Source organism: Heterodontus francisci, chromosome 5 (assembly GCF_036365525.1).
Source record: "Heterodontus francisci isolate sHetFra1 chromosome 5, sHetFra1.hap1, whole genome shotgun sequence".
Taxonomy (NCBI): domain Eukaryota; kingdom Metazoa; phylum Chordata; class Chondrichthyes; order Heterodontiformes; family Heterodontidae; genus Heterodontus; species Heterodontus francisci.
The window spans coordinates 184,721,843-184,866,021 of record NC_090375.1 but is presented as its reverse complement, the minus strand read 5'-3'; the positions used below and the strand labels follow the sequence as shown (position 1 = coordinate 184,866,021).

At 42.8% G+C, this 144,179-nt stretch overlaps 1 protein-coding gene across 3 annotated transcripts; it reads left to right on the top strand.

The window, feature by feature from the left end:
• The first annotated feature begins 44,665 nt into the window (after positions 1-44,665).
• slc35b3 (solute carrier family 35 member B3) lies at positions 44,666-126,079 on the top strand. Of its 3 annotated transcripts, XR_010975099.1 has the most exons (11): positions 44,668-44,822; positions 44,941-45,187; positions 45,808-45,929; positions 67,115-67,269; positions 69,134-69,241; positions 72,577-72,674; positions 98,448-98,540; positions 106,271-106,382; positions 112,637-112,706; positions 116,086-116,434; positions 122,810-126,079. XR_010975099.1 is itself a non-coding variant. In XM_068032456.1 (10 exons), the coding sequence occupies exons 2-10, from the start codon at positions 44,993-44,995 to the stop codon at positions 116,231-116,233; spliced, it is 1,101 nt and encodes a 366-aa protein (XP_067888557.1). In that variant the 5' UTR covers positions 44,668-44,822; positions 44,941-44,992; the 3' UTR covers positions 116,234-117,669. The 3 variants fall into 3 exon arrangements, 2 of the variants coding, with proteins under 2 accessions (XP_067888558.1, XP_067888557.1); XM_068032456.1 differs by lacking the exon at positions 122,810-126,079 and having other exon boundaries at positions 116,086-117,669; XM_068032457.1 differs by lacking the exons at positions 98,448-98,540; positions 122,810-126,079 and having other exon boundaries at positions 44,666-44,822; positions 116,086-117,669.
• The last annotated feature ends 18,100 nt before the right edge of the window (positions 126,080-144,179 follow it).

Here is a 144,179-nt window from a genome sequence, read left to right as displayed (position 1 = left end):
ATAGCACATAAATCTAGACATTTAGAGATACTCAGTAAATGAATTGGGCATAGAATAAAATTGTGCTTTTAATGGTTACGCAACCCATTGAGTCACAACACAATATAAAAGCACTAGCTGAGAACCAATATTGCCTGAAGGATGCCAATGAAAAATGTAAGATATAGAGGGCAAATTAAACAGACACTCCATTAAAATGTGCAACGATCTCCTTAGTCACTTAACATAATAAATTATAACGTTGACTTCAGTAATTACTTTTTAAATTTTTTATCTCTGCTCAGTGGCTGTAAAAGCGATGCTAAAATTTGTTTGCAGCACAGTCAGCTCAGAAATTGCTTAGAACCTAGTCTTGCCCCTCAGAACACTTTCTGAAGAAAACATGCATAGTTAATGGCTCCCTTGCTAATTGTGAAATCGTATAAGGCTACATCTTTACAATACAGTCCTGATTATACATATTCCTTCCCATAGCTTTCATAGACAACATAATAGTGGGGCCTGCAATTCCAACATTTATATGGGGTTTTCAGCAGAAAACAAAACTGAAAGGCAACTGTGATGTGATTGATGTTATTCTGATCTTTCCAATGTTGAACATAAACATTGTGTCACTTTAAGTGGAAGCTTGCAAATCCAAAATAAAAAGACTTGCATTTATATAGAAACTTTCATGTCCTCAGGACATCCAAAGTGCTTTTTGGTTATTCATTCATGGGATGTGGGCATCGCTGGCTAAGCCAGCATTTATTGTCCATCCATAATTGCCTTTCAGAAGATGGTCGTGAGCTGCCTTCTTAATCCACTGCCGTCCTTGGGGTGTAGGTACACCCACAGTGCTGTTAGGAAGGGAGTTCCATGATTTTAACCCATTGACAATGAAGGAACAGCAATGTAGTTCCAAGTCAGGATGGTGATGACACAGCCAATGAAGTATGTTTGAAATGTAGTTACTGTTGTAATAAAGGAAATGCAACAGCCAATTTACACACAGCAAGCTCCCACAACATCCAGTGTGATAGTGACCAGATAATTTGTTTAGTGATGTTGATTGCAGGATAAATATTGATCAAGGCACCAGAGATAACTCCCTATTGTTGTTCAAAATAATGCCACAGGATCTTTTCCATCTACCTGATAGAGCAGACAAGACCTTGGTGTTTAATGTCTCATCTGAAAGACAACAGCGCCAACAACTCCCTCTGTACTGCACAGTCAACTTAGAATTTTGTACTCAAGTCCCTGGAGTGGGACTTGAGCCCACAACGTTTTGAATGCAAAGGTGAGAGCACTACCAACTGGGCCATTGCTGACACTGGTGACAGTGGCTGGTGACCTTGATACTTCTGTTAAAAACGCTATTTATCATAGGACCAAAAATAATTATGTCAGTATTAACAACACATAAGACAGACTGTGTATGGGCCATAGGTGGTCATTTGGCTCACAGCCAAACCAAGCCTGGCTAAGCAGAGTCACCATGGAGTCAAAATTCTTTCAGAAATTTGGGTCTCCAATGGCCTTAATTGTCACCAATTACAAGGAATTTATAAATACGTAGCTATGGCATTATTTCCAATGTACAATATTAAAAAACAAAGATTACAGTGCAAAGGAGGCCATTCAGCCTATCAAGCCTATGCCAGTAGTAGCTCTCAATTGCACCCAGATGAGGCATCAAAGTGCTGCCTGTGCCTATTCCCCAGCAACAGTCTGAACCTTGAGGAGTGGGGAGGCACAGAGACTAAAAAAGTAACATAAGCATCTTGCTTTAGAAGTTGAGTTCCCATTATTCATCTCAGGAATATCCATCTCAGATGACTTTATATCTGAATATTCACATCCTCAGTACTCACATCCACATACATTAGGCAATAAAGGTAGGGTTAAATAGCCTGGGAGAAAAAATATCATTGCTCATAAGATGAACATTTTCTTATCTTCACATCACAGCAAGCATAAGCAAATAAATGCCCAACCCTAAAGTGGGGCATTACAGAATGCAGAATTGCAGCTCATGCCAATAAATGTTCCTGATGTCATGGAGATCTGGCAAAATTTCTTTTGGTGTTCCACTAGAAGGCAGGAAGCCTTCCAGAGTAACTATTCAAGGCACTCCTTGCTCTACTACCATTGCCTACGTGCCATCTGCCACAAGAAGGGAAGTAAAGAGGCCAGCACCGCAACACATATTCACAGGCGAGAAGAATTAGATGTTTGCATGGGAGTAGACCATGACACAGAGCACATATTTCACAATGTCACAATAGAACACAATACTTGGTTCTCCTCTGTTATGCATAATAAAACAATAGCGAGCTTACATTAAGAGTGCAGCTAGTGCAGCCAAAATAAGAAAGATTGACTTACCATGGCTATTGCATCCTGTAAGTATAATGCACAGACCTATAATGCACAATGTTCCATATAGGTGCTGGTCTGTTTTTACACGGGACTTAGCATTAAACAGCATTAAGCACAGTGGCGCAGTGGTTAGCACTGCAGCCTCACAGCTCCTGCGACCTGGGTTCAGTTCTGGGTACTGCCTGTGCGAAATTTGCAAGTTCTCCCTGTGACCGCGTGGGTTTCTGCCAAGTGCTCCGGTTTCCTCCCACAGCCAAAGACTTGCAGGTTGATAGGTAAATTGGCCATTGTAAATTGCCCCTAGTATAGGTAGGTGGTAGGAGAATGGTGGGGATGTGGTAGGGAATATGAGGTTAATGTAGGATTAGTATAAATGGGTGGCTGTTGGTCGGCACAGACCCGGTGGACCGAAGGGCCTGTTTCAGTGCTGTATCTCTAAATAAAATAAACAGAGAGTCCCTTAAATGAAATGAGGTCGAGATAGATAATCCCAAAACTGTTGGTCACCCAGTCCTTCATTTGAAAGTAATATTTAAACCCCATATGACAAACTTCAGTGTTTGGATTTGTATAGATGTTACCCCTTTAGTGCTAGCTGTGAACTGAACTTAGCAGTAACAGATCCATAGATCGCTGCAGAATGTTGAAACTGCAACATAGCCAACATAATTAGATCAGTTTTCTTGGTTGCCGAATGCAGCAGCTGTTTTTTCTGACAACTGAAGCAATCTGGCTCAATACTGGAAACAGGCATTGGAATCTTATGACTTCTGTCCCCAGTGAATGAACATATTCAAAAACATAGAACAGAAATTTTTGGATGTTGCTTTGCAACTGGGCGAATTTTCAACACGTGGAGATTGCCGCTATATTAGTTATTTTATATTTATTCTGACTGGTTAACTCGCCACACTGAAAATTTTCCCCATCCATTACTTTCCAAAAGTTAGCAATGGCTAGATTTTTGCCCATTTACGATGAATGGATGAACAATTTAGTCGCAAGTTACTTACCATACAATGGTTGGCCAAATAGCAACATTACTTATGGCATGGCCTGCTTGCAAACAGAATTAATAGCTGGACTAAGTATACAAAGAAAAAACTGGGGAGGAGTTTTTCAAAACAAAGACCATATATAGGAAATGCAAACTCAAATCATTTTTGCATTACAAACTCATGGAGGGGAAACTGAGTGATTTTCAAGACATCAAGGCCTAGGGTAATAATCCACCGATATAGATGCAATTCTGCTTGTTTTAAGTATCCAACATACAATGAATTGAGATTGTCTCATTCAGTTACTAGTAAACATGGGCCCACAGCACAAAACTGCTTCTATTTCGGTGCAAATTGGCACTAAATTTCAATCTCACTGAGAGATTTCTGACGACAGCTTGTCCAACTATATCCTTATATTGCACTTTTAATTCCTTTGTAATGGGCATCGAACATTTAGATGGCATAGAAGTTTTGGGGGATGGTGAGGAATAGAACTGGCGTGAGTCACAATTTGCCCGTCTGAGAATGGAAGTATTTTATTTTGAATCATCCAGGCTACTGGTCCAGCGAAAAGTTTTAAGGAAAAGATTGCAACATAACAGTAAAGTATCAGAAATGAACATGGACCCCCACCCCCCTCACAAGGACATCAAATGATCCGAAGAGAATTGTCACAGAACAGAGAGTCTTGGAGCAACAAAGTAATTGATAACAATAAGTCTGATTTCAGTTTTCCCTCAATTACAGAGAAGTCTCAGGCTCTTTTACAGCCCTACAACTTTGATTGATTAAAAATAGATATGAAACATAAATTTTGGGGCTAACTTGTGGAACTGTCACAGAAATTCAAGGAATGGTCTTTCATAATGGCAAGTATTTTGAGAATTAGCTCCTTTATCAATTTGCTTATGTCTGAACTTTACCACAAATCTTTTTGACATTTTTAATGACTGTTTCTTCAGAATTCAAAGTATTTTCTTCACCCTTAAAATATTGCATACTAGCTTTGTTTAAAAATCATCCATAAATAAAGTTACAATTTCAACGCAGAATAACAAAAGTATAAAATGACTTAATACAACATTATTACTTAATGAATATGATTTTCACTTTTATTTGACCAACTGTCAAACTCACGAAAGGGACAGTTATGAAGTAAAGTGAAATGGAGCAATTATGGACTGTAAAAATGAACTGATAAGCTAAACTCCAAACAATGGACACACTTTTGCTGCAGACAAGATGGAGTAAAAAGTCAGGTGACCTCTACTGTACTGCAAATATACATAGGGACTGTTGGAGACTAATCCCATCAATGTGTCTGGACTAGTCCTGGGGAAGGCACATTACAATGCTGAACAGCCCAATCAATGCTAACTGGCTCCTATCTCCAAGAATTGGGTAGACAAAGGCCTTCACAGACAGGGAGACTCTGTATTCAAAGCCAAGATAATAGATGGCGCATAACACCACTCAAGTCCGGCCACATTCAAATCCCGTTGGGCAACAATGGCCCCATGTTCAAAGACATATGATGAACACACCAGGGGAGAGTGTCTATTGTCACCTGATGAAACCAAACCTGATAAGGTTTTATCTTAATGAAGAGACTTCTCTGAAAGACAGAACAGAAAGCCAACCAGCCAGGAAGCAGATGATCCATTCCAGCCAAGAAGAAGACCCTACCTGAACATCTTTAAAACACAGAAGCAGAGGCATCGCAAGGTGATCTTGAAAACTCCAAACCTGAGAAATTGTAACAGGCTTCTCACCACTGACTTCGACTGAATCTGAACCAGAGGAGTCTGCAATACTTCAGTGAACCAAGAAAAGGAACACCAGGCCTGCCCCATTGTTAAAAAAATTCCTTCTGGAAAACCGAGGTTCCAAAGTGAACTCTTTTCACAATAATCGGACTTAAATGCATACTATCCTCTTATCTCTATCTCTTCTCGTTTGTGTGCATGTGTGAGTGTATGAGGTTGCAATATTTTTCGGGCATTGTTTAATCAATGATTTATCTTCCTTTTAATCCTACGAGAAAACCACTGAAATACTCAGGGACGAAAACGATATTTTTTAAGAACACTACGTTCAGTTGAGAGGTGTAAAGTGGAAGTCATCATCACACCACACCATCTCCCCCCGGTCCGTAACACAACATAAACAGCTTTAACTACAATCTCATAGTAGCATCATACAGAATTTGAATAGCATAGCAGACAACAGAGTCAATCTTTTATAAAAAGAAAAATAAGGTATGATAATGAGCTTCAAGTTTTAGACTTAGTGGTCTAAGTCCCACTGATGTCAAACCAATTCTACTAATTCAGAATTAAAGAATATAAGACACATGTTTATGCTCTTCATGAAGCTAGTCATGCACAAAATTAATTTCTTCTGGATAGTAGGGGGAAAAGTTTCCTTTGAGGAAAGGTTGTGCATATATAGCTTAATACTGCATATTTTATTTCCCAGCATTCTTACAGAAAGGGCATGAGGAAACAGATGGAGGGGATGGCATGATAATACACCCATAGATCCTTCTCCTTCCTTTGAGTGAAAGCAAAGTTGCAATTTCATATTAAAATGGCATTCTCAAACACCAATTTAAAGGGTTAAGTCATGGCAGGAGAGCTCAATGCCATGGTGTGTTCCTCGTGCTCCATGTCGGAAGCCGGGAACATTTCCAGTGCCCGGGACAAGCATGTGTGCAGCGAGTGTCACCAGCTGCAGCTCCTGGAAGCCCGGGTTTCGGAGCTGGAGTGGCAGCTGGGGACACTGTGCCGCATCCATGGGGTGGAGAGTACCGTGGACAGCAAGTATAGAGAGGTGGTCACACTGCAGGCTCAGATTCCACAGGCAGGAAGGGAATGGGTCACCAGCAGGCAGAGCAAGAGGACGTGGCAAGCAGTTCAGGAATCTCCTGTGGCTATTCCCCTGCAAAACAGATATACTACTTTGGATAATGTTGGGAGAATGGCCTCTCAGGGGAAAGCAGCAACAGCCCAATTCGTTGCACCACGGTTTGCTCCGCTGCACAGGGGAGGAGTAAAAAGTGTTGGAATGCGATAGTTATAGGGGATTCAATTGTAAGGGGAATAGACAGTCATTTCTGTGGCAGCAAAAGAGACTCCAGGATGGTATGTTGCCTCCCTGGTGCTAGGGTCAAGGATGTCTCAGAGCGGTTACAGGACATTCTGAAGGGGGAGGGTGAACAGTCAGTGGTCGTGGGACACTTTGGTACAAACGACATAGGAAAAAAGGATGAGGTCCGAAAAGCAGAATATAGGGAGCTAGGAAGTAAGTTCAAAAGTAGGACCTCAAAGGTAGTGATCTCAGAATTACTACAAGTGCCACGTGCTAGTCAGAGTAGAAATAGCAGGATAAATCGGATGAATATGTGGCTGAAGAGATGGTGTGAGGGGGAGGGTTTAATTTCCTGGGACATTGGGACCGGTTCTGGGGGAGGTGTGACCAGTACAAACTGGGCGGGTTACACCTGGGCAGGACCGGGACTGATGTCCTAGGCGGAGTATTTGCTAGATTGGTTGGGGAGGGTTTAAACTAAAATGGCAGGGGGATGGGAACCTCTGCAAGGAGTCAGAGGAGGAGGGATCAAAGACAAGAACAAAAGACAGTAAGGGTAATAAGAAAAGTGATAGGCAGAGAAATCAAGGGCCAGAATCAAACAGGGCCACAGTGAAAAGTAGTGGGAAGGTGACAAGTAATGTTAAAAAGACAAGCCTTAAGGCTCTGTGCCTTAACGACCAGAGCATTCGCAATAAAGTGGTTGAATTAATTGTACGAATAGATGTAAACGGGTATGATATAGTCGGGATTACGGAGACATGGCTGCAAGGTGACCAGGGAGGGGAAATGAACATCCAGGGATATTCAGTATTTAGGAAGGAAAGACAAAAAGGAAAAGGCGGTGGAGTTGCGTTGCTGGTTAAAGAGGGAATTAACACAAAAGTGAGGAACGATATTAGCTCTGACAATGTGGAATCTGTATGGGCAGAGCTGAGAAACACTAAATGGCAAACAACGTTAGTGGGGGTTGTTTATAAACCCCCAAACTGTAGTGGTGATGTTGGGACTGGCATTAAAAAGGAAATTAGAGACGCATGCGATAAGGGAACATTTGTAATTATGGGTGACTTTAATCTGCATATAGATTGGGTAAATCAAATTAGTCACAATACCGTAGAGGAGGAATTCTTGGAGTGTATACAGGATGGTTTTCTGGACCAATACGTTGAGCAACCAACTAGAGAACAGGCCATCCTAGACTGGGTATTGTGCAATGAGAGAGGAATATTTGACAATCTAGTGGTGCGAGACCCCTTGGGGATGAGCGACCATAATATGGTAGAATTCTTCATCAAGATGGAGAGTGACATAGTTGATTCTGAGACTAGGGTCCTGAATCTTAGGAAAGGAAACTACGAAGGTATGAGGTGCGAGTTGGCTATGACGGATTGGGAAACATTACTTAAAGGGATGATGGTGGATAGGCAATGGCAAACATTTAAAGAGCGCATGGATGAACTGCAACAATTGATTAACCCTGTCTGGCGCAAAAGTAAAACGGGAAAGGTAGCCAAACCATGGCTTACAAGGGAAATTAGACATAGCATTAGATCCAAGGAAGAGGCATATAAATTTCCCCAAAAAAACAACAGACCTGAGGATTGGGAGCAGTTAGAATTCAGCAAAGGAGGACCAAAGGATTGATTAAGAAGGGGAAAATAGAGTACGAGAGTAAGCTTGCGGGGAACATAAAAACTGACTGTAAAAGTTTCTATAGGTATGTGAAGAGAAAAAGATTGGTGAATACAAATAAAAACAGGGGAATTTATTATGGGGAACAAAGAAATGGCTGACCAACTAAATGCATACTTTGGTTCTGTCTTCACAAAGGAGGACACAAATATCATACCAGAAATGTTGGGGAACACAGCGCTTAGTGAGAGAGAGGAACTGAAGAAAATCAGTATTAGTAGAGAAATGGTGTTGGGGAAATTGATAGGATTGAAGGCCGATAAATCCCCAGGGCCTGATGGTCTGCATCCCAGGGTACTTAAGGAAGTGGCCCTAGAAATAGTGGTGCATTGATGGTCATCTTCCAAGATTCTATAGACTCTGGAACAGTTCCTACAGATTGGAGGGTAGCTAATGTAACCCCACTATTTAAAAAGGGAGTTAGAGAGAAAGCAGGGAATTATAGACCAGTCAGCCTGACATCGGTAGTAGGGAAAATTCTAGAGTCCATTATCAAAGATTTTATAGCAGAGCACTTAGAGAACAGTAGTAGAATTGGGCAGAGTCAGCATAGATTTATGAAAGGGAAATCATGCTTGACAAATGTACTCGAATTCTTCGAGGATGTAACTAGTAGAGTTGATGAGGGGGAGCCAGTGGATGTGGTTTATTTGGACTTTCAGAAGGCTTTTGACGAAGTCCCACATATGAGATTAGTGTGTAAAATTAAAGCGCATGGGATTGGGGGCAGTGTATTGCGAGGGATAGAAAATTGGTTGGCAGACAGGAAAAAAAGAGTAGGGATAAATGGGTCTTTTTCCGAATGGCAGGCAGTGTCTAGTGGGTACTGCAGAGATCGGTGCTAGGACCCCAGCTATTCACAATATATATTAATGATTTAAATGAGGGAACTAAATGTAATATCTCCAAATTTGCAGATGACACAAAATTGGGTGGGAGGGTGGTTTGTGAGGAGGATGCAGAGAGGCTTCAGGGTGATTTGGACAAATTGAGTGAGTGGGCAAATGCATGGCAGATGCAGTATAATGCGGATAAATGTGAGGTTATCCACTTTGGTAGTAAAAACAGGAAGGCAGATTGTTATCTGAATGGCTATAAACTGAGAGAGGGGAATATGCAGTGAGACCTGGGTGTTCACGTACACTAGTCGCTGAAGGTAAGCATGCAGGTCAAACAGGCAGTTAAAAAGGCAAATAGTATGTTGGCCTTCATAGTGAGAGGATTAGAGCACAGACTCAGGGATGTCTTGCTGCAATTATACAGGGCCTTGGTGAGGCCATACCTGGAATATTGTGTGCAGTTTTGATCTTATCTGAGGAAGGATGTTCTTGCGATAGAGGGAGTGCAGCGAAGGTTTACCAGACTGATTCCTGGGATGGCGGGACTGACATATGAGGAGAGATTGCGTTAGTTAGGATTACATTCACTGGAGTTCAGAAGAATGACGGGGGATCTCATAGGAACCTACAAATTTCTAACAGTACTTTACAGGGTAGATGCAGGAAGGATGTTCCCGATGGTGGGGGAGTCCAGAACCAGGGGTCATAGTCTAAGGATACGGGGTAAACCTTTCAGGACTGAGATGAGGAGAAATTTCTTCACCCAGAGAGTGGCGAGCCTGTGGAATTCGCGACCACAGAAAGCAGTTGAGGCCAAAATATTGTATGTTTTCAAAAAGGAGTTAGATATAGCTCTTGGGTCTAAAGGGATCAAAGGGTATGGGGCGAAAGCAGGAACAGGTTACTGAATTAGATGATCAGCCATGATCATAATGAATGGCAGAGCAGGTTCAAAGGGCCGAATGGCCTGCTCCTGCTTCTATTTTCTATGTTTCAGGACTTCAGTCTCTTCCACATTTTCTCCACCTAAGCTCCATCATACATTTCCTTGTTTCTGTCTAATTAATCTTTTCACTGACAAAATAGAAAATCACCATTCCCACTATAATGTAGGGATGTTTGGTGTGGGATTCACAAAGTTAGCAGTGAGTAACTCCAGTTGCTGCAAGGTTTGTGCTGAGGAGATCAGTGCATTGTTCTTGCTAGTGATAATGCCAATATAGGACATGAAACAGCCACGTTATCCAATTAGATCAGTCCAAGGGACCTCAATAAAGGGACTGTCTTTTTAGAATTAGAATTAGAATTAGAACATTACAGCGCAGTACAGGCCCTTCGGCCCTCGATGTTGCGCCGACCTGTGAAACCATCTGACCTACACTATTCCATTTTCATCCATATGTCCATCCAATGACCACTTAAATGCCCTTCAAGTCGGCGAGTCTACTACTGTTGCAGGCAGGGCGTTCCACGCCCCTACTACTCTCTGAGTAAAGAAACTACCTCTGACATCTGTCCTATATCTATCACCCCTCAACTTAAAGCTATGTCCCCTCGTGTTTGCCATCACCATCCGAGGAAAAAGACTCTCACTATCCACCCCATCTAACCCTCTGATTATCTTATATGTCTCTATTAAGTCACCTCTCCTCCTCCTTCTCTCCAACGAAAACAACCTCAAGTCCCTCAGCCTTTCCTCATAAGACCTTCCCTCCATACCAGGCAACATCCTAGTAAATCTCCTCTGCACCCTTTCCATAGCTTCCACATCCTTCCTATAATGCGGTGACCAGAACTGCACGCAATACTCCAGGTGCAGTCTCACCAGAGTTTTGTACAGCTGCAGCATGACCTCGTGGCTCCGAAACTCGATCCCCCTACTAATAAAAGCTAACACACCATATGCCTTCTTAACAGCCCTATTAACCTGGGTAGCAACCTTCAGGGATTTATGCACCTGGACACCAAGATCTCTCTGTTCATCTACACTACCAAGAATCTTCCCATTAGCCCAGTACTCTGCATTCCTGTTACTCCTTCCAAAGTGAATCACCTCGCACTTTTCCGCATTAAACTCCATTTGCCATCTCTCAGCCCAGCTCTGCAGCCTATCTATGTCCCTCTGTAACCTACAACATCCTTCGGCACTATCCACAACTCCACCGACCTTAGTGTCATCCGCAAATTTACTAACCCACCCTTCTACACCCTCTTCCAGGTCATTTATAAAAATGACAAACAGCAGTGGCCCCAAAACAGATCCTTGCGGTACACCAGTAGTAACTAAACTCCAGGATGAACATTTGCCATCAACTACCACCCTCTGTCTTCTTTCAGTTAGCCAATTTCTGATCCAAAGCTCTAAATCACCTTCAACCCCATACTTCCGTATTTTCTGCAACAGCCTACCATGGGGAACCTTATCAAACGCCTTACTGAAATCCATATACACCACATCCACTGCTTTACCCTCATCCACCTGTTTGGTCACCTTCTCGAAAAACTCAATAAGGTTTGTGAGGCACGACCTACCCATCACAAAACCGTGCTGACTATCGCTAATGAACTTATTCTTTTCAAGATGATTATAAATCCTGTCTCTTATAACCTTTTCCAACATTTTACCCACAACCGAAGTAAGGTCTATAATTACCAGGGCTGTCTCTGCTCCCCTTCTTGAACAAGGGGACAACATTTGCTATCCTCCAGTCTTCCGGCACTATTCCTGTCGACAATGACGACATAAAGATCAAGGACAAAGGCTCTGCAATCTCCTCCCTAGCTTCCCAGAGAATCCTAGGATAAATCCCATCTGGCCCAGGGGACTTATCTATTTTCACACTTTCCAAAATTGATAACACCTCCTCCTTGTGAACCTCAATCCCATCTAGCCTAGTAGCCTGAATCTCAGTATTCTCCTCGCAACATTTTCTTTCTCTACTGTAAATACTGACGCAAAATATTCATTTAACACTTCCACACACAACTTCCCACTACTATCCTTGATTGGCCCTAATCTAACTCTCGTCATTCTTTTATTCCTGATATACCTATAGAAAGCCTTAGGGTTTTCCCTGATCCTATCCGCCAATGACTTCTCGTGTCCTCTCCTTGCTCTTCTTAGCTCTCCCTTTAGATCCTTCCTGGCTAGCTTGTAACTCTCAAGCGCCCTAACTGAGCCTTCACGTCTCATCCTAACATAAGCCTTCTTCTTCCTCTTGACAAGCGCTTCAACTTCTTTAGTAAACCATGGCTCCCTCGCTCGACAACTTCCTCCCTGCCTCACAGGTACATACTTATCAAGGACACGCAGTAGCTGCTCCTTGAATAAGCTCCACATTTCGATTGTTCCCATCCCCTGCAGTTTCCTTCCCCATCCTACGCATCCTCAATCTTGCCTAATCGCATCATAATTTCCTTTCCCCCAGCTATAATTTTTGCCCTGCGGTATATACCTGTCCCTGCCCATCGCTAAGGTAAACCTAACCGAATTGTGATCACTATCACCAAAGTGCTCACCTACATCTAAATCTAACACCTGGCCGGGTTCATTACCCAGTACCAAATCCAATGTGGCATCGCCCCTGGTTGGCCTGTCTACATACTGTGTCAGAAAACCCTCCTGCACACACTGGACAAAAACTGACCCATCTAAAGTACTCGAACTATAGTATTTCCAGTCGATATTTGGAAAGTTAAAGTCCCCCATAACAACTACCCTGTTACTCTCGCCCCTGTCGAGAATCATCTTTGCTATCCTTTCCTCTACATCTCTGGAACTATTTGGAGGTCTATAAAAGACTCCCAACAGGGTGACCTCACCTCTCCTGTTTCTAACCTCGGCCCATACTACCTCAGTAGACGAGTCCTCAAACGTCCTTTCTGTCGCTGTAATACTCTCCTTGATTAACAATGCCACACCCCCCCCCTCTTTTACCATCTTCTCTGTTCTTACTGAAACATCTAAATCCCGGAATCTGCAACATCCATTCCTGCCCCTGCTCTACCCATGTCTCCGAAATGGCCACTACCTCGAGATCCCCGGTACCAACCCATGCTGCAAGCTCACCCACCTTATTCCGGATGCTCCTGGCGTTGAAGTAGGCACACTTTAAACCAGGTTCTTGCTTGCCAATGCCCTCTTGCGTCCTTGTAACCTTATCCTTGACCTCACTACTCTCAACATCCTGTACACTGGCACTACATTTTAGGTTCCCATTCCCCTGCTGAATTAGTTTAAACCCCCCCGAAGAGCACTAGCAAATCTCCCCCCCAGGATATTGGTACCCCTCTGGTTCAGGTGAAGACCATCCTGTTTGTAGAGGTCCCACCTACCCCAGAGAGAGCCCCAATTATCCAGGAAACCAAAACCCTCCCTCCTGCACCATCCCTGCAGCCACGTGTTCAACTCCTCTCTCTCCCTATTCCTCGCTTCGCTATCACGTGGCACGGGCAACAACCCAGAGATAACAACTCTGTTTGTTCTCGCTCTAAGCTTCCACCCTAGCTCCCTGAATTTCTGTCTTAAATCCCCATCTCGCTTCCTACCTATGTTGTTGGTGCCTATGTGGACCACAACTTGGGGCTGCTCCCCCTCCCCCCTAAGGATCCCAAAAACACGATCTGAGACATCACGAACCCTGGCACCTGGGAGGCAACATACCAACCGTGAGTCTCTCTCGTTCCCACAGAACCTCCTATCTGTTCCCCTAACTATTTATTTGAAACAATCAGATGCAATTTTTTTTTCAAACAGTTCCCTGAGGTAACCTGTGGATATTAACTTAAAATGGCTTTCCTCCCCTTTTAACACTGCCAATCCTTGGATGCCCCTGTATGCCTGACATCTTTTTTTTCATTCGTTCATGGAATGTGAGTGCCGCTGGCTCGGCCAGCATTTATTGCTCATCCCTAATTGCTCTTGAACCACTGCAGCCCTTGGGGTGTAGGTACACCAACAGTGCTGTTATGAAGGGAGTTCCAGGATTTTGACCCAGTGACATTGAAGGAATGGCGATATAGTTCCAAGTCAGAATGGTGTGTGGCTTGGAGGGGGCTTTCAGGTGGTGGTGTTGACAGGCGCTCAAGTTTTATTCTCACAAATTCTCATGGGATCTCTTCAATTTTCACAAATTGTAAAATCCTTCATGTCAGATACACTGGCCCTGCAGTCCTCTGTGCATTAGAAGAATCATGATTTACTTTACTCCCAACGTTTTCAGAATTTCACTTTTTCCCCTGTTTTACTAACTAGGTATAAACGGCTGCATTTTAAGAGTCCGTTGCTGAAGTAGGCGGTGGATGTAAAAGAATGAGGCCCGCCCGCACGGGCACTGTATCATGGAGCGGCTGTGACTTCAAACGCGGCGGCTCATATGCATGGCCGCGGCGCCCACCCCCCCGCGATCGCGTGGAGGAGGCGGGCAAGTCATCACCGGCAATGGCATCTGGCGCCAATGAGCAGGTGCCGGTACCATTTTAAAGGGCTTACAGCTCTTAATAGACATTTAAAAATTAATGGGCCAGGTAAGTTACATTGTAACAAAACAGAATTAAATGATCTTTAAATGCATTCCCCACCCCCCCCCCAGTCCCCCCACCACTGCCCCCCACCCCCACAATGGCATTTCAAAACATTCCTACCCTTTGCCCCCCCCCCCCCCCCCGGAATTCAAATTTTTTTTTTATTTCCAAAATATACTTTATTCATAAAAATCTGTAAAAATTACATTCCCAAACAGTTTAAAACAGCATCAAGTCAAAAAATACAAACAGTGCAAAGGATTTCAGTTTCCTTCTATACAATCATGAGTTGCCTCACAACCCTTCCATTTCATTGTCATGCCAATTACATTTTTACATTTACAGCACACAAAATTTTCCCGATACAGTTCGAGGGGTTTCCCATGGATCCAGCCCCTCAGTTCAGCTTGGTGGGGGGACCTTACACTGTGGTCTTTCCCCATTGAGCCTTTGCTGCGGCTGCCCCAAGCTTAAGTGCGTCCCTCAGCACGTAGTCCTGGACCTTGGAATGTGCCAGTCTGCAACATTCGGTGGTGGACAACTCTTTGCGCTGGAAAACCGGCAGGTTTCGGGCAGACCAAAGGGCATCTTTCACCGAATTGATAGTCCTCCAGCAGCAGTTGATGTTTGTCTCGGTGTGCGTCCCTGGGAACAGCCCGGAGAGCACAAACTCCTGTGTTACAGAGCTGCTTGGGATGAACCTCGACAAAAACCACTGCATCTCTTTCCACACCTGCTTTGCAAAGACACATTCCAGGAGTAGGTGGGCAACCGTCTCTTCCCCACCACAGCCACCGGGGGGGCATTGTGCGGAGGGGGCGAGACTTCGGGCGTGCAGGAAGGATCTGACGGGGAGGGCCCTTCTCACCACCAGCCAAGCTACATCTTGGTGCTTGTTTGAAAGTTCTGGTGATGAGGCATTCCGCCAAATGACTTTGACGGTCTGCTCGGGGAACTATCCAACAGGATCCACCGTCTCCTTTTCCCGTAGGGCCTTGAGGACATTCCGTGCAGACCACTGCCTGATGGAGCGGTGGTCAAAGGTGTTTTCCCACAGAAACTGCTCCACGAAGGATAGGTGGTACGGCATGGTCCAACTGCATGGAGCGTTCTGCGGCAATGTGACCAGGCCCATCCTTCGCAACACCGGGGACAGATAGAACCTCAGGACGCACTGACACTTGGAGTTTGCGTACTGGAGGTCTACACACAGCTTGATGCAGCCGCACACGAAGGTGCTCATCAGGATGAGGGCCACGTTGGGTACATTTTTCCCGCCCTTGTCCAGAGATTTGAACATCGTGTCCCTCCGGACCCGGTCCATTTTAGATCCCCAGATGAAGCGGAAAATGGCTCGGGTGACTGCCACAGCGCAGGAGTGGGTATTGGCCAGACCTGCGCCACGTACAGCAACAACGTGAGCGCCTCGCCCCTGATGACCAGGTTCTTACCCACCATGGAGAGAGATCGCTGCCCCCACATGCTCAACTTTTCAAATATTAAGGATTCGATCTCCTCCGCAAAGTTCAGTAACTTTGCCCTTTATCCCTTCCCATCACCACCCTCGACCAATCCACATCATTGTTACTCCACTCCCCCCGTCTCACACAGTGAAAAAATCCTCCTCCCCCCTCCCCACAGGTTTCGCGCCACGTTTCGGCCACCTGAATGAAGATTGGTACGGCGATTAAGGAGGTGACGGAACCCTCATTAAATCAGGTATGCAAATTAGTTTTTCATATTCAAATGGGGGTCCCAGCACCAAGCGGTGGGGTGGCCGCCATGAGGCCTCGCCGCCGCCACCACCTCCGAGATCAGCACGGGGCCTGCTGCCTTCTGGGTCGGCGGCGGGTCTCCACTGCAACGATCTTCATTGACCCCCACCGCCACCGTTCCCGACGACAGAGGGACCTTAAAATCCAGTCCACTGTTCCAACCACAATCAGAATGATCCCTCCCTCTGTGTTTAAAGAAACACAACCACGAGTAAACATTTAAACTTAGTTGTATGCTAACTGCAGCTGAAAATCAGGCATAACTTATTAACCGAGGAAATTCTGATAGATGCAAAATTCAGATAAAACAGTTTAAGAAAGGAAGAAGCAAAAGACTTCAGGGCTTTATCAGTTTAATTTCAATAAAATTTGACTTTTCTGAAGGTTGGATGTTAAATTATGACATTTCAGTAACTGGTTTGTCAGTAATCATTTGCTGTCTCTCACACGAGCTTGCAACTTGAAGTTATTATAAAATTACATATAGTTTAATAATATCCTTACAATACTTTTAAACAAGCTTCTCAAGTCAAAGGGGTTATCCATCTTGTAAATCCATTATTCCATTGTACATCTTGATAGCATAGGATTGCTCCTAGCCATGTTTAACCATTAAATAGTGTATTATTATTTCACATAAATCAAATTGAGATGTGTGAATTCATAAATTTTGCATTTGCACAGCCTGTATTTTTAACTTCTAGTCACTAAATGTTCACTGCTTAGGAAATACTAGATATACAATTCAAGATGAAGCGACCATTTGTAAATTGTAATTTACAAAAAACTTCTAACTCAACTGGCCAGAATTATACGTCGCAGCGGAGGCCACGCCCAATTGGCTTAAAAGTCGGGGGAGAGCTGGCCTCTGCCAGGCCTGGAAGCCACACAACGATTTTGCCTGGCTCAGGCCCTTAATTGGCCTTGGTTGGGACTTCTGCCCCACTGAGGCAGGAAGTACTGCCTCCAAGTGCTGCCAGCCAGAGAGCCGACAGCCCCTCAGTCCCAGAATACGCCACTGGAAGCAGTGGCCAATACTGGGACTGCACCCAGGCAGGAGAGTGAGACAGACACCGGCCCCAAAAGAGTTGAGTGTGATTTGGGTCCTCGCCGGGAACAATCAGATGGGCCCCGGCAATGGGGGTTAGTGTCCATCAAGAGGGCAGGGGCAGGTGCTCTAGCGGGGCAGCTTTGCTGCTGTGGGGCCCTTCGTGGGGACAGGGTGCCCGATCAGGAGGCCCCCCACATCCAGCCCCCAAGGAGCCGGCCAGGTATTACCGGGTGGCCTGCTCAGCTGGCGAAGTGCCCGGCCACTGCTGGTAATATGCCAGTAGTGTCAATTAATTGACCACTTAAGGGCCTCAATTGGCCTGGGGTGGACGGACCATCTACCACCTATCCTGCTGCTGGTAAAACGGCAGTGGGGGCAGGTAGGCAACGGGAATGGCAGCCACAGCCTCCCAGTCAATTTTACCACATCCCCCTCCCCCCACCCTGCCCCCCGCCTCCAGCCCACTCCGAGGGGGTGTGAGGGAAGGGGGTGGTGTAAAATTCCAGCCAGTATTGTAGTATCCAGCAGCACATTACAAACTGTTCGACCAGTAAATGAATTTTTCATCCAACAGATAAAGAAAATAACCAGTCAAAGGTCACCTGCAATAAATGGAAATAATCACCTTAAGCACCAGAAATGAATCATTTTCCTTTTGCAAATTACTTTTTAAAACATGCTATACTTTATCAATGACAAACATAATGGGCTGAATTTTACTAGCGGCCGTTAAATCAGCATGGGGCAGCCACTGGGACCAGGTAAGTTATTTGCATTTCATTTTAATTAATTTAAATATGTAAATGAAGGACCTGCCGCCAAGCAGTGGGGGGCAGCCGCTGGCGGTAAAATGTGACAAGGCCTTCTCAGCGTCGGGGGTTGTGGCAGGCTGCTCCCGCAAGTATTTTACGGGCTCCCTGCCACAACCCCTGACGTCGAGGGGCTGGTAAAAAATTCAGCCCAACATGTTTGTGCAAAATTCCCATTCAGACGAATTTCATACTAACGTGACCATCCAGTGCAATACTAGGATAGAGCTGTTATCAATGTAATTATGTATTCCCATTGCAGTGGCAGCACGACATCTGAGCAACGTGTGCACAGTGCACAAGTAGTGGCAAGAGCCCCTGCACAGATTGGTCGATGTACAAGCAATATGCTGGGGTCTAGGTGTGGAATATCCCGTGTGTCAGCAGCTCTTTAAAGGCAGCTGCGCACAATAAAAGTTGAGCTGCGCATTTTCCAATGTCGAGTTTCCTGATAGCACTTCAGTACAGCAGCGAAAGGAGCAGGACTGCTCAGAGGCACCACAAAGGAAATTGCCCTCGTTGGAATTGACAGGCACTTGATGATTAAGAATCTAATTCAAAATGACTGGATGGAGGCAGCAGACCAGGTCAATGCATAAATCATCCATAAGTCAGAAAAACAGATGCACGAGGAATGTACTCATGAAGACTAGCAAAATAAGAGCACCCACACTTCAAAAACTTTTAATAGACAGCCTTATGATGAATGCCAACTAGAGTTCACTCTTACTTTGGTGTTTCCCTCCATTGCTCCCAAGTCACAATACACATCTCCTCAATCCCCTCACTCCCAGACTCTTCAACCTACTTCACCAGTACTTCTGCACCCTGCGACCCCTGTCACACACTTCCTGAGATACACTTACTGTAAAGTTTTTCTGTAATGCTTAATGTAACAAACTTCCTATGGGTGTTATGACTTGTAACACGCAGTGTATTCTTTGCAGTTATGACAGAGATTGACTACGTGAAATTGCATTTTTGTAACATGGAATTCTCAAATTTTTAACCAATGTTTTGGGGATTATATTCCCTGATTCTGTCCATTTCTCCTTCAAAATTTTAAATCATTGGCCCTGATTATTTTACATGTTTCTAACCAATGTGCTCAATTTTTTTTTTGTCTCTTTGTTTTAAAGCCAATGATACACAGAAAAATGTTAGAAAAGATGTATCAGGATGCAATTAGGTATTGGAATGTAGGAGCATTGGGAGGATGTTCCTGATTTTGATGGAACTGAGGGTGCAGGATCAGGGGGAGCGACATTTTGTGTACTGTGGTAGGAAGATAAGATGTTGCAACACAGAATGGGCTCCGGAGGTTTAACAGCACAAGAGGAAGAGCCTTGAGATTTGAAAACACTGAGGAGTGATCCTGAACTATGTGGGAAGGTTAGTGAAAGGTTTTCTCACCTAGGACTCCCTGCTAATTCTTTCATATCCCAACATCCTTTCCCACCGACCAAACATTGTGCTGCACTATTTGGGCCAGCAGAGACTTGCTGTTGAAGAAAAAAATTTAGATTTGAAATCATATTCAGGATTGTTGATTTATATTTATAAACTGTTTATCAGTTCATTCTTCAGAAGGCAGGAGAAGCACACAAGGGGCATAACAAGATTACAATATTGAGTAAACATAACATATTTTATTGTTACAACCCCGGGTCATGCTATTGTATAACTAGATATTGGATAGCAAAAGTAAACTCCTGATTGTGAGATATGTGGGATCTGCTTAGGGGAAGAGACCATTGATGTTGATTTCAGGAGAATAATGCAGACCAGAAATTTGTAACACATCAGTATTCCCTTCACAATGCTCCCAAGCAATACAATCACTTCTCATATTCCTCCTATATCCTGTCTCTTGGTTCTCATACAACTCAATATTCACACACCCCATGAATCCCTTTTCCAAATCACAGGACTTCACTCCCAATACTACCAACTCACACATCTCGCAAATGCCCAAATCTTACTTCGTCTTGACCAATATTTATCCCTCAACTAACATCAGTAAAACAGATTACCTGGTCATTATCTCATTACTGTTTGTGGGACCTTGCTATGTGCAAATTGGCTGTCACATTTCCAACATTACAACAATGACTACATGTTAAAAGTAATTAATTGGCTGAAAAGCATTTTGGGACATCCTGAGGTCATCAAAGGTGCTACAGAAATGCAAATTCTTTCTTCTTTCTTACCTCATCAGAAATGATTTCTTGCTGTATTATGAAATTTCAACAAATTCGGTGTAATGGAATATTTAGCTGGACAACATTCAGGCTTATACTGATAAGTGACAAGTAACATTCATGCCACACAAGTGCCAGGCAATGACCATCCCAAAAAAGAGAGAATCTAACCAACTCCCCTTGGTGTTCAATGACATTACCATCACTGAATCTCCCACTATCAACATCCTGGGAGTTACCATTGACCAGAAACTGAACTGGATCAGCCATATAAATGCTGTGGCTACAAGAGCAGGTCAGAGACTAGGAATTCTGTGGCAGGTAATGCACTTCCTGTTTCCCCAATGCCTGTCCACAAGGCACAAGTCAGGAGTGTGATGGGTGCCTGGATGGGTGCAGCTCCAACAACACTCAAGAAGCTCAACACCACCTAGGACAAAGTAGCCCGCCTGATTGGCACCCCACCCATCACCTTCAACATTCACTCCCTTCATCACTGACGCACAGTGGCAGCAGTGTGTACCATCTACAAGATGCACAGCAGAAACTCACCAAGGCTCCTTCAACAACCTTCCAAACCCGCGATCTCTACCACCTAGGACAAGGGAAGCAGACACAAGGGAACACCACAACCTGCAAGTTCCCCTCCAAGCCACGCACCATAGTGACCTGGAACTATATCGCCATTCCTTCACTGTCACTGGGTCAAAATCCTGGAACTGCCTTCCTAACAGAACTGTGGGTGTACCTACATCCCAAGGACTGCAGCAGTTCAAGAAGGCAGCTCACCTTCGCCTTCTCAAGGGCAATTAGTGATGGGCAATAAATGCTGGCCTAGCCAGCGATACCCACATCCCAGAAACGAATAAAAAAAATTAGATGTACAGAACTGTGACAGCCACAGTGGAACTAACAAAACATGTGTTGGATGCAAAGATTTTATGCTTATTGCTATCAAATGGGCAAGAAAAGAAATTGATTTCAATAAGAGTCACTAGTCAAACCCTGACACAGTTAGTGAGAACCAAATGCACAGAAATAAAGGTGCCCTGACTATTCCATATGTCTCATTATCTAACTTTTAGTGCGTATTATATTTGTTTTTGACTCTACCTCTTAGAGTTCACACATAACACTTATCAGTCATTATAATTTATTGACCGGTTATTCCAACAGCATATACTTTACATGCAAATGTTATTGTTCTGATGAGATTTTTTGTCATTCATCCAATTGAGTTTTCTTTGGTATTCAAAATGCGACAAGGTTTTATTTTCAACTAGGGATATATTTTACTATCTATGTAAAGTTACTGAAAAACTAATTTACTAAAATGTAAATATCCCTGATGAGGAAATATTTCTTCGACTATACACAGAGCAAAATATACTTCATCCTTCGCTAGTTTATGTATAGTTGAATATTTAATCATAATGTTTTCCAGAAGTCTTCAGCCTTGGTGTATTAATGCAAAGTATTGCTTGCATTGTATCATTTTGCAAATAATGTGCCTAAATGCTATTTGTCATAATTACAAATGTTAGCAAGCACATGGAACAAAGATGGTCTGCTCTACAGCGAAGGTTATGAGGAGATTTGAAGAGATTTTTTAAATTATCAAAGGTTTGATTGGATTGAATATTGGAATACCATTTTCTGAGGTTAGGGAGTCACGGACAAGGGGCCAACAATTTAAAATTGTCACTAAGAGTGAGGAGAAATTTCTTTACGCAGAGAGTTGTGAGAGGTTGGATTGCTTTGCCACAGAGAGCATTTGAGACAGAGACTATTGCATCTTATAAGAGGAAACAACAAGACTATAGGGAGGCAGCTGGGCAGTGGGTTTAGATTTGGATTGCTCTGTCAAAGGGCAGCATAGTCATGATGGGCAGAATGGCCTCCATCTGTGCTATCAACTTCTGTAGTTCTACAGGACTGAAGCAGTTTTAGTCTTAACATTTTAGCACTCAGCAATATGTACAGTCATTGGTTTACTGCACATATCATTTGTAACAGAAAAAAGTTATACAATGTTTTATCTTACAAAGGTAATAAGTTTCTGAGAACAAATATATTCCTGTTCTGCCAGGTGGACACTGTAGTTGTTCCAATTCACATAAATGCCACACGTGCAGAAATGCTGCAGGTCTAGTGGATAATAAGTTTGAATATAAAATAACAAGGATCAGCCCCCAACCAACTGACTTAATTGTCACATTTCTTGACTGAGTGGAAAGTTTTCCACAAGGTTGAAGTGGACAACTCAGATTGGGAGAAATACAGTTGATATTCAAACACAATTTTCTTAACACTAAAACAAAAAAAACTGACACCTTGACATTTCCACAGAGTACTTCAGAAATTAGATATGAAATATTTAAGTGAAATCTCTATATTCCTTGGTTGTTACTCTAAGTGGCTGTCCTCCTTTTCCTCTGCCCTAGTGGGTGGTATTTCTGAAAAGGTTTTCAATGAGTATTTGAATCAATCTGTATCAGTTTTATTTCTTTTTAACCTCGGGGGTTGAAAAATCACAGGACTGCCATTAAGGCACAAGTGCCAGAATATGCCCCATAAGAACATTCACAGCTGCCATGCTGGTCTTCCTTTATTGTGGGGGTTTCTTTATTTAAATATGACTGACTGGCACCTATGCCACGAGAGACACATCTTGGGTGTTAATCTGTTAATTGTATCTGTTAATTGACTATATGCAGGTGATGGGTGTTAATTGTGGTCTTAGTTGAGTACTTATAAGCAGACACTCACTGTGACTGGCGGAGGGTTTTGTGTGAGGAGCTACATGCTTGTAATCCTTTTACTCTGCACAATAAATGAAAAACTAAGTAAATATAGGCTCCAGCATTATCCTTCCTTACCAGCTTTCTGAAGTTTATCATTGGGCACCCACCAGAACAGAAGAAAAGGAGGACAGCCACTCAGAGTAACAACCAAGGAATATGGAGATTCCAATGGGCTTATTGTGAAGGGGACAAATCTAGCCTGAAGCTGGGGTAAAGTCTTTGAGGGTTACAGGCCAAGACCACACATGGATCCGCAGATGGGCCTCACCTGCACTGTCTGGGAGCCTGGTACACCTCCTCTCATTGACATACCAGCCACCTGGCAGATCCAAGGCCAGGAATTAAGGAATTTTCAGCCTGGGAGTCTCCGCCTCTGACTTTGTTATGGGCAGACTGAGGTTCCACTCCAAACAAGGTTCCGCAGAAAGCGGTAGTGAAGGTCAGGACCTGGTGAATTTGTGACCCACCCTATTTCGTGGTTCTGCCACTGCACTTTCACCTACTTTACAGCTGGAATGGTCCAGAAGGTCCCAAAACATTTTGGCCATTTAATTCCCCTGTTATACGAGGCTACTTTTCTAACTGATCCAAGGGTGCCCATGTCAACAGTTGACATAAACTTTTTTTTAAAAAGGACACATAAAGTCTCGGATCGTGTTTTTGGGATCCTTAAGGGGGAGGGGGAGCAGCCCCAAGTCGTGGTCCACATAGGCACCAATGACATAGGTAGGAAGAGAGATGGGGATTTAAGGCAGAAATTCAGGGAGCTAGGGTGGAAGCTTAGAGCAAGAACAAACAGAGTTGTTATCTCTGGGTTGTTGCCCGTGCCACGTGCTAGCGAAGCGAGGAATTGAACACATGGCTGCAGGGATGGTGTAGGAGGGAGGGTTTTGGTTTCCTGGATAATTGGGGCTCTTTCTGGGGTAGGTGGGACCTCTACAAACAGGATGGTCTTCACCTGAACCAGAGGGGTACCAATATCCTGGGGGGGAGATTTGCTAGTGCTCTTCGGAGGGGTTTAAACTAATTCAGCAGGAGGATGGGAACCTAAATTGTAGTTCCAGTGTACAGGATGTTGAGAGTAGTGAGGTCAGGGATAAGGTTACAAGGACGCAAGAGGGCACTGGCAAGCAAGAACTTGGTTTAAAGTGTGTCTACTTCAACGCCAGGAGCATCCGGAATAAGGTGGGTGAGCTTGCAGCATGGGTTGGTACCTGGCATCTCGATGTTGTGGCCATTTCGGAGACATGGGTAGAGCAGGGGCAGGAATGGATGTTGCAGGTTCCGGGATTTAGATGTTTCAGTAAGAACAGAGAAGATGGTAAAAGAGGAGGGGGATGTGGCATTGTTAATCAAGGAGAGTATTACAGCGGCAGAAAGGACGTTTGAGGACTCGTCTACTGAGGTAGTATGGGCCGAGGTTAGAAACAGGAGAGGAGAGGTCACCCTGTTGGGAGTTTTCTATAGACCTCCGAATAGTTCCAGAGATGTAGAGGAAAGGATAGCTAAGATGATTGTCGACAGGAGCGAGAGTAACAGGGTAGTTGTTATGGGGGACTTTAACTTTCCAAATATTGACTGGAAATACTATAGTTCGAGTACTTTAGATGGGTCAGTTTTTGTCCAGTGTGTGCAGGAGGGTTTTCTGACACAGTATGTAGACAGGCGAACCAGGGGCGATGCCACATTGGATTTGGTACTGGGTAATGAACCCGGCCAGGTGTTAGATTTAGATGTAGGTGAGCACTTTGGTGATAGTGATCACAATTCGGTTAGGTTTACCTTAGCGATGGGCAGGGACAGGTATATACTGCAGGGCAAGAATTATAGCTGGGGGAAAGGAAATTATGATGCGATTAGGCAAGATTTAGGATGCGTAGGATGGGGAAGGAAACTGCAGGGGATGGGCACAATCGAAATGTGGAGCTTATTCAGGGAGCAGCTACTGCGTGTCCTTGATAAGTATGTACCTGTCAGGCAGGGAGGAAGTTGTCGAGTGAGGGAGCCATGGTTTACTAAAGAAGTTGAAGCGCTTGTCAAGAGGAAGAAGAAGGCTTATGTTAGGATGAGACGTGAAGGCTCAGTTAGGGCACTTGAGAGTTACAAGCTAGCCAGGAAGGATCTAAAGGGAGAGCTAAGAAGAGCGAGGAGAGGACACGAGAAGTCATTGGCGGATAGGATCAAGGAAAACCCTAAGCCTTTCTATAGGTATATCAGGAATAAAAGAATGACTAGAGTTAGATTAGGGCCAATCAAGGATAGTAGTGGGAAGTTATGTGTGGAATCAGAGGAGATAGGGGAAGCGTTAAATGAATATTTTGCGTCAGTATTTACAGTAGAGAAAGAAAATGTTGTCGAGGGGAATACTGAGATACAGACTACTAGGCTAGATGGGATTGAGGTTCACAAGGAGGAGATGTTATCAATTTTGGAAAGTGTGAAAATAGATAAGTCCCCTGGGCCAGATGGGATTTATCCTAGGATTCTCTGGGAAGCCAGGGAGGAGATTGCAGAGCCTTTGACCTTGATCTTTATGTCGTCATTGTCGACAGGAATAGTGCCGGAAGACTGGAGGATAGCAAATGTTGTCCCCTTGTTCAAGAAGGGAAGTGGAGACAGCCCTGGTAATTATAGACCTGTGAGCCTTACTTCGGTTGTGGGTAAAATGTTGGAAAAGGTTACAAGAGATAGGATTTATAATCATCTTGAAAAGAATAAGTTCATTAGCGATAGTCAGCACGGTTTTGTGAAGGGGAGGTCGTGCCTCACAAACCTTATTGAGTTTTTTGAGAAGGTGACCAAACAGTTGGATGAGGGTAAAGCCGTGGATGTGGTGTATATGGATTTCAGTAAGGCGTTTGATAAGGTTCCCCATGGTAGGCTATTGCAGAAAATATGGAAGTATGGGATTGAAGGTGATTTAGAGCTTTGGATCAGAAATTGGCTAGCTGAAAGAAGACAGAGGGTGGTGGTTGATGGCAAATGTTCATCCTGGAGTTTAGTTACTAGTGGTGTACCGCAAGGATCTGTTTTGGGGCCACTGCTGTTTGTCATTTTTATAAATGACCTGGATGAGGGTGTGGAAGGGTGGGTTAGTAAATTTGCGGATGACACGAAGGTCGGTGGAGTTGTGGATAGTGCCGAAGGATGTTGTAGGTTACAGAGGGACATAGATAGGCTGCAGAGCTGGGCTGAGAGATGGCAAATGGAGTTTAATGCGGAAAAGTGTGAGGTGATTCACTTTGGAAAGAGTAACAGGAATGCAGAGTACTGGGCTAATGGGAAGATTCTTGGCAGTGTCGAGCAGAGAGATCTTGGTGTCCAGGTACATAAATCCCTGAAAGTTGCCACCCAGGTTAATAGGGCTGTTAAGAAGGCATATGGTGTGTTAGCTTTTATTAGTAGTGGAATCGAGTTTCGGAGCCACGAGGTCATGCTGCAGCTGTACAAAACTCTGGTGCGGCCGCACCTGGAGTATTGCGTGCAGTTCTGGTCACCGCATTATAGGAAGGATGTGGAAGCTTTGGAAAGGGTGCTGAGGAGATTTACTAGGATGTTGCCTGGTATGGAGGGAAGGTCTTACGAGGAAAGGCTGAGGGACTTGAGGTTGTTTTTGTTGGAGAGAAGGAGGAGGAGAGGTGACTTAATAGAGACATATAAGATAATCAGAGGGTTAGATAGGGTGGATAGTGAGTCTTTTTCCTCGGATGGTGATGGCAAACACGAGGGGACATAGCTTTAAGTTGAGGGGTGATAGATATAGGACAGATGTCAGAGGTAGTTTCTTTACTCAGAGAGTAGTAGGGGCGTGGAACGCCCTGCCTGCAACAGTAGTAGACTCGCCAACTTTAAGGGCATTTAAGTGGTCATTGGATAGACATATGGATGAAAATGGAATAGTGTCGGTCAGATGGTTTCATAGGTCGGCGCAACATCGAGGGCCGAAGGGCCTGTACTGCGCTGTAATGTTCTATGTCTATGTTAAAGTTGACTTAAAAATATCAAACAAAGGGCGTGGCAGGAATGTAATGTATCTAGTGTCTTGCGCATGAGAAGAAAGGGCCCAATTATCATTACTCTGTTTCCCATGGAGCCATGCCAATAAAATACATTCATGGCAACTATGTAGTCCAGCAGCTGCAAACCGGTCCCCACTAATCCACACAACGCAGTATATACCCAGCCCTTGGAAATTCTGCAAAGAAAAGCATGGAAACAAATCTAAATGAACATGGAAACACCCTCTTCTTGAGCGTATGACATATATATCTGCAAAAATGTCCATCGATGTGCTGCAGTTGCTATGGGATTATTTTTACTTGCTGAGTACCTAAGCTGCACAGACCAATAAAGTATCAGGTTCAATCTTTGTTTTGTGCTGAGTTAGTTCATTTCAAGCCAGGCATTTTTGAGGTGAAACAATTAGTCTCAATGCTCCTGGGTTAGAGAGGACCAAGATTAAACATGGTTCCTGCACTATCCAGTAACCTTACTTGAAGTGGACTTTGAGTCAGGCTCAGGCGTGCTGCTCCGCCGTTACAGTATCTGCTGATGCCCATTGTCAAAGCACACACAAAAAATGGGTGAGATACAGGAGAGCAACCCACGCCAGTAGAACTGACTGCAGAGCACTATGAAATCAAATATGCGACAGATGCTCTCCCAGGTTCACTAGCATTAGTCATGCTCATAAACCTCTGAGCGTCTTACCTGTATTGAAGTGAACTCACATTGTCTTATATTTATTTGCATAATAGTGTAGGCTGAGCGTGACCTGGACTGTTTATTCCTTGAGTCATTCCAAAAGTGAGCCAGCACACTGTTACAGACATCCTGTATGAATCAAAATCTATAATTCCCAGAAGGAAGGAAAGACTTCCATTTACATAGCACCTTTCACAACCTCAGGACTTTCAATTTTTTTACCATTTATATCAATGACTTAGACTTTTTACAATTTCTATCAATGACTTAAATGGCATGGTAGCTAAATTTGCAGATGACACAAAGATAGGTAGGAAAGCATGTTGTGAAGAGGATATAAGGAGCTTGCAGACCAATATAGACCAGTTAAGTGAGTGGGCAAAAATCTGACAGATGGAGTATAATGTGGGAAAATGTGAAGTTGTTCACTTTGGCAGGATGAATAAAAGAAGCACAGTATTACTTAAATGGAGAACGACTGCAGAACTCCGAGGTGCAGAGAGATCTAGGTGTTCTGGTGCATGAGTCACAAAAAGTTAGTATATGGGTTATATTGCTATGTGAAAATTGACCTCAGTGTTTACCACATTAAAACAGTGATTATACGTCAAATGTACTTCGTCGGTTGTAAAGTGTTTTGAGCTGGCCTGAGGTTGTAAACAAACTATATAAATGGAAGATCTTTCTTTTCTTTCTTTGCTTTGACAGTGAACTCAATATTGCACTGGAATGTCAGTCTAAATTATGTGTTCAGGTTCTGAATGAAAAAAACTTTCAATTCTTTGTATTTTTTTTGCTTCAAAAATGTCATACAGTAAATTGCTCAGAATCAGGCATTATGATTTATTTGCAAAAATAAGGAAGCAATAACTTCTTAGACAGTGAAACTCTGTGAATTTGGTCCAGATTTAAAGGTTGAATCTGCAATCAAGCACAGAGAGCACGAATCAGGAAATCATGGGCCCACAGCCTCAGACTTTCTATCCATTAAATTTAAACGGAGGAACATTCAAGATCTGCAAGCTCCACTGTGTGACAGGAGCATCTAATCAGAAAATCAGTCCTTTAATGCTAAATTTGTTTGAATTTTAAAAAAATAGGTTTAGTATACATTGGAAAAGATAACACATGATTGTGAGAAAGCCATAAAAGGTCTAATGAAATCTTGGGGTTCAGATGGCATCCATAAACAACTCAGATTGGTCTCTCTCGCTTTATAATGTTATCTAAAATTCTCACTTAAATGACAGCCTTGTTAGTTACTTCCAATGATCCATCATTCGCCTTCAGGAAGACAGTGCAGAATGGTGTCAAAATGTAAGCATAGAAATAGATTGAGTCCTCCTTTCTTCTAATCAGTGTTAAACTAACACTAATTCTTTGAAAACTAGGCTCATGCAAATGTTCTTCGGGATCTGTAAAACTAGTTTTCAGAAAAGGTTTAATACAGAGCCGTCATGAATGGGCCTTTCCAGGGGTAAGGTTTTATATGAACACAAAGATTGAGACAGATTGAAAACTCACTTAGGTTAGCTGTGTTTATTTTCAAAGAGTGCGACACATAAACAGGTTACATTTCTTTAACCAAAATGAATGAGTCTCTCACTTGAAATGGGCAAGACTAGACAGCGCCTGCAGAAATGACAAACAAGTTTACATCAACTATTTCTGTTCAACATTAAGAACAAAAATACTAGCAGAGATGGCAAATGAAGTATGTACCACAGAGCATCCCAAAATCTCCATGGGAAAGTAAGTCGCACTCCCTAGAGAGGAACCTGGGAATGTGCCTCCCTGGGAGTATTATTTTAAGATAAACAATAACAAGGTACTTCATTTTGAATTGCTATTTTCTGAAGGGCAAACTTTTGAAGGACAAGGATACTGACTGCAGTGTTTATGTTAGGGACAGAATTAAAAATTGTCAATAAGAGTGGGTAAGTATAAAACAGAATGAGAGGGTAAGTATAAAACAGAAAGCGTTGACAGGATCTGTTACCTGAAAAATAACCTGACATTACTATGCAACTATAATTCAAAAATGATTCATAAATGATTGTTTTGATTTTCCCTGGGATTCCAAAACCCAATAGAGTTGGATAAATTACAGGAATCCATCATAACTGAAAGATGAATATTCTGTTAAAGAATCATACACAGAGCTTCAGTATGCAGACAATATTACAAAATGAATATGAATACAACATCTCTTTCTCTTAGGGACTTTCATCCAGAGAGCGAAGAGAAAAAAATAATAAATTAATTCTTTGTTTGCTGAAGCACTCTCACCTTATCTATCACATAATCAATCTAAAGTGTGACATGAATGTGTAAAGGACTGAGGATACCAAAGATTTCATATAAAATGAGTTATTAACAATATTGTCTAAAAAATTGGAAAGCTCTAGCCAAACTATTAAAGTGTCATAAAGTGTAGAAATGGTGCTGCAGGCACTGTGAGAAATGCAAGGCCATAGTCCAACAGTCACATATCAGACAAAAGAAGGATGGAGCTAGCTGTTGTATTGTCAAAGCTACTTCAAGATGCAATCATGAGAGTGAATTCACCTGATATTAAGGCAGATAAATTTGAATAGCCTCTGTAGCATGTTTAGCAAGGAAGTAATCACACCTAGGCCAGAGAAAATGCCACAAGGTATTCCCTGCATAACATAACAGGATGGCTGGCAGAATGATTTATATTACATGTCAGAATTGTATCTTTAAGATTACAATAGACTCATTTCTGTTCCTTGTTCTGAAATCAAATAAATAACTAAAATTGCATTGCCCTTATCTGAATTACTGCAATTATTTCAATCTGATCATTTTGGTTTTAAAAGATACTTACATTTTATTGCAGCTATATGTTTACTGACAGCCACACTTCTGTATCAGTCTGAAGTCACAAGCACTACAAGTTGGTTTATTTTTACCAGGCAATCCCTAAAGAGATGTACTAATAATTTATGCATCTATATGCCTCCTCTAAACACTAATATTGGTGTGTGTCACAAAGACTTCTTAAGTTTACCACTTGGAAAGACCGCAAGGGAATGATGATCATGACAGGTATTAAGATCACAAAAAAACCACTTTGGAATCATGGTGATGTGTAAAATTTAAATTACATATATATTTTACATTAGTAAGGTTCTGTTTGCTGACACCCTGCCATGGCAGGCTGTTGCCATGGAATTAGGAAGTTGTTCAAAAGACTAACCCCTCTTCGTTTGTTAAAGGCAGTTAGTTCTTTGTTTGCTGAGAGCTATCATGTAATCAAAGGCCACTACCATTAGGCATTCCTCAGACAAGGGGGAGGATTTTTAGCCCCCGAAAGGGGCAGGGACAGATGTGTTGGCACGGCATTTTGCACCATCGGCCAGCATGCCAGTTCCCCGGCTCCATCTCGCACACCCCCTCCCTCCCCCCACCCCCAGGCCATTTTCCTGGAGGTGGGATTGGGGGGGGTTGATGGGCCATTGGTGGTGGCAATCGGTGGCTAGCCAATTCAACTAGTTAATGGCCTATTAAAGCCTACTGTTGGAGGCCGACTGGAATTTTCCAGTCAGCCTTGAGGTCCCCCAGAGGCGACGGGGAACAGTATAGCTGCCTGGAAGCGGCCTCTCGGCGGCAGACCTGAGGGGGGGGGGCGGTTAGTGCTCCAATGGGCTGAGAGGCCCTCCCTCATGCCTGGCTTCAGCTACAACCGCGCTGTGTAGTGGCTCCTCTACCCACTCCCCCCAAACCCATTCCCCATCCTCCCCCCACACCACCCACTTACAATGGTGGCCCGGATGTTGAGGCCATTTTTTATCTTGCATTTTAAAAAATTGGAGAAAAGGGTGGCCTCTCCCTCACTTACCTGCAAAGGCAGCCTGCTGCTGCTTCTGAGCTGGAGAGCCTCCTATTGGCCCACCTGCTTTGTGAGCCTGCATGCCATCTTTATTTGGGTGGCAAGCCCACTCTCTGGCCACTAATTAACCAATTATCAGGGAAAATCACAGATGTGTGACTGTTCCCCACACAGCGCAGCTCCTGACCCCTGTTTGAGTCTGATGGTGGGATCTTGAAGTAAAGCCTGGCTACCTGACTCGAACCCAACTACATGTGTCAGATTCGGGTGGGGCTGGATCTATACTCTGTGTCCAGCATTCGGGCTCGGGTCGGGTCAGGCTGGACTATACTGGCTCCATGTTTTATAAAGAAATGCATTATTACATTTTAGCAATACTCGAGTCAGGTTGGGCATAAAAAAGAATTAAAGGACTCGGGCTCTAGTCGGGTTCGATTTGGCTGTGGTCGGGTTGGGTTTTAGTTTGTACCCAAGCAGGCCTTTATCCTGAAGCCTACGGGGAAAAATCTGCCCAACATGCCTGTGTTGCTTTCATTATAATGTAACAACACCACAAACCTGGTTGCATGGACAATCTAAGCTCCGTTATTTTGGAAAGGAAAAGGATAGAGGACGCACAATGCTTAAAATGAATTCAGGAAACCTTTATTTGCCAGTACATGGTGTCACGGAACTATTTATTTTCTCCTCTGATTAAAACAGTGTGCCTTTAAAAACTAAGGGGCACAGTGTACCAGCTACACCTGTTACCTAGGCAACAGCAGGAGAGAGAGGTCACGTGGTGTAATGTTTCAATTTAACTGTGTGTAAAAACCAGCTAAAACCAGTTTTGAGAGATGCCAGCAAAGCATGTTTGCCTTGAAAGAAGAGAATTTTCTCAGCAGAAATTCTACAATGAGCCACAGGCTGTGTTAATTGCCTATGGAGAAAAAAATCCCTTCTGAAGAGAACGTTCATATTGCTGGAGGTAGCAAAATTCCTTTTTCTTTATTTCCAATCTAAGGAGTCTTTGCTTCAAGATTGAATCTCTCTTGACTGATTGTGTTTGCTGGAATTTGCAGTAAAGCTTTGACTGAAATCAACCAATTTTAAAATCCAAACATAGACCTGTCGTTATATCCCGTGTTGAAAGAACTGTTTAACGCCTACTGCAGCCGAAGTGCTTTGAATGCCTATCAAGAAAAGACTGTTTCATCAAATCCGCATGGAGACTTCGAGTGGCATCTGATTATATTTACACTCGGATACCTCACCCATCAGGAACGTAACCCACAAAGACCTATAACCCAGTTATTTATTTATTCTTAAGAAACAGCAAATTTTTTTGAAAACATCATTAAAAAAAGGTTAACTGTTGATTTTTGAGTGTATGTGCGTGAATGGGGGAGTTAGGTTAAAATAAGAAGTTATAAAGTCTTTAGACATAGGGTTATCTTCATAGTGTTTATGATTTAGTTTTAATAAATAGTTAATTTGTTGTTACCTAAAGATACCTGGTTTGCTCTGTTTTATTCTGGGAGTTACTAGAGTGTTTAATTTGGCTGTTTTCCAGTTGGGTGGGAAAACCTTAATAACATGCTGCGACCTGTGGAGTGATGGGACTGAATTGACAGTTCATTGCTCCTACCTCGGTCATAACATATTAATTGGGCGTCCGTCCGGGATCAGATTAATTGGAGGCTCGTGTTTGGAATCATATTAATTGGTATGCTTGATTGTTGGGATCCAAATCTGACGTCAATTACAAAAAAAAAATAAAAGGAAGCAGGTTTCTTGTGTAATAAGGTACAATCTATAACATTGGAATGGCATTAGCAGTTGCAGCAGAGTTTCTGGGAAAGGAGAATGTGTCCCTCAGTGACTTGACAACATGAACTAAGAATAAAGTGAAAAAATTGGTGGCAAAATTGGGGTTAGAATTGAAATCAGGTGTCAAAAAAGCAGTGATAATTGACATAATAGCCCAACATCTAAAATTAGAAGAAGATAGTAAGTCAGAGAGTAATGCAGTGGAGTTGGCTAAGATTCAGTTAGAAATGAAAAAAACTGGAACTTGAACAAGAAAAAGAAAAGCAATGGCAATAAGAAAACTTGAGGCTGAAAAAATTCAGAAAACTTGAACTTGAAAAAGAGGAAAGGAAGAAAGAGGGGGAATTTAGGTTAAGAGAGATGGAACTAAGACAAAGGGGTAGTCTTGACTCCAGGGAAAATTCGGGTCAGGAAGAATCTGAATTCAGCCCAGCACGAGAGAAAAGCTGTTTAAATTTATACAAGCTCTTCCTAAGTTTGAGGAAAGGGACGTAGAGGCATTTTTCATATCTTTTGAAAAAATAGTCAAACGAAATGGCCGAAGGAAAGCTGGACACTGCTTATGCAAAGCAGGTTGATAGGTAGAGCTCATGAAGTTTATGCTATGCTTCCTGAAGAGGCTTCTGCAGATTATGAGATGGCATAAAAGGCTATTCTCGCTGCGTATGAGTTAGTCCCTGAAGCTTACCGTCAGAGGTTTCGGAACTTGTGGAGATTGGCTGGGCAGACCTATGTAGAATTTGAGAGGATGAAGCAAATTAATTCCACATATGAGAACCTTCAAGAATTGATTCTCTTGGAAGAGTTTAAAAATTCAGTTCCTTAAGTTGTGAGAACTCATGTAGATAACCTGAAAGTTTATCAGCTTGACCCACAGCGAGCCACTCCTGGTGATGGACATTGAAGTCCCCCACCCAGAGTACATTCTGTGCCCTTGCCACCCTCAGTGCTTCCTCCAATTGCTGTTCAACATGCAGGAGTACTGATTCATCAGCTGAGGGAGGGCGGTAGGTGGTAATCAGCATGAGGTTTCCTTGCCCATATTTGGCCTGATGCCATGAGACATCATGGGGTCCAGAGTCGATGTTGAGGACTCCCAGGGCAACTCCTTCCAGACTGTATACCACTGTGCCACCACCTCTGGTGGGATAGAACATACCCAGGGATGGTGATGGTGGTGTCAGGGACATTTTCGGTAAGGTGTGATTCCATGAGTATGACTATGTAAGGCTGTTGCTTTACTGGTCTGCAGGACAGCTCTCCCAATTTCGGCAGTCTTCCTTAGTAAGGAAGACTTTGCAGGGTCGACAAAGCTGTGTTTGCCGTTGTCGAATCCAATGCCTAGGTCAATGCCGGGTGATCCATTCAGTTTCCTTCCTTTTCTTACACTTTGTAGCAGTCTTAATACAACTGAGGGACTTGCGAGGCTATTTCAGCAGGCATTTAAGAGTCAACCACATTGCTGTGGGTCTGGAGTCACATGTTATCCAGACCAGGTAACGACAGCAGATTCTCTTCCGTAAAGGACATTAGTGAACCAGATGGGTTTTTACAACAATTGACAGTGATTTGATGGTCACCATTAGACTAGCTTTTAATTCCAGATTTACTAATTGCATTCAAATTTCTCCATCTGCCGTAGTGGGATTTGAACCCATGTCCCCATGATGATTGTAATACCAATGATGCTTCATTAAAACAAATGGGTTACTATTGCCAAAGAAGTCAGAAAATCTGGGCCACTGCCTTGGCATGATGTTACCTGATGACTCAGCACCCTCTTCATATAACTAATAAAATACCGCCTTCAAAACAGATGCATCAAATGGACAGCTATTCATCTTACAAGTTACTGTAACATTCCTGTTTGCACAGTTAGGGGTCTGAAATTCCTGGGCTGGGGAGAACAGAAATCGGAGGTTTCACTTCGGTCTCTGGAATTTGGGGTGGAATTTGAATCTGCCAAGTTTCAGCCACATTTGCCATCCAGCGGAAATCCCAATCTGATACATCATCCTCCTGCACGCCTGTTTCCCACATGTCAAGAGAAACTTGGAGGTGTGTCTGGGCAAATTCCCAGGTGACCCCAAGAATTCCTTCCAACTTGCCCCTTTTGGGCCCAGCAGATTCCACTTCTACTTGGAGCAAGCATGTTGTCCTCATAAAAGCTCCAAAGATATAGAGGAGCAAAAATAATTGATCTCAGAGAGATTGATTAACTTCTCAATTCTGCCCCTCCGATTCTCTACTGGAAAATATTTTTTTCTTGTGTCTTTGATTCATTAAGGGTCTTGGGCTCCGTCCCACAAGTCATCACAGCATCCTCCCCTGCCAAATCAGGATGGACACCTCTGTTGTGCTTCAATCAACATGGGCCATCAACCCCAAATAATAAAATGACCCCACCCCCATGTTTGGGGATTGTGTCATGGCCTGGATAGTCAGCAGGCAAAAGTCCTGCCACACCGCGTATCCAGAAGCAAAACTGTAACTAATCAACTCCTATGTTCAAGAACTGAGTTGATCATTTTTCTAGGGCTGGGGGGGGAACTACATGAATGCAGCCTCAACACTCCAAGAACTGAAACAAAGTACTCCCTTTGTAACACAATCATTTTTGTATCCCTGCTACCTTGTTTCCTGGAAAACTGTACCAGCAAAGGATATCAACCATCAGTCCACACCATCAATCAGACTTTTCCATTCAAATGTTTTTATTCCACCCATCATCATTCTCCCATAACAATGGCAACAGAATGAGTAATTTCTTAACAACATTAAACAACTTGGCTGGAGTCAACTTAGAGCCAATTTAAGTATAACTTCACTCTTCATCAATACAGCAAAGGGAGGCATGTGTCTGCCCACTTCATCAGTCTTCCTATGTCCTCTTGAAGTCTGTTCATCTGCTCCTTATTGTTTACTACATTTCTGAGTTTCATGTCATCTGCAAAATTTGGAATTATGCCCTGTATATCCAAATCCAGGTCATCAATATATATCAAAAAGAGCAGTGGTCCAAATACTGATCCCTGGGCAACACCACTGTATACCTCCCTCCAGTCTGAAAAACAACCACTCACCAATACTTTCTGTCTCTTGGCCAATTTTGTATCTTTGCTGCGGCTGTCTCTTTGATCCCATGGGCTTTAATTTTACAAACAAGTATATCACATAGTAATAAAAACAGCCAATGCTGGAAATATTCGGAGCCAAAAAGATTTAAAGAAGCGACAATAAAAGCCGAAAAAACTGAAAGAAAAGCAACTGAGATATGGTTAGCTGAAATAAAAGCAAAATACTGCGGATGCTGGGAATCTGAAATAAAAACAAGAAATGCTGGAAATACTCAGCAGGTCCGGCAATATCTGTGGAGAGAGCAGCAGAGTTAACGTTTCAGGTCAGTGAGCCTTCTTCTGATGAAGGGTCACTGACCTGAAACGTTAACTCTGCTTCTCTCTCCACAGATGTTGCCGGACCTGTTGAGTATTTCCAGCATTTCTTGTTTTTATTTATGGTTAGTTGAAACCTTTTTTAGAGATTGAAATAGGGATAAGGAAAGTTCCCAAACAGGAAAGCCAATAGTGAGGGCGATGCCTCGCCTAATTGAAGTGCCACAGGGGAGTTCAGTGGAAACTGGACAAACACCTGTGAGCAGTAGTGTCCCAGAGGACATGGGGAAGATTAAGGAAACACCTCTCTCTGAAGTAAAAGGAAAAGGGAAGGTAACATACCCTAAAGTGAACAACATTTGTGAAAATCACAAGAGAACTAAAAGTGAGGTCAGCATGGATTTACTCACTGAAGAATCACACAATCAAGTTCCAAATCCAAAACTAATCAAACCCAACAGTCAGAACACAGCAAGAACAAGGGGCAGGAAAAAATCCCAGACACCCCATAGGGGCTAAAAAACACCCACTATCACCCTAGAAATAAGAACTATCAATGTGCCAGAACCTGAATGGTTAATGCCATCTATTGTGGAAACAGTAGTCAAGGGGATAAAGCTTGTACAAACAGACAAACTTGCCACAAGCAGAACATAAAGTTGCATATGACAAGTTTCACCAAGAATCATATGGTTTTACGACTGGGGCAAGAGGAGTGCACTGTCTTTTCTAGTTCCAACCCTCCACAGGTCACAACATATATTTAAATGTTTACTCGGTTACCGATATAGCCAACCATATATCCCAGAATAAAATACACCAAACAGGTTTCTTTAATAAACAACAAAATTATAAGTTTATTATAAAACAAGACTTAACCAGTAACAAAGCAAAGCATTAACATACAGATTGAAATAAGAAAGTTCCCTTTTTAAAATACTCCAATTATACTCACATACACCGGAAAAGAATACAGAAATTCTCTCTGCAGAGGTCTGTTACAAAAAAAAGACAAAAAAAGACTACTTTGGTCAAATACTTGCTAATTCTTGATGAAAAAAAGAGAAAATATGGAAGTAAGTCAGTTGTCCCTTTTTTTGGTCTGGCGCCGGGTATATGGAGTCAGGTCACTGGGATTGTTTCAGAAGCAGTCCATTCTGGAGATGTTGAGTATTATTATAGTAGACTTTCTAGGAAAAATGTGGCATTAGGTTTTTCCCCCAGCACACATTTGAATCGCAGGATTTTTTCCAGTTTCTCAGGAGCTATGCAGCACCTTAGCTCTTCCACGCTGGATCTTTGCAGGATTTCTTCAAAGAGGTAGAAGAGGAGGAGGTGAACTGTGTGTTTTTTTTTTCCACTGGCAGGAAAACACCTACTGTCTGCAAGCAGTTCACATCTCAACTGCACTGAAAACAATATCCAAACTCCAAACAGAGAGTTGACTTCCTGACCTCTATAAACCTTGACATGTGGTTTCTCTTTCACCATTTTTCCCCAGGTCACCACGGGTTCTGCTGTTTACTGAGCCCAAAGCACATGACTTCCAGCACAGGTGGCTTTCAAACAACATTTCAAGTGTCCTTTCAGTGAACTTAGTAAAAAAAAAACACATCCATGGAATCTTTTCAGTTTTAACACAAGTCATCATAAAATGATTTTTAAAAAAGGAAGCACTTTCATAACAATGGTCCTAGAGATTAACATTCCTAAAGTGGTACAAACAGGTGTGAGAGAAACTGCAATCCCATTTGACAATGTTTTTTTTTTATTCATTCATGGGATGTGGGCATCGCTGGCCAGGCCAGCATTTTATTGCCCATCCCTAATTACCCTTGAGTTGGTGGTGGTGAGCTGCCTTCTTGAACCACTGCAGTCCATGTAGGGTAGGTACACCCACAGTGCTGTTAGGAAGAGAGTTCCAGGATTTTGGCCCAGCGACAGTGAAGGAACGGCGATATAGTTCCAAGTCAGGATGGTGTGTGACTTGGAGGGGAACTTGCAGGTGGTGGTGTTCCCATGCATTTGCAGCCCTTGTCCTTCTAGTTGGTAGAGGTCACGGATTTGGAAGGTGCTGTCAAAGGAGCCTTGGTGCGTTACTGCAATGCATCTTGTCGATGGTACACACTGCTGCCACTTTGCGTCGGTGGTGGAGGGAGTGAATGTTTGTAGATGGTAACCAAAAGAATGCATTTTTCCTGATGGTACCTCATCCAAAGGATGATGAAAAATGCAGGCTGGAAGCCTGAGAAGCGAATGAAATTAATGCGTGAAGTGGTGTGATCCTAAACTCACAGTGGCGGAGTGGTTAGCACCGCAGCCTCACAGCTCCAGGGACCAGGGTTCGATTCTGGGTGCTGCCTGTGTGGAGTTTGCAAGTTCTCCCTGTGTCTGTGTGGGTTTCCTCCGGGTGCTCCGGTTTCCTCCCACAAGCCAAAGACTTGCAGGTTGATAGGTTAATTGGCCATTATAAATTGCCCCTGGTATAGGTAGGTGGTAGGGAAATATATAGGGACAGGTGGGGATGTGGTAGGAATCTGGGATTAGTGTAGGATTAGTATAAATGGGTGGTTGATGGTCGGCACAGACTCCATGGGCCGAAGGGCCTGTTTCAGTGCTGTATCTCTAAAAAATAACATATGTTACTTTTTCCTCTTTCTAAACCCAAAAAACAACATAAAAATGAAATCCAAGGAATTTTATATTTTCCCTTTTGGGGGAGGTTTCACGCATATTGGAGGTGCGATGATACAAAATTCATGGACTCCCCTGAAGAGTTATGAGAAAACAAACTTTGTCTTTAAAAAAATGAACCTTTATTTTAAAAAGTGAACAAGGGTCCAAAATGGCCACCGAAGTAAAAGGGGATTGACCTTCTGTGTATCCAAACATTCTGACGAAGACAAATGACAAATCCTCAAAGCCAAAAAGTGTTAATGAAACCCATCTCAAGCCTATCCTAAAAACATTCCAGAATTTAATGTTGTCTTCTAAAATAGACTTGTCCAACTTTTATGAGCGGAGGGCCGCATTACGATTTTTGCTCAGTCCAGGGAGACAGTGAGCAAATTTTGAAAGATAAAGGCATTAAAATTTTATCTTAGTAGTAAAAAGTCATTGGTCCAAGAGTGTTTGAATGCTCAAAATTCAGCATCAATCTTCCTTTTCTTGCTGTATCCATGGGCCACCATCTATGAGAGGGAAGTGACTATTAACGTTGAAATGGTTACAAAACTACCAACAAGTCTCATACCCGCTGGTTGACACTTCCCAGCAAACAATTAAAACCTTGGCCAATCTCTATGACTGTAATCTGGGTACAAGAAATAGGACACACTGGGTTTTTAAAAATTACTAGATTTTCTTCAATAGTTCCTCCCTTCATCCACCATGCACCAGGAGCAGAAACTTACATCCCCCACACAGTTCCTGCGAGCTCCCCTCCATCCACACCCCAACACTCAAGCTCCTCTCCCCCACACCCCAGACTCCCCGAGCTCCCAACCCCCACAACCCCGACTCCTTGAGCGCCCCTCCCCCCACACCCACGACTCCTTGAGCTCCTCTCCCCCGACATCCCAGACTCCTTGAGCTCCCCTCCCCCCACTCCAGACTCCTCGAGCTCCCCTCCCCCCACACCCCCAACTCCTAAAGCTCCCCTCCTCCACACCCTAACTCCTTGAGCTCCCCTCCACCCGACTTTCAAGCTCCTCTCCCCCTCACACCTCCGACTCCTTGAGCTCTCCTCCCCCCACACCCCCGACTCCTCGAGCTGACCTCCCCCGACACCTTGAGCTCCCCTCCCCCCACACCCCGACTCCTCGAGCTCCCCTCCGACACCCCCGACTCCTTGAGCCCCCCTCCCACCCGACTCCTCAAGCTCACCTCCCCCTACAACCGACTCCTCAGTCTTCCCTCCCCAGACACCCCCGACCTCTCCAGCTCTCCTCCCCCAACACCCCTGACTTCTCGAGCTCCCCTTCCCCCACACCCGACTCCTCGATCTCGCCGCCCCCAACTGACTCCTCAAGCTCACCTCTCCACCGCCGCCGGCTTCCCTTCTCCACCACTAATTCTCCTTCTTAACCACTGCCGACTTCCCTTCTCCACTGCCAACTCTGACTCCCCTTCTCCGCTGACTCCAACTTCCCTTTTCCACCACAGACTCCTCGGGCTCACCTCTTCATTGCCGCCTCAATAAGTTCAACTAACTTCCACAATGCTTTTCATTAGCCAGCACCCATGATTGACAGTACCAGGATTGACAGGCCTGAACGAAGCGCATGCCTTGATTGGTTGACCGGATTGAAATCTTTGGCGGGCAGGAGCGTGGCCCGTGGACTGTATGTTGGACAACTTTGTTCTAAAACAAAGGAGGTGTGAAGTAGCCACGTCCTGGGCCATTGTGTGATCACCATGGGAAAAAATGATGTTTCCTAACAGGAAGTGAGAGGTGACATAGTTTTACCTTCATACAAAGACAGTCAGAGAGAGAGAGACTGACCAGAAGGTGAAGTTAATTGTACCAGCTGGCATTCAAGCAAGCCAGAAAGCACATGCCCTACTGAAAAAAATCCAACATATACATTATACAGCAGAACCTTCAATCAAGAGAGAAATCTACAATCATCTTAGGCCTGCAAATATCTAGAACTTGAGTCCCAAGAGAATTCAACAGGTTTATTGTAATTCCTTCTCCCCCATTAAAACCCACCTGCCTCTTTCCTTTTGCTATCTCTTTCTTATTGGGTGTGTATAATTGAGAGCGAATGCATGACTGAATGAGGTTGCAACAATTTCCGGATAAGGCGTATTGATCAATAAACAATTGACTTTCTGTTTTAAGACCTACAAGAAAGCCTGTCACTGTCTGTTTATTTGAAAAATGAAACCCCAGGGGCTAAACTCTTAATACAAATACAATTGCTGCAGTCAGGTGGGGAGTTGAACAGTAGGGAACCCCCATGTCACACCACGTGGCATTAATACGAGTCTTTCATGCACCAACTAAGCCTTCCTAATCTCCCCCGGCTTCCCTTTCATACTTTTTATATAATCTTGTCCTGCATTATACTCCCTATATTTCCCAGTTGCTTCTTTTTTGAAACTCATTTTTGCTCTAACTCCTTTATTTATTCATGGACCCGAACACATTGGCCCAAGATTTCTACGGGCCCAAGAGCACACTAACTATAATTCGGCCAGGGGTGCAGCAAAGGTGACGGGAAATTGGCCCGCATCCAAACATCCAGTACTGCTTTTCCCAAAGCTTCCTCCTCTGGCAGGTTTTCAAGATGCATTCAGGGATACCCAGTACTACTGTTTAAATAAGGTAAACTCCCCAGACCCCAGATATTCCAGAGCAGTCAGGAACAAAGGTCACACGCACTGAGGCCCACATATATTCAGGGCCACCCCTCTACTTTTTGGACAAATGTTTTTAACCTATACTTTACCCATCTCTCGTTACTTAAACAGTAGTGTGAATGCAGAATTCGTTACCACAAGCTGTGGTTGAGACGAATAGCATAGATGCATCTAATAAGAAGCTAGGTAAATACAAGAAAGAAAAAGGATTAGAAGGATATGTTTATGGAATGCGAGTAGGGTGGGAGGAGGTTTGTACTGAGTTTTAACAATGGTATAGACCAGTTAAGCCTATTTATGTGCTCTAACATTCTATGAAGTTTCAGTATCTCCCAATGGTCCATTGTTTTGAACTGCAACCACAGTCCTAATTTTAACAAGGAGTGGGATTGTAATTTTCAGGAGGCAGAGGGAGCAGGACCTGCCCAAAATAGTATTAGTATAACTCACAAGTCAGTTTACATTCCTGGGTCTCATTAAAATGACCAACATCTCACTTCCTTCCTCTGTAAGAGTAATATACCAGGTTTATTATATAGTTTCTCAATAAATTAATTTGGCCTTAATTGTAATACCTTTCAGACTCCATGCAGCAAAGATGCAGAGTATTCAGGAAATATTATATGATAGTAAATGGACATTGAACCTCAATTATTGGATTCTCACTCTGATGAACAGTAATTTGACTCCACTGAGTAAAATTAACAGCCCAGACTCACCGACCAGGAAGTTGACGATTTGGGAAGTTGGCAAAACTACTTAATCTAGAAGGCAGCAGAAGTTCAGAAAGTACTCAGAACTACAGAGAAGTGATGACTAACACTCCCAGGTAAGATGAAGTTTATGCAATAATCAATAATTTTGATAAGTGGTTTATAGTAAGATTTGTACAAAATTCATGTGTGTTTAGATTGCAGTAGTAGTGGATCTCCTGTGCATGGTTTGTGACAAGTTTAGAGACTGCTGCTATGACAACAGGGGAATTATGCCACGTAACATGCAGTGTATTATCAAGGCGAGTAATTTACAGTAAATATGTCAAGTTGTAGGATATTGTAGGAATGCTACAATTATTTTGGTAATTGAATTCAGTGATTCTGTCCTTGAAAATGCTTCCTCGGGGTCTTACCAACTATTTATTGGTTCCTTTACCAATGCATTCATAAGAACATAACAACATAAGAAATAGGAGCAGGAGTAGGCCATTCGGCCCCTCAAGCCTGCCCCGCCATTCAATATCATGTTTAATCTGCCCCAGACCTCAATTCCTCTTTCGTGCCAGCTCCTCATAGCCCTCAACTCCTCGATATTTCAAAAATCTATCTACCTCCTTTTGAAATACTTTCCATAATCTAGCCTCCACAACTCTCTGGGGTAGAGAATTCCAGACATTCACTAGCCTCAGAGAAGAAATTCCTTGGCATCTCAGTTTTATTCTGTAACTACATCCCCTAGTTCAAAATTCCCACACTAGTGGAAACATCTTCTCAACATCTACCCTGTCAAGACCCCTCAGTATCTTGTATATTTCAATAAGATCACCCATCATTCTTCTAAACTCTAATATCATAAATCTAATAAATAAGGCCTAGCCATTCTTGATAAGTCAACCCCTTCATCCCAGGAATCAGCCGAGTGAATCTCTTTTGAACTGCCTTCAATGCCAGTATATCCTTTCTTAAATATGGGGGCCAAAACGGTACACAGTACTCCAGGTGCGCCCTTACCTACACCCTGTACATTTGTAACAAGACTTCTCTATTTTTAAACTCCAACCCCCTAGCAATAAAGGCCAGAATTCCATTTGCCTTCTTAATTACTTGCGGCACCTGCATGCTAACTTTTTGTGTTTCCTGCAAAAGAACACCCAGATCCCTCTGTGCTGCACTTTCTTTGAAGTCTAGTCTGCCTTTAGATTCTTCCTGCCAAAGTTTTTTTACTTCAGCATTTTTCTTTACCTCCTCGGGCTTGGGGATCTGACAGCACTTGGGGAAGTGCTCCCTGTGTCTCAGAACACTGGAGAGCTGAGGGAAACACTGGATCCACGGCGGCCAGGCCAAGGTTGCACACGACCGACTGAAGGGTGCCTCAAACATCATGACAGCACTGGACAGAGAGAAAGAGACGGAGCATTCTGATCATAAACCTAATTGTCGGCATACAATACAGTACAAAGCGCCTTTAAGAGCTCAAACCGAGGAAATGGAGATATATTGATGACACAAGCTCCAGCGTCCAGCGCCGATGTTTCAGTGCGCTTGCACCGACGGGTCACGTGGGGCAGGGGGCGGGGCTGAAAGAGCTCCGGGCAGCTGAAGCTACTGCGCACGTGCAGTGGCTCAGTTCGGACCAGCCTTTCCCCACCCCCCCCCCCACTTCCCGGTTGGCAGGGGCAACCCGCGCGCCTGCGCACGAGCGGCGTCGTCTCGGTGGCGATGATAGTTGGCGGGTGGAGGAGGGGAATCGGGGCCTACCGTGTGGGCCGAGGCCATCCACGGTACCGGATGCACACGCACCACCATAATAATCATAATTAATAACGGTAAATGACATTAAAGTGGAGGCCGATGATAATGATTAAGCGCTGAGGCTCTGCTGGGAACGTTCACGGCTCTATCCCGGTTTGTGTCTTTCATTTATTAATTTTTTTTTTGCTGCAGCGCGGAGCTTGCGGGCCGCTGGTGGCCCCGGCTGCTCGACTCGGTGAGGGCAATGAGCGGCTCCAGCTCCAGGAAGTACATCTCCATTAGCGTGCCCGACAAGCCCGACTCCATGTCCCCGCACATCAAGTCGGCGGAGGAGCTGCGGGTGATCGGCTTCAACCTGAGCGACTTCTCCAGGACCGTGCAGTTCCTCATATGCGTGGCTGGGGTCTTCACCTTCTATCTCATCTATGGCTACCTGCAGGTCATTAATAAGTTCTTATAATACAGATGCAATTTTTATTTTATTTGTTTATAATCCCACTGCGGATTTTGGCTATAATAAACACAGAAATGCTGGAAATACTCAGATCTGGCAGTATCTGTGGAGGAGAAACAGGGTTAACGTTTCAACTCTTAACTCTGTACCTCTCCCCGCAGATGCTGCCAGACCTGCTGAGTATTTCTTGTTATTTCACATTTTTTTTTATTTTGGAGATACAGCACTGAAAACAGGCCCTTCGGCCCACCGAGTCTGTGCCGACCAACAACCACCCATTTATACTAACCCTACAGTAATCCCATATTCCCTACCACCTACCTACACTAGGGGCAATTTACAACAGCCAATTTACCCATCACCTGCAAGTCTTTGGCTGTGGGAGGAAACCGGAGCACTTGGCGAAAACCCACGTGGTCACAGGGAGAACTTGCAAACTCCGCACAGGCAGTAACCAGAATCGAACCCGGGTCCCTGGAGCTGTGAGGCTGCGGTGCTAACCACTGCGCCGCCCTCATTATGTTGCTATTGTATTAACGGATTTTGTTTACTGCATTTGCAGAATTGTTGCATTTTAAGTTAACATTTTCGCTGTGGTTTTGCAGGAGCTTATTTTCTCTGTGGAAGGTTTTAAACCGTTCGGCTGGTACCTCACTCTGGTGCAGTTTGCTTTCTATTCCACTTTCGGGCTGATCGAGTTGCAGCTCACACAGGACAAGAGGAGGAGGTAATTCATGGTCGTTGATTATGTATAGATGATGATAATCCCTGTTGGAATTTTAGCCAACCGCCGTTAAGCAAAAACAAAACAAGGTGTGCACCAAAGTTAGCTGAGATCACAGAATAGAAGTAGGATAGTGTAGATGAATGCGTGGCTAAAAAGATGGCGTAGGAGGGAGGGCTTTAGATTCCTGGGACACTGGGACGGGTTCTGGGGAAGTTGGGACCTATACAGGCTGGACGGGTTGCACCTAACAGAACTGGGTTAAACTTCCTTGCAGGGCGATTTGCGAGTGTTATTGAGGAGGGTTTATGCTAACTTGACGGGTATGGGAACCAGGAGGAAATATCAGAGAGGAACACCAAGGTGCACAGAATGCTGGGAGAGATAGATAGTATAGAGTAGGGAATAGTAAACTATTAGGTTGGGGTCAGAGTAATGGAGAAAGTTTTAAAATCTAAATCAGGGTTAATGTACATGTATGTGAATGCACAGAGTGTGGCTAATAAGAGTGGTAAGTTACAGGCGCAGATTGCCAGGTGGAAATATGATGTTATGGTTGTAACAGAGACCTGGCTCGAAGAACAGCAGGACTAGGTGTTAAATAGTCCTGGATACAAGGTGTCCAGGAAAGATAGAAAAGGGGGAGGAATGGTGCTATTGATTAAGGAGAGCATTGCAGTGCTGGAGAGAGAGGATATCCCAGAGGGATCAAGGACAGAATCTATTTGGCTAGAGGTAAGGAACAAAAAAGGTGCAGAGACATTGCTCAGTGTAGTTTATAGGCCACCAACAAGTGGAAAGGGTGAAGAGAAACACATTTTCAAGAAAATTACAGGTGCAATAATTATACAGTTTTAGTGGGGGATTTTAATTATCCAAATATAGACTGGGATAGTCATCGCATAAAGGGCAAAGAGGGACAAGAGAGTGTTCAGGAAAATTTTCTACAGCAGTATGTTTCCAGTTCAACGAGAGGGGAGGCACTGCTGGACCTCATTCTTGGGAATGAGCTCAGCCATATGGGTCAAATATCAGTATGAGAACATTTAGGGGACACTGATCAATGTATAATAAGGTTTAGGGTGGTTATGGAAAAGAACAAAGAACAATCGAGAGTAAGAATAATTAACTGCGGGAATGCCAACTTCAATGGGGTAAGAATGGATCTGGACTGAATAAATTGGAATCAAAGGTTGGCAGGAGAAACAGTAGCTGAACAACCTTCAAAGAAGAGATCGTTCGGGCACAGGCAAGGTATATTCCCTTGAAGGGGAAATAAATCCAGAGCTCCCTGGATGACAAAAGAGATACAGATGTTCAATGAAGAGTGCAGGAGGGCTTGCCAGGAGCAGCACCGGGCATGCCTAAAAATGAGGTGTCAGCCTGGTGAAGCTTCAACCCAGGACAACTTGCATACCAAATAGCGGAAGCAGCAGTCAGGGCTAAACGATCCCACAACCAATGGATCAGTCTAAGCTCTGCAGTCCTGCCACATCCAGTCATGAATGGTGGTGGACAATTAAACAACTGACAGGAGGAGGAGGCTCTACAAACATCCCCATCCTTAATGATGGGGGAGCCCAGCACATCAGTGAAAAAGACCAGGCTGAAGCATTTGCATCCATCTCCAGACAGAAGTGCTGAGTGGATGATCCATCTCGGCCTTGTCCTGAAGTCCCCAGCATCACAGATGTCAGTCTTCAGACAATCTGATTTACTGCACTTGATATCAAGAAACGGCTGAAGGCACTGGATACTGCAAAGGCTATGGGCCCTGACACATTCCGGCAATAGTACTGAAGACTTGTGCTCCAGAGCTAGCTGCGCCCCTAGCCAAGCTGTTCCAGTACAGCTACAACACTGGTATCTGCCCGGTAATGTGGAAAATTGCCCAGGTATGTCCTGTGCACAAAAAGCAGGACAAATCCAACCTAGCCAATTACCACCCTATCAGTCCACTCCCGATCATCAGCAAAGTGATGGAAGGGGTTGTCAACAGTGCTATCAAGCGACACTTGCTCAGCAATAACCTGCTCAGTGACGCTCAGTTTGCGTTCTGCCAGGGCAACTCAGTTCCTGACCTCATTACAGCCTTGGTCCAAACATGGACAAAAGAGCTGAACTCCAGAGGTGAGGTGAGAATGACTGCCCTTGACATCAAGACAGCATTTGACCGAGTATGGCATCAAGGAGACCTAGCAATATTGGAGCCATTGGGAATTAGGGGGAAAAAACCCAGCTGATTGGAGTCATACCTAGCACAAAGGAAGATGGTTGTGGTTGTTGGAGGTCAATCATCTCAGTCCCAGGAAATTACTGCTGGAATTCCTCAGGGTAGTCTCCTAGGCCCAATCATCTTCAGTTGCTTCATCAATGACCTTCCCTCCATCATAAGGTCAGAAGTGGGAATGTTCGCTGATGATTGCACAATGTTCAGCACCATTTGCGACGACTCAGATACTAAAGCAGCCTATGTCCATATGCTGCAAGACCTGGACAACACTCAGGCTTGGTCTATAAGTGGCAAGTCACACCACACAAGTGCCAGGTAATAACCATCTCAAAAAAGAGAGAATCTAACCATCTCCCCTTGAAGTTCAATGGCATTACCATCGCTGAATCCCCCACTATCAACATCCTGGGGGACACCATTGACCAGAAACTGAACTGGACCAGCCACATAAATGCTATGGCCAGAAGAGCAGGTCAGAGGCTAGAAATTCTGCGGTGAGTAACTCGCCTCCTGACTCCCCAATGCCTGTCCACCATTTACAAGGTATAAGGAGTGTGATGGAATACTCTCCTCTTGCCTGGATGGGTGCAGCTCTAACAACATTCAAGAAGCTCAACACCATCCAGGACGAAGCAGCCCACTGATTGGCACCCCATCCACCACCTTCAACATTCACTCTCTCCACCACCGACGCACAGTGGCAGCAATGTGTACCATCTACAAGATGCACTGCATCAACTCACCAAGTCTCCTAAGACAGCACCTACTAAATCCGCGACCTCTATCACTTAGGACGAGGGCAGCAGATGCATCGGAACACCACCACCTACAAGTTCCCCTCCAAGCCACGCACCATCCTGACTTGGAACTGTATCGCAGTTCCTTCACTGTCGCTGGGTCAGAATCCTGGAACTCCCATCCGAACAGCACTGTTGGTATACCAACACCCAACATGGACTGCAGCCGTTCAAGAAGGCAGCTCACCACCACCTTCTCTAGGGCAATTAGGGATGGGTAATAAATGCTGGGATAGCCAGCGACACTCGCATCCCCCGAATGAAAAAAATTGAAGAAGCAAACATGTGCTTATGACGGATATCAGGTAGATAATACATTGGAGAACGAGGCTGAATGTGGATGGTTCATAGGCGAAGTGAAAAGGCAAATAAGAGAAGGAAAAAAAAGGATGAAAGAGATTGGCAGCTAACATAAAAGGGATTCCCAGAGTCTTCTATAAGCATATAAGTAGCAAAAGGAGGAATAGGGCCGAATTGGGATCAAAAGGGGGATTTACGCATGGAAGTTGGGGGAGTAGCTGAGGCATTAAATGAATACTTTGTATCTGTCTTTACCAAGAAAGAATATGCTACTCAGGCTACAGTGAATGTGGAGGTAATTAATACACTAGAAGGATTTAAAAGTGGTAAGGCGGAGGTATTAGATTGGCTGTCTATACCTAACGTTGATAAAACACCAGCGTCGGATGAGATGCATCCAAGAATACTGAGGGAAGTGGGAGTGGAAATTGCAGAGGCACTGGCTATAATTTTCCAGTCTTCCTTAGACTCCGGGGTGGTGCCAAAGGACTAGAAAATTGCAAACATAACACCCTTGTTCAAAAGCAGGACGTAAAGATAGGCCCAACTACGACAGGCCAGTCAGTTGAACTTTGGTGGTGGGGAAACTTCGAGAAACAATAATTTGGGACCAAATTAATAGTCACATGGACAAACGCGGTTTAATTAAAGAAAGCCAGCATGGATTCATTAAGGGAAAGTCATGTTTAACTAACTTGCTGGAGTTTCTTTGAAGAGGTAACAGAGAGAGTTGATGAGGGCAATTCTGCTCTTGTGGCGTACATGGACTTTCAAAAGGCATTTGATACAGAGCCGCACAACAGATTTGTGAGCAGAATTATTCTTTTTTTTTCTTTTGGGCCTCCTTATCTCGAGAGACAATGGATACGCGCCTGGAGGTGGTCAGTGGTTTGTGAAGCAGCGCCTGGAGTGGCTATAAAGGCCAATTCTAGAGTGACAGGCTCTTCCACAGGTGCTGCAGAGAAATTTGTTTGTTGGGGCTGTTGCACAGTTGGCTCTCCCCTTGCGCCTCTGTCTTTTTTCCTGCCAACTACTAAGTCTCTTCGACTCGCCACATTTTAGCCCCGTCTTTATGGCTGCCCGCCAGCTCTGGCGAACGCTGGCAACTGACTCCCACAACTTGTGATCAATGTCACAGGATTTCATGTCGCGCTTGCAAACGTCTTTATAGCGGAGACATGGACGGCCGGTGGGTCTGATACCAGTGGCGAGCTCGCTGTACAATGTGTCTTTGGGGATCCTGCCATCTTCCATGCGGCTCACATGGCCAAGCCATCTCAAGCGCCGCTGACTCAGTAGTGTGTATAAGCTGGGGATGTTGGCCGTCTCGAGGACTTCTGTGTTGGAGATACGGTCCTGCCACCTGATGCCAAGTATTCTCCGGAGGCAGCGAAGATGGAATGAATTGAGACGTCGCTCTTGGCTGACATACGTTGTCCAGGCCTCGCTGCCATAGAGCAAGGTACTGAGGACACAGGCCTGATACACTCGGACTTTTGTGTTCCGTGTTAGTGTACCATTTTCCCACACTCTCTTGGCCAGTCTGGACATAGCAGTGGAAGCCTTTCCCATGCGCTTGTTGATTTCTGCATCTAGAGACAGGTTACTGGTGATAGTTGAGCCTAGGTAGGTGAACTCTTGAACCACTTCCAGAGCCGCACAACAGATTTGTGAGCAAAATTATAGATCATGGAATAAAAGGGACAGTAGCAACATGGATACGACAGGAAACCGAGAGCAGTGGTTAATGGATGTTCTTTGGGCTGGAGAAAGGTTTGTAGTGAAGTTCCCCAGGAGTCAGTGTTGGGAAATGCTCTTCCTGATGTATATTAGTGACCTAGAACATGGTGTACAGGACACAATTTCAAAATTTGCAGATGATACGAAACTTAGAACAATAGTAAATTGTAAGGAGGATAGTGTAGAACTTCAAAAGGACATGGACAAGTTGGTGGAATTGACAGGCAAGTGGCAGATGAAGTTCAATGTGGAGAAATGTGAAGTCGTTCATTTTGGTAGGAAGAATGTGGAGAGACAATGTAACATAAAGGGTACAACTCTAAAGGGGGAGCAGGAGCAGAGGGACATGGGAGTATATGTGCATAAGTCATTGGAGGTGGCAGGATCAGGTTGAGAGAGCAGTTAATAAAGCATATAGTATCCTGGGCTTTATTAATAAGGGCATAGAGTGCAAGAGCAAAGAGGTTATGTTAAACTTGTATAAGACACGTGTTCAGCATCAACTGGAGTATTGTGTCCAGTTCTGGGTGCTGTACTTCAGGAAAGATGTGGAGGCATTGGCGAGAGTACAGAAAAGAATCATAAGAATGGTTTCAGGGATGAGGAACTTCAGTTATCAAGATAGATTGGAGAAGGTAGGCCTGTTTTCCTTGGAGAAGAGTAGGCTGAGAGGTGATTTGATAGAGGTATTCAAAATCATGAGGGTTCTGGACAGCGTAAATAGGGAAAAACTGTTCCCACTTGTAAAAGGATTGAGAACGAGAGGGCACAGATTTAAAGTGATTGGCAAAAGAAGCAAAAGCGACAAGAGGAAAACCTTCTTCATACAGCAAGTCATTAGGATCTGGAATGCACTGGCTGGAGGCAGGTTCAATCGAGGCATTCAAAAGGGAATTAGACTGTTACCTGAAAAGGAAGAATGTGCAGGGTTACAGGGAGAAGGTGGGGGAATGGCATTCGGTGAATTGCTCATTCAGAGAGCCAGTGCAGACATAATGGGCCGAATGGTGGCCTGCTGCGCCATAACAATACTGTGATTCTTTCACAGCTATGATTGTCTGGTGATCTCTGCTAACCATGGGTTGGATATTGATTTGGGATGATCAGAATTGCATATCCAATGTTGGTTTACTGTACAATGATTGCCTTTTAAAACTGGCAGATTCTCATATTGGTTTGAAGCACTAAAATTATTTGATACTGTAAATGAATCATCTAAAATCATACAGCACAGAAGGAGGCCATTTAGCCCATGTGAATGTGCTGGCTCTATCCAATTAAAGTTGTCCAATCAGTCCCACAGCCCTGCTCCTTCCCTATTGCCTGCAGTTTTTTTCCTTTAGAAAGTTGCTATTGAATCTGCTTCTATTGCTAATTCAGGCACTGCATTCCAGATCATAACAAAGAGTCACAGTGATGCATTTTGGTAGGATGCACAAGAACAGGCAATATAAAATAATGGATACAGTTCCAAACAGGGTCTGAGATTAAGCCAGTCTGTTTGCAACCTCGGTGTCACATATAGCCCTGAGATTAGCTTCCGACCTCATTCATGCGATTACTAAGACCGCCTATTTCCACCTCCATAACATCGGCCTCAGCTGGAGAATTGTGCCCAATTCTGGGCACCACACTTTAGGAAGGATGTCAAAACATTAGAGAGGGTGAAGAAAAGGTATACAAGAATGGTTTCAAGGATGAAGACTTCAGTTATGTGGCTAGATGGGAGAAGCTGGGGTTGTCTCTATGGAAAAGAGAAATTAAGAGATTTGATAAAGGTGTTCAAAATCATGAGGGTAGAGGCCTACTTTAGATCGGGAAAACTGACCCGACCGAACCACCGTGGACCCGAGCCTGCCCCGACTCGACCCAACCATCTGTTTCCTTACCCCCCAACTCGGAACCTCCATGAAGCTGCTGCACATGCGTGATGACATCATAGTGACATCACTCGTTCACTGTGCAGACTCAGTTTCGTCCCGAACTCCCAGCTCAGGTAAGCTTTTTTTATTTTTAATACTTAACGGTACAGCACTGACCCTGTGTGTCCGGCCTGACCCGAGCCCGAAAGCCGGGACCTGAAGATGGACCCGACCCGACCCTGACACATGTTGTTGGGTCCCATCAGTTTCGGGTCGGGTCGCAGGCGTCTACATGAGAGATCTGGATAGAATAGATAGGGAGAAACTGCTCTCATTGGCAGAAGGGTCAAGAACCAGAGGACAACGATTTAAGGTGAATGGCAAAAGAACCAGATATGACATAAGAGAAAAACCTCTTTACACAGCAAGTGGTTAGTATCTGGAATTCACTGCCTGAGTGTGTAGGAGGCAGATTCAATCGTGGCTTTCAAGAGAGATTTGGAAAATCAACTGAAGAGAAAAATCCAACAGGGCTATGGGCAAAAGGCAGGGGAATGGGACTAAGCGAGTTGCTCTTGCGGAGAGCCAGCACAGACATAACGGGCTGGATGGTCTCATTCTGTGCTATAACCGTTCTATGATTCTAAAGGTGATTTACTTTCTAATTTGACCTGTGTGCTGCTGTTGTGGTTTGCAAGATCTGAACATGTGGATGTTGTTACGACCAAGGTGGGAGAAATGCACTGTTAATTCAGTCCCACTACACTTCCTTTCTGGCCTGAGGAGGGGATCCTGGGGTGTTCCCAGCTGTTTCTCCTTGTCCCCGGCTATTTGCCTTCCTTTCACTCGCCCGCTTTCTATCCTCAGATTTGTGGGGGTAACGGACAAAGGGTTTTAGCTTATTTACAAGCTCAAAATCATCAGTGATTTCCACTGTTTGCCTGGCTTTTTGAAACTTTCTGGTTCTCTACATGAGTTCTCACTACTGGAGAGATTGAATTTTTAAACTCTTACAAGAGAATTAGTTCTCAGGCTCTCATTCATGGTTTCTGTCTTTGTTGCCTATATCCAACGATCAAAATTAATTTGCTTTACCCTCTCAAGTTCGACATAAATCTGCCAGCCAATCTCCGGAGGTTCCGAAACTTCTATCGGTAAGCTTCAGGGACTAACTCAAACGCAGTGAGAATAGCCTTTTTTGCTATCTCATAATCTGCCGATGCCTCTTCAGAAAGCATGGCATAAACTTCATGAGCTCTGCCCATCAACCTGCTTTGCATAAGAAGTGTTCAACTTTCCTTTGGCCAATTCATTTGTTTGGCTATTTCTTTCAAAAGAAATGAAAAATGCCTCTACATCCCTTTCCTCAAACTTATGGAGAGCTTGTATAAATTTAAACAGCTTCTCACTGAGTCCTGGGCTGGATTCAAATTCTCCCTGACCAGAATTTTCCCTGGAATCAAGACTAGTCTTTTGTCTTAGTTCCATCTCTTTTAATTTGAATTCCCTTGCTGCTTTTCTCTTTCACTTTCTCGCTGAAATGCTCTCTCTTTCTCCCTTTCCTCTTTTCAAATTCAAGCTTTTTTCATTGTCAGTTCTTTTTCAGCCTCAAGTTTTTTCATTTCTAACTGAATCTTGGCCAATTTAACTGCATCACTCTGCCTTACTATCATCTTCCAGTTTCAGATGTTGGGTTATTATGATCAATTATCTTTGCTTTTTAGCACCTGATTTCAATTCTAAACACAACTGCCAACTCTATTAGTTTAATCTTGGTTAAAGTTGTCAAGTCACTGAGGGATACATTCTCCTTTCCCAGAAAAACTGCAACAGCTGCTAATGCCATTCTGGTGGCGTAGACTTTACCCTATAACACAAGAAACCTGGTTCCTTTTATTTCTTTCAATTATTACCCCCCTCACAATTAACATAATTAGTGTTGGATTTTAATCCCGACAAGAGCCCCTAATTAATAAGTTACGACCAAGGTGGGAGAAATGCACTGTTAATTCAGTCCCACTACACAGGTCATAGCATATCAAATAAAGTTTCCCACCTACCGAAGAGTAGCCAAATTAAACACTTTATTTGTCCCTCAGAATAAAGCATATCAAACCAGGTTTCTTTAAACAGCAACAACATTAACTATTTATTCGAAAAGAAATAATAAATCTTACGTATTAATTAGATAAATATATATAAAATCTCCTTATTTCCTTAACCCTCATGCACACCCACATACATTAAATAAAACGGTTAACCTTGGAAAATAATTTTTTGGTTTACAGCTGTTACTTAGGAATAGAAGGAATAATTTTTAAAAATTGAGTTTATCACATTCTGGTAGGATGTTTCAGTACAGTGAGGTGTCCCAGAGCTGAATAGTTGGATGCCACTTGCAGTCTCTCCGGGCGCAGTTGATGAACAGTCTGTGATGGGTCGGCATTTACAGCAATTTAACTGCAGCAGGCGTCACGTAGGGGTGTAGCAATAGGTTTTCTTAGGTCAGCAGCAGTCTAGCAGTAGAAGAATTCTTCAGATTTCGGGATTTCCTAGAACACAGGAGGCAGCAGGAACTACACTAGATGCAGGGTTTCTTTTCGAGCTGTAGGATTCCTTTACAGAGAGAGGTAACACTTCTGGGTCTTCCTTTCTTGCTTCAGGCAGGTCAAAGCAAAGATTTCAAATGCCTGCCCTTTGCCCAAATCACTGGCTTTTTAAAGGGTTCAAAGTGGGGAAAAAAACCTTCCTGAACAGGGTCACGTGCAAACACAGTGTCGCTTGTCCGTCAAAGAAAAACTGCTCTGAGGAAGGCCAAACCCCTGTGGTTTCCTTGAAATTGCCTGCTTTCCTGTCCTTGTACAAGTTCAACTTACTTTCAAAGCACCCATAAAGTTCAACTTTTGTTATGAACTTCCTTTCAAAACATTGCAGGAATTCCAACTATTTGCAGGTGTCTTCCACTGAGCAAAAAATACTTTTCTCAGTTTTTAAAACGCATAGAATTCTTAAGTTCTGAGTACAAAAAAAACCTTTGTAACAGTGTCACCCAAAAGTTTGGGAAGAATTGAGTGATCTAAATAATGAGCCTGATGGTTATGTTGCACTTGTATAAGACACTAATTCGGCCTCAGCTGGAATATTGTGTCCAGTTCTAGGCACTGCATCTTAGGAAAGACGTGAAGGCATTGGAGAGCGTGCAGAAAAGATTCACGCGAATGGTTCCACAGATGAGGAACTTCAGTTATGAAGATAGATTGGAGAAGTTGGGACTATTTTCCTTAGAGAGTAGAAGGTTGAGAGGAGATTTGATAGAGGTATTCAAAATCATGAGGGCTCTGGACAGAGTGGATAGGGAAAAACTGTTCCCACTCGTGAAAGGATTAATAACGAGAGGGCACAGATTGAAAATGATCGGCAAAAAAAGCGACATGAGGAAAAACATTTTCACGAAGCGAATGGTTAGGATCTGGAATGTACTGCCTGAGAGTGTGGTGCAGGCAGGTTCAATTGAGGCCTTTGAAAGGGAGTTAGACTGTTATCTGAAAAATAAGAATGTACAGGGTTACGGGGAGAAGGCTGGGGAAGGGCACTATGTGAATTGCTCATTCGGAGAGCCAGTGCAGAAACGATGGGCCGAATGGCCACCTTCTGCGCTGAACAACTCTTGTGATGAGCATCAAAATGAGCTGGTGCATATTGATGAAAAAATATCAGGCCATTTATGTGTTGAACTGTTAAAAATACATCTGAAAGGTGATTGAATATATTTCATTCAAAACAATTACACTTGAAATAAATCGTCTTCGTATTAGAACCATAGAAAAATTAGGGTACAGAAGGAGGCCTTTAAGCCCATCGTGTCCGTGCCGGCCAAGAAAACCAGCCGACCAATCTAATCCCACCTTCTGGCACCGGGTCCATAGCCTTGTAGGTTACAGCACTCCAGGTCCAGGTACCTTTTAAATGAGTTGAGGGTTTCTGCCTCCACCATCGATCCGGGCAGTGAATTCCAGACATCCACCACCCTCTGGGTGAAAAAGCTTTTCCTCATGTTCCCTCTAATCCTTCTACCAATCACCTTAAATCTGTGCCCCCTGCTTATTGACCTCTGCGCTGGGGAAAACAGGCCCTGTCCTTCCTGTCCATTCTATCTAGGCCCCTCATAATTTTGTACACCTCAATTAAGTCACCCTTCAGCCTCCTCTGTTCTAAGGAAAACAACCCGAGCCTATCCAATCTTTCCTCAAAGCTGCAATTTTCAAGCCCTGGCAACATTCTTGTAAGTCTCCTCTGTACTCTCTCCAGAGAAATAATGTCCTTCCTGTAATGTGACCACCAGAACTGTATGCAGTACTTCACCTGTGGCCTAACCAGCGTTTTATATAGTTCCAGCATTACGTCCCTGCTTTTGAATTCTATACCTCGGTCAATAAAGGAAAGCATTCCATATGCCTTCTTCACCACTCTATCTATCTGTCCTGCCACTTTCAGGGACCTGTGGACATGCACTGCAAGGTCTGTCACTTCTTCTACCCCTCTCAATATCCTCCCATTTATTGTGTATTCCCTTGCTTCATTCGCCCTCCCCAAATGCATTACCTCACACTTACCTGGTTTGAATTCCATTTGCCACTTTTCAACCAAACCATTGATATCTTTCTGGAGTTCACGGCTATCCTCTTCACTATTAACGACGCGGCCAATTTTTGTGTCATCAGCAAATTTCCCAATCTTGCCTCCCACATTTAAGTCCAAATGACTTTTCGTCACGTGTCACATGTGACTTACTCAAATGAATTTAGTCACATCAGAAAGTAAATCAGTTACCATATCAAACAATTCCAGTGCTTCAACAAAGAAAGTTATTTTATTACAATCTGCCATTTTTAGAAAAATTAATGTATTAGTATACTTTCATGGAACTCTTACGTCCTTGTGTTTGCTAAGGTTACTTTAATGTAGCCATTGGTAATTTTGCTTTTACAAAATTTAAGAAAGGCATAGTTGTTTAACCTCTCTGCTTGAATAGCTGCTGTTCTGATGCCATTTTGAACAGTACTATTTTGAACTAAGGTTTTAGTGTTTGCAAATGGCAGGGATGCCTCAATTGTGAGGAAGGAAAGGGTAATGGTAAGGAACACCGCACAATTAGATTTGATAGTGTCCTCCATAGATCATATTTATGACCAGTCCAGATTTTCCATGGCCTGCAAAATGTTACAAGGTTGATGTGGTCATGCTGCAGCCACAATATGCTGAATTTTTATGGCTCATTTTTTAAGAAGCTGCTCTGCTGTAGAAACAATTGTACATGGGCATGGAAGCCACTGTTGCTGTGCTGTCTGGAAGGAGTTGCCCAATTCTAATGAAAAAGAGGTGAGTTAATTTTGTACCATCCTGACCTCTCTAGAAAGGTGATATTTATAGCGATACAGAAGGAAGAGCTGACATGGTTTGTATTTATGTTATATTCAGCATATTGCATGCAATTGATAATCGAATGCTATAGCAAATAAGGAACTGCTTCTATTGGTTACTGCCTGTAGCAGAAGCTATTTTTGCTGCATATCCAATGGAAATTACTTTCTAAGAAGCTAACCGATTTGCTCTGGTTATTCAAGATTTTGCTTTTGCCCATATTTATAGGGCCCTACCAAATTCACAGTCAAATTTAACAAATTTCACAGTCACAGCATTTTAAGAATTGTGGCTTTTACGAATTTAAATCATGAATTTCACGGTGTTGCAACTTCCCAAGAAAATGATCTTTCAAAACAAAAAAAGCAAGGGAAGTTTTTGGTTTCAAATGGCATTTATTGTATTCTCGAGCAGACTATAAACAGGACATATTCTTTACTCACCGAAGTCAGTGGTTTGAATGTGAGCATGGAACAACCTGCAACTGTCTATTTCTATATTCCCTATCTCTATGCTGTGAACACCTGCCTGTGTTTAGACACAGCACTCTCCACATCCACAGAATTTTTTTGGAATTGTCAGTCAGCACCATACTAACCTTGCAAGGTGGGGGAATTCTGCATTCCACAGAGTTCCAAAACTGCAGCACAGGCAATCTGCTTCTTTTGCAATATTTTTGTAAGCAGGAATCCCCATCCGACAGTTCTTGTCAAAGCTAGGAATCTCATCAAATGAGTTTAAATCCACCAACCGGTGCATTTGTGCAGGGTCGAAGATACGCACAGCTTTCAGGAATGCCACTGAAGGTTGTTGAAACCTCCTGAGCTGCTTTATCTTCACTGCTTGTCCTTTCCCCATAGCAGTAATATTGTTTGAGCTTCTTTGCCATGCAAGAAAACACCTGTTGAGCACAGGCATTTAATTCAGTGTCATCAGAGTATTGCTTGTTTGACTGTGCTTCAACCCAGAACAGTATATATCCATTACTTTTATTGTAAGCTTTGTGGATAGTGACATGTCAAGATTCAAACCAAGTGGCTAAATCCATCAGTCGTGTAGCATTCTTTGCAACAAACTGAATCGCTTCATTCTCATTAAGTTGAGCATCGTTTAGAAGGGTTATAATGCCTGTTTAAAAACTGTTTTCTGTGTCAGTGTGAGCTCTTCTGAGACAAAGTCTCAGTATTTCAGGTGAGCTGCATGGTACTGCATTGCCCAAAATCAAGTAATTACTGGCTCTGGAGGAAGGGCAATGTTTTATTCTCCAATTTCAGTTATTTCAGCCACATTTGCACATTGTTCCCTGTATCAAAGCTTGCGGCTAGGGTAGTGTTTGAAGATCTTTTTAATGTAGCTGGCCAGTTTGTTGACTTTACCAAACTCGCGTTTCCACAGCTCACTGAAGAGAAATTACATGTACATTGCATGTAACATAGACAGCATTAGGCATTGCACCTCAGAGCACAGATTTGAAAGATTTTGTCGTGTAAGTTGCATCAAGAAGCTCGACGTCATCCAGAACAAAGCAGCTCTCTTGATTGGCACTCCCTTCATCACCGACGCACAGTGGCAGCAATGTGTACCATATACAAGATGCACTGCAGCAACTCACCAAAGCTCCTTCGACAGCACCTTCCAAACCCGTGACCTGAAGGACAAGGGCAGCAGATGCATGGGAACGCCACCGCCTACAAGTTCCCCTCCAAGCCACGCACTATCCTGACTTGGAACTATATCGCCATTCCTTCACTGTCACTGGGTCAAAATCCTGGAACTCCCTTCCTAACAGCACTGTTGGTGTACCTACACCTCAAAGACTGCAGCGGTTCAAGAAGGCAGCTCACCAACACGTTCTCGAGCAATTAGGGATGGGTAATAAATGCTGACCGAGCCAGTGACGCCCACATCCCCCGAACAAATAAATAAAACAAAAATTGTCACTAATGAAAGCAGACACTTTGTTGAAATCTGCACTGTATTTTGAAACAGTTTTGATTATCGCTTGGGAAACTGTGGTGTAATTAACAGTTTGTCAGTGGATGCTGATTGCGAGCACTGTTGTTGGCTTTCCTGACTCTACATCTTTTGGCCTTACCAGCCATAAAATCAAACAAAACATGTAGCACATTGTTATCTTGTCATCAATGGACCCATCACATATAGTTGCAACGGACTCGCATGTAATCTGAGACTTCATCTCCTCAATGTGTAGCAAAAACCTTCGGAAGGTAGTCTTATTGTGGTTGTTTGCCAAGTGCAAATAAACTACCATTTTGTACATTTACATTGAATGAATACCCACAGCTTTGGGTAATTTGGGTGCTTTGGCACTTGCAAAAGTATCCACAAGTTCTATTGTGACCAACTGATGATTTTCTGAGCTCTCATTGCTTTTTTTAATGTTTATTTTCCAGCAGTGTGGTGTCAGACAGATGCTCTCTGCTGCGATGGCTTTCGGACTCTTAAGTGTTACTGAACCATTGCCCGCCATGTTTGATCCAACGAAACATTGCAGCTTGTACAAAGCAGTATTCCACGATTGGCATGCAAATTTTGGCTTCCAAATTCTTTAACTCGTGTACTGCAGTAATGGTTGTGGCCGTTTTTTGATTTGCTCATTCTGGCATTCTCGCTTGTCTGCTAATACTTGAGACTGCGTGTCTCAAAACTGCACTGGAAGCCCTTTGTCGTCTACTAATCAGCGAGTTCAGCCTTGTGTCGATGAATAAAACGTGCAAAGTTTGCAAAATGGCTGAATTTCATGGAGGACCTGAGATTTCACAGTCCGTGACACATTTTTCACAACTGTGAATTTGGTAGGGCCCTACCCATGTAGAAATGAGTTTGAATGTAAACTTGAGCACATACAAACATTTAAAATTAGTGCAATTTTGAGGATTTGTTGTTGCACATTTGTTTTTAAATGGGCCTATTAGTTATTTTGATTTGGTTGAATGCTATGTTTGCTAGTGTTGGAAAGGCCTCTTTTCATTTGGATATTTATTTGGTACATAAATTAGTCCTTGTTATTTGATCATTGTTTATAGTCAATCCAAACTTTCTCTGAAGCTTTTCCAAGAACAGTGTATATCCAATGTATTGCTAAAATTGCTTTTAGTGGATTAAACCAACCTAGCATTACTCATTGCATTTGTAGTTGATAGTTTCCTGCAGCTACGTTTTTTTGGCACAACAGTAAAATCAATCATTTGTAGCATCCGTTTTCAATAGGATAATTTGCTGGTCTTTACTTTTACAGTATGTAAAGATAAAAACCAGAACATGTATATTGTATTCTTTATCCGTTGAAGTAATATAAATATTGGTAGTCAGAGATTTACTCTAGATTAAAAAGGTGAGTAGACCTTTTTTTTAGAAAAATGTAAACCAATTTCCTTCCCCTTCTTCTGAAAGCATTGCTGGAGAGCTGTTCTACAAGCAGTAGTCTTCAAATACCATGCACAAGTGACAATACCTGTGCATCAGCTTAATTGAAGTATCAGCAAGCTGTTTGACCATAAGGGACATAACAACCAAATTCAATCCCCTCCTTTCTGGCATGTGCAGTACTAGCAGAGGTCACTGGCTAATAATCCGAAACCAACCCAAAGCACTGATGTCAATTATAGCACCTAACCAACGGCCTGTCTGAGGCATTCAATAAGGTGCCGCGCCCAAGGTTGTTGCACAAGCTAATGGGTCATGGGGTTGGGGTAATATATTGACATGATAGAGGATTGGTTTATGGACAGAAAACAGAGGGTCATTTTCATGTTGGCAGGCTGTTACTAGTAGAGTGCTGTAAGGATCAGTGCTGGACCCTCAGCTATTTAAAATCTATATTAATGACTTGGATGAAGGGACCAAGTGTAATGTATCCAAGTTTGCTGATAATTCAAAGCTAGATGGGAAAGTAAGCTCTGAGGAGGACGCAAAGGGATATAGACACAGCGACTGGGCAAGAAGGTGGCAGATGGAGTGTAATGTGGGGAAATGTGAGGTTATCTATCCACTTTGGTAGTAAAATGTAGAAAAGCAATATTTTTCAAATTGTGAGAAACTATTAAATGTTAGTGCTCAGAGGGATTTGGGTGCCTTTTTACATGAAAGTCAACATGCAGTTTCAGCAAACAAGACAAATGATATGTTGGCTTTTATTGCAAGGGGGTTGGAGTACAACAGTAATGCAGTCTTGCTGCAATTATACAGGTGTTTGAGACCACACCTGGAATAGTGTGTACAGTTTATGTCTCCGTACCTAAGGTAGGATATTCTTACCTTTAGAGTAGGTTCAACCAAGATTCACTAGATTGATTGCTGGGATGAGTGCATTGTCCTCTGAGGAGAGATTGAGTAGAATGGGCCACTACTGTCTGCAGTTAGAAGAATGAGAGGTGATCTCATTGAAACATGTAAGATTCTGAGAGGGCTTGACAGGGTAGATCCTGAAAGGTTGTTCCCCTGATTTGAGAATCTTGAACTAGGTTTCAGGATAAGGATAAGGAGTTGGCCATTTCGGAGTGAGGTGAGTTTAGTTTAGTTTAGTTTAGAGATACAGCACTGAAACAGGCCCTTCGGCCCACCGAGTCTGTGCCGACCATCAACCACCCATTTCTTCACTCAGATGGTTGTGAATCTTTGGAATTCTCTACCCAAGAGGGTTGTAGATGTTCAGTTTTTGAGTACATTCAGGGCTGAGTTCGATAGATATTTAGATTCTATGGGAATCGAGGCATATGAGGGATAAGGTGGGAAAGTGGAGTTGAAGTTGAAGATCAGCCATGATCTTTTTGAATGGCAGAGCAGGTTCGAGGGGTTGTATGGCCTACTCCTCTTCCTGTTTCTTTATCAGCTTATGCTGCATTGTGTGGGGATCAAATCTAAGACCTTTCTGGTCTGCAGATCAAACCAAAGGGCCAAGTGCTTCCACTTTGGGTGCAGTCAGTATCCAGGCACAAATTGCACTCAAAATTGTGTATGAAAAAAAAAAATGCAGTAAAATATATCCATTGCTATCTTTAAGAGTTGGTAGCCTCATGCAGTTTATTAATACAGCTGAAAGTGGTTTTAATCACAAAAAAATGAGCATTTTTAAACAGTCTAGTCCAGTACCTGTGAGTACCTGATTTTAAATAACTACAATGATTTAAAATAAAACCTATGCAGAACCATTTGCTATTTACATTGATGTGCAGTTGTCAGTTTCTTAATAAATGTAAAAAAAAATTGAAAGCTTGTAAAATGTGCCAGCACCTAAAAAAAAACCTAAATTTTAACATCTCAAAGGCCTGCATACGAATGCAATTTGCAAAAAACATGCAACGGTGACTAATTCAATCTGGAGGTGTGGCCAGATTCTAGCACACTGTTTTTTAAGATAGCTGAATAGATCATGGAAACCTGATTTTGCACTGGTTGTAATTTGTGCTTGAAATTTCTTGCACTGGTTTGGCTGATTTTGGGAAAACTGTGCTGATCTTCCTGGTTTGTGTAGCTCGGCTATCTATTGATCCATCAAAGCAGCCTGTGTTTTGAAGAAAATAGGTATACTTTTTTTTAAACTTGACTTTTTTTTAATGGTTAATGTCTAGATCTAGAAAATGCAACGATTTAAATGCTTATCATTTAGGTGTGCCCCTGCATTGTCAAAAATTCTGTGTAAATGTCATAGTCTTGCTCTATTCCAGAGCATAATTTTTTCCAAATCGACTAAAATTTGCAAACATGGCACCTTTTTCAATTTTGAAGAAATATTTGGTATATACTTAAAAATCTGATTGATGTAACTTTTAATAAATATTCAGAATAGTGCTGTCAGTTTGTATTAGCTTTCTGTTTTAGTTGTATTTAAAACTATTTTACATGCAATGATAGGAATAAAGACTTTGGAATTGAGTTAAACCTACATTAATTTATGTAGGTCATTGGCCGGAATTTTACGGTGGGTGGATGGGAGCTGGCCTCCGACATATATGTCAGTGGAACCTGCTTCCACCTCTCCTGGGGACCGTTGTGTATTTTACGGGTCCCCAGGCTTTAATTGTGCCGAGGCGGGACTTCGACCTGCTTGAGGTAGGAAGTCCCGCCTCAATGAGCTGCCAGCCAATCAACAGGCCAACAGCTCTTAGTCCCAGCCACACCACCTGGGGTGGTGGCCACTGTGGGACTGCAGCCCACCCGAAGATAGAAGAAGACGTAGAGCCAGGAGGAAAGGTAAGTTTTGGTTGCCTTGCCGGGGATAATCAGTGGGACCCTGGCGAGGCAAGGGTGGTTAGAGCATAGCTACCTGACCCAAAACCGACCGGACCCGACGACGTGTCGGGTTTGGGTCAGGTCTCTCTTCCAGGTCCGGCATTTGGTCTCGAGTCGGGTCGGGCCAGGTCGGACACAGTGCTGCCTTTTGGTCAGGGAGGAAAAGCTTCAAGATTTGAACAGCTAGGACGTCAAGGTGGGAAATGTGCATCCAGACTCCACACCAGTCTGCAGTGAGCGATTCCATCCAAGGTAGAGCCTCTTTAATATAATCAACTTCATTCCGGTGGTTGGGTTGGGCGCGAGAAAAATCAAAGGACTCTGGTCGAATGTGTTTCTGTCGGGCTCGGGTTAGGTTTCAGTTGCAGACCTGAGCAGGCCTTTAAAGGCGGTCGGTTGGGGAGGAAGGGGGGGCGTGTTGGGTGCTGGGGGTGGTTGGGGTAGCGGGGGCGGCCCTCCATCGGGCACCCTGTTCCCGATGAGCAGGCCCGCCCTCCCCCGGGATGATCGGCAGCTGCCTGGTTTTCCCTGGCAGCCCTTCCCGGCTCCAGGACAACCGCTTGCGACGTGCAAAATCCGTGTGGAGGTGAGCGAAGGCCCTTAAGGGCCTTTACGTTAAGGTAAAAGGTGGCGGGTCGGGAAAGCCTCCCGGAGCCTCCTGCTCCATTTTACGCCATCCCCCCCCCCCCCCCCCCCCCCGCCACCAACCCGCTCGTTGGGGTGGCCTAAAATTCTGGCCATTGATTTTCTGCAATGAGCCAATAAAAAGAAAGACTTGCATTTATATAGTGCTCTTCATGACCATCAGATAACTCAAACAATTGTGTAATTTACAACTTTGCAGTCACTGTGGAAGTGCAGTCACTGTGGAAGTGCAGTCACTGTGGAAGTGCAGTCACTGTGGAAGTGCAGTCACTGTGGAAGTGCAGTCACTGTGGAAGTGCAGTCACTGTGGAAGTGCAGTCTAGTCACTGAAACATAGAAAATAGGAGCAGGATTAGGCTATTCGGCCCTTCGAGCCTGCTCCGCCATTCATTATGATCATGGCTGATCATCCAACTCCGTAACCTGTTCCCACTTTCGCCCCATACCCTTTGATCCCTTTAGACTCGAGAGCTATATCTAACTCCTTGAAAACATACAATGTTTTGGCCTCAACTGCTTTCTGTGGTAGCGTATTCCACAGGCTCACCACTCTCTGGGTAAAGAAATTTCTCCTCATCTCAGTCCTGAAAGGTTTACCCCATATCCTGAGGCTATGACCCCTGGTTCTGGACTCCCCCACAATCGGGAACATCCTTCCTGCATCTATTCTGTCAAGTCCTGTTAGAAGTTTGTAGGTTTCTATGAGATTTCGCCCACCCCCCCCACCAATCACTCTTCTGAACTTCATCGAATATAATCCTAACCGACTCAATCTCTCCTCCATAGATCAGTCCCGCCATCCCAGGAATCAGTCTGGTAAACCTTCACTGCACTCCCTCTATCGCAAGAACATCCTTCCTCAGATAAGGAGACCAAAACTGCACACACTATTCCAGGTGTGACCTCATCAAGGCCCTGTATAATTGCAGCAAGATATCCCTGCTCCTGTGCTTGAAGCCTCTCGCTATGAAGGCCAACATACCATTTGCCTTTTTTACCACCTGTTGCACCTTCAGCGACTGGTGTACAAAAACACCCAGGTTTCGCTGCATGTTCCCTGTCTCAGTTTATAACTGTTCAGATAATCTGCCTTCCTGTTTTTGCTACCAAACTGGATAACCTCACATTTATCCACATTATACTGCATTTACCATGCATTTGCCCACTCACTCAACTTGTCGAAATCACCCTGTAGTTTCTCTGCATCCTCCTCACAACTCACCCTCCCACCCAGTTTTGTGTCATCTGCAAATTTGGAGATATTACATTTAGTTCCCTCATCTAAATCATTAATATATATTGTGAATAGCTAGGGTCCTAGCACTGATCCCTGCGGTACCCCACTAGTCACTGCCTACCATTCGGAAAAAGACTCATTTATCCCTACTCTTTGTTTCCTGTCTACCAACCAATTTTCTATCCATTGCAATACACTACTCCCAATCCCATGCGCTTTAATTTTACACGCTAATCTCTTATGTGGAACTTTGTCGAAAGCCTTCTGAAAGTCCAAATGAGCCACATCCGCTGGCTCCCCCTCATCAACTCTACTAGTTACATCCTCGAAGAATTCTAGTAGATTTGTCGAGCATGATTTCCCTTTTGTAAATCCATGCTGAAGTGTAGTCACTATTGTAAGAAACAACAAGGAACAGATGAATCTTTTAAATATGATCCAATGAACATTAGTTTAAAATGAGCATTGTGTAGCAAAAGGTAACATTTTACAAGGTAAGTGTGCTTACATGTTTGAACATTTTACCAAAGCACTTTCTAGGTGAAGTTGAAAACTCCCAAGGAAGGTAGATAATGTGCTTTTTTTAACCACATTATTAAAAATTGTAAACCATAGTATGTAGCCGAAGTGTGCCAACAAACCCTGTTAAGCACCAGAATTCACTGAATTTGGTTTACAGCCCCACCTCTCTTGTTTTGCAGAATCCCCTGGAAAACATATATGCTCATAGCATTTCTAACAGTGGGCACTATGGGCTTGTCAAATACCTCTCTTGGTTATCTGAATTATCCAACTCAAGTAATCTTTAAATGCTGCAAGCTGATCCCTGTTATGATAGGAGGAGTCTTCATACAAGGTACACACTAGAGTTGTAAATTCTATAATATTGCAGTTCCTAAAGTATTGCAGTACTGTCATGCATGTTGTCTGGCAGAAGTTTACAAAACAGTGCTTTTCATGAGATTTGTATTCCACCTCCCTTCATAGTGAATAAAAGCATCTTTATAATTTGTCTAGTACATGTCTTAATTCCTGTGCTGAGTGTAATGTTGCTCAACGTATATAAAACCAGATTTTGGGTAATGTGAACATCCACAAATTTTCATTGTTCACCAGTTGGGATAGTGACAGTTCAGAGGTTGCAATGCATTTCCTTTGAATATGTTTGGTTACTGCATTAAATTCTTTTGGGCCTCCTTATCTCGAGAGACAATGGATACGGAGGCCCAAAAGAATTTAATGCAGTAACCAAACATATTCAAAGGAAATGCATTGCAACCTGTTTGGTTACTGCATTAAATATTTAACAAGGAATAACAGAAGAATATTGTTTAAATGTGCTTGGATGACCTGTTAAAATAAGCTTCACAATACCGCTTCTTGAATATTACACTTGAATAGTTCTCACAAACATAAGTACTTCGATAGAGTGGACTTAATTCTGTTAAAAGTAACATTTTTTTAAAAACTGAGCAATTCCATGCTAACCTTAGGTGCTGATCCCAATTAAAAATGTTAGTGTAGCTATTTGTCAGATTAGTGCAGATAATTGTTATTTTAAGCTGAATAATATGTTCATTGAGCGCAAATATATGTCAACATTCCCTGCTGTTTCCAATCTCTACTAGTTGGCAAACATAAAATAAATGGTGGAATTTCATTGTTTTTTGCTCTGGAGTTGACCAGCTAAAGAGCTGATATGCATTGGGTGATGCTCATTGCAGATTTAAAGAAGTAATGCTATTTTCAAGCTAGCTTGCTAAATTAGAAAAAAACACCTTGATTTGCGAATACAATTGGCCCAGCTCTATAGATACTGTTACTTTAGTATATTTACAATTTAATGTCAGGGATTTGTATAAAAAGTTGATTAGATATGGAAAATCTCAAGTCCAGAAAAGTCCATCCGTTTATCTAGTGTGTCTTTCTACTCTCCTGGCAGCTGCAACTGATAAATGTTTCTCTTCAAGATACCCTAATTTGATATAAGCTGCTTGCCTCAACGAGCTCCCTTGGTAACCAGTTCCAAAAACAACCTCCCCTTTGGTGAAAAATGCTTTGTCACATCCTGTTTGAGTCTTTATCAACTTCTTCTGGTGGTACCTTGTGCTATTATCCTGTAATGGCCAGCTCAGGTCGAGAAATAAACCCGACCGAACCACAGCGGACCCGAGCCCGACCCGGCCCGAATCCCTCCAATTTTGCCCCGAGCCCGGCCCTGACTTGGCCCGACCTGTGCCTGACCCAACCATCGCTTTACTTACCTCCCTGACACCGAAGCTGCAATACATGAATAGTGACGTCACTCGCTCACTGCGCAGACACAGGTTCCTCCCGGACTCCCAGCTCAGATAAGTTTTTTTTAATTTCAATATTTACCAGCAGAGCACTACCGTGTGTGTCTGGCCTGGCCCGACCCGCGCCTGAAAGCCAGACCCGGGAGAGCGACCCAACCCGAACCCGACACATTTTGTCGGGTTCGGGTCGGATAGCAAGCCTTTACTATCCTGTATCCAATCATATATCCTTGACTGATGCTCAGTTGCAGTCTCATTTAGATCAGTATTAAGCAGAATAGATGCAATATTTAACATGTATTACCCCTGCAACCCCCACCCCCCCCGGAGCTTGCAAGTTTTATTGCTGGAACGCTATTTTTTAAGTAAAACTGTCAATATACATTCACAATCATTTGTTAATCTGTTTGCTTCCTATAACAGGGAAACGCTACAATATTATAGATGTGTCTGCTGCATTTTGTATGAGCTTTGGTCTGATTTGGTTCACTTTGGCTGATAGCAAAGTGGCACCTAATTTCAATCTGACAGGTAAGGCATATAATTTCTGTTTAAAAACTCTTAAGTACTTGCATCTTGGCCACTTTTATGCTGTTTCTGAATATCTGTTTTCCCTCTAGAGTGGTTGCGTATTAGAGTTTGATATTTAACAGCTGAGATCTTGTCACTTAAACACTTGGGTCTGATTTATTGCATTTACATTTAAACTGGTATCTTTGGAACTTAGTAATATTTGCAGAATATCTTGAATTCCTTTTTTACCATCCAATTCTTCTTATGTCCATCGATTACGGTGACTTTTTGCAGCATACATTTTTAATCTACTGAATCAGCATTTTTAGAGTTGGACTGAAACTAAACACATAAATGTATTACCTAAAGGAACTGACACACTCACAAATTTTTCATCCAATGAACAAAATCACAGTACAATTATGGCTTTGAATAGTTAACTTGCTTTCAGAAGGTTTGAATGTTTTAAAAGTGCATAAGTGCATTATTTTTTAAGAAAAGCAAACCTATTGAACATCGGCTGTAAACCTTGCTGATAGCTTCTTGGAATTTGGACATTATTTGTATAAACTGTTTTGATATACTGAGTATTAAGTTTCAGGTGGTGAATACACATGAGATCAAGTGCCTGAGGGTTGATAGAGTGGCTGACAGTCACTTCTGAGACCAAATTTACTTTCCTAACGTATATTTGCTACTATTTTGGTATCACTGACAGACAAAATAAAACAGGAGCACCTGCAATTTCACTGACCAGCAGTTTCCTTGGAGGAGTAAAATGCCTTGGCAGCTGTATAATCCCAGATAAATCAGATTTGCACTGGGCAGTTTTGCCTTGAGAAGCAAAATTCTGCCTTCTGAGTACAGTAGCGTGTGATGTTATGAAATAAAACTCGCCTTCTAGACAAAGTCAGTTGAAGCTAGAGTAAACTAATGGGGTGGGGAACTGCAGTCACCTTGTGGTCAAGGGCCTAACTGACCAGCGGCTTCTGTGCCTCTTTTATTTTTTATTTTATTTAGAGATACAGCACTGAAACAGGCCCTTCGGCCCACCGAGTCTGTGCCGACCAACAACCACCCATTTATACTAACCCTACAGTAATCCCATATTCCCTATCACCTCCCTACACTAGGGGCAATTTACAATGGCCAATTTACCTATCACCTGCAAGTCTTTTGGATGTGGGAGGAAACCGGAGCACCTGGCGAAAACCCACGCTGACACAGGGAGAACTTGCAAACTCCGCACAGGCAGTACCCAGAATCGAACCCGGGTCCCTGGAGCTGTGAGGCTGCAGTGCTAACCACTGCGCCACTGTGCCGCCCTCTTGGCATTCTCCGAAGGACCTATTGAAGCACCTATCATTGCTCCTAATGAACAGCAACCCTCAGCTGTCCCAGCATCTCCTGGATTTTCCACTAGCGCATCCGCTGGAGGCTAAGCTTGTCAACCTTTTATCAGACCTTGATCATACTGCTGTCTACTCAGACTCTGTCAACGGTTCAGCAGTCACTGCTCCTCTTCTTGTTTCCCTCCAAAATGTTCATTCACTTGTGAGCAAGGGCCTTGCCATCCACTTTATCGTGGACAATTCTATTCACAAATTTGGTCTCTGAAGTGACTGTCAACCACTCTATCAACCCTTAGGCACTTGATCTCATGTACTTGTCAAGGTTTTGTGTCCCATGAGCCTCTTGCTGAAGTTTCCATCCTTTGCTATGCTTTATGCCACGTATTCTGCCCAAGCCACCATTGGATGGTGTGGTCTTTATCACCAAATCAGTGTCTTTTCCTCCTACTCTTCTGGCGCCTTTCAAACACCTTATCCTGACCACCTTCCGCCCACCTCCCCAGCTCCACCCAAGTTCCTCCACAAAATATCCTCCCTCTTCCATTTTGCCTCTGCATTGAGTAACTCCTAATCCTTAGTGGTTTCAGTCTCCACCTCAGCTTGCCTTGCCCTGTCTTCTCCTTAAACCTCTCCCTGCACATAAACTCTCCTACCCATATTCATGACTAGTGCCTCAACCTTGCTATCTTACATGGCCTCTCTGGTCCCCTGGTCTTGATCACTTCCTTGCATCTCTCATCACCCACATAGTCCTACCCCCTTCCAGCCCCTATTTCTGTGTCCACACCTGGAAAAAAAACCAACTAAAATTGCACCTTTATTATTATGTTTCTGCGACTGTTGATCTGCTCAGCTATTCCATCATCTCCACCTTTCACCCTGTCCCCCAGTAAAATCTTGATCGGTCAATCCTCACGGTGTGCAGAGTAGTCTGACAAAAGGTCATCGATCTGAAATGTTAACTCTTGTTTCTCTCTCCACAAATGCTGTCTGGCCTGCTGAGTATTTCCAGAATGTTCTGGTTTTCAGATTTTATCATCCACGGTGTTTTGCTGTTGTAAATGGTTCTTTCTCCTCAAGTAGTATTCCCCTGCCTTTTAAAATTACCATCTTCAACCACTTGCTCAAAACATCCACCCTTGACTCTTCTGTGCTTGTAAACTATCGTCCCATCCTCAGTTTCCTATTCTGGGCTCTTGTGCATCTTTGCTCCACCTTCGCTGGCTGTGACTTCAGCCAACACACTCTGAAATGCTCTTCCTCAACCCTCCCCACCACCCTACCCGCTCAACAGCTCCATCTTCCTTTAAGACCCTTCTTTAAAACCCACCTCTTTCACCAAGTTTTTAGTCACCTCTCAATATCTCCTTCTTTGGCTCAGGTTCCATTTTTTTTTTATCAGATTATATCCCTGTGAAAGAGACTTGGGATGTTTTCTACTTTAAAAGCACTATGTGAATGCAAGTTATTCTAAGAATTACTGTCTATAAATGGAGTGCTTGCTTTGTCACTTCAATATTGCAATATATTTCAGAATATATTTGATGTGTTTTTGAAAATGATACATTTGCTGCCCCCTCCTCCCTCTGTTTGTCCCCACCTACCCCCAGAGCCAGTTTTATTTGCTGACACTATTGGGCTGACCAAGTATTGAATACAAAATAAGTTACGAAAGAAGCTTTTACATTGTGTAAATATTGTCTAGTTTTATTCAAGATGTTGCAGTAAAATGTTGGTCATCTTGGTAAATACGGGTCTTATCTGAAGAGTGTCCTTTTAGTAAAGATGAGATGTTAATTCTTGTTTGCATCACTATTAATGCAAACATGTGCAGCTTAATTATGAAGCTTTTTTTGGCCTTGCCAAGAAGGAAGAATTACAGAAACAAACATCTGAAGTGTTATTTTAATAACTGAAATAGCAGCACGTCAACTTTCACCAAAGTGAATGATCATGATTTTCTTATGCTTACGGTTAGTTTGAAAACCTTCTGTTCTCTAGGAATAACACTTATCTCAATGGCACTCTGCGCTGATGCAGCTATTGGAAATGTACAAGAGAAAGCTATGAAGCTACATAATGGTTCAAATTCAGAAATGGTAAGTGATTTTATTCCGTATCTGCGTGGCCAGTAGCTGTTGAAAGCATTACAGCGTAGATCATATTCAAATTAATGAAAACTTATTGAAATAACCATTTTGTGTTCTGCAGTTTGTATTTGGAGCAGGATATGCTCTTTAAAGCTGCAGTAACCCATATAGTTGGACTTAAAAATCAAATTATTGCAAGCTGCCTTCCATTTCAAGTCTTATCTGCGAAAACTTGTTTTTTTTAATTCAGTTTGTGATGTATAATTTGATATAAATATACTATGCTAAGCTTTAGTTGTACTAAAGTTAACTGTTAGTATCTAATAGGTTCTGTTAATGGATGTTAAATACTTAGTAGTTGAAGGTAATAGGGTAAACAGATGTTGGGTGTTGATTAGTTAATTGTACTGAAATGTATATATAAAGAAGAGCCAGCCAGCACTGGCTGGGTGTTGTTAGGAGTGGAGAAGTAAGGTCTGTGACAAGCAATAAACAGTCTTCACCAAAGCATCCTAATCTCAGTGTCTTCTTCACAAACAGGCTTGGAAGTTTCTCTAATATTAACCATTGATGTAGCTATGCCTTATATTGCTCTTCCACGCATTCCCCCCCCCCCCCCCTTTGTTTTGCTATCCTCTACAAATTAATGTTTTTCACAAGGGAGGTACTGCAAAGAACTAAAAAAGGGGTTTTAAAAATGTTTTCCATGTTGCTGACAGTTCAAAGATGTGTAAAGTTGGTAGCCATATCCAGTTGTTTTTTTTGTTGGATATGAAAGTAATGATTTGGGCTCAACTAAATGTTGTTCAGCTGGAATAATTTTTCAGTTTGCATAAAAGTCTTAAGATGTAGATATAAATTTCCTGGAGCTGTATTTTGCATTTGATCACGAAATGCCTATATGGAAACCTCAATTTTGCTGGAAAACAGACATTGGATTTCAGTTGTTTAACAATTTGGTAACATAATGTTCATAGCCAATTCAAAGTGGAGTTGTGTATTTAATGTTTTTCACATATTAGGGTTGTGCTGGTATACACTAAGACTACATAATTTAATCATTTGCCAAACACATGGCTAGTGCCCATAAGTAAGTCAATTGGTAGCTCTATTGTGCAATTGCAAAATTGTACTGGACAGCCGTTCTTACTGGGCTGATACAACTCTCTCATACTAGCGTAACCTAGCCATTCAGTTCAATAGCTGTACCATGTTAATATTCTTTTGGGCCTCCTTATCTTGAGAGACAATGGATACGCGCCTGGAGGTGGTCAGTGGTTTGTGAAGCAGCGCCTGGAGTGGCTATAAAGGCCAATTCTAGAGTGACAGGCTTTTCCACAGGTGCTGCAGAGAAATTTGTTTGTCGGGGCTGTTGCACAGTTGGCTCTCCCCTTGCACCTCTGTCTTTTTTCCTGCCAACTACTAAGTCTCTTTGACTCGCCACATTTTAGCCCCGTCTTTATGGCTGCCCGCCAGCTCTGGCGAACGCTGGCAACTGACTCCCACGACTTGTGATCAATGTCACAGGATTTCATGTCGCGTTTGCAGACGTCTTTATAGCGGAGACATGGACGGCCGGTGGGTCTGATACCAAGTGGCGAGCTCGCTGTACAATGTGTCTTTGGGGATCCTGCCATCTTCCATGCGGCTCACATGGCCAAGCCATCTCAAGCGCCGCTGACTCAGTAGTGTGTACAAGCTGTTAATATAAATAATATATAATAGCAGACTTCTCATAAAAATGCTCATGATATGTTGGATGTTGTTTTAAGAACAGCGTCACTGATTTTTCAATATAGTTGAATGTAGCACTGAACGAGCAGATTGAGGAGAGTTGTCTCTGCATCTCTAAATATTCGGGGATGGTTCTGGGATCAGAAAGCACTGGAAATGCGCTCTTAAGGATCTGTGAACATTGAAGGGAGTTCCTTGGCCCCAGCAACAGTGAGGGAAGTTCAGAGCACGGAGGTGGTGAGGGGGCTGATATTTATTTTATATTCATTCATGGGATATGGGCATCGCTTGCAAGGGCAGCATTTATTGCCCATCCCTAATTGCCCTTGAGAAGCTAGTGATGAGCCAACTTCTTGAACCAATACAGTCCATGTTATGTAGATATGCCACAGTGTTGTTTGGTAGGGGGTTCCAGGATTATGATCCAGCAATGATGAAGGAACAGTGATATAGTTCTAGGTCAGGATGGAAGGGAACTTGCAGGTGGTGTTCCCATGCACTTGCTGCCCTTGTTCCAGGCACCTTCTGCCCTTGTTCTTCTGGGTGGTAGAGATCGCTGGTTTGGAAGATGTTAGAACATACTGTACAGCACAGTACAGGCCCTTCGGCCCACGATGTTGTGCTGAACCTTTAACCTACTCGAAGATCAAACCTCATTCTACTGTCATCCATGTACCTATCCAAGAGTTGCTTAAATGTCCCTAATGTATCTGCTTCTACTACCACCGCTGGCAGCGCATTCCACGCACCCACCACTCTCTGTAAAGAACCTACCTCTGACATCTCTCCGAAACCTTCCTCCAATCACCTTAAAATTATGCCCCCTGGTGATAGCCCTTTCCACCCTGGGAAAAGGTCTCTGGTTATCCACTCTATCTCTGCCTCTCATCATCTTGTACACCTCTATCAAGTCACCTCTCATCCTTCTTCGCTCCAATGAGAAAAGCCCTAGCTCCCTCAATCTTTCTTCGTAGGACATGCCCTCCAGTCCAGGCAGCATCCTGGTAAATCTCCTCTGCACCCTCTCTAAAGCTTCCACATCCTTCCTATAATGAGGCGACCAGAACTGAACACAATATTCCAAGTGGGGTCGAACCAGGGCCTTATAGAGCTGCAGCATAACCTCGCAGCTCTTAAACTCAATCCCCCTGTTAATGAAAGCCAACACGCCATACGCCTTCTTAACAACCCTATCAAATTGGGTGGCAACTTTGAGCGATCTATGGACATGGACCCCAAGATCCCTCTGTTCCTCCACACTACCAAGAATCCTGTCTTTAAGCGTGTATTCTGCATTCAAATTCGACCTTCCAAAATGAATCACTTCACACTTTTCCAGGTTGAACTCCCATCTGCCACTTCTCAGCCCAGCTCTGCATCCTGTCAATGTCCCGTTGCAACCTACAACAGCCTTCCACACTATCCACCACTCCAGCAACCTTCGTGTCATCGGCAAACCTGCTAACCCAGCCTTCCACTTCCTCATCCAAGTCATTTATAAAAATCACAAAGAGCAGAGGTCCCAGAACAGATCCCTGCGGAACACCACTGGTCACCGAACTCAATGCTGAATACTTTCCATCTACTACCACCCTCTGTCTTCTATGGGCCAGCCAATTTTGTATCCAGACAGCCAACTTTCCCTGAATCCCATGCCTCCTCACTTTCTGAATGAGCCTACCATGGGGAACCTTATCAAACGCCTTGCTAAAATCCATATACACCACATCCACTGCTCTTCCTTGTCACATCTTCAAAGAATTCAATAAGGCTTGTGAGGCATGACCTGCCCCTCACAAAGCCATGCTGACTGTCTCTAATCAAACCATGCTTTTCCAAATAATCATAAATCCTGTCTCTCAGAATCCTCTCCAATAATTTGCCCACTACCGACGTAAGACTGACTGGTCTGTAATTCCCAGGGTTATCCCTATTCCCTTTCTTGAACAAGGGAACAACATTTGCCACCCTCCAATCATCCAGTACTACTCCAGTGGACAGTGAGGACGCAAAGATCATCGCCAAAGGTGCAGCAACCTCTTCCCTCGCTTCCCGTAATATCCTTGGGTATATCCCGTCTGGCCCCGGGGACTTATCTGTCCTCATATCATTCAAAATTTCCAGCACATCCTCCCTCTTAACCTCAACCTGTTCGAGCATATCAGCCTGTTCCACGCTGTCCTCACAAATGACCAGGTCCCTCTCACTAGTGAATACTGAAGCAAAGTATTCATTTAGGACCTCCCCTACCTCCTCCGACTCCAGGCACAAGTTCCCTCCACTATCACTGATCGGCCCTACCCTCTCTCTGGTCATCCTCTTGTTCCTCACATAAGTGTAGAACGCCTTGGGATTTTCCTTAATCCTACCCGCCAAGACTTTTTCATGTCCCCTTCTAGCTCTCCTAAGTCCATTCTTCAGTTCCTTCCTGGCTACCTTGTAACCCTCTAGAGCCCTGTCTGATCCTTGCTTCCTCAACCTTAAGTAAGCTTCCTTCTTACTCTTGACTAGATGTTCCACATCTCTTGTCATCCAAGATTCCTTCACCCTACCATCCCTTCCTTGCCTGGCGAGTTGCTGCAGTGCATTTTGTAGATGGTACACATTGCAGCCACAGTGCGTCAGTGGTGGAGGGAGTGAATGTTGAAGGTGGTGGATGGGATGCCAATCGAGTGGGTGTTGGATGGTGTCAAGCTCCTTGATTGTTGTTGAAGCTACACTTATCCAAGCAAGTGGATTCCATCACACTCCTGACTTGTGCCTTTATAGATGGCAGACAGGTTCTGGGGAGTCAGAAGTTGAGTTACTCTCCACAGAATACTTCGCTCTTGACCTTTTCTTGTGACTGGTCCCGTTAATTTTCTGGTTAATGGTGACACCACCACCCCCCCCCCCCCCACCCCACCCGGCCCCAGGATGGGGATTCAACAATGGTAATACAGATGAATGTCGAGGGGAGATGGTTAGATTCTCTCATCGGAGATGATCATTATCTGGCACTTGTGTGGCATGAATGCCACTTAACAACCCAAGACTGAATGTTATCCAGGTCTTAATGGATGTTGGATTGGCAAATTAGGAAATATTGTCCCATTGGGGTTGCTGGCGTCCAAGGGAAAGCTGTCTATAGCTGTCTTTTTGAGATCTACAGGAATGTGCCTCAAACTGCTGTGGTCCATTTCTAACTATTTGGTTCAATCCCACCAACACCAGAACATTCCTGTCCAACAGCCCCTCCCCAACCCATCTGCAGTTTATCTTTTGTGTACTAAGTTTAATTGTCCCCTCCTCACCACCCACCCCCTGCCCCCCACCCTGCTTCTCCCATTGTCAGCCAGATCTTGCCTTAAAACATTTAAGTTTAAATTATCTGCTTCTGAAAATTAGTGGTCAAGATTACAGGCTTCAGATGGCATTTTCCTAACACGCAGCCCTGGCTTGCACCTGGAGCATAGAAGTGGAAAATTTACCCTTTAGTGTACTTTAGGTGAGCTTGCTGACATGTGCAGTTTTTAACGAGCATGAATGTCCATAAACAAAAGTTACCTACCAAAATGCTGCTTCATTAACAGTGAAAAATTCCTTTAGTCTCTAAAGTGGTAAGGAAGAGATTTTTTTTAAACTGAATTTTCATGAAATAAAGAAATGAGTGATGTCAAGGGATTCATCCTTGATAAATGATTTTTGTTTTCTTTTTTAATTGGAACTCTCTCCTCCCAAAAAGCTGGCAAGGCTGGAGGTCAATTGAAAATTTCAAAACTGAGATTGATGGATGTTTTCTTCGGTAAACATATTGAGGGATACGGAATCAAAGTGGGTAAAGGAGTTAAGCTACAGACTAACCATGATCTAACTAAACCGAGAGGAACAGGCTCGGGTGGCTGAATGGCCACCTCCTGTTCCTGTGAATCACAGAGGTACAATTAGGCCCAGGAATTGCCCACTCTGATAACCTCTTTTCGGATCACATGACCCTCCTGGAGAGCTTTGACCCTCGAACTGAGAACATGATCCAGGATGAAAAAGGGACATTGAGATTCCAGTCACCCACAATCTCTCCACATCCAGCCTATCAAATGTCAGGAAAGGGCTCGATAGGGGGATTGTGCAGAAATGGTTTCCACTTGTAAGTCAGTCCAGATCAGGGCAACGTCAATATAAGATAGTCACTAACAGATCAAATAAAGAATTACCTTACACAGAGAGTGGTGAGAATGTGGAACTCACTGGCACATGGATTGAAGTAGAGAGCACTGATATGTTGACAGGGAGACTGGATGCATACATGAGGGAGAAAGGACAAGAGGGGCACGAGGGGGACAGGCTGGGAAGATGGAATTAGGGTGGGAGGAGGCTTGTTTAAATGCTGACGCAGACCAGTTGGGCTGAATGGCCTGTTTTTGTGCTGTAGATACAATATAATATAACCATCAGAGAAATGACAGCCACTGATCAGAACTGTTGTCTGTCTGAGCAGTTCATAACAGAGAACAGTATTTGTTGAACAATTAATTGCAAACAACCTGAAATACAGCTTTTATAATTGAATTTCCATTTCTGTTGAAGCCTTTGGAAAAAGCAAAGAAACTCCCATTGTCATAGTATTAAAGGAGTCACCTTCTACCATTCATCTCCTGCTGTTACTCAGATTGCATGCTGCGAAATTCTACAAACTGCACATGCCTAGAATGCACAGATGTGGTTGAAAGGTTGATGGAAATATCCAGTTGAAGCCCAGGCAATTGAGACAGGCTGAGGCCTAAAAGAAAAAACTTTAATTAAGGTATTAAAAGACACAAATACAATTGTTGGGTAAATTCAATCATGTTATTATGAAATATGTAATTATTTTGTTTAAAAGTTAGACATTTAAGTTACTAAAAGGCCAATAAATATATTGTGATTTGAATTGGTTTATGTGACCACAAAATGCTGACCTACTAAAATAAGGTTTCCTATCACAAATTTTGCTGAAAACTGTTTCAGAAAGTAATATCTAGAGAAGGATTGCACGCATACACAAGATTTTTAATTTACATATATATTTGTGTATAAAATACTGTCTGGAATCTCTTCAGATACAGAAGCTACTTTTGTGGAACTACTGGATGTGAAACTGGGTGAATAGCCTTTTTTGTCGATCAATTTCACTTAATTTCCCATGGAATCTTTTGAATCACAGTCGAGTCCTGAAACTAAGATTGCAGGTGTTTTTATAAGCAATTATGGCAGTTCTGTTTGCAAGTAAAACTGACCTTTTTGTTGGAAATAAAAACCTACTTTAGGGGTTCTTCATGTCAGCTAAACAGCTCTGAAGAGAAGTGACAGCTGTCTCATACTGCTTTGTACCATTTTGTGGCATTAAAACACCCACTGCGCTTGTGATCTCAATTCAGTGTTTAAACAAAATTCTTTTCAGTTAGCTGTTTTTGTTTCAAATATATTTTATGATGAAAGGTCACTGACCCGAAACGTTAACTCTGCTTTTCTCTCCACAGATGCTGCCTGACCTGCTGAGTTTTCCAGCATTTTCTGTTTTTGTTTCAGATTTCCAACATGCGCAGTATTTTGCTTTTATGATATTTGACATTTTGTTTTGCTTTGGAGCACTGTAGCAGCACTTCTGCAATAATAAAATCAATATTTTACTGATTATTGTAGGATCTAAACATTTATGGTTTTGAAAATAGCCACAGTATTTAGAAGAGGTTTGAATAAATAATCAGTGGGTACTAATGGAACACCCTAGCTGTCTGATTTTAATGTCAATTTGGAAATTTATCAGGGAGTAGGATGATACCTGAAAACACGGTTAACATCTTCATCTGTTGGGGACAGAGGTTACAAGTTCCAGCACTCAAAAATAAATTGCCAGTGCTATTACAGAAGAACCACAATTATATTCATTAACTGGGAGGATTGATTCTACTGGAGAAAGAGAATTGCACTTTCTAAGTCGCCAGAGATCTGTAGACTATTACCTTTTCAAGTCTAGTTTCAAGTTGGTACTAAGGTGATCAGATCTTATTGAGACAGTAACAGCACAGCAATGATTAAAGATTATTCAAAGGCCGCTGACAGTGTTTGAGGAGTAGGACCAATGGATGATTCAAGGAAAGGTAAATGCCATGCATGTCAGTTAAAAAGAATCTGTAGTGTCAAAGTGGAATAACATCACATCGGTCTGATACCAATCATTCTCACTCAAATGTACATATAAAGACATGGACCTAGAATTTCCTGGAAACTTGCATTGTTGTGATGGCACGTCTGTGTTCAGTGAAAAAGAAAGCAAATTGTAGCTTAACAGACTTGCACCATTACTTAATCACACCATAATTTCATGGAGCTTTTCCACCGCTATTATCCTTGCAGAACCAATAAAAATGAATTATCACAGCTCCGCCCTATTTTAATGCAAACATACTCACCTTGTACAAAAATAAGGGGAATCGCAGCAACTGCAACAATTACTGAGGCATCTCCTTGCTAAGTGTTGTGGGGAAGGTCTGTACTCTCGTTGCTCTGACCAGTTTGCAGATTCCGGCGTCGTGCATCTATCCTGAGTCTCAGTGCGGCTTCAGAGCTGTCAGATCGACAGTCGACATGATATTCTCACTTTGGCAGTTACAGGAGAAGTGCTGTAAACAGCACAGACCACTCTACTTTGCCTTCATATGCTCACCAAGGCCTTTGATCTTGTCAGCAGAAGCGGACCCTTCAAACTGCTACATAAAATAGGCTGGACTCTTGGGTGTCATCTCTTCTTTCCACGAGAACATGAACAGTTCCGTCAGTTACAATGGAGCAACACCAGATTCTTTCAAGATCAGCAGCAGGGTGAAGTAGGGCTGGGTCCTGGCATCAACTCTCTTTGGCATATTCTCCTACATGATGCTATTGTGCACTTTTGGCGACTCAAATGGGGGTGTCCACCTGCATGCCAGAACTGACAGCAAGCTGTTCAACTTCGCAAAACTGTGCGCCAAGACCAAAGCGTAAAGTACTAGTCCATGAGTTGCTGTTTGCTGATGATGCTGCACTGACAGCCCAGAATGAAGTTCAGCAGCTTGTAGATTAGTTCTCCCGGGCCTGCAAGGAGTTTGAACTGACAATTAGCATCATGAAGACCAAAGTTATGGGCCAGGACGTGGAGACTACAGCTTTCATCAACATCGACAACCTCACTTTTTGGAAGCCATTGGCAGCTTCACATAGCTTGGATCAACAATCACCAGCAATCTGTTCCTTGATGCCAAAATCAGCACCAGGATTGCCAAGGCTGCATCTGTAATGTCAAAGTTGAGAAGACAAGTGTGGACTAACAGCAAACTAACTGAAAATACAAAGTTCACTGTGTATCAGGCCTGTGTTCTCAGCACCCTCCTTTTATAATAGTGAAGCATGGACACCTTATGCAAGCCAAGGAAAATCGGTGAACATCTTCCACCTCCGCTGCTTCAGACAAATATTGGGCATCTCCTGGCAGGACAGTGTGTCAAATATGGAAGTACACCAATGTGCAGGGATCCCCAGCATGTTTGCCCTCTTGAGTCAGCAGCGACTCCGTTGGCTGGGTCATGTGTGCCAAATGGATCACTGCCACATCTCCAAAAACATGCTGTATGACGAACTTGCTATTGGCATGAGACCAACAGGTCGCCCACATCTGCTATGCTTGGATGTCTGCAAGCAAGATCTCCAGTTGACTGGGATCAGTGTCGATGCATGGGAAGTCCTTGCTGCTGAATGGAGTTCCTGGAGAATAGCAGTCAGGAAGGGCGTGGAAAAAGCAATGGACAAAAGAAACGACCAGATAGCGGAAAAAAGAGCCAAGCAGAAGGGAAAGACATCATCCGACCTTGGGCCAACGATATTCATCTGTGCCAGCTGTGGAAGGGTTTGTCGCTCATAATTTGGCCTCTTCAGGCACAACAGGTGATGTTTGACTCAGAAGTGACATACACCCAGGGCGCAGCCCATCGTCTTTCGAAACAGTCAGATGCCTACTACTACTACTGCTACTGTATTTTAACTAATGGCAAAATCAAAGTTGCTGAATTACCAAGAGGAATTTAATGGGGCCCTTTGGGAGCAGGCTGGGAGGTGGGGGCGGCCGTAAAATTGGGAGGGAAGGTGAAGATTGAGTGCCCGTCAGAATTCCACAGCAGCAGGAATGTATCAGCGGTGGGGGAAGTGGAGGATAGCCTTCCTGCCCATAGGCCAATTGAGGCCTTTAAGTGGCCAATTAAAGGTCACTCAAGGGCTGTTTTACGCCACCACTGGCATTTTATCTATAGCGCATGGAAGGGCTCCCTGGTAGCAATGGCTGCCACTGTGACAACACCCCCAAACCTTCCTGTCACCGGGAACTGCCTGACTGCCCTGGTGACCCTGACCCCACTTACCTTCTTCCGAGGGCGACATCCATGCTGCTTCACTGGGCTGGGTGCAGTCCCAGCAGCAACCACCACTCCCAGTGATGCTGCTGGGACTGAAAAGCTGTCATCACACCAATTGGCCGGCAGCTCTTGGAGATGGGCTTTTGTCCCTTAAAGGATTGGCGCCTTGAGAACGAAAGCCCCGACAGAAGATTGCTACCGAATCAGGTCAGGGTTCCCTCACATGGCTGAGGTGGAGTTGACCCTGGCTTTCCAGCCCGCAGAGGGAGAAATCCCCAACAAATCAAGCCTAATGCTACTTTTATCACCACTGCTACTTAGGCTGAAAAATAATGGTGTAGGTAGACTTTTTCACAATTACAGATCCATGAGAAATTGCCAAAGCTGGGACTTTGAGGCATGTTTCTTTTCTGCTATATTAAAATTCTTTAGCCACCCCCTGCAAAGTCACAAAATGAATCCTTACTATAGAGGAAGTGGGACAAGACCTAGTGCTAACTCCATACCAAAACAAAATCAATTTAACACTCCTGTGAAGCATCTTTTGATATTTGATTACCTTAAAGGTGCTATGTACATGCAAGTTATTGCTGTTGACTAGTGTCAAATGATACTGTTAATAAAATTTATTTCACCACGCTGGAGGTAAAAGAGGTGGGGGAGTGGCATTGCTAATCAGGGATAGTATCACAGCTGCAGAAAGGGAGGTTGTCGAGGAGGGTTTGTCTACTGAGTCATTATGGGTGGAAGTCAGAAACAGGAAAGGAGCAGTCACTATGTTGGGAGTTGTCTATAGACACCCCAATAGCAACAGAGACATGGAGGAACAGATTGGGAGGCAGATTTTGGAAAGGTGCAGAAGTAACAGGGTTGTTGTCATGGGTGATTTCAAATTCCCTAATATTGATTGGAACCTCCTTAGTGCAAATCGTTTGGATGGGGCAGTTTTTGTCAGGTGTGTCCAAAAAGGTTTCCTGACTCAATATGTAGATAGGCCGACTAGAGGGGAGACTATGTTGGACTTGGTGCTTGGCAACGAACCAGGCCAGGTGGCAGATCTATCCGTGGGAGTGCATTTCGGTGATAGTGATCACAACTCCCTGACCTTTACTATAGTCATGGAGAGGGACAGGAGCAGACGGGATGGGAAAATATTTAATTGGGGGAGGGGGAATTACAATGCTATTAGGCAGGAACTGAGGAGCATAAATTGGGAACAGATGTTCTCGGAAATGCACGACAGAAATGTGGAGGTTGTTTAGGGAGCACTTGCTGCGACTGCTGGATAGATTTGTCCCGATGAGGCAGGGAAGGGATGGTAGGGTGAAGGAACCTTGGATGACAAGAGATGTGGAACAGCTAGTCAAGAGGAAGAAGGAAGCTTACTTAAGGTTGAGGAAGCAAGGATCAGACAGGGCTCTAGAGGGTTACAAGGTAGCCAGGAAGGAACTGAAGAATGGACTTAGGAGAGCTAGAAGGGGACATGAAAAAGTCTTGGCGGGTAGGATTAAGGAAAATCCCAAGGCGTTCTACACTTATGTGAGGAACAAGAGGATGGCCAGAGTGAGGGTAGGGCCGATCAGGGATAGTGGAGGGAACTTGTGCCTGGAGTCGGAGGAGGTAGGGGAGGTCCTAAATGAATACTTTGCTTCAGTATTCACTAGTGAGAGGGACCTGGTCGTTTGTGAGGACAGCGTGGAACAGGTTGATATGCTCAAACAGGTTGAGGTTAAGAGGGAGGATGTGCTGGAAATTTTGAATGATATGAGGACAGATAAGTCCCCGGGGCCAGACGGGATATACCCAAGGATATTACGGGAAGCGAGGGAAGAGATTGCTGCACCTTTGGCGATGATCTTTGCGTCTTCACTGTCCACTGGAATAGTACCGGATGATTGGAGGGTGGCAAATGTTGTTCCCTTGTTCAAGAAAGGGAATAGGGATAACCCTGGGAATTACAGACCAGTCAGTCTTACGTCGGTAGTGGGCAAATTATTGGAGAGGATTCTGAGAGACAGGATTTATGATTATTTGGAAAAGTATGGTTTGATTAGAGACAGTCAACATGGCTTTGTGAGGGGCAGGTCATGCCTCACAAGCCTTATTGAATTCTTTGAAGATGTGACAAAACACATTGATGAAGGAAGAGCAGTGTATATGGATTTTAGCAAGGTGTTTGATAAGGTTCCCCATGGTAGGCTCATTCAGAAAGTGAGGAGGCATGGGATTCAGGGAAAGTTGGCTGTCTGGATACAAAATTGGCTGGCCCATAGAAGTCAGAGGGTGGTAGTAGATGGAAAGTATTCAGCATGCAGCTCGGTGACCAGTGGTGTTCCACAAGGATCTGTTCTGGGACCTCTGCTCTTTGTGATTTTTATAAATGACTTGGATGAGGAAGTGGAAGGCTGGGTTAGCAAGTTTGCGATGACACGAAGGTTGCTGGAGTGGTGGATAGTGTGGAAGGCTGTTGCAGGTTGCAACGGGACATTGACAGGATGCAGAGCTGGGCTGAGAAGTGGCAGATGGAGTTCAACCTGGAAAAGTGTGAAGTGATTCATTTTGGAAGGTCGAATTTGAATGCGGAATACACGCTTAAAGACAGGATTCTTGGTAGTGTGGAGGAACAGAGGGATCTTGGGGTCCATGTCCATAGATCGCTCAAAGTTGCCACCCAAGTTGATAGGGTTGTTAAGAAGGCGTATGGTGTGTTGGCTTTCATTAACAGGGGGATTGAGTTTAAGAGCTGCGAGGTTATGCTGCAGCTCTATAAGGTCCTGGTTCGACCACACTTGGAATATTGTGTTCAGTTCTGGTCGCCTCATTATAGGAAGGATGTGGACGCTTTAGAGAGGGTGCAGAGGAGATTTACCAGGATGCTGCCTGGACTGGCGGGCATGTCCTACGAAGAAAGATTGAGGGAGCTAGGGCTTTTCTCATTGGAACGAAGAAGGATGAGAGGTGACTTGATAGAGGGGTACAAGATGATGAGAGGCAGAGATAGAGTGGATAGCCAGAGACTTTTTCCCAGGGTGGAAAGGGCTATCACCAGGGGGCATAATTTTAAGGTGATTGGAGGAAGGTTTCGGGGAGATGTCAGAGGTAGGTTCTTTACACAGAGAGTGGTGGGTGCGTGGAATGCGCTGCCAGCGGTGGTAGTAGAAGCAGATACGTTAGGGGCATTTAAGCGACTCTTGGATAGGTACATGGATGATAGTAGAATGAAGAGTAGGTAGTTAGTTTGATCTTAGAGTCGGTTAAAGGTTCGGCACAACATCGTGAGCCGAAGGGCCTGTACTGTGCTGTACTGTTCTATGTTCTATCAGAATAATTCACTTGTATTGAATGTGCTCGGTCTCAAAGTCTTGTTAATTCAGAGTCTGCAAGGTTCATTTGCAAATTTGCCTGGGTCCAGGGAATGGACTAGAGCTACAAGTATTTAACACTCTATTTGCATTCTGCTCCATGACATCTCTGTTATTTAATCTCTTCCCTTTCCCCCCCCCCCCACCCTCCATCCTATTACAGTTCTTCCTCCTTTTTGTTTTTGCCTCCTCCCTCCTTTCACTTGCTCAAAGACTGTTACATTTCGAACTTTTGCCAGTTCTGATGAAGGTCACAGACCTGAAACGTTAACTGTTTCTCTACACAGATGCTGCCAGACCTGCTGAGTATTTCCAGCACTTTCTGTTCTCATTTCTAAAATACTTTGTCTGTCTTCACGGAGGAAGGCGGGGGGCGGCGCAGTGGTTAGCACCGCAGCCTCACAGCTCCAGCGACCCGGGTTCTATTCTGGGTACTGCCTGTGTGGAGTTTGCGAGTTCTCCCTGTGTTTGCGTGGGTTTTCTCCGGGTGCTCTGGTTTCCTCCCACAAGCCAAAAGACTTGCAGGTTGGTAGGTAAATTGGCCATTATAAATTGCCCCTAGTATAGGTAGGTGGTAGGGAAATATAGGGACAGGTGGGGATGTGGTAGGAATATGGGATTAGTGTAGGATTAGTATAAATGGGTGGTTGATGGTCGGCACAGACTCGGTGGGCTGAAGGGCCTGTTTCAGTGCTGTATCTCTAAAAAAAACCTCCCAGAAATACTAAAAAACCAAGGGACTAGTGAGAATGAGGGACTGAAAGAAATTAGTATTAATTAAAAAAAAAAGTAGTACTGGATAAATTAATGGGACTAGAAGTTGATAAATCTCCTAGACCTGATGATCTACATCCCAGAGTGTTGGAAGAGGTGGCTGTAGAGATAGTGGATGCGTTGGTGATCATCTTGCAGAATTCTATAGATTCTGAAACAGTTCCTGAAAATTGGAAGGTAGCAAATATAACCTCCCTATCTAAGAGAGGATGGAGAGAGAAAACGGGGAACTAAAGACCTGTTAGCCTGACATCAGTATTAGGAAAATGCTAGAATTTATTATAAAGGATGTTATAACAGGATAATTAGAAAATAATGGTAGGATTGGACAGCATCAACATGGATTTATGAAAGGAAAATAATTTTTTGAGGATGTAACTAGTAGAATAAATGAGAGGAACCAGTGGATGTGATGTATTTGGATTTTCAGAAGGCTTTCGATAAGGGTAGGTGGTGCGTTGTGGTATTATCACTGGACTAGTAACCCAGAGACTCGGTATTTCTCTGGGGACATGGGTTCGCATCCCACCACAGCAGAAGGTGGAATTTGAATTTAATTAATAAATCTGGAATTTAATGCTAGTCTAATGATGGCCATGAAACCCTTGTCGATTGTTGTAAAAAAACCATCTAGTTCACTAATGTCCTTTAGGGAAGGAAATCTGCTGTCCTTACCTGGTCTGGCCTACATTTGACACCAGACCCACAGCAATGTGGTTAACTCTTACATGGCCTCTGAAGTGGCCTAGGAAATGTACCTAACCGCTACGAAGTCAATAAAAAGGAATGAAACCGGACGGACCACCTGTCATCGACCTAGACACCGGAAACGACAACGGCAAACCCAGCCCTGTTGACCCTGCAAAGTCCTCCTTACTAACATATGGGGGCTTGTGCCAAAGTTGGGAGAGCTGTCCCACAGACTAGTCAAGCAACAGCCTGACATAGTCATACTAACGGAATCATACATTACAGACAATGTCCCAGACACTGCCATCACCATCCCTGGGTATGTCCTGTCCCACCGGTAGGACAGACCCACCAGAGGTGGTGGCACAGTGGTATACAGTAGGGAGGGAGTTGCCCTGGGAGTCCTCAACATCGACTCCGGACCCCAGGAAGTCTCATGGCATTAAGTCAAACATGGGCAAGGTAACCTCCTACTGATTACCACCTACCACCCTCCCTCAGCTGATAACTCAGTACTCCTCCATGTTGAACACCACTTGGAGGAAGCACTGAGGTGGCAAGGGCACAAAATGTACTCTGGGTGGGGGACTTCAATGTCCATCACCAAGAGTGGCTCAGTAGCACCACTATTGGCCGAGTCCTAAAGGACATAGCTGCTAGACTGGGTCTGCGGCAGGTGGTGGGGGAACCAACACGAGGGAAAAACATACTTGACCTCGTCCTCACCAATCTGCCTGCTGCAGATGCTTCTGTCCATGACTGTATTGGTAGGAGTGACCACCGCACAGTCCTTGGGGAGACGAAGTCCCTCCTTTACATTGAGGATACCGTCCATCGTGTTGTGTGGCACTATTACCATGCTAAATGGGATAGATTTAGAATAGATCGAGCAATTCAAAACTGGACATCCATGAGGCGCTGTGGGCCATCAGCAGCAGCAGAATTGTACTCAACCACAATCTGTAACCTCATGGCCTGGCATATCCCCCACTCTACCATTACCATCAAGCCAGGCGACCAACCCTGGTTCAATCAAGAGAGCATGCCAGGAGCAGCACCAGGCATACCTCAAAATGAGGTGTCAACCTGGCGAAGCTACAACACAGGACTATCTGCGTGCGAAACTGCGTAAGCAGCATGCCATAGACAGAGCTAAGCGATCCCATAACCAACGGATCAGATCTAAGCTCTGCAGTCCTGCCACATCCAGCCGTGAATGGTGGTGGACAATTAAACAACTAACTGGAGGAGGTGGCTCCACAAATATCCCCATCCTCAATGATGGGGGAGCCCAGCACATCAGTGCGAAAGATAAGGCTGAAGCATTTGCAACAATCTTCAGCCAGAAGTGCTGAGTTGATGATCCATCTTGGCCTCCTCAAGTCCCCAGCATCACAGATGCCAGTCTTCAGCCAATTCGATTCACTCCGCGTGATGTCAAGAAACGACTGAAGGCACTGGATACTGCAAAAGCCATGGGTCTTGACAATATTCCGGCAATAGTACTGAAGACCTGTGCTCCAGAACTTGCCGCGCCCCTAGCCAAGCTGTTCCAGTACAGCTACAACGCTGGCATCTACCCTGCAATGTGGAAAATTGCCCAGGTATGTCCTGTACACAAAAAACAGGACAAGTCCAACCTGGCCAATTACCGCCCCATCAGCCTACTCTCAATCATCAGTAAAGTGATGGAAAGTGTCGTCAACAGTGCAATCAAGCAGCACTTGCTTAGCAATAACCTGCTCAGTGACGCTCAGTTTGGGTTCCGCTAGGGCCACTCAACTCCTGACCTCATTATAGTCTTGGTTCAAACATGGACGAAAGAGCTGAACTCAAGAGGTGAGGTGAGAGTGACTGCCCTTGACATCAAGGCGGCATTTGACCGAGTATGGCATCAAGGAGCCCTAGCAAAACTGGAGTCAGTGGGAATCAGGGGGTTGGAGTCATACCTAGTGCAAAGGAAGATGGTTGTGGTTGTTGGCGGTCAATCATCTGAGCTCCAGGACATCACTGCAGGAGTTCCTCAAGGTAGTGTCCTAGGCCCAACCATCTTCAGCTGCTTCATCAATGACCTTCCTTCAATCATAAGGTCAGAAGTGGGGATGTTCGCTGATGATTGCACAATGTTCAGCACCATTCATGACTCCTCAGATACTGAAGCAGTCCGTGTAGAAATGCAGCAAGACCTGGACAATATCCAGGCTTGGGCTGATAAGTGGCAAGTAACATTTGCGCCACACAAGTGCCAGGCAATGACCATCTCCAACAAGAGAGAATCTAACCTTCTCCCCTTGGCATTACCATTGCTGAATCCCCCACTATCAACATCCATTGACCAGAAATTGAACTGGAGTAGCCATATAAATACCATGGCTACAGGAGCAGGTCAGAGGCTAGGAATCCTGAGGCGAGTAACTCACCTCCTGACTCCCCAAAGCCTGTCCACCATCTACAAGGCACAAGTCAGGAGTGTGATGGAATACTCTCCACTTGCCTGGATGGATGCAGCTCCAACAACACTCAAGAAGCTCGACACCATCCAGGACAAAGCAGCCCGCTTGATTGGCGCCCCATCTACAAACATTCACTCCCTCCACCACCGACGCTCAGTGGCAGCAGTGTGTACCATCTACAAGATGCACTGCAGCAATGCACCAATGCTCCTTAGACAGCACCTTCCAAACCTGCGACCTTACCAACTAGAAGGACAAGGGCAGCAAATACATGGGAACACCACCACCTGCAAGTTCCCCTCCAAGTCGCACACCATCCTGACTTGGAACTATATCGCCGTTCCTTCACTTTTGCTGGGTCAAAATCCTGGAACTCCCTTCCTAACAGCACTGTGGGTATACTTACCCCAAATGGGCTGCAGCGGTTCAAGAAGGCAGCTCGCCACCACCTTCTCAAGGGCAATTAGGGATGGGCAATAAATGCTGGCCTGGCCAGTGACGCCCACATCCCATGAATGAATTTTAAAAAAAGGTCCCACACAGGAGGTTAGTAAACAAAATTGGAACACATGTGCATTAGGATTAATATACTGGCATGGATTAAGATTTGGTTGATGGACAGAAAACAGAGAGTAGGAATAAACGGGTCATTCTCAGGTTGGCAGGCTGTGACTTGTGGGGTACTGCAAGGATCAGTGCTTGGGCCCCAGCTATTCACAATCTGTATCAGTGATTTGGATGTGGGGACCAAATGCAATATTTTCAAGTTTGCTGATGACCGAACTAGGTGGGAATCTGAGTTGTAAGGAGGATGTAAATAGGCTTCAAGGGGATTTAGACAGGCTAAATGAGTGGGCAAGAATGTGGCAGATGGAATATAATGTGGAAAAATGTGAAATTATCCACTTTGATGGGAAAAACAGAAATGCAAAGAATTTCTTTAATGGTGAGAGATTGAGAAGTGTTGATGTCCAAAGGGACCTGGGTGTCTTTGTTCATAAGTCACTGAAAGCTAACATGCAGGTGCAGCAAGCAATTTGGAAGGCAAATGGTATGTTGGCCTTTATTGCAAGTGGATTTGAGTACAGGAGTAAAGAGGTCTTGCTGCAATTGTATAGAGCCTTGGTGAGTCTGCACCTGGAGTATTATGTACAATTTTGGTCTCCTTACCTAAGGAAGGATATACTTGCCATAGATGGAGTGCAACGAAGGTTGACCAGACTGATTCTTGGGATGGCGGGATTGTCCTATGAGGAGAGATTGAGGAGACTGGGCCTCTATTCTCTGGGGTTTAGAAGAATGAGAGGTGATCTCATTGAAATTTACAAAATTCTGACTCGGCTCGACAAGTTTGATACAGGAAGGATGTTTCCACTGGCTGGGAGGGTTTAGAATCAGGGACACAGCCTCAGAATAAGAGGTAGGCCAATTAGGACTGAGATGAGGAGGAATTTCTTCACTCCAAGGGTGGTGAATCTGTGGAATTCTCTACCCAAGAGGGCTGTGGTGGCTCAGTCGTTGAGTATGTTCAAAACAGAGATATATAGCTTTCTGGATATTAAAGATATCAAGGGATATGGGGATAGTGCGGGAAAATGACATTGAGGTAGAAGATCAACCATGATTTAGTTGAATGGCGGAGCAGGCTCAAGGGGCCCGAATGGCCTACTCCTCCTATTTCCTATGTACCACCATTCAATAAAGCACTCACACTGATCAAAAAGCATCCCCAGTTCTGCTTTTCACCTTGCTATTTACCAACAAATGCACAAAAAGGTTAGTGCACATGCGAATGCCGTGCGATTTGAGTATTGAGATCACATGCTGAAGCCACAAAAGTACACACAATCTTTATAAAAGATACAGTCTAGGGATTAAGTGAAAGCCTTACAGTGAGCCCCATAATAGTGATGTCCATGGACTGTGTTGTGGGATGTCATTTGTGATATCATTGGAGTGATGCAAGGGATTAAAGACTTAGGTTGCGTGGAGAGACCAGAGAAGCTGGGATGTTCTCATTGGAGCAGAGAAAGTTCGGGGGAGTCTTAATAGAGGTACTTAAAATTATATGGGGTTTTGATAGAGTAAATAAGGAGAAACTGTTTCCATTGGCAGGAGGGTTGGTAACACCGAGGACACAGATTTAAGCTAATAGGCAAAAGAACCAGAGGGGAGGTAAGTAGTTATTTTTAACATTGCAAATTGTTATGATTTAGAATGCAATGCCTGAAAGGGTGGCAGAAGCAAATTCAATCATAACTTTCAAAAAGGATTTGGGGATAAACTTGAAAAGGAAAAAAATTGCAGGGCTATAGGGAAAGAATAGAGGGGTAGAACTAATTATATTGCTGTTTCAAAGAGCCAGCATATGCGCAATTAACCAAATGGCCTCATTCTGTGCAGTGTGACTATGATTTTAGCTTTCCTGTGCCTTTTTAAAGACCCTGGTTTGTTTTTCTTGAGTTTGTGATGTTCAAAATTCAGATAGTTTCGCTGACTTTCTCCAAATTTTCCAGGGTTTGTGGGGTTCAGTTTTCCCACTGAGTTTTCTGGTTTTTATTCACCAAACATAAAACTTGAACAAAAAAAGCTTTTAAATTGGCAACAAAAACCAGCTTTAACAAGGCTTATCATTTACAGTAGTAAATAGCAGTGTAAGTGTCTTCCAGTGTGATGCCGTTGAACTCTGGAATCTGATTGTCCAGTTTGTTCAGTGGAAAGAACATGAGTTGAAAAGTTTAGTTACTGTACATGTAGAAAATGAGAGTCCGAAGTATTGCTTATGCGTACTTGCCTTACAGCAGGTAATCCAAATAGCACACCAGCATCACAGACTATATATCTTGTATTGTAAGATGCATAAGAAAGTGTAAGATAAGAATTCCACTTGCTGGAATCATCAGCACATACACTAATTTCAGCTTTTGTCACCCTTCTAGATATTTCAGGCCAAACGATGCTTCAAAAACCTTTTCAGATGCTGTCAAACTTTATTCTCTTGTGCCTCACCAGCTTGTAGCCTTGTGTTCATTTTGATTTTGAAAATTGAGTTATACATGTTTTTTTTAATCCCATTTACTACCTTCTGCAGAGCATGGTGATGACCTATTTATTTATTTGGAGATACAGCACTGAAACAAGCCCTTCGGCCCACCGAGTCTGTGCCGACCAACAACCACCCATTGAAACTAATCCTACAGTAATCCCATATTCCCTACCACCTTCCTACACTAGGGACAATTTTACAATGGCCAATTTACCTATCAACCTGCAAGTCTTTGGCTGTGGGAGGAAACCAGAGCACCCGGCGAAAACCCACGCGGTCACAGGAAAAACTTGCAAACTCCGCACAGGCAGTACCCAGAATCGAACGCGGGTCTTAATGATCTCTCAGATCTGCTTTCTTAATTGTGGATTGGAGAGTTGCTGCCATATTCTACAGAGCTTGGCGATGACCTGTCTAATGGTCTCTCTTGGTCCTGTTTTCTTTCATTGTAAATTGGAGGTTGTGCAGCAGAGACAAATATTGCTTCCCCAGTAACACTTCATCACGGTGTTGATAAAACATGCCTTTTTCTGATAGAGCCAGACACAAGATCGATTTCTGTACAAAACTTCTACATTAATGGAAAGCCCACTAATAAGAGGTTGTGCAGCTCATTTGTTTCATGTTAAACTCTGGGCAGTATTGAGATGCTGAGGGGAAACTTCAATATTCCTAGCAATATTGTAAATTCACTGCATTTTGCTGACAAATAGCGACCAGATTTCTAATGTGGATTTTGACTTCCAACTATGACTTAAGACCTTTAGAAATCATTTGTGGTTTTGCCACGCATGAATAGCCCTTCATATTTATTAAAAACCTATATTCCATAGGCACCAAGAGAGTCATTGCTCCTTAAACTCACTTTTATAAATGTTACTGTTTGCAACAAAGCAGTAAGTGGTAGAAATGAAATACTGAAAAAGAAAACTCTTATTTAAACTGACCACATACTAAAAGGGGATGCTTGAAGCTTGGTAATACTCCAAAGGAAGCACAAGTTTAAAGCTAGCTAGAATTAGAGAAAATTAATTTTTCATGACCCATTTTAGTAGAATATTAATAGAATACTTGCACATTTCATGAGTTTACTGATCTCACTAAAAGAAGATTGCCTCAATGTCCCTTTTGGCAGTGTATTGTATTTTGGTATAATTTATATCCTAAACTGCTTTATAGAAAAAGCATGTAGTTGGCAAGTGTAACAGAGTCCTTTTTACCATCGTACCAAGTACAAGTAAGATAGTCAACAAGTTTATAAAATCAAATGGGTAGAAGTGAACCCTGAAATTATGGTGTGGGATAATACACAAATGCTTAAATTTGTTTGAAATCCTTCTCTGATGTTTTAGTGGAGGCATTAACCTATCTAAAATAAATGGCTAAGGCCTCTGAAAATAATAAAGGAATTTCAGATGTACTTAGTAATTTAGCGAATTTAGTGTATTGTATGCTTTAATATCTTGCCATGTGCTTTCAAGCTCTTGTTTTCTAAACCTTTTTTTTAAAAAAAAGGTAAGAATTCCAAAAATCAAGTCATTTTGTAGTAACTGGCTCATTGTACGCCTGTTTCAGCAAGGCTTGGATGTCAAATTACTGAAGTTTTTATGTTTACATAGTGGTATCTATTTCCTTTCCCATACCCAGTTCAGGGTTATTTATTCTTGTATCTATCTACACAAGATCCATGACCAGTCATATGTGTGCTAGATGTAAAAAAAAAAGTTGATATTATTACATTCAACTCAGTTTAATGATGAGCAGTAGAATCTAAACATACAATGTAAGAAAGCATACAGTAATTTATCCTACATGCAAATTGAGAAGATCAATATAGTCCAGTTGAAATTGCAGACTAGCCACAGGCATGGCTATGGCAACACTGTTTCAGCTACCTCTACTAATTTTAAAAAAAACACCTTACAAACTGTACAGGTAAATGTACTGTAAATGTGTATATTTACTTAGCAAACATCTACTAACGTTCAGTGGAAAAGTTTGCAGGCTTTCTCTTTCACCGCAGTTTTGAATTCTTACATGAATTTATCAGGCACTGTACAGATTAATGCAATTTTAGGATTTTGTCCTACCACAGTTGCAAATGGTACTTTGACTTTATCAGAGTAATTGCTGTGGACTTGCATGAGACACGCCAGACCCACCCCTCTTCTCCATCCAGAATGTGGTTGGATGCTGCCTGCCTTTTGCTAATGACATGTCCTGTTGGAGCTCCTCGTTAATTGATTTGGCAGGCTCTCTTCTGCCAGCCTGAAGTGGTTATTCTGATTGAGCTGATCACAATGATAACCCCCTTCTCCATACAATGTTGCTGGTGCTTCCATGGTGCTAAAGTCTGGAGTTTTTACCATGTTGCACATATTTTAGCAGAAAACCAATAAGCTGTAACCAAGTAAAGCATGCACAACAGTCAAAAGACACTTTTACGCTCTGCTTTTTTGTCTTGCTATTTTACCAACAAATACACCGAAAGGTTAAAGTACACACGTCTACGCCATGCCAATGTGTGTATTGAGATCACATGCCCAATGACTGTGTCAGTTTGGATTTACTAATCAAAAATGGAATTCACCACATGTGTGTCTGTTGGACAACACTGAAGTAGATCTCCAGAATATGTGTTCTATGTTACATCAGTATTCTTCACCCTTGCCCAGATAATTTAATTGGCCTTTCATTCCTGTTGTTCCTCCAAGAAATATGCAGTTATACAAAAATGCTTTGCTGCTTAGAAATTATGGGGGAAACAGAAATTTCCAAAATATACATGGTCAACATGAAAAAGACAAGTTAACTCAGGTTAAAACCCTTTGTCAAGTTTCACAGTATTGTAATTCAGTCCTTGTCTGGTAAATGATGACTTGTAATAATGTGCAGTGAAGTAGGCTGATTAGCTACAAGTGAATTTACATAGTACAATCATGCAAAAATCATCTTGAAGAACAAAATGAATAACCCAAATGCTCAATTCAGCTTCATGATAATGGCTTTGAAAACTACTGGAATGATCTGCTATGCTTCAGCTCATGTGTTCTGGATTAGCCAGTCTGAAGCATACTAACCAACATTATTATAAATATAGAAGATTTTCTCTGATCTACTGCTGTGGTAGAGAGTAATAATGAAGTGATGAATATACAATTTGTCATTCCCTCCCACCCCCAGTAATTTTGAATTTTTTTTAACCAGCTCGGTTAATTGTTCAGTAGCGCAAATGTAAGGATTCTTTTTTATAATTTTGTAAAATATTTTAGTCCTTTTGATGTTTGAACTGTTGTATCTATTTTGGGTTTTTTTTCTACCCCCACCTCCAGTATTTCTCCACTGTTGCATTAACTTCCCTTTTGAAGACCATTGATATTGCCTCTGCTGCTGTCCCCAGACTGAGGCTGGTATTTCTTGGTGGTAGTCTAGTGATGTGGGTGGTTGCCTACTGCTGCCTGCATGCCTCCTGTGCCATAATGTTACTTTAGGTGGCCTTAGTTTACTGGTTATTTTGATGTATGTAATTGCAGTCCTATTTTCTCAAAGAAAATGAGACAGTATTAATCAGCAATGCTTCCTTGGTGAATATCACTCTTAGTGCTTTTAAAAAAAAAAGTCTCTGGTCTGTTCAGAGAGTCTGGGAAAGTCATTTATTGAATGTGTGTAACAAAACAAAACAAAACTGTACTTAAACATGAGAACTGAACAATTCTGTAAAATGAGAAGCCACAACTTTAAGTGAAATTGAGGAGCTCTTCAAAGAATGTCCATTGCTGAGCTTATTTTTAAATGATTGGATGTGGTGCGATCACTTTGTTTAAAACAAAAGGAAACTATCTCATTTTGTGAGTTTGTTACAATTCCAATTGAAGACGGTCCAATCTGATTGGTGGCTTTGCAAAATCGTCAACGAGTCATCCCTCCAGCATTTTTAGAAGTTCCTGCTACCACTATTTTGAGACTAGACAGCATTCTGAAAAGCTGCACTGAACCACGAAAACAAAACCTTGGCTCAAATGATGGCAGAAAATGTGACTGAGTCAAAGTAATAGAATTTCCCCTTGTCTGTATCGGCAATTGAAGAAAGCTTGCCAACAGTCCTGTAGATATGTTACCTGGTATTCATCTGTCCTTGCTTGATCGTGATCTGTCTCCAATCTCTTTTATGTACCATTCACCTTGCATAATATAACATTTTTTTTCAGCCTGAGAATAATTCCTCAAAAGAATTGAAAATGTAAGGAGAGCTATATTTGAGGCTCCTCTGGTTTTCCCCCATGAGCAGCTAACCATACGTATCTCTTTCCCTCTTCCTTCAGTGCATTATGTTGATCTTCTCCCTTCTGTGAAAATCTCAGGATGACTGAGGTTGCTCTGCATGTAAAAAAAAATGTAGGCTAAACCAGTGGTTGTCAAACTGGGATCCACAGAGACCCCCTCTCACCCACCCCCCCCCCCCCCACCCAGGAGGTCCGTAACACAGGGCAGCCTTACAGGTGGGCACCGCCCAGGGCAATATGGTCAAGAATAAGCAAGTGAGCGGCAGCTGGAGGTATGGTCAGCACACACATACACACTTGCTGCCCGCTCCTCTAGTGCGCTCTCAGTGATCTGCTGTTCCCTCCCTCGGGCTCCTGCTCTCTCCAGGTGCCTGCTCCCCACCAGGCTATGCTTCCCCAGTGCTCCTGCTTTCCAAGTGCTTTCTCCATTTTCTGCTTTCTCTGCTCCTGGTCTGTACGTGCTTTTATCAAGGATAGACAGACTCTGCAGTGAGAAGCAGGCACAACCATCTCACTGATAGCTGCAAGTAAATACCTGTTCTCTTAAAAGCATTATTAAAACATTCTTTCCATGCAACACTTTCGTATTTTGATTATGTAGTATTATGATTTAGATGGGAGTGCCCATGATTACTCATCCATTTGAGAAGGAGTCCTTTGACAAAAAAGGTTTGATAACCACTGTGCTAGATTATGGGTGGTGTCTTACTAAAATGTATATCATTAAATACGTGTCCACCAGTTGTGTGAAAACATATAATGGTTGGAGTTTATTTTATTTGGCAAACTTGCCAATTAAATGCTCCAATTTAATATACTTTGGCTTAGGAAGTAAGTCATGTCAAAACCTTACAAGATCATGTTAAAACAATTCTAGATGTTTGCCATTTGGCACCTTCACTGCCTGTTATTTATCGCTTGCACCATTCTCTGGTTTATTATATCAGTGCACGTTTGCTTGTAAAATTTCTGCTTTCATTTTAAGCAGCTGCACATCCAAGATTGATGACGTACGTATTTGTCTCTTCTTGCTCCTAGGTTTTATACTCGTACTCGATAGGTTTTCTATATATATTACTGGGTTTGTTTTGTACCCATGAACTGAGCCCTGCTTTTGTCTTTTGTTCAAGGGTAAGTGTGTTCAACTTGGTACTCTTAATCTAATGTGTGCTATTAAACCTGTTCACACTAAGTTCCAACAAAAAAAAAGCCTTTCAAGGTGCAATATTTATGGTCATCCAATTGGACATTTATAATTAAATGAGGTGAACTCCTCAATCCAGGATCCATTTAAAGTACTTTGTGCTTTTTGCCCCAACCATTTATTTTATTTTGCCTATCTGCAGTATAACCATTGCAATGGAATATGGCTAATAAGGATTTTTGATAAATTAGAATTTTTTACTATGTTGCTCTACTTTATTATTGATATTTAGAAACGCCCTACACTGTTGCATGCTATGTTATGGACACTACTTTATTTGGCTTGACAAAGTGGAGTGCATAATATTGGTGAATCAGTTTTAATCAATTATGCATTATTTTCCATTTTATTGTCTTCCTAATGTTCTCCCCTTCACTCGGGAGGACACTAATATTTGTGCTGGGATGAGGTTCCATAGATGCTGGCAGCATTCAGGTACTTTGTCCAATGGCCATATTACAAAGAGGAACCTAGATGTTGTGTTGAAAGGATTCTCAGTTGGGAGGAGGGCATCAAAGTTGATCCTGACTGCCGTCCTTGTTCACTTTGCAAAAGGAGTCTTTGGATAGTAAATGAGAGCTGGAACTGAAGCCCTAGATCAAATCAACTATTGTGGCATGGACTGGGAATTGAAACAGATTTTCCTGCCCCTGTGGCTCACTGGATAAATATGGTATTGATCCATCGAGGGTAACTCTTGTACAACATCTTTGTGGACTCAGCGAGTGAGATTGACCATTTGGTTTTGGTGTAAATTTGAAGATAAATTCAGGTTACCAACGATTGTTCACAGAAGACTATTAAACGTTCAAAGAAAGACTTTAGTGTGGGCTAACTTGAATCCAGGCCGAGCAGTGAGTGAACTCCATTATTAAGTTCCTCAGTGGTGGTTTTTCTACAGGAAAGTCCCCTTTTTGTTGAATCTGTAAATATTGTTCTACAGCTTACTGTATTTCTCGCATTCTAATTAATGCTTTTGTTATGTAGATGTTTGGAAAGACTAATTTTACTGCTGTTCAATAAAAAACAGTATGTATTGAAAAATGTTTCCTGTACACAGAATTGTACATTATAAAAATTCAATATTAAGTATAATAAATCATTAAGCAAAATTCCTTTCAGCAATTCTAAAACCACCAAGGCAACTGTTTAAAAGGGATCGGCTAAGGTAATATTTCTGCAACAAGATCAAAGCCATAATTTTGGGATTTTAAAAAATTGTATTTTTTTAAATTCCAATACACTTCCTTGGAAATAGAACATAATTTTGTAAAGGCTATATGAAGGAAATGAAGTTTACAATTTTTGGTTCAGTCCTTGAAGTGGTGAAGTAATCAACAGTCCGAAGTACTTGTAAAAATTTCCATTTCTACAGCACTAATTTTCAAACCTAGTAACTGCTATTTATGAACATGCAAAAAACAGCCAGATAAAGATCAGCTGTTTCATCCTGGTATGGTATAACTTCTACATATCATCATCATCCTGTTATTTCACTTTTCCTCTCACATTCATGCAGCCATACAATCTACTGGTCAAGGCAAAAAAACTGTTATGTATTGCACTTAATGCCATTTTGTGATTAACAAATCTACAGTTGATCTGTGCAATGTTAAACATTCCAGTCTAGTAAAACTGCCAGTATGGTTTGTAGCATGGCCATACCACTTGTGATTGTTGCTTATGATACACACTTCTGGAATTCTCGGAGAGCGGAGTTCCGGAGCAGTAAGTATAAAAAAAACTTACCTCGGAGATTCTCGGAGCATACTCGGAGGGCGGAGTTCCGGAGCGGTAAATTACCTCGGGTGGGGGAGAAAACGGTCACAGGAAAGCTGTGACCTGATTGGCTGGTAGGGAATCTGTACTGAATTTGAAAATAAAACTGATAAAAATTGATTAAAACACTAATTAACTAATTAATAAATTAATAAGTAGAGTAACTAAACCAGAGGGAGGAGATTACTGTGTTTAGTTAGCTTTTAGTATTTATTGTAGCAATCTAGCACTTGGGACCATATAGTTAAGTGTATCATAATTTAGTAAGGATTTAATAAGTATTTATTTTATATTCATTAACTAATTAGTGCTAGAAATGACAATTAGAGGGGTGAAGTGCTTCACCTGTGAGATGTGGGAGGTCCGTGACGCTTCCAGCGTTCCGGGCGACTACATCTGCAGGAAGTGTACCCAGTTGCAGCTCCTCACAGACCGCATGGATCGGTTGGAGCGGCAACTGGATGCACTTAGGAGCATGCAGGTGGCGGAAAGCGTCATAGACAGGAGTTTTAGAGAAGTGGTTACACCCAAGGTGCAGGCAGATAGATGGGTGACCACTAGAAGGGACAGGCAGTCAGTGCAGGAATCCCCTGTGGCTATCCCCCTCTCTAACAAGTATACCGTTTTGGATACTGTTGGGGGGGATGGCCGATCAGGGGAAAACAGCAGCAGCCAGAGCAGTGGCACCATGGCTGGCACTGTTGTTCAGCAGGGAGGGACAAAGCGCAGAAGAGCAATAGTTATAGGGGACTCTATAGTCAGGGACACAGATAGGCGCTTCTGTGGACATGAAGGAGACTCCAGGATGGTATGTTGCCTCCCTGGTGCCAGGGTCAAGGATGTCTCTGAACAGACAGGGGGCATTCTGAAGGGGGAGGGTGAACAGCCAGAGGTTGTGGTACACATCGGTACCAACGACGTAGGCAGGAAGAGTGATGAGGTCCTGCAGGGGGAGTTTAGGGAGTGAGGGAGTAAGTTTAAAAAACAGGACCTCTCGGGTTGTAATCTCTGGATTACTCCGTGTGCCACGTGCCAGTGAGGCTAGAAATAGGAAGATAGTGCAGCTAAACACGTGGCTGAGCAGCTGGTGAAGGGAGGGTTTCAGATATCTGGACCATTGGGCTCTCTTCAGGGACAGATGGGACCTGTACAAGAAGGATGGGTTGCATCTAAACTGGAGGGGCACTAATATCTTGGCTGCAAGGTTTGCTAGCGTCACTCGGGAGGGTTTAAACTAGTGTGGCAGGGGGGTGGGAACCCGAGCAGTAGGGCAGCTGGTGAAGTAAATGAGGAGGACATAGTAAATAAGGCCAATAGGACTAAGAGGAAGAGCAGGCAGGGAGATGTTGCTGAGCACAGCGGGACTGGTTGTCTGAAGTGCATTTGTTTCAATGCGAGAAGGATAACAGGTAAGGCAGATGAACTTAGAGCTTGGATTAGTACTTGGCAATATGATGTTGTTGCGATTACAGAGACTTGGTTGAGGGAAGGGCAGGATTGGCAGCTAAATGTTCCAGGCTTTAGAAGCTTCAGGCGGCATAGAGGGGGATGTAAAAGGGGTGGGGGAGTTGCATTACTGGTTAAGGAGAATATCACAGATGTACTGCGGGAGGACACCTCAGAGGAGTCATGCAGCGAGGCAATATGGGTGGAGCTCAGGAATAGGAAGGGTGCAGTCACAATGTTGGGGGTTTACCTCAGGCCTCCAAACAGCCAGCAGGAGGTAGAGGAGCAGATATGTAGACAGATTTTGGAAAGATGTAAAGGTAACAGGGTTGTGGTGGTGGGTGATTTTAACTTCCCCTATATTGACTGGGACTCACTTAGTGCTAGGGGCTTGGATGGGGCAGAGTTTGTGAGGAGCATCCAGGAGGGCTTCTTGAAACAGTATGTAGATAGTCCAACTAGGGATGGGGCCATTCTGGACCTGGTATTGGAGAATGAGCCCGGCCAGGTGGTCGAAGTTTCAGTGGGGGAGCATTTCGGGAGCAGTGACCATAATTCCATAAGTTTTAAGGGACTTGTGGATAAGGATAAGAGTAGTCCTCGGGTGAAGGTGCTAAATTGAGGGAAGGATAATTATAACAATATTAGGCAGGAACTGAAGAATTTAGATTGGGGGTGGCTGTTTGAGGGTAACTCAACATCTGACATGTGGGAGTCTTTCAAACGTCAGCTGATTAGAATCCAGGACCAGCATGTTCCTGTGAGGAAGAAAGACAAGTTTGGCAACTTTCGGGAAGTTTGGATAACATGGGATATTGTGAGCCTAGTCAAAAAGAAAAAGGAAGCATTTGTAAGGGCTGGAAGGCTAGGAACAGACTAAGCACTTGAGGAATATAAAGACAGTAGGAAGGAACTTAAGCAAGGAGTTAGGAGGGCTAAAAGGGGTCATGAAAAGTCATTGGCAAACGGGATTAAGGAAAATCCCAAGGCTTTTTGTACATATATAAAGAGCAAGAGGGTAACCAGGGAAAGGGTTGGCCCACTCAAGGACAGAGATGGGAATCTATGTGTGGAGCCAGAGGAAATGGGCGAGGTGCTAAATGAGTACTTTGCATCAGTATTCACCAAAGAGAAGGACTTGGATGATGAGCCTAGGGAAGGGAGTGCAGATAGTCAGTCATCTCATTATCAAAAAGGAGGTGGTGTTGGGTGTCTTGCAAAACATTAAGGTAGATAAGTCCCCAGGACCTGATGGGATCTCCCCTAGAATACTGAGGGAGGCAAGGGAAGAAATTGCTGGGGCCTTGACAGAAATCTTGGCGTCCTCATTGGCTACAGGTGAGGTCCCAGAGGACTGGAGAATAGCCAATGTTGTTCCTTTGTTTAAGAAAGGTGGCAAGGATAATCCAGGAAATTATAGGCCGGTGAGCCTTACGTCAGTGGTAGGGAAACTATTAGAGAGGATTATTCGGGACAGGATTTACTCCCATTTGGAAACAAACAAACTTATTAGAGAGAGACAGCATGGTTTTGTGAAGGGGAGGTCGTGTCTTACTAATTTGATTGAGTTTTTTGAGGAAGTGATGAAGATGATTGATGAAGGAAGGGCAGTGGATGTTATCTATATGGACTTTAGTAATGCCTTTGACAAGGTCCCGCATGGCAGACTGGTACAAAAGGTGAAGTCACATGGGATCAGAGGTGAGCTGGCAAGATGGATACAGAACTGGCTCTGTCATAGAAGACAGAGGGTATCAGTGGATGGGTGTTTTTCTGAATGGAGGGATGTGACTATTGGTGTTCCGCAGGGATCAGTGCTGGGACCTTTGCTGTTTGTAGTATATATAAATGATTTGGAGGAAAATGTAGCTGGTCTGATTAGTAAGTTTGCGGACGACACAAAGGTTGGTGGAGTTGCGGATAATGATGAGGATTGTCAGAGGATACAGTAGGAAATAGATCGGTTGGAGAAATGGCAGATGGAGTTTAATCCGGACAAATGTGAGGTAATGCATTTTGCAAGGTCTAATGGAGGGAGAGGTGTACAGTAAATGGCAGAACCCTTGGGAGTATTGACAGGCAGAGGGATCTGGGCATACAGGTCCACAGGTCACTGAAAGTGACAACACAGGTGGATAAGGTAGTCAAGAAGGCATACGGCATGCTTGCCTTCATCGGTTGGGGCATAGAGTATAAAAATTGGCAAGTCATGGTGCAGCTGTACAGAACCTTAGTTAGGCCACACTTAGAATATTACGTGCAATTCTGGTCGCCACACTACCAGAAGGACGCGGAGGCTTTGGAGAGGGTACAGAGGAGGTTTACCAGGATGTTGCCTGGTCTGGAGGGCATTAGCTATGAGGAGAGGTTGGAAAAACTCGGATTGTTCTCACTGGAACGACGGAGGTGGAGGGGCGACATGATAGAGGTTTACAAAGTTATGAGCGGCATGGACAGAGTGGATAGTCAGAAGCTTTTTCCCAGGGTGGAAGAGTCACTTTTAGTTTTTAGTTTAGAGATACAGCACTGAAACAGGCCCTTCGGCCCACCGAGTCTGTGCTGACCATCAACCACCCATTTATACTAATCCGACACCAATCCCATATTCCTACCACATCCCCACCTGTCCCTATATTTCCCTACCACCTACCTATACTGGTGGCAATTTATAATGGCCAATTTACCTACCAACCTGCAAGTCTTTTGGCTTGTGGGAGGAAACCGGAGCACCCGGAGAAAACCCACGCAGACACAGGGAGAACTTGCAAACTCCACACAGGCAGTACCCAGAATTGAACCCAGGTCGCTGGAGTTGTGAGGCTGCAGTGCTAACCACTGCGCCGCCCAGTTACTAGGGGACATAGGTTTAAGGTGAGAGGGGCAAAGTTTAGAGGGGATGTGCGAGGCAAATTTTTTACACAGAGGGTGGTGAGTGCCTGGAACTTGCTGCCAGGGGAGATGGTGGAAGCAGATACTATAGCGACGTTTAAGAGACATCTTGACAAATATATGAATAGGAAAGGAATAGAGGGATATGGGCCCCAGAAGTGCAGAAGGTGTTAGTTTTGGCAGGCATCAAGATCGGCGCAGGCTTGGAGGGCTGAATGGCCTGTTCCTGTGCTGTACTGTTCTTTGTTCTTTGAATAATTATTGTCATTGCTGTAGAAATCTCCAAAGTTTTTAAACAAGATCTGACACTGTACATCTGTAAAAGGTTTATCGTGTGCTTTTCCACCAAAGCTATATTTGGAACTGATTTCCCCTCAAATTGCTGTCTATGTACTGCAGTTATTGTATCATCATCTAACTCACTTGAGCTTTCCTCTGCAATGTTCTTCCACTTTTTTTTTCAAATTCATTGAACTCTATTCACTCCTTTTTCTATTTCTTTTATAGCAATCAGGTTATACTAATTGCCTGACCTTTGTGTATTCAATTGCCATTCCTTTCATGATATATTACTTGAATCCATATCCTTCAATGGGGCCTATTTTACGTTTCAGTAATGCCCACTTGCACCACTTTTCACAAGGGATTACTGATTGGCAACAGGGACAGATCTGTAACTCTGGGTATCTATTCTTTTTATAAACTGTTTTATGATGAAACAATGACATAGAGATGTTATTATACCCTTCTCATCTTTTTCTATTTATTGGACTGGTGCAAAATTTCCAACCTGCCCACTTCCCAGTTTTAATGGAGCCAGGGCAAGGGGGCGGGAAACCAACACCCTCCCAGGAGGCACCTTATTCATTTAAATATTATAATGAGCTGTGTGCCGCACATTTAGCTTATCTTCTAGGTTTAACCCCCGCCACATGGAAAAATTTAAGTGCCTTTACAGCATTGCTTTTGGGCCAGGCGGAGCAGAAGTGCTTCCCCCCAACCCGGCCCACTAAGCTTGACTACCTTCCCCACCTGCCATAGGAAACCCCCCCACCTGCCATAGGAACCCCCCCCCCCCCCCCCCCCCACCCACCTTGCTATATTGTCAGGTTCTTAAATTCAAGAACTTTTGCACAGTTTCCCACTCTTTTCTGTGAAACTCCTTTCCACTTATTTGTTGCTATAATTCTCAATCTTTAAACTCAAACTTGGTATCTCCTAATCACTAATTATTGATTAATCTGTTCTTGTACTATTTTGAACCTTGGTATACTGCAAATATGCCCTATCCTAACCACCAGTTTTTTAAAAAAAAAGTAACTGGCAGCTGTTGATTTTTTTTCTTCATGAAGGACAACAACAGATGATTGGTGTTATTGGTGACTTGGAAAGTTTACTCTTTTAGAGAATGCTACTTGTATAAGTTTTTAGCTTCCTAAATGCGCAGTGTCAATTTATAACATAGTATGCAAGACACTGTTAATCTCTGTAATTTTGGAGTCATTGGTGAGCTTTGATTTCTGTTTCCATGTTTGTTTTGCAGCATCCTATGCAGACGTATGGTTATGCATTTATGTTTTCATTGACTGGATATTTTGGAATTTCCTTTGTACTAGCTTTGATAAAGCTGTTTGGCGCACTTGTTGCTGTAACAGGTAATATACACGTCACACATTGTTCATCACGAAGACATTTAAGTCCTTATTTCAGTTGATAAAATATGATTGGAACCTTTGACTGCTAGGCTGTTGTAATCTTAAACAAAAACGTAATAGCAATTTCAACATTCTTTCCCTTTTGCTAAAATTGTACATGTAATGCACCAATTTTACAAAGTTGCCTAAAATCTGTATTGCAGCTAAAGCTAGATCCCAAGTTTCAACCACCTTTTGCTAACAGACACCTCATTTTTCAGAGTAACTGTCATCCTTCATTCTCTACATCCATTATAAACTGCAAGAATAGGCCAGAACTTTCTTGTGTTCCAGCATAGGGAAAGCCTTCCGTTAAGAGGTTATGGCAGTGAAATGATAGTGACTTATCATGCATGTGACCTTTCCCACTCTAGCACTATATAAAAAAACTTGTATCCTTATCTTACAACTTCATGAAAAATTAGTAAGATTCCACATAATGCATAGAATCATAGAAAGTTTACAACACAGAAGGAGGCCACTTGACCCATCGCATCTGCGCTGGCTGAAAGAGCCACCCAACCTAATCCCACTTTCCAACATTTGGTCCATAGCCCTGCAGGTTACGGCACATCCGGTGCACATCTAGGCACCTTTTAAATGAGATGAGGTTTTCTGCCTCAACCACCCTTTCAGGCAGTGAGTTACAGACCCCCACCATCCTCTAGTTGAAAACGATTTTCCTCATCTCTCCTCTAATCCTTCTACCAATTACTTTACATCTATGCACCCTAGTCACTGACCTCTCTGCTAAGGTAAATAGGCCCTTCCCATCCACTCTATCCAGGCCCCTCACAATTTTGTACATCTCAATCAAATCTCCCGTCAACCACCTCTGTTCCAAGGAAAACAATCCCAGCCTATCCAATCTCTCCTCATAGCTGCAATTTTCCATTTCTGGCAACATCCTTGTAAATCTTCTCTGTACCCTCTCTAGTACAATTACTTCCTTTCTGTAATGAGGTGACCAGAACTGCACACGGTACTCAAGTTGTGGCCTAACTAATGTTTTATATAGTTCCAGCATATCCTCCCTGTTCTTATATGCTATGTTTCGGTTAATAAAGGAAAGGATTTCATACGCCTTCTTAACCACCTTATTGACCTACTACCTTTAGGGATCTGTGGACATACACTTCCTCTACACCTCCCAGTATCTTCCTATTTATTGTGTATTCCTTTGCCTTATTTAACCTCCCCAAATGCATCACCTCACACTGCTCCGGGTTGAATTCCATTTGCCACTTTTCTGCCCACCTGACCACTCCATTGATATCCTCCTTTAATCTACAGCTGTCCTTCTCACTATCAAGCACATAGCCAATTTTTGTGTCATCTCCAAACTTCTTGATCATTCCCCTACATGTACATCCAAATTGTTAATATATACCACAAAAAGCAGGGGATATAATACTGAGCTTTGCAGAACCCCCTGGAAACATCCTTCAAGTCACAAAAACACCTGTCAACAATTACCCTTTGTTTACTGCCACTGAGCCAATTTTGTATTTAGCTTACTACATTCCCCAGATCCCACGGGCATTTCTTTTTTTTTTAAACCAGTCTGCCATGTGGGACCTTGTCAAAAGCCTTGCTAAAATTCATGTAGACCATATCAACTGTACGATCCTCATCAACCCTCCTTGTTACTTTCTGAAAAAATTCCATCAAGTTAGTCAGACACGACTGTCCCTTAATAAGTCCATGCTGACTGTCCCTGATCAATCCGTGCCTTTCTAATTGATAGTTCATCCTGTCTGTCACAATTGATTCCAATACTTGCCACTACTGAGGTTAGATTGACTGGCCTGTAATTATTTGGTCTATCCCTCCCTTTTTAAATAAAGGTACGACATTAGTAGACCTCCAATCCTCCGATACCACATCTGTATCAAGTGAGGATTGGAAAATGGTGGTCAGAGTCCGCTATTTCCTCCCTGGCTTCCTTTAACAGCCTAGGGTTAATTTCATCCAGCCCTGGTGATTTATCTACTTTGAAGGATTCTAATCCCCTTAATACTTCCTCTCTCCCTATGCTTATCACATCCAATACTTCACGCTCCTCTTTCTTAACTTAACAGACCCAAAGAATTCATTAAGAACCATATCCACATCTCCTGTCTCCACACATAGGTTAGCTTTTTGGTCTTTTATGGGCCCTTTTCCTTAGTTATCCTGATACTCTTAATGTATTGGTAAAGCATCTTTGGGTTGTCCTTGATTTTACTTGCCAATATTCTTTCATGCCCTTTCTTGGCTTTCCTAATTTCCTCTTTGATTTAACTCCTCCACTTTCTATACTCGGCTTTCTGTAGTATTGAGTTTTCGGTGTCTGACATAAGCTTTCCTTTTCAGCCTTATCATACCCTGTAAGCTCCTTGACATCCAGAGTGCTCTAGATTTGGCCGTCCCACCCTTTTTTCTTTGTGAGAACATGTTTACTCTGAACCCCTTGAATCTCCCCTTTGAAAGCCTCCTACTGTTCTGACACTGATTTACCTTCAAGTAGCTGTTTCCAGTCCACTTCTGCTAGATCACTTCTCAGCTTAGTAGAATTGGCATTACATCAGTTTAGAACTTTAACTCCTGTTCTATCTCTGTCCTTTTCCATAATTATGTTAAAACTAACTGAGTTATAATCATTGCTACCAAAATACCCTCTCACTGCCACTCCTTCCACCTGCCCAGCTTCATTACCTAAAACCAAGTCCAGAACTGCGCCCTCCCTTGTTGAACTTGCTGCATACTGGCCAAAAAAGTTCTCCTGAATGCATGTTTCTTAATTTTGTCTGTTTTTCGCAAAGTGAATTAATCTCATCAAAATCTGTCCACCTAAAGCCCCCAGCATGCTTCACATTTTGTGCAGGAAGTGTGGCCCCTGCTGTGTTTCTAGCTGCTGATACTTGTTCATCAATCTGGCAATCTGTTTGACATGCCTGATCTTCGCAGTACTAGTTGGTTCTGGCCAATCAAAGGTGAAAGGAGCTTGTTATAAGCTGATGCCAATTGTTCAATACAACTTAATACTACAAGGATAGACCAAACCAAAATGTCAATTACCAGGGCCGTTGGGAGACTGTGACTCCTTTACATCTTATGATTACTGGCTCCACGATGCAAAACTGTTGGTTCCTATTGTCACTAAATATCTTTGGAGAGCAATAATGCTGCTTGAAACCAACCTGTTCAGAGCCATATCTGCCCAAAAGTTAACATCTGAGCTGCCAGGACTGTTAACTTGTTGCTTTTAGATTTCCCCTATCTTCTGGCCATGTTGGAGCCTACTCATTTTGCTTTCTGCATCAACTGGGAGATATGCTTGTTCCAAATATTTTGTCATCTGGTGAAACAGCTCATGTTTATCACTGTCAAGAGTGCTGGGACTTTGTTTTGGGGTTTTCAGCTTGTGTCTTCTTCATGAGTAATGCAGCCTTCAACCCAATGATTTAGCGTTTGCCCACTATTTCCATAGTGGTTGAACCCTAGTAGTTGCCCAGACACCTTTTCAGGTTCAGTAAGATATTTGGTAACTGATTAGAAAAGGATGCTTTCTTTGTTGCCTGATTTTTCCTTCAAAGAATTGGCATCTTCCACCTCAAATTAGCACAGAACCTGAGGATTGCCCCCTTGAAGTCCCTTGTGGCAGATCTGAGACTGGTAGTGTCCATCTTTTCAGATTTTGTTTTGCTCTCTCCTTTCTGTAGACCATAGACTAAGTAATTGGTGGAGGAGAGGAAGAGGGATAATAGTTGGAGATTCAGTTCCTTAGAAGAGACTTTCCTTTGTAGTTGTACCACTTGGTCAATTTCACCAGAGCTTTGGAAAATGAAGAAAGGTTATTAGCTGATGGGGGCCTGCTAATTCCTTGAATCGAGCGAGGCATTTACTAAACAAGGCATTTCCATGCTGCTGTAACTTGCTTGGGAGAGAATATATTTAAATGTTGCTCCTATCTTAATTTTCTTTGGTTTGTGAACCAAAGCATGCTCTATATACCACACATGGGGAGTCGCATGCATGACATTCTAACTTCACATTATCAGTTCATTGTTTATGACTTACTCGGTGACTTATTTTGGAATTATAATATGTTTGAATGGTGTGCATGTGGTTCAGTTAATTATAATACCGTATGTTAAAATTATGCATCCAAAAATATTTTTTGTTCAAAATCATGAGATATATAGCACTGGAGAAAGTTATTCTGCCCATTGTACCTGAGTCTGTACCAGGTACTCAACTAGGACCAGCACCTCATTTACTGATTAGGCATGCTACAGCCTGCCGAACTGAACATTGATTTCAATAATTTCAGAGCATGACGGGCCCCCCTTTTTTATTTTTATTTTTGGTTATTTTTTCTCTTTAATTTTTTTGTGTGTTTTATTTTAGTTTGTTTCTCCTCTTCCTACCCACTTTTTTTTTTCATGTTTGTGCTTGGGGCCAGGCTGTTCAGTTTTCTGTCCATTAACACCCTCTCTGTATTAACGCTTTGTCTTTCAGCGCACCATTAACATACTGTTTGTCTTTGCTCCATGACCTTCTGGTCAGTTATTCTCTGTGACCTTGTCTTATCAACACCTCTTTTGTTATCTCTTGCCCCACCCCCACTTTACTTGCATAAAATCTTTTACATTTATAATATTTGTCAATTCTGATGAAGGATCACTGACCTGAAACGTTAACTCTGCTTCTCTCTCCACAGATGGTGCCAGACCTGCTGAGTATTTCCAACATTTCTTGTTTTTAATTCAACTAGGGATGTCTACTATCATCCTGCTTCCTTCTCCATTCCCAACATAGCTTTCTATTCCTTTTCAAATATTCAGTTCTCTTATTATGTTATTGTCTCTCTCACTCAAAATGTAACTTTGTTCTTGTGTTAATGATCTTGAATATATGTTCCCTTGTCAGCAATTTGCCATTTATGATCTGTGCCTCTCTGAAGAAGTGGAGCTACGCAAGTCGATGCCATTATAAATATACTAGCAATGCTCTAATTAATTCCAACATTTTTTTATTCATTTTTGGAATGTGGGAATCCCTGGTGAGACCAGCATTTATTGCCCATCCTCATTGATTCAACTCCGTTGCTCGCTAGGCCACTTTAGATAGCAGTTAAGTGTCAACCACTGTGGTGTGAGGCTGGAGTCACATATAGGGCAGACCATATAAGGGCAGCAGGTTTCCTTCCCTCAAGGACACTGAACCAATAGAGTTTTTACAACAATCTGGCAGCTTTGTGGTCACTTCTTATTTCCAGATTTTTTTTTTTAACATTGAATCAGTGCAGTCAGGCAGTGGTATAAATTTTATATTTGTAATTACACAAATGAGTTTGATTGGAAACTTGGACCAGAACTTCGCTTCGGAAAACTAGTGCACTTTTGAGCATAATTTTCACCCAAAGCAGAAATTCTTACCTTAATGAGTACGGGAGTAAAGGCAAATGACAAGGAGGACTGTAAAAGACTTGAGGAAGACATCGGTCAGTAGAACAGCCAGGCAGGTGGTAGATGCAATTTAATGTGGATAAATGTGAGGTAGTACATTTTGGGAGGAGAAACAAGTAAAGATACTGAAAGGTATGGATGAACAGAGGCACCTAGGGGTTAAAATACATAACTCTGTAAAAGTGAGTGCAGGCAGATGAAGCCATTAACGGTCAACAGCATTTTGGGCTTTTTAAATCGGGGCATAGAATACAAGAGGAAAGAAGTAATACATTTGTACAAAATATTGGTCAGGCCACAGTAAGAGTACTATGTACAGTTTTGGGCATCCTAATATTGAAAGGTACATTAAAGCCACAAACATTGCCCTAGCAATAACTAGGCACAAACACTGGACCAGATTGCATCCTTCTGTGCTGTAATATCTACGGTTCTTTAATCATGCAATCCAACTAATACTGGCCCACATTGAAGTGGGGTTTGAAGTAGGTTGTACAGTTGAACCTGCTATTGCAAACTATGAACACAGTGGCTATTTTAGAAATTTCCTAGGCTGCCAATAAGTTTGTTTATAGTGCTGTTCATGCACTTGACAAGAATGGGTGTCTCAAATTATTAATCATCTGCCAACTGATTTAACTGTTTATTAAGCTTTTCACAGAAGTAATCAGAAAATTACTCCTGATATTTTTCCTTTTGTCTTTGTTAAAAAAAAAAGCTGTTTGAGTAGAGGTGACTTATCTGTTGTTTATTTATTTGCAGTAACCACTGGAAGAAAAGCAATGACAATTGGGCTTTCATTTCTCTTCTTTTCAAAGCCTTTTACCTTTCAGTAAGTACGTCTTCATTTCATTTAAAGAACATGACCAGAAAGTGGCTTGCTGATAGTTTGAAATTACATATACTTGTACACAGTGGATGAAATCTCGGGAGTAGTAATGCAGTATGATATTAGACTTTACTTAAGTTACTCTGCATGCCAGTGCCATGTGATCAAACCTTTTTGTAGATCTGTCCCACAGACCTGAAATTTCTCCATAACTAGAGACACATCTAATCATCTCTTGAATCCATTTATACGGTCTGCTTTATTGGCTTTCCATAGTAACTTATTCCAAGTTTCTTGCCCTGTGGTATTTGAACCCTTCACCATGGTGAACAATTTGCCTGGATCAATTTTGTCAATTCCTTTCATAATCTTGAAAACTTAAGTTGTTACCTTGAAGTCTCTTTTCCAGAAGAAATAGTCCAGTTTTCTTGACCTTTTTCTGCCAACTTGAATTTGTTGATGTCTGAAATCACCTTTGTTGCTCAAAGACAAAAACAACTTTGTCCTATGACCAAATAGCCAAAACAGCATGCATTACTCCAGGTCAGGACTGACCAACACCTTGTAAAGCAGCAACACACCCTTTCTGAGATTTATACTTCATCTCTTGGTAATGCAATCCAGTACATCATTTTCCTTTATTACTTCAGTTAAACATGGTGCTGATGGCTTTGAAAATTTAGCCTCAATAACTGTTGGACCTTTTCAATTTAACACATAGTCCTCCTTTTGGTTTATTGCTGCCATATTAATTGTTATACAATGACACCTAAAAGATGTAAATCCTTCTGTTGTTATAGCTTGCCTTCCCTCCCAGTTAAGTAACATCAACAAATTTAAGGTTACCGTATTATTACTTATTGAGACCATCGGATTAGCTGCCTTTGCCACTTATTTTCCCTTCCCAGCCCAGAGATCCTCTGCCCTAGCCTTGAACTTGTATCTTTCTCTAGTTTTTCTTTCCTATCTCATGCCCTTTCGAGCTCATCTTGTCCATGAAACCCTCCTCCTGCTCGCTCGACCCTATTCCTACCAAACTGCTGACCACCCACCTTCCCTTCCTGGCCCCCATGTTAGTTGATGTTATGAACAATTCTCCTCAGATACTGTCCCCCCTCTCCATAAAATCTGCCATCATCATCCATCTCAAAAAAAAAAAAACAATCCTTGACCTCTCAGTCCTTGCAAATTACTGCACCATCTTTAACTTCTTTTTCCTCTCAAAAGTCCTTGAATGTGTTGTTGCCTCTCGGATCCATGCCCATCTCTCCGGAATTCCATTTTTTCAACCTCTCCAATCAGGTATCCCCACCAACACAGTACCAAAACAGCTCTTAACAAAATCATAAATGAAATCCTATATGATTGTGACAAAGGTAAACTATTCCTCCTCGCCTTCTTGACCTGTCTGCAGTCTTTGACACAGTTGACCATGTCATCCTCCTCCAACACCTCTCCACTGTCGTCCAGCTGAGTGGGACTGCAATCGCCTGTTTCTATTCTTATCTATCTAATCATAGCCAGGGGATCTCCTGAAATGGCTTCTCTTCCTGTTCCTGTACAGTTACCTCTGGTGTTCCACAGTATCTGTCCTTGGCTCCCTCCTATTTTTCATCTACATGCTGCCCTCAGTGACATCATCCAAAAACACAGCATCAGTTTCCACATGTACGCTGACGACACCTAGCTGTACCTCACCACTGTTTCTGAATTGTTAGACGGCTTGTCTGACATCCAGTACTGGATAAGCAGCAATTTCTTCCGGTTGAATATTGGGAAGCCCAAAACCATTGTCTTAGGTCCCCGTCACAAACACTGTTCCCTGGCTACCAGCTCCATCCCTGTCCTTAGCACCTGTCTGGAGCTGAACCAGACTGTTCGCAGCCTTGGTGTCACATTTGATTCCAAGATGAGCTTCCAACCACATATCCGTGCCATCACTAAGACCATCTATTTTTACTTCTATAAAATCACCTGACTCTACCTCTGTCTCAGCTCATTTGCTACTGAAACCTTCATGCACGCCTTTGTTACCTCTGGACTTGACTATTCTAATGTACACCTGGCTGGCCTCCCACATTCTACCCTCCATAAACTCTGCTGCCTATGTCCTAACTTGCACCAAGTCCCATTCACCTATCACCCATGTGCTCGCTGACCTACATTGGCACCTGATTAAGTAACACTTTGATTTTAAAATTCTCATCCTTGTTTTCAAATCCTTCCATTGTCTCGTCCCTCCCTATCTCTAATCTCCTCCAGCCCTGTGACCCTCCAAGATCTTTGCATTTCTCCAATTCTAGTCTTGTGAACATTCCCAGTTTTAATTGTTCCCCCATTCAGCTGCCTGGGCCCTGAGCTCTGGAATTCCCTCCCTGAACCTCTCTACTACTTTAAGAAGCTCCTTAAAGCCTACCTGTTTGATCAAGCTTTTGGTCATCTGCCCTAATATCACACTATTTGGTTGGTGTCATATTTTGTTTTATAATGCCACTATGCAGTGCCTTGGGATTACATATTACAATAAAGGCAGTATATAAACACATGTTGTATTATATCCTTGACTAAATCACTTAATTTTATATATGGATATAATATGGCTCCAATGACTGATCCATAGATAACTTTTACAATTTCTTCTCCCACCTGGCACTCATGAGTAACACACATGCAATTGTTACTTTTTGTGTATGTTGGTTCAGGTTCACTCGTTCTTTAAACGTTGTATCAAAGGACACCTGTGATAGTTTCTACATCTTCAATATTTTATGCATTTTAGTTAGAGTAGACTCAATGAGTGCTGCTGCAAGTATTCAAATTCAGTTTGTATCTGCCCATTATAATAGCTCTTGTTAGTTAGGGGGGAAAAGCTGTTTGTGTGGATTCTGGGTTTACATGTCACATAGAGAAATAAACACATCACAGTGCTGGGAGTATTTATATTCCTGCATACACTTTCAGCATAATTGGAATTACCTTACCCTGTTACTCTCCTTGCCCTTGTCATTTTCTTAACTTCTTCAACTTCTATTTTTACTTTTTGCTTTTCTCTTATCCCACTCCTGGCTCTCACCATTAATTTTAATAAACAAAGTTTTGATTGGCTGAATCTTGACCTTAAAAGTTTTTTTTTACATTTTTGACACAAAGGTTTGAAGAATATTTGAAGGAATAATCTGGAAGATGTAACTGAATCAATTCTTAATGTGATTTTGGGTCTGGAAATATAGAACTGCTGCTGATGGGTAAACTCTTCAGAAGCCTCTGGTACTCACTGACATCGGGATGGTATTCTCAGTACTTAAACTTCAACTATGTGGTAGATCACTACAGATCCTACAAATTGTTGCATTACTAATTACACTTCTTTCTACTCTTTAAGCTACGTATGGTCAGGTCTTCTGGTCCTCCTTGGTATCTTCCTAAATATTTACAGCAAAAATATGGACAGAATTAAGCTGCCATCACTGCTTGATCTTTGGAATAGAATCAAGAAAAGACAAATGAGGTCAATGTCCCAGACTGTGTAAAGTCCACGATAATATCCACTATTGCGAGCAGTCCGTAGTTGGCTGTGTCAGGACATTCTACAGAAGTGGACCAGTGTGATGTACGCATGATACTTGTGCAACTGCTGACTTTAGTTTTTGCTGAAAAGTAAATTTAATCAGTCAAAAATGGAGAACATATGAACAGTACAGATGTGGTAAAAGGGAACAATACAAGACTTGGTCAGTGCTGTCCATAATATCACAAAGGTTGTTTACTAATAATGTATATGAAATAGCTGATTTACGAATTTCTGTCACCTCACTTGGCCACTGAGAACTTTTATCTCAGTTTAAATTTTGAGCAGGGGCTAGTGTTTTTTTACTTTGTAAAAGAATCAAATATATATTCGGCATTTTTTTTTGTTCAGCGGAAATTACAGACTGGGGCCAAATGTTTTTTTTAAAATCATATATGTGCGTGCGTGTACAGTTTGACGGAAATAATTGTGTGGTAAAGTAGTATTTAAAGTGGTTATTTATCATGATTGTACAATTAAATATACCTCTCAAGTACACCTAATGCATCTTGATTGTACTGAGTTCCTAAAACAATGCACAGCAGATGGTAAATGTGCATTAAACATTGTAGTTATGAAATTTTCATTGGACCGTGACTTTAAATAGATAAAGATTTCTTTATTGTGCTTAATTTATTCGAGAGCAAAAAAGTGGCATATTAAGTCATGATTACTGTCCTTTACCAAAACATTTTCTAGTGCACAGCGCCTCAGATGGCATGTACTGTTCATCTTTTTGTTAAAAACTTGAGAAGTCCCAACTATCTCATCACAAAATCAACTTTGTGTTGTGTGTGACCTTTACATTATTCTGTTTTTGCACATTGCCTTTTTAATCCTTTATAGTTTTTTAAAAAAAAGAATGGTAAATTGTATTTTAACGTGTTAGAGCTACATGTCTTTTAATACAAAAAGGAACTGTGTAAAGCATATTGCTAAATTTTTGAATTTTTTTTGCAGTTACAATCTTTTTATCTTGATTTATGTAAGTTTGCAAGATGCTAATGCTCTCCACTTAGTCATTGTTTAAATGGAGCACCCTTTTTGTTGCAGAATATGGTTTATGTTTCATTGGGTTTAAAATACAAATGGAACTCTTCACTGTGACTGGATCTTTAACAGTGAATATGCGACTTTGTATTTGAGGCCAGTATGAAAATGTGGATAAGCTGAAAGTTGTAGAGACATATATATTTCTGTCTATGATGCTTCATTTTAGAGCGCTGAATATTTTCAGTATGTAAATCATAGAGTAACTAAGGTTGTGGATGATTGAATTTATTAGATTGTGTTCTGTTGGAATCCTGCATTCTGACTGACTAGTAATTTGACCAAAATTTACATTAAAGACTTAGTTTCCTTAATTTTAGAAGATATTAAACAAATATTAAATTCAGACTTATGTGTGCAAAAGTCACAATCTAAAAGTTGCACAATGAACATAGAGAGGGAATCTTGGTTTTGGTTTTATGCCCACTGTGATAGGCTGATAGACCAGCTGTAAGCACCAAACTGTTTCATAAATTTGTCTTGTTACACATAAACCTCATAGCTATCTTTCTTGCTTTTTAAACAGATTTTTTTGGCCTTTTGACCATGACTAATAGGAAAATGAATAAAAAGTAAAATGTGATGGTCAATTTCAGGAATACTTCTGAGCACTTCTTTTACTTTCATAGTTTCAAAACCATAGTGCTCCTTTTAGAAAAGCTTGTATATAAATTACCTTGTGTTTTTATTTATGATATCTTCTCAAATAACATTTTCTTCAGTGATCACTTAGCTTTTTCATTTCCTTTTACAAAATATCTCCCAATGCGATTGTTCACATTGAAAGTTGTCACAGATTTAGAGTAGATCACTGGATCATCTTAGCTGGAGGTGCTTGCATCTTTTCTGGGAGGTTCGATAAACTATTTGAAGCAAAGACAAATTCATATGCAATAATTTCACATCAGCTAAAAATTCACTATGAATGTCTTGCTTATCATTTATTGCCCTTTTTAAAAAGGCATAATACAATAACATTGCTACAGTTTTTCATTTCCGGTATACTTGACTAAGAATCAAAAATTATGGATAGTAGGCCAATGAAATAATATTGAAGCTCTCTTTCAACAACTGTACATGTGTTCCACTAGCTGTGTCATTGCTCTATATTCAGGTTTCATAACCAATAATCTCTCGGCATTTAGAAGTGAACTTCTCCCATAAAACACACCACAATTGAATTATACATGCTAATTATTTTGTGCTCATCTGTTGAATGATAGTTCTGTGGAAATGAAATTCTCCCCATTTCAGGGTCTAATATTGTCATGTGGAGCACAGTCTGCTGCACAGAAAAATACTTCTATTGTGCCTCAATAATGTACCTCAGACCCAATCTTAGAGTGGCTGCTACTGCACCAGTAGTAGTGACATTGGGTCAAATTTTCAAAGAGCTGTGGAGGTGAGCAAGCCCATGCTTTTCTGCTACCAGCTAGCGTGCTGGTCTGCCATCATGGGCCTGCCTCTGGGAAATTTTCATGGATGCTGCAAGGGTGGGGAGGTGAAGGCTATCTCTACCAGCGACAGGTAGCCGATAAGGCCAATTAAATTGTGCATTGAGACCAATTGTCAGAAGCCGTCTGGAATTTTCCAGATGGCAGTCAGGCCCTCCACTGAAGCCAAAGCCCGGCCATGATTTAAAGCGGCCTACTGGTAGCAGACCAGAGGGCCATTGATGCCTCATTGAATTTAACTCCCCACCCCCAGCCGCAATTGCCAGAGGGCCACAGGCAGGGGTTCCCTGTCCACAATGCAGTCTGGCAGCTGTAGTCACTTTTTTTTTTACTTTTAATGTTTGGAAGCATCTTCAGAGGACGTCTCCATCTTCAGGCACCTTCTCGTTCCCCTACCTACGTTAGCAGCTCCCACCTCTGATGGCCCACATTTTCTCCTGACGCTGGGATCAGGAAGTGGGAATTAAAACTCAGCTGCTATTTCTATTGTCCACACCAACCATCTTGAAACCTGTATGAGTGGCATTGCCAGTGAGTGCCAAATTAGGGACATGCCCACTAGCCACTGAATTGAGGTTTCCCCAAGCACATTTCATAGACAACGTCCAGAGTTTTATCTAATCAGTCATGATTTGAATCTAAAAACAAAGTGCTGGAAGTACTCAGCAGGTCAGGCAGCATCTGTGGAGAGAGAAGCAGAGTTAATGTTTCAGGTCTGTGACTCTCCGGTTTTATTTCAGATTTCCAGCATCTGCAGTATTTTGCTTTTATTAAGATTTGAATATAGTTTTCAGAGCTAAAATGCCAGTCTTCAAAATAATTTTGGCTTTCAAGTAACTTGGTAAGTAGCCCAGTTCCACAACGAAGAGTGCTTTCTTGTGAATTTTAAAAAGATGTAGGTTCAAGTCTGGCCTTTGCTCGAATTTGCCTGTTTCATCCTCACCTCTGTTGCCAACTGGAGTGTTAAATGAGCACAACACTTATTTTCTGAATTATAGTGATTAGCACTGTATTATAAGTAAACTTGTTAGAATATTTTACTGTCCTGATGGATTCTATACATCTTACCAGCTCATACAGCACAGAAGGAGGCCATTCAGCCCGTCATGCATGTGCCAGGTCTTTGAAAGAGCTGTCCAGTTAGTCTCACTTCCCTGCTTTTCCCTCATAGCCCTGCAGCTTCTTTTCTTTTCAAGTATATATCCAATTTTCATTTGAAACTTATTGAATCTGCTTCCAACATCTTTTCAGGCAGTGCATTTCAGGTCATAGCAACTCGCTGGCTACAAATACTTCTCTGCTTTTGCCAGTTATCTTAAATCTCTGTCCTCTGATTACCAATCCTCCTGCCAGTGGAGTTATAGAATGGTTATAGCACAGAAGGAGGCCATACAGCCCATTGTGCCCATGCCAGCATTCTGCAAGAGCAAATCTGCTCGTCTCACTCCCCAGCTCTTTCCCTGTAGCCCTCCAAATTCTTTCTGTTCAGATGCTTATTCAATTCCCTTTTGAAAACAAGGATTGAATCTGCCTCTACCACACTCGTACAGTGAGTTTCAGATCCTAACCACTCTGGGTAAACAAGTTTTTCCTCATGTCACCATTTATTCTTTTGCTATTCACCTTATATCAGTGTCCTCTGGTTCTTAACCCTTCCGCTGGGACCGTGTAGAATTCTTACAACAACAAAAAAGACTGATGTATTGAACCATTTCAAAATGTTATAAGAAAATGTTCTGTGCAAGTGTGAAGAGGTTAAGATATTTTTAAGAAGATAGCGCCATCTTTTTTCTTGTCTTAAAGGTTTAAAATGGGGATATTGTACACTATGCAGTGCCACCACTAGATGCCACTGGTGCACTCATTTACAAAAGTTTGAAAGTTCTATTTTGAAAAGGTGCTTTAGGTTGCATCTATAAGCAGTCCATTATTTTCAGATTTTTAACTAATTCTCTGAGCACTGAACCTTATAAAAAAAAAAGTGATCATTCCTTTTATAGTGCATGTTTTTAAAAACACATTTTAAAATCACTTGAGAATAAAGCTTTACTTCCTCAGTGCAAAAACTGAATGTTAAACAAGCTCACAATGTTCACTGGGGATGTTCTGCAGAGGCCACCCTCTCTATTAATGCCAACTGCATTAGTTGGATCAGTGGCCTATGTTTTTTCTACGAGTTCTTTTAATACTAATGGCAGATGTCTGGAGCTCATCCCAACTACAAATAGGGTGGTACATGATATGTTGGACTCTCAAATTGTCACAGCAGGGGGGACTGGCAGCCCATCCATTACGTGGCTATTTCAGGCAATAGCTTTTTTTTTTGTCCTTGGACTTTGGAATGGAGCCTGCAAAGTTAATTTGTTAAAGAGCATTCTCTGAAACCCTTGAATCTGGAGAGCTAATCGAGACACACTTGAGTTTGGTGGTTAGACTGTGGACAGTCCCTTTGTTTCTGCTTCCCATCTCCACTCCTCTCTTCCTTCACTCTCCCCAAATATATCTAAATGTTAGAATTGATCAATCCTGATGCTTTTTAAAACAAGTTCATTGGATTTGTCTCCAAAGCAATGAAACAGTGAAGAGTGCACTATCCAATCTTTTCATGTTAGTTAAGCTGATCAATTTGAGACCTGCAAGAGAGTTATACTTTTTAAAGATGTAATAAAACCTTCCTTTCCCCCTTTACAAATAATGAGTAATAAGAAACCTAACTGGTTAATGCTATCATTACCTTTTTTATGTAATTTTACTGACACTTGAGTATTGCAACAGAATAGGTGATGAACCTTTGTTGGAGATTCACTCTGTCAGCATGCAAGAAACAAATGAGCTCCATCCACTTCATTCATGTCAGAATTCAACAGCTTGAGTTGCATGAACATTCTGCAGTCACTCATGAAGAGAAATTTTTAATAATAAATATCTAATAATTAATGGGCTAGTAGCTGTAGTTGTCTTCAGGGCATAATATCTAATTTCCTCGCAATGTTTCATATCCTTACTTTTCACGCTGCAACAGTCTATCATTAAAACCAAATGTAGGTTTCTATCACTTTTATTTATTTTTCAAATCAACTTATAAATCAGTGCCAGGACTTGTTACAGATGAGTTCCAATAAATTATCAGCTGTGGACAAATTCCGCATGTTAAATACTTTCTTTTCAACGCAGTTGTAGGAAGTCCTCGGGGCCTAGTTTGTGTATGTAATTCTGTCTGGTATGAAACCATATATTAATTAAATGCTGCAAATAATACATGCTCTGTTTTATGGACAAAAATATGTTAGATTTAGTTTTGAATAGATTTTACATATGAAAAATTAAAATGGCAAGTTTTTTTCCCCAAACATGTTCCAAAGCATAAATACAGTAATAACTTTACCAGTTGTGTCTCTTCTACAAAACAAGAAGCAATTTAACGCATCAGTGGAAGTTGCCTATTAACTTAAATAGAAATACAGAAGCCTAGAAGGATGGATTTAAGGGACAATATGGCATCAAAGTATTATGTATTGCTTCTGATGTAAGCAAGCATCATTGATGCAGTTATATTCCAATCTGACACAGGTTCCTATAATGAAAATTATGACACAAAAGAGATCAATGCAAAGTTAATTAATGCAGCTTCAGGATCTCTTCATTTAACCCCTTCAGTATTAAAGCCTGAAGGTTACAACCAATAACAGTGCCTATAGGCTTGAGGTTAAAAACAATGTCAAATATCTCCTGTGTTTTTCCTTAGATAATTGGAAATCTTATATAGTAATCTGAAAGCATGTTTTGGATTGATATCAATTTATGAAGACTGACTATCACTGAATTCATTACTTGTATCAACAAGGATTAAAACATCTTAATGTTCAGCTCAGCAACCTTCAGTTAAGCTAAGAATGAATGACTACAGTAGTTTTCTTCCTCATGTATCATACGAGTTATAAGCAATCCCTTCTGACCAGCTCTCCCAATTTACTGATGTAATGAATGCTGAACGGTGTAGCAGGATTATGTTTTTAAAAATGTTTTTTTTAAAGTTTAAGGTAGAGTCCAGGAAGTCAGGTGACCTCACATCCACTCTGCTTAAGGACAAGACGTGAATGGTGGTACGCAATTAAACAACTAATTGGAGGAGGTGGCTCCTCAATGATGAGGGAGCCCAGCACATCAGTGCACCTTCCAAACCCGCGACCTCTACCAGGCTTGGTTCAAACATGGACAAAAGAGCTGAACACAAGAGGTGAGGTGAGAGTGACTGCCCTTGACATTAAGGCAGCATTTGACTGCGTACGGCATCAAGGAGCCCTAGCAAAACTGGAGTCAATGAGAATCAGGGGAAAAACCCTCTGCTGGTTGAATTCGTACCTATCGAAAAGGAACATGGTTGTGGTTGTTGGAGGTCAATCATCTCAGCTACAGGACATTACTGCAGGAGTTCATCAGGGTAGTGTCCTAGGCCCAACCATCTTCAGCTTTCATCAATGACCTCCCTTCAATCATAAGGTCAGAAATGGGGAAGTTTACTGATGATTGCACAATGTTCTCCACATGCCTGGATGGGTGCATCTCCAACAACACTCAAGAAGCTCGACACCATCCAGGACAAAATAGCCAACCTGATTGGCACACCATCACTCCCTCCGTTACCGACGCCCAGTAGCAGCAGTGTGTACCATCTACAAGATGCACTGCAGCAACACACCAAGGCTCCTTAGCACCTTCCAAACCCGCGACCTCTACCACCTAGAAAGACAAGGGCAGCAAATGCATGGGAACACCACCACCTGCAATTGCCCCTCCAAGCCACACACCATCCTGATTTGGAACTATATTGCTGTTCCTGCACTGTCGCTGGGTTAAAATCCTGGAACTTCCTTTCTAATAGCACTGTAGGTGTACCTACCGCACGTGGACTGTAGCAGTTCAAGAAGGCAGCTCACCACTACAACCTTCTGAAGGGCAATTCGGGATGGGCAACAAGTGCTGGCCTAGCCAGCGACATCCAGATCCCATGAACAAATAAAAAAAGCCAGACATCTTTGGTTACCAGGACAACAGAGATCAAAGATCTTTTTTGATAAACAGAGACTGCAGGGGTAACACCAGAAAAACGATAGGTTTCACCCTCCCAGACTTTTGGATCGTAAACAAGGAGTCAGTGATTCTGAGGATGCAAATATACCAGGCAGCTGTTAACACCTAGAAACAATGGAAGGCCCAGATGGCTGTGCAGAAACCAGACTTCTGGACTTTGCATATTATAAAAGCACAATCAGCTGTTGGTGCTTGATTCCAGATAAATTTAATACATTTTCTGAAGGTGGAAAGGCTGTACAGAAGACCAGCGGTGGGAGCCTCAGAGCAGGCTGCAAGAAAGGAAGACAACCAGTGATGGCAGCCTCGAGAGAGAGAGGGAGTACCTACTCTTGAAAAATACTATTTGGCGAAAGGCTGTGGAACCTTGAACCTGTGTTGAAAGTTGAAGTTTGTGGAGAGGTAGAACCATAGAAAAGTTAGGGCGAAGAAAGAGGCCATTCAGCCCATTGTGTCTGTGCGGGCTGAAAAAACAAGCTGCCCAATCTAATCCCACCTTCTAGCACCTGGTCCATTGCCTTGTAGGTTACAGCACTCCAGATGCAGGTCCAGGTACCTTTTAAATGAGTTGAGGGTTTCTGCCTTCACCATCGATCCGGGCAGTGAATTCCAGACACCCACCACCCTCTGGGTGAAAATGTTCCCTCTAATCCTTCTACCAATCACCTTAAATCTGTGCCCCCTGGTCATTGACCTCTCCGCCTGGGGAAACAGGTCCTTCCTGTCTATCTAGGCCCCTCGATTTTGTACACCTCAATTAAGTCACCCCTCAGCCTCCTCTGTTCTAAGGAAAACAACACTAGCCGATCCATTCTTTCCTCATAGCTGCAATTTTCAAGCCCTGTCAACATTCTTGTAAATCTCCTCTGTACTCTCTCCATCGCAATTATGTCCTTCTTGTAATGTGACCACCCAAACTCAATGCAATACTCCACCTGTGGCCTAACCAGCATTTTATACAGTTCCAGCATTAAATCCCTGCTTTTGTATTCTGTATCTCGGCCAATAAAGGAAAGCATTCCATATGCTACCTTCACCACTTTATGTACTTGTCCTGCAACCTTCAGGGACATGTGAACATGCACTCCAAGGTCTCTCACTTCCTCTACTCCTCCCATTATCATCCCATTTAGTAAAAACCCAACAGATCACCAGGAATTGCCTTATTCAGGGGTATCCAAGTTGAAGGGAGTGAAGAGGACAATGACTTTGAGAAAGGTCTGGAAGATCCAACCCGTTGCAACTGGAAGAGTTTGGGACTTTTAACTGCAAAGATTTTGCCATCAAAGAGGACTGTGCAATGTATAAGTGTGGTGTGAGGTTTTCAAGTATTTTAATAAGTAAAGAAAATACCTTTTGTTGTAATCTGGTGTATTGGCTACTTACAAAATATCTAGTTGATGGGATTATTTTTAGTTGTTGGTCTGGGGGTTCATATCTTATATTTTAACATTAACGGTCTCACTGAGGTTGTAACATTGAGTTTAGTCAGTGGTAGAATACCAGTCAGGCCAGTGTAATTTAATTTCTGAGTGGCCTCAGAAGACGTGAAAAATACTAGTGCCACGTGGTGCAGTAGAGGTTCCACTTTTGAACCTGAGGTCATTGAGGCTGTAGCTTTGGAACTGTTTAGTGAAGCCTCCATCTGTTCTATATTTGACCTTACAGGCAACCATTATTATACAGCAAAGTGCCAAAAGTTGTGCACTTATTGGAAAATTTAGAACCAGCTGTGCTGAAGTGGTAATATCACTGGAGTAGCAATCTAGAGCCCAGGCTAATGCTCTGGAGCCATGGGTTCGAATTCCACCACAGCAGGTGGTGAAATTTGAATTCAAATAATAAATCTGGAATTTAAAAAAGCTGGTCTAATGGTGCCCATGAAACCATTGTCAATTGTTGCAAAAACCCATCTGGTTCACTAATGTCCTTTAGGGAAGGAAATCTGCTGTCCTTACCTGGTCTGGCCTACATGTGACTGCAGACCTATAGTAATGTGGTTGATTCTTAAATGCCCTCTGAAATGACGTAGCAAGCCACTCAGTTCAAGGACAGTTAGGGATGGGCAATAAATGCTGGCCTAGTCAGCTATGCCCACATCCCATAAATGAATTTTAAAAATGTGATTTACTGATGTGCCTGCATGAATATTAGCACAAAATGTGAGGCATCAGGCTGTGTAACTACCATAATAAATGAAAGATTTGAAGAAATCTTTGGCCTGATTTTAATCCCCCATCACCACCTCACCAATGTGCCTAACAAGAAGGGGAGGCGGGCTGCAGAGTGTTAAAACTAGGCAGTGTGGTTTCTTGTTCACTCTGTGCCATTTTATCAGGTCTGTCTTGGGCAGCATGCCAGGATCTTGCCACCAGCACTCAGGAGCAGAAGAAATCCAAGAAGATGTGTTTTCTAAAAGATGAATGTTTCTTTATAGGTCAGGGGGAGCAGGAGTGCTTCTCTAGGCCCTGCAAGGTAACCTTGAGCCTTCCCCACCTCAAGCTTCCCTCACCCCTTAACCTCAGTTGCCTTGATGTGAAATCCCTAATTCTGCATAATAAGTTTTGAATTTTAGCCCATGTTCCATTTCCCAAAAGCTCTGATCAGTGAAAAAAGACATTATTGGATTGTGGTAATATAATATCAATGGAGGAAAACAAAGCAGACTGCAGAGGAATTATTGGTGGAAGCAACAAAATATCTGAATAAAATGATTCAACTACTTCAATTAAAAACTGCAGAAAACGTTGTGAACATCAAATACAGGTGAGTCGAGCACATTTATTTTTCCTTTCCTTATTTTTAGGGTACTCCAGTGTCATCTGCATTCCAATGGCTTTAAGTGTGTGAAAAGGACCACGGGTGAATTATCCTTTAATTTTTGTTCCCTTGCTCTCCAATGTGAAACAAATGGCCTATGATGACACAACCAAGGTTCAGCTTTTGCAATGTTAGGAATGATGGTCACAAATCCACATGTCAGCACTCTAAATGGCATCCAGCCAGGCTTGCTAGTTTGACAGTAATAACTAAGTAGGTCTATAACAAGCAGAAATGGACCCAGTAATAACCATGAAAGCTATCAAAGAAGCAAAACTATTAAGTGATTAAATAAAGTAAGTTTTATGTGTTGGAAGATGAATAATGAACTGATTAAAATTTATAAAGTCTCTTCAAATCATTCACAAGGCTACTTAAGCTGTGTCATTGCTACCCAACCCAACTAAGTGAAATTCTGGGCAGTTATAGCTAGTTAAGGTGAGTTAATAAACATTTCTGAATGCACTTCTTTCTTAAACTCCCCACTCTCTTCACATGGACACATGTTCATACACACACACACACGTCCTCTCTTCCACATATACACATACACACCAGCTCTTTCAAATGTGCACACTCTGGACCCAGCATCACCTATTTCACATTATGTGTCTGTATGTAAATAGGTACACTCGAGTATATGGCACAATTTCTAGGCACATGGGAACAGGAGGAGGCTATTTGGCTCCTCAAGCCTGCTCTGCCATTCAATGAGATCATGACTGATCTGCAACCTGTTATGTTTTGTGCCCCAAACACGAAGAAACTAGACTCACGATTTTTTTTGTCTGTAGGCTTTATTCAAGAAGGCTGCCTGGATCTATCTTAGTTTCAGGGTTGACTGACAGCATAGTGAGCAGTCTTCCGCACAGAGCAATTACTGAGCAACCAAACACAACACAACCTAACTCCATATACCTGCCTTTGCACTTATCCCTTAATACCTTTGGTGAACAAAAATCTATCAATCTAATTTTTAAAATTAACAATTGATCTAACATCAATTGCCATTTCTAGAACAGAGTTCCAAACTTCTATCACCCATTGTGTAAAGAAGTTTTTCCTCATTTCATTCCTAAAAGGTTTGGCTCTGATTGATAGACTATGCCCCCATCTCTTAGACTCCCCAAACAACAGAAATAGTTTCTCTCTTTCTACCCTATCTGTACCTCCTAATATCTTGAAACCTCTGAATAAATCGCCCCTTAATCTTCTGAATACCAGGAAATACAACCCGTGTTTGTGCAATCCCTTGTAATTTGACCCTTTCATTTCTGTCAGTTTTCCCTGATCTCCCACCATAATTCTGATAGAAGTCCAGTGGGCTCCTCAGAGCAATGCTGTAAACAGGAATTAAGCCATGGTTACAATGACCAATCAGGAAACCCCCTGCAGAAATTCCTGGCTTTGAGTTTGTTATCCCATTCTGGTAACAATCTCCCTGGTGGAACTGGATTATTTCTGACTGTCACACTTCGGATTATTCCTGGGGAACAGTGGAGAGACCAGCAGCATTGCCTAATGCTGAGGTTTTGGGGTTTGGAATGGCTTGAAGGGTTGACCCTGAAGATTCCCTGGCTTCTAGGAAGGCACCAGAAGAATTTGGGTCATGACATTAGATGCAGATTGCTGATGCGATTTTCAACACCCTGCCTCCTGTCATCTACTAGAGCCATTTTTATTTGGAAGTTTCTGCCGACCAAAAATCTGCCTCCTCTCACCAACCTTTGAATAGTTTATGTAAGATTGCTGGTCCTCAGCTAGCCATCACATCCTAATATTGAAATATCGTCGAGCAAAAGAGCCAAACATCAAGTACTCTTTACATCAAATATTCCTGTGATTTATTACAACTATTTACAAAAGCATCTTTTGGTGTTGTAACCGAGATCCTGCCATCGGGACCAAATGGGGGTCCCAAGCTCATGCGAGGGCGGCGCAGTGGTTAGCACCGCAGCCTCACAGCTCCAGCGACCCGGGTTCAGTTCTGGGTACTGTCTGTTTGTAAGTTCTCCCTGTGACTGTGTGGGTTTCTGCTGGGTGCTCCGGTTTCCTCCCACAGCCAAAGACTTGCAGGTTGATAGGTAAATTGGCCATTGTAAATTGCCCCTAGTGTAGGTAGGTGGTAGGAGAATTGAGGGAAGGTGGGGATGTGGTAGGGAATATAGAACTAATGTTCTTCTTTGGCCTCCTTGTCTCGCGAGACAATGGGTAAGCACCTGGAGGTGGTCAGTGGTTTGTGAAGCAACGCCTGGCTATAAAGGCCAATTCTAGAGTGACAGTCTCTTCCACAGGTGCTGCAGATAAAGTTGGTTGTCGGGGCTGTTACACAGTTGGCTCTTCCCTTTCGCTTCTGTCTTTTTTCCTGCCAACTGCTAAGTCTCTTTGACTCGCCACATTTTAGCCCCGCCTTTATGGCTGCCCGCCAGCTCTGGCGATCACTGGCAACTGACTCCCATGACTTGTGATCAATGTCACAGAACTTCATGTCACATTTGCAGACATCTTTAAAGCAGAGACATGGACGGCCGGTGGGTCTGATACCAGTGACGAGCTTGCTGTACAATGTGTCCTTGGGGATCCTGCCATCTTCCATGCAGCTCACATGGCCAAGCCATCTCAAGCGCCGTTGGCTCAGTAAGGTGTATATGCTGGGGATGTTGGCTGCCTCGAGAACTTCTGTGTTGTAGATACGGTCCTGCCACCTGATGCCAAGTATTCTCCGGAGGCAGCGAAGATGGAATGAATTGAGACTTCGCTCTTGGCTGACATATGCTGTCCAGGCCTCGCTGCGTAGAGCAAGGTACTGAGGACACAGGCTTGATAGACTTGGACTTTTGTGTTCCGTGTCAGTGTGCCATTTTCCCACACTCTCTTGGCCAGTCTGGACATAGCAGTGGAAGCCTTTCCCATGGATTAATGTAGGATTAGTATAAATGGATGGTTGATGGTCGGCACAGACTCGGTGGGCTGAAGGGCCTGTTTCAGTGCTGTATCACTCTATGACTTGCCGCCAGCGGGATCAGCTCAGCAATCTTCCAGGAGGTGGCCTCCTAATTGGCCGTCTCTGCATTCACCGTCTGATTAAGGATGGTTTGCATCACAGGGCCAGCAGTTCTGGTGTCTCAGAAACCCCACCGGGAGAGTTGGGCGCTGCTAAGACAGGTCAGGGGCCATGAGGTGGTTTTCTGTATATCAGATGGTTTTCTAGAATGGTATGTTGAGGAATCAACCAGAGAATGAGCTATTTTAGATCTGGTATTACGCAATGAGAAAGGGGTTAATTAATAACCGAGTTGTAAAGGAGTCTTTAATGAGTGAGCATAATATGATAGAATTTTACTTTAAGTTTGAAAGTGATGTAGTTCAATCCAAAACTAGGGTCTTAAAAGTAAACAAAGGAAACTACAAAGGTTTGCGGGGCATGTTGTCTGTGGTAGATTGGGAAACTAAATTAAAAGGTATGACAGTAGACAGGCAATGCCGAGCATTTATAGGATCATAGGAAATGGGAGCTGGAGTAGGCCATTCAGCCCGTCGAGCCTGCTGCATCATTCAAACAGATCATGGCTGATCAACTACCTCTACGCCATTTTTCTCCACTATCCCCATATCTGCTGATGCCATTAGTATCCAGAAATCTATCGATTTCTGTCTTGAACATGCTCAATGATTGAGCTTCCACAGCCCTCTGGGGTAGAGAATTCCAAAGATCCATCACCGTCTGAGTGAAGAAATTCTTCCCCATCTCAGTCTTAAATGACCTGTCCCTTTTATACTGAGAGTGTGTCCCCTGGTTCTCAACTTACCAGCCAGTGGAAACATTCTGTCCACATATACCCTGTCACACACTGTAAGAATTTTGTAAGTTTCAAAGAGATCAATTTTCATTCTCCAAAACCCGAGGGAATACAGGCCCGGTTTCTGCAATCTCTCTTCATCGTACAGTCCTGCCATCCCGGGGATCCGTCTGGTGAACCTTCATTGCCCTCCCTCCATGCCAAGTATATCCTTCCTTAGATCAGGAGACCAAAACTGCACACAATACTCCAGGTGCAGTCTCATCAAGACTTTATACAACTGCAGCAAGATATCTTTACTCCTGTACTCAAATCTCCTTGTAATGAAGGCCAACATGCTGTTTGCCTTCCTAATTGCTTGCTGCACCTGCAGACTGAGGGTGACTCATGAACAAGGACACCCAGGTCCCTTTGGATGTCAACACTTCCCAACCTCTCACCATTTAAGAAATACTCTTGTTTTTCTACCAAAGCAGATCACTTCACACTTATTCACAATTTATTCCATCTGCCATATTCTTGCCTATTCACTTAGACTGTCCAAATCCCCTTGAAGCCTCCTTGCATCCTCCTCGCAACTTACATTCCCACCTAGTTTTGTGTTATATCAGCAAATTTGGAAATATCACATCCAAATCATTTATATAGATTGTGAACAATTGTGGCCCAAACACTGATCCTTGCAGTACCACACTAGCCTGCCATCCTGAGAATGACCCATTTGTTCCTACTCTCTGCTTTCTGTCTGTTGACCAATTCTCAATCCATTGCAATATATTACCCCCAATCCCATGTGCTCTAATTTTGTTTACTAACCTCTGTGGGACCTTATCAAAAGTCTTCTAAAAGTCCAAAAACACCATATGCACTGGTTGTCCTTTATCTAACATCCTCAAAAAACTCCAACAGATTTGTCAAACATGATTTCCCTTTCATAAGTCTATGTTGACACTGCACAATCATACTATTTTCCAAGTGTCCAGTTATTTCATCCCTTATATTTGATGCTAACATTTTCCCTACTACTGACATCAAACTAGCTGGTCTGTAGTTCTTTGTTTTCTCTCTCACTCCCTTCTTAAATAGTCGGGTTACATTTGCTACTTTCCAGTCTGCAGGAATCTTTCCAGAATCTATAGAATTTTGAAAGAAAGCCACCAATGCATCCACTATCTCTAAAGCTACCTCCTTCAATACTCTGAGATGTCGCTCATCTGGTCCAGGAAATTTATCAACTTTCAATCAATTAATTTTTCGAGTACTTTATTGATACTAATTTCTTTCAGTTCCTCATTTTCACAAGTTTCTTGGTTCCTTAGTATTTCTGGGAGATTTTCTGTGTTGTCCTCTGTGAAGACAGACACAAAGTAATAGCTTTGTCTCTCCGCCATTTTCTCATTCTCCATCACAAACTCTCCTGCAGTGGACCCACATTCATTCTTGCTAATCTTTTCCTTTTCACATATCTAAAGAAGCTTTTGCAGTCCATCTTTATGATTCTAGCTAGCTTGTATTCATAATCTCTTTTTCCTTTATCAGTTTCTTGGTCCTCCTCTGTTGGATTCTAAATTGCTCCCAATCCTCAGGCGTACCACTTTTTCTGTTGACCTTATATGTCATTTCATTTGACCTAATGCAATCTTTAACTTCTTTTGTTAGCCATGGTTGATTCACCTTTCCTGGTGGGTCTTTATGTCTTAGAGGAATGTATATTCATTGTAAATGGTGTAATACTTCTTTAAATACTCGCCATTGCCTGTCTACTGTCAAATCCTTTAATGTTTTTCCCAATCCACCATAGCCAACTTGCCCCTCATTCCTTCATAGTTTCCTTTGTTCAGATTTAAGACTCTAGTTTCAGAATGACCTATATTTCTTTCAAACTTAATGTAAAATTCTATCATATTGTGGTCACTATTTCCTAATGGCTCCTTTACAGCAAGGTTATTAATTAGCCCTTTCTCATTACATAATACTAAATGTAAAATATCCCGATCCCTAGTTGGTTTTTCAATATACTGCTCCAGACATCCATCTCGTACACAGTCCAGGAATTCATCCTCCACAGCATTAGTGCTAATTAGGTTTACCCAATCTATATGTAAATTTAAGTCACCCATTATTACTGTATTGCCCATGCTACATGCAGCTCTAACTTCCTGATTTATACAATGCCCAACATCACCACTACAGTTTGGTGACCTATAAACAACACCCACCAATGTTTGTTGCGCCTTGCTGTCTCTTGGCTCCACCCAAACTGATTCTACACCTTGCTGCTTCGATCTAAGATTCTTTCTCACTAATGTATTGATCCTGTCTCTTATTAACACTGCTACCCCACCTCCTTTTCCCCTCTCTCTATCCTTCCTAAATGACAAATATCCCTGAATATTCAGTTCCCAGTCCTGGTCACCCTGTAACCACGTTTCTGTAATGGCAATTAAATCGTACCCATTTACCTCTGTTTGTGACTTCAAATCATCTATCTTGTTGCAAATGCTGCATGCATTCAGATAGAGAGTCCTTAACTTTGTTTTACCATTATTCCTCATTTTGATCCTATTTGATGTTTGCCTTCGTCTCGTCTGCCTTCTAATTTCGCTTACCACTTTTCTACTTCCTGTTACCAGTTTTGCTTCCCTCCAATCTGAGCTCCCTCTTAAGTTCTCTCTTCGAATTAATACATGGTTTACAACAAATTTACATTCCTTTGAGGCACAAAAACCTAGTAGGAAATGTGATCCAACCATGGCCAACAAGAGAAATTAAAGATTGTATTAGATCAAAGGAAGAGGCTTAAGTAGAACAAAGAACAAAGAACAGTACAGCACAGGAACAGGCCATTCAGCCCTCCAAGCCTGCGCCGATCTTGATGCCTGCCTAAACTAACACCTTCTGCACTTCCGGGGCCCATATCCCTCTATTCGCTTCCTATTCATGTATTTGTCAAGATGTCTCTTAAACGTCGCTATCGTATCTGCTTCCACCACCTCCCCTGGCAGCATGTTCCAGGCACTCACCACCTTCTGTGTAAAAAGCTTGCCTCGCACATCCCCTCTAAACTTTGCCCCTCTCACCTTAAACCTATGTCCCCTAGTAACTGATTCTTCCACCCTGGGAAAAAGCTTCTGACTATCCACTCTGTCCATGCCGCTCATAACTTTGTAAACCTCTATCATGTCGCCCCTCCACCTCCGTCGTTCCAGTGATAACAATCCGAGTTTTTCCAACCTCTCCTCATAGCTAATGCCCTCCAGACCAGGCATCATCCTGGTAAACCTCCTCTGTACCCTCCAAAGCCTCCACATCCTTCTGGTAGTGTGGCAACCAGAATTGCACGCAATATTCTAAGTGTGGCCTAACTAAGCTTCTGTACAGCTGCAACATGACTTGCCAATTTTTATACTCTATGTCCCGACCGATGAATGCAAGCATGCTGTCTGTCTTCTTGACTACCTTATCCACCTGCGTTGCCACTTTCAGTGGCCTGTGGACCTGTACGCCCAGATCTCTCTGCCTGTCAATACTCTTAAGGGTTCTGCCATTTACTATAAACCTCCCACCTGCATTAGACCTTCCAAAATGCATTACCTCACATTGGTCCGGATTAAACTCCATCTGCCATTTCTCCGCCCAAGTCTCCAACCGATCTATATCCTGCTGTATCCTCTGACAATCCTCATCATTATCTGCAACTCCACCAACCTTTGTGTCGTCCGCAAACTTACTAATCAGGCCAGCTACATCTTCCTCCAAATCATTTATATATAGTACAAACAGCAAAGGTCCCAGCACTGTTCCCTGCGGAACACCACTAGTCACATCCCTCCATTCAGAAAAACACCCATCCACTGATACCCTCTATCTTCTATGACCGAGCCAGTTCTGTATCCATCTTGCCAGCTCACCTCTGATCCCGTGTGACTTCACCTTTTGTACCAGTCTGCCATGAGGGACCTTGTCAAAGGCTTTACTGAAGTCCATATAGATAACATCCACTGCCCTTCCTTCATCAATCATCTTCATCACTTCCTCAAAAAACTCAATCAAATTAGTAAGACATGACCTCCCCTTCACAAAACCATGCTGTCTCTCGCTAATAAGATCATTTGTTTCCAAATGGGAGTAAATCCTGTCCCGAATAATCCTCTCTAATAGTTTCCCTACCACTGACGTAAGGCTTACCGGCCTATAATTTCCTGGATTATCCTTACCACCCTTCTTAAACAAAGGAACAACACTGGCTATTCTCCAGTCCTCTGGGACCTCACCTGTAGCCAATGAGGATGCAAAGATTTCTGTCAAGGCCCCAGCAATTTCCTCCCTTGCCTCCCTCAGTATTCTAGGGTAGATTCCATCAGGCCCTGGGGACTTATCTACCTTAATGCTTTGCAAGACACCCAACACCTCCTCCTTTTTGATAATGAGATGACTGAGACTATCTGCACTCCCTTCCCTAGGCTCATCATCCACCAAGTCCTTCTCTTTGGTGAATACTGATGCAAAGTACTCATTTAGCACCTCACCCATTTCCTCTGGCTCCACACATAGATTCCCATTTCTGTCCTTGAGTGGGCCAACCCTTTCCCTGGTTACCCTCTTGCTCTTTATATATGTATAAAAAGCCTTGGGATTTTCCTTAATCCTGTTTGCCAATGACTTTTCATGACCCCTTTTAGCCCTCCTAACTCCTTGCTTAAGTTCCTTCCTACTGTCTTTATATTCCTCAAGTGCTTCGTCTGTTCCTAACCTTCCAGCCCTTACAAATGCTTCCTTTTTCTTTTTGACTAGGCTCACAATATCCCGCGTTATCCAAGCTTCCCGAAACTTGCCAAACTTGTCTTTCTTTCTCACAGGAACATGCTGGTCCTGGATTCTAATCAGCTGACGTTTGAAAGACTCCCAAATGTCAGATGTTGATTTACCCTCAAACAGCCGCCCCCAATCTAAATTCTTCAGTTCCTGCCTAATTTTAATTATAATTATAATTAGCCTTCCCCCAATTTAGCACCTTCACCCGAGGCCTACTCTTATCCTTATCCACAAGTACCTCAAAACTTATGGAATTATGGTCACTGCTCCCGAAATGCTCCCCCACTGAAACTTCGACCACCTGGCCGGGCTCATTCCCCAATACCAGGTCCAGAATGGCCCCATCCCTAGTTGGATTATCTACATACTGTTTCAAGAAGCCCTCCTGGATGCACCTCACAAATTCTGTCCCATCCAAGCCCCTGGCACTAAGTGAGTCCCAGTCAATATTGGAGTAGTTAAAATTACCCACCACCACAACCCTGTTACCTTTACATCAGTATGCCTGAGAATTGGGAGCATTTTCGAATTCAACAAAGGAGGACCAAGAAACTGATAAAGAGAAAATAGAATATGAAAGTAAATTAGAGAAAAACATAAAAACGGACTGTAAAAGCTTCTATAGGTATGTAAAAGGGAAAAAATTAGCAAAGATATCAAGTGATATGGGGATAGTGTGGAAAAATGGCATTGAAGTGGAAGATCAGCTATGATCTAGTTGAATGGCGAGCAGACTCAAGGGGCTACTGATCCTATTTCCTATGTTCCTAACATTGTGCATGAAACACAAAAACTTAGCATGCAGGTGCAGCAAGTAATTAGGAAGGCAAATGGAATTTTGGCCTTTATTGCTAGGGGGTTTAGAGTTTAAAAATAGGGAAGTCTTGTTACAACTGTACAGGGTGTTGATGAGGCCACACCTGGAGTACTGCGTACAGTTTTGGTCCCCGTATTTAAGGAAGGCTTTACTAGCATTGGAGGCAGTTCAGAAAAGGTTCACTCGGCTGATTACTGGGATGAAGGGGTTGTCTTATCAAGAACGGCTAAACAGGTTAGGCCTTTATTCATTGGAGTTTAGAAGAATGAGAGGTGATCTTATTGAAACATATAAGATTCTGAGGGGGCTTGACAGGGTAAACGTTGAGAATATGTTTCCACTGGTGGGGGAATCTCAAACTAGGGGACATAATTACAGAATAAGGGGTCACACATTTAAAATAGATGCGAAGGAATTTCTTCTCGCAGAGGGTAGTGAATCTCTGGAATTCTCTACCTCAGAGCTTTGTGGAGGCTAGGTCACTGAATGTATTTAAGGAGGAGGTAGATAGATTTTTGAAATCATGGGGAGTCGAGGGTTACACGGAGCGGGCCCGAAAGAGGAGTTGAGGCCTGGGACAGGTCAGCCGTGATCTTATTGAATGGCGGGGCAGGCTTGAGGGTCTGAATGGCCTACTCCTGCTCTTATTTCTTATGTTCTTATGGAGGCACTCTCAGTGGTCTGCACAGCAGTGAAGAAATAAAAAACCTCTAGGCCAGCAGGCCCATCAGGATGGAAGGGAAACTCCTCCACTGGATCAGGATAGACTGCAATTGTGGCCTTTAATGCTCGTGGCGCCATCAGCAGGACATGGGACTCAGCTCAGCTCCCAGCCTGTTGCAGAGAGGCCGCCTTCACTGAGGTGTGCAAAATCACCCCTAATTAGGACCTTGAGCAGCGTAATTGACTGCCTGCCTCTTTGGAACGGGCAGCCGATCCTATTCCCAGCCTGTCCCAGGAAAGTTCTCCAGCAGCAGGAATACATCAGGAACCATCCCAATATGACTCCCCCCTATTTTCCCAGCTCCCCCCACCTTCATGCCTGCCATCATGGGGCCTGGAAAATTCAGCCCACGAGTTCAAATCCCACCATGGCAGCTGGAGAATTTAAATTCAGTTAATTAAATAAGTCTGGAATTAAAAGCTAAGTATTAGTGATGGAGACAATGAAGCATCCAGATTGTTGTAAAAATCCATCTGGTACACTACTGTCTGGTAGGGAAGGAAATCTGCTGTCGTTACCCGTCCCAGCCTGTACATGACTCCAGACACACAGCAATGTGATTGACTCTTAACTGCCCTCTGAAATGGCCTAGCAAGCTTCTCAGTTGTATTCAAAAAGCTGGCTCACCACCACCTTCTCAAGGGCAGTTTAGGGATGTTTAGGCAGTTTTTCTGTGCCCTATTTCAATTCCACTTCTCCATTCTGCCTGGTGTCTGAGATGTAGGCAGCTGCTACAAATATTATGAAGCTCTTAGGATGGTGGTGGCCTTTTTCTCAAGATCTCCAGGTTTTGGGATGCGCTCGGCACCGGATAACTCTTTGTCATGGGCTCCTTGGCAGCCTGATGCTCCAATTATGAAGGTTTCTGCAGAGATCTGATGGAGAGTTCCTCATTACTTCCTTCATAAGGGGACACAGCCTCTGGGGCACGAGCGCACCAGCTTCTCCATGAGTCCTGGCAGCAGGATTCTGGTTGATAATGATCAGTACCTCACAAAATCAGAAAGGTCCTTCTAACCCTGGGAGTGCCTCCACTGAGTATCATTCTGTGCCTCCAAAATGTTGCCCTGTATAATTTATAATCTGGTCAAAAAGAACCTCTCCACATGGTCCCATAATGCCTGCAATCCTTTATATGCCAATATTTATCCCTCAATCAACATCACTAAAACCAGATTATCTGGTCATTATCACATTGCTGTTCGTGGAATTTTGCTGTGCACAAATTGGCTGCTGCATTTCCCACATTATAACAGTGACTGCAAAGCACTTTGAGATAACCTGAGATTGCGAAAGGTGCTATATAAATGTAAATCTTTCTTTTGACTGACTTGCCTAGCTGACTCGTGATGTGAGGGAGGGTTTGCAAAGGCTCCTGCAGCTGCCATTTTCTCCTGCAATAAGCTACTGATGCTCAGCATGGCAATGGACTTCTGCCATTTGCCTTGTACTTTGGAAGAAGTCATGGAGAACCTTCACATGCGTTTGATAATCACCGAGCGGCCTCTTTGTTCATAGGACCACTGCGATCATTGTCCTTCAGCTCTGAAGTCAGGGGCTGGCACGCCTTACGCCTCTGCTCAATTATATCCAGATCCAGTTTCACATCTGCATCATCTGTCTTCCCAGCACTTTATGTTTTACCATCTGTCACCTCCTTGTCTATCAAGTGTTATCTTGCATGGTTATTATTAGGTTTCTGAGTGTGAGGGAGAGGCTTACTGATGGAATGGGTGAGTTCTTGTTCGAGGTAGTGATAACTGCAAGGTCTTACTCTTCAGAAAACCCTGCTGCAACCAGACTTGTAGCCTCTGAAAGAAAAAAAACCAATCCTGGTAAAGTCGGTGTGCTTGAGAAGTATTCTGTCCTAATCAGTCACGAGATTTCTTAAGAAGAAAATGGTAGTTGATGGAGAAATTGAAGAATGCACGGAAACATTAAAAAGGTATGCGTTCTCATGAGCCCTTTGAACTCAGAAACTCCCACATCTCCTGCCTTAAATGTGAGGCCAGAGTTGAAGTCAAATATTATTATTGCTTCCTCTTCATGTGCTGCCAAATGCCACATGTGGGCACATCCCCCTCCAGTAGCCTGGTATTCCTTGGCATGGTGTGCTGTGTTCTGCTGCAGGAGAAACATCGAGTATTAACTAGCTGTGACAGTCTTCAGATCCTGCAGTCACAGGCAATTACAGGATGTGAAACACTGAAGGTGACTGCTGCCAAGTTACTTTACTTCTGTGACTAGGGACAAAATATTATGTGATGCCCTAAAGAGCAATGTTCTAGGGAATATACTTCTAGGGAATATTCATGCACTTCTCAGTTACTTGTCTGAAAATATCTTTACCTTTCCTGACCTAGTGAGGTCATTAAACTTTTTTGACATTACAAGTGGGTCCTTGGGGTTATAGTCTCCTCTCATAGCCACACCTACCTGCTTCCACAGAGCTACTATATACAGATGGCCTATTCCCTGGTATTTAAACAATGGTAGCTCTCCATTTTCCTTTTTGTCACAACAGCTCCTTCGTTGCAGCCTCGGAAAAATTATAAGCTGCTCTTTTTCCTTCTTTAACTGCAACCATTTCAATCCCACCTAGATTCTGCTCAGCTCTTTAACTTTAAGTAGGGAAGTTACAACCTTCCTCTGTCCTATTTCCAAACTTTCCAGGCTCCCTGGCCCATATGGCCGCCCACTGGCAGAACTCCCACCCTTCTCCCCTTAATATCCTAATATTATTGCTTTTAATATTGACCCAAATGGAAATAAAAATCGGGAGAGATGTAACACGGACAGTCGACTCGCTAATACCTGTTTTACACTAGACGACTGATGACACGAACAGTTGGTGAGAAAGTCCTGCAGCCTCTGAGACTGGTACATCCAAATCCAGCAATTGCGTCAGAGTTTCAGCGCCAGGCGACGGTCCAAGATCGGGTGAGAGACTTTGTACGGGGGCCAGCAACGGTTAACGGCGCACTGGGTCAAAACCATAGGGAGAGAAGTCGATCTTGAGTGAAGAGATGACTCAGGAGTCGCGTGGAATTGGCAGCCATTGTTCAGCCAGACCGCGGAGAGAAAACACAGGAAAGGTTGGAAAGTGCGGGAAATCCCCAAAAGACTGCGAAAACTACATTCAAGCCTGCAAGATTTTAAAACAAAGGGGAACACCCTAGAAAGCCTTACTAAAGCTAAGAAAGTAATATGGATTCAAAATTTGGAACGCCAGAAAGTTTCCAAGATCTAGAAGGACCCAATAGCTCAAAATTGGTCTATTTGGAGGAAAAGATTCCTGAGGTTTAGGATTGCTTCCCAACTCCATACAAAGTTAGAAGTTGAACAGGTCAACACCCTTCTATCACTGGCCCGGGTCACTGACCCGAAACGTTAACTCTGCTTCTGAAGGGTCACTGACCCGAAACGTTAACTCTGCTTCTCTTTCCACAGATGCTGCCAGACCTGCAGAGTGATTCCAGCATTTCTTGTTTTTGTTTCAGATTTCCAGCATCCGCAGTATTTTGCTTTTATTACAACACCCTTCTATATTCAGTCGGTGCAATTGTGGATGACTTAATTGTCCGACAAGGGATCAATGAGGCTTCCGATAAATTTGAAGATGTCCTTCAAGCTTTTGACAAATATTTTAATCTTTGCCGCAATAAAATCTTGCAAAGGGCCAAATTTAATAAGTGGGCACAGAAGATTGATGAATCTGTAGACTCCCATATTAATGATCTGTCACAATTGGCAGAAGAATGCAAATAAGACGAATTAAATGCAGATCTAATCAGAGACAGGATAGTCATCAGCATAGCTGATGAATCCTTGTCAGACCTGTTGTGAACCAAGGAAGACTTTACACTGGAAAAGGCCATTCAAATTGTTAGACAGGCTGAAGATCACAAACAGAATAAGGATATCCTATGAGCTGAAGACAAGCCCTGGATGAGAAGGAGTCCAATGCCCATCCAACTGGTTAAGCCAACAACTGGTTAAGGAACAGAAAAAACATACAGGTGATAAGGTACATGACACAGAAAAACCTTGCCAATGTTGTGGAGCCAGGAAGGCCCACAGATGACAGCAGTGGCCAGCAAGTAAAGCTGAGTGTTTTAATTGTGGAAAAACTGGACACTATGGGAAGATGTGCCACAGCCAAATTTTTTCACTTAGGGGTACAAAGCAGAAGACCTTCACTCAAAGAGCAGTGAATCAAGTACAGCAATATCCACAAGAGAAAGAACCAGGAGATTTCTTGGGAGAAACCAGTAACCCAGACCAAGATTTCTGGACAGCAGACATCTATGGGAATGGACACCTGATGAATGTTAAGCTTGACACAGGGGTTAGTGTCACAGTATTGTCTGACCAAGAGCCATGGGTTAGGAGACATTACCTGCAACTGACAGATATACAGTTGCATCGTCCAGGCAGGACACAACTGAGTGTAAAAGGCAAACTCCAAGCAACTCTTCAGTTTAAAGGGAGACAACTGGAAGAGACCTTGTTAGTCTTACATAATCAAGAATTTTCCTTACTGAGCAGGAATGCATGCTTAGAACTGCAGTTGATTAAGAAGGTATCCGAAGCCGAGCAAACAAAGGTAAACAATTCCTTCCAATCGTCAGCCGATGTGTTATCGAGGGCAACAGTAGATCATCCAACTCAGGAAGACGTTAAGTACGTATGTGACATCAAATCATAGTCACAACACACAGCACAAAATTGGCTTGCCGGCACACAGACGTTGTGAGAAATACGACAAGCACAGAAGAATGATGAAGAGTGCATCCACATTAGACAATATTGTACATATGGGTGGCCACAAGAAAGTCCAGGAGGGAGAACAATGAAGACGTTCCATAAGTATAGGAAATACTTTATCATAATTGATGACTTATTAATTTACAATGACAGAATTGTTATTCCTACTTCAATGAGATCTGATATCTTAGATTAATTGCACCAAGGCTATTTGGGTATAACCAAGTGCACAGCGAGGGCACAATCTTCGGTATGGTGGCCTGGGATATCTAAGGATATCGAGACCATGATCAATAACTGTCAGACATGAGTGATACAGAGGCCAGAACAGTGTGAACCATTGTTGACTACCCGATTTTCAACTAGACCTGGGCAAAGCCTAGGCATGGATTTATTCATGTTTGGTGGGAAGTCATATATCATCATTAGCAATTACTTTTCCAGGTGGATAGAAGTCTGACGATTCCATTCTACGACTACCACGGTAGTTATCAGAATCCTTCAGGACATCTTCACGACACATGGGATTCTGGATGAAATATTATCAGACAACAGATCACAGTTCATGAACAAATGTTTTACGCAGTTTGCCGTGAAGTTGGGCTTTCAGCATCGAGCTCAGTGAGGTATCTGCAGTCCAATGGTGAGGCAGAACAGGGTGTGTGAACTATAAAATCTTTACTCGAGAAAAATGAAGATCTTTCTATCTCATTCCTAATTTATCATTCAACGTGTGGATTATCACCAGCAGAATTACTAATGGGAAGAAAGCTAAGAGCACAGCATCCAGTACTGTCTCAACAATTAATTCCTGGATTGAAGACTCAAGACTACAAGAAAGTTTGTGAAAGAGAAAACTCCTACAGAAGGAAACAAACCCTAAATTACAATAGGAGATTTTGAGTGAGAGGCTTATACAAGTTAAACAATGGTCAACAAATTTTGATACATGACCTGGAATGAGAAGGTACAGTAATACATAAACATGAGGACTATCAGCGATCGTATGTTATATGAACGACTGAAGGAAACATACAAAGGAATTGGAGGAATGCAAAAGCAACAGCCAGTAATCCATCTGCAAGATCCAGATGAAGATGAACAAACCCAAACCAAACAAAATACTACAACCTGCAGAAACGAAAACCGAGTCAACAACCCAGACTTACTACAAAGTCTACTGATCATCCCAGACAGATTACAACCAGATTGGGGAGAGTCGTGAACCTGTGATGAGACTGAATCTGCGAAGTCAGAGACTTGGGGGGACAGAGAGTAGTAGGGAAGTCATAAATGTATATATGTTTGGAAAAATGTTGGATAAAGACTTTGGGGGAGATGTAGTATAAGGATGTAAAGGGTTAACACAGAAGACAGTGAGACAGACACCTCCCACTCTAAGAGGGATGATGTAACAGTCACATAAGATAGGCTTGAGAAGAAGGAACAGAACAGAGGATGTTTGCTTAAGTGGGTTGAGAAGTGTGTATATAGTATAATGCAAATAATACACAGTTTTGAGTTGACCTTTACCTGAGCCTGAGACTTTCTTTAGAATGTCCTGCAAAAATATTAATTCAACAACATGCAACATACCCCACATTGTGCAAAGCTTCCCTGTATTGGAAAACTTTGCAACTCACTGAATTTGGTGCCCCACCTATCAGGTGTTCCAGCTTTACCTGCCCCAATTCAGCCCCAGAATGCGAGGGTGTCCCATGACTGCACCATCATTAAATTGGCTCTTAACTGTGGCTTACAGAGACTCGGCTTAAAGTAAAATCCCTCTCAACCATTCTTATCCACTGATCTAAAATATATTTATTGATGCAGGAACAAAGATCATAGTAATAACAAGACAGCTGGTAAAAGTAGGGAAAATCCCAAGATATTCTAAAAGTATATCAATGGGAAGAGGATAACCAGGGAAAGAGTAGGACCCATTAGGGGCCAAGGAGGAAATCTGTGGGTGGAGCCAGAGGACATTGGTAGGGTGTTGAACGAATATTTCACATCTGTCTTCACCCAAGAGAATGAGGATGTAGACATGGAACTCAGAGAGAGAGACTGTGAGGTTGAGCAAATTGTTGGAGGGAGTGACAAGGTATTGGAGGTTTTGGAAGGCTTAAAAGTGGACAAATCTCCAGGTCCGGACGATTTGTGTCCCAGGATGCTGTGGGAGGCGAGGGTGGAGATTGCAGGGGCCCGGACCCAAATTTTTAATTCCTCTCTGGCCACGGGGGAGATGCCAGAGGACTGGAGAACAGCTGGTGGTCCCACTATTTAAGAAAGGTTGTAGAGATAAGCCAGGGAACTACAAACCAGTGAGTCTCACGTCAGTGGTCGGGAAACTATTGGACAAAATTCTGAAGGAGAGAATCTATCACCAGTTGGAGAGGCAAAATTTGATTAGGAATAGTCAGCATGGCTTTGTCAGAGGGAGGTCATGCCTAACAAATTTGATTGAATTTTTTGAGCGTGTGACCAGGTGTGTAGATGAGGGTAGTGCAGTTGATGTAGTTTACATGGATTTCAGCAAAGCCTTTGACAAGGTCCCACATGGGAGACTT

Coding starts and splice junctions, on each gene's coding strand:
- slc35b3 (XM_068032456.1), top strand. CDS start 44,993: ATGAGCGGCTCCAGCTCCAGGAAGTACATCTCCATTAGCGTGCCCGAC. Junction 72,675..98,447: donor ATGGTTCAAATTCAGAAATG/GTAAGTGATTTT, acceptor TCTTGCTCCTAG/GTTTTATACTCGTACTCGAT. Junction 98,541..106,270: donor CTTTTGTCTTTTGTTCAAGG/GTAAGTGTGTTC, acceptor TTTGTTTTGCAG/CATCCTATGCAGACGTATGG.